The sequence below is a fragment of the Lycium barbarum genome, chromosome 11 (assembly GCF_019175385.1).
Source record: "Lycium barbarum isolate Lr01 chromosome 11, ASM1917538v2, whole genome shotgun sequence".
In the NCBI taxonomy this organism is placed as follows: Eukaryota; Viridiplantae; Streptophyta; class Magnoliopsida; order Solanales; family Solanaceae; genus Lycium; species Lycium barbarum.
Genome location: NC_083347.1, coordinates 22587347 through 22731525, shown reverse-complemented (window position 1 = coordinate 22731525; position 144179 = coordinate 22587347). Strand labels below are relative to the sequence as shown.

At 33.6% G+C, this 144179-nt stretch overlaps 3 protein-coding genes, 1 long non-coding RNA gene and 14 other non-coding genes across 26 annotated transcripts; 2 read left to right on the top strand and 16 right to left on the bottom strand.

The window, feature by feature from the left end:
• The first annotated feature begins 22324 nt into the window (after positions 1–22324).
• LOC132617974 (nucleobase-ascorbate transporter 1) lies at positions 22325–27969 on the top strand. The gene is made up of 14 exons (XM_060333048.1): positions 22325–22680; positions 23937–24034; positions 24178–24354; positions 24783–24883; positions 24966–25041; positions 25217–25276; positions 25358–25545; positions 25633–25729; positions 25883–25969; positions 26361–26419; positions 26506–26597; positions 26761–26838; positions 26915–27075; positions 27283–27969. The coding sequence occupies exons 1-14, from the start codon at positions 22605–22607 to the stop codon at positions 27493–27495; spliced, it is 1563 nt and encodes a 520-aa protein (XP_060189031.1). The 5' UTR covers positions 22325–22604; the 3' UTR covers positions 27496–27969.
• A 20022-nt stretch (positions 27970–47991) lies between these two features.
• On the bottom strand, positions 47992–48149 carry LOC132620715 (small nucleolar RNA snoR2/U65). The gene has a single exon (XR_009575147.1). It is a non-coding gene; the product is annotated as a small nucleolar RNA snoR2/U65 (small nucleolar RNA).
• Positions 48150–48297: 148 nt separating this feature from the next.
• On the bottom strand, positions 48298–48362 carry LOC132620719 (small nucleolar RNA U49). Its single transcript, XR_009575151.1, has one exon. It is a non-coding gene; the product is annotated as a small nucleolar RNA U49 (small nucleolar RNA).
• A 6950-nt stretch (positions 48363–55312) lies between these two features.
• On the bottom strand, positions 55313–55397 carry LOC132620702 (small nucleolar RNA snoR77Y). Its single transcript, XR_009575135.1, has one exon. It is a non-coding gene; the product is annotated as a small nucleolar RNA snoR77Y (small nucleolar RNA).
• A 64-nt stretch (positions 55398–55461) lies between these two features.
• Positions 55462–55619, bottom strand: LOC132620717 (small nucleolar RNA snoR2/U65). Its single transcript, XR_009575149.1, has one exon. It is a non-coding gene; the product is annotated as a small nucleolar RNA snoR2/U65 (small nucleolar RNA).
• Positions 55620–55767: 148 nt separating this feature from the next.
• On the bottom strand, positions 55768–55832 carry LOC132620718 (small nucleolar RNA U49). Its single transcript, XR_009575150.1, has one exon. It is a non-coding gene; the product is annotated as a small nucleolar RNA U49 (small nucleolar RNA).
• A 21374-nt stretch (positions 55833–77206) lies between these two features.
• LOC132620705 (small nucleolar RNA snoR77Y) lies at positions 77207–77288 on the bottom strand. Its single transcript, XR_009575138.1, has one exon. It is a non-coding gene; the product is annotated as a small nucleolar RNA snoR77Y (small nucleolar RNA).
• Positions 77289–77345: 57 nt separating this feature from the next.
• Positions 77346–77503, bottom strand: LOC132620712 (small nucleolar RNA snoR2/U65). Its single transcript, XR_009575144.1, has one exon. It is a non-coding gene; the product is annotated as a small nucleolar RNA snoR2/U65 (small nucleolar RNA).
• Positions 77504–77651: 148 nt separating this feature from the next.
• LOC132620722 (small nucleolar RNA U49) lies at positions 77652–77717 on the bottom strand. Its single transcript, XR_009575154.1, has one exon. It is a non-coding gene; the product is annotated as a small nucleolar RNA U49 (small nucleolar RNA).
• A 1984-nt stretch (positions 77718–79701) lies between these two features.
• On the bottom strand, positions 79702–81216 carry LOC132618612 (uncharacterized). Of its 2 annotated transcripts, none has more exons than XR_009574212.1 (2): positions 81039–81216; positions 79702–80175 (listed from the first exon to the last, which is right to left on the bottom strand). It is a non-coding gene; the product is annotated as an uncharacterized LOC132618612 (long non-coding RNA). The 2 variants fall into 2 exon arrangements; XR_009574211.1 differs by lacking the exon at positions 81039–81216 and adding an exon at positions 80641–81032.
• Positions 80380–80464, bottom strand: LOC132620703 (small nucleolar RNA snoR77Y). The gene has a single exon (XR_009575136.1). It is a non-coding gene; the product is annotated as a small nucleolar RNA snoR77Y (small nucleolar RNA).
• On the bottom strand, positions 80529–80686 carry LOC132620716 (small nucleolar RNA snoR2/U65). The gene has a single exon (XR_009575148.1). It is a non-coding gene; the product is annotated as a small nucleolar RNA snoR2/U65 (small nucleolar RNA).
• Positions 80835–80900, bottom strand: LOC132620721 (small nucleolar RNA U49). The gene has a single exon (XR_009575153.1). It is a non-coding gene; the product is annotated as a small nucleolar RNA U49 (small nucleolar RNA).
• A 23669-nt stretch (positions 81217–104885) lies between the features above and the next one.
• On the bottom strand, positions 104886–104967 carry LOC132620704 (small nucleolar RNA snoR77Y). The gene has a single exon (XR_009575137.1). It is a non-coding gene; the product is annotated as a small nucleolar RNA snoR77Y (small nucleolar RNA).
• Positions 104968–105024: 57 nt separating this feature from the next.
• LOC132620713 (small nucleolar RNA snoR2/U65) lies at positions 105025–105182 on the bottom strand. Its single transcript, XR_009575145.1, has one exon. It is a non-coding gene; the product is annotated as a small nucleolar RNA snoR2/U65 (small nucleolar RNA).
• Positions 105183–105330: 148 nt separating this feature from the next.
• LOC132620720 (small nucleolar RNA U49) lies at positions 105331–105396 on the bottom strand. Its single transcript, XR_009575152.1, has one exon. It is a non-coding gene; the product is annotated as a small nucleolar RNA U49 (small nucleolar RNA).
• Positions 105397–118777: 13381 nt separating this feature from the next.
• LOC132620415 (uncharacterized) lies at positions 118778–123856 on the top strand. 8 transcript variants are annotated; one of them, XM_060335081.1, is made up of 11 exons: positions 118780–119059; positions 119277–119328; positions 119428–119511; positions 120315–120456; positions 120540–120842; positions 120915–121062; positions 121450–122418; positions 122516–122760; positions 122850–122923; positions 123115–123223; positions 123458–123856. In XM_060335081.1, the coding sequence occupies exons 3-11, from the start codon at positions 119456–119458 to the stop codon at positions 123509–123511; spliced, it is 2100 nt and encodes a 699-aa protein (XP_060191064.1). In that variant the 5' UTR covers positions 118780–119059; positions 119277–119328; positions 119428–119455; the 3' UTR covers positions 123512–123856. The 8 variants fall into 8 exon arrangements, with proteins under 8 accessions (XP_060191065.1, XP_060191064.1, XP_060191066.1 ...); XM_060335083.1 differs by adding an exon at positions 120019–120119 and having other exon boundaries at positions 118780–119328; XM_060335084.1 differs by adding an exon at positions 120019–120126 and having other exon boundaries at positions 118780–119328.
• Positions 123857–125219: 1363 nt separating this feature from the next.
• On the bottom strand, positions 125220–128414 carry LOC132616634 (small ubiquitin-related modifier 1). Its single transcript, XM_060331184.1, has 3 exons — positions 128256–128414; positions 125653–125802; positions 125220–125496 (listed from the first exon to the last, which is right to left on the bottom strand). Exons 1-3 carry the CDS (start codon positions 128331–128333, stop codon positions 125431–125433), a joined length of 294 nt encoding a protein of 97 aa, XP_060187167.1. The 5' UTR covers positions 128334–128414; the 3' UTR covers positions 125220–125430.
• Positions 128415–144179: the final 15765 nt, after the last annotated feature.

Below are 144179 nucleotides of genomic sequence, written 5' to 3'. Positions count from 1 at the left end.
CACAATTAATCCAGAAATAACAACATGACACGTTATTTCTTCTCCAATGCATCTCTATCAATGCCTTTTAAGAAGGTTAGGATTTAAATTGGAAAACAAAAGTTTATAGTTTAACAAACACAGATTTTGTATTGTTTCCCGCAAATCACTTTTTTGGTCCAATAAACTAAATATCTATCAATACAGCATATTCACTAAATTCCATAAGTATTTAATTTTTGTATTGCAAATGAAACGCCCTTATGTGTCTCTTTCTTACTTTAAATATACACTTTTATTAAAGGGCACACTGTACGTATAAGAACAAGATTGTGCGTCTCGAACTATAGGTGTACACATCTCTATGAATTTAGCATTAATTTCTTATTCTCTTAACGAGATTCGTATAGTTAGAATTTAGAAACACATGAACATATATAAATCACACTTCTTTTTATAATTTAAAGTATTGTACTGAACAATAACAGTCAGACATTATCTTTTGGCTCCTAGATAAAATTGACATACAAAATGGGACAGAGAGTATCTCTTAGGGTGTCAATTATAATTATTAAAAGTACTGATTGAGAAAAATAAGTCAATTCCAATCCCTAAAAAAAGGTTGGGAGGCTTGGAGCCGAAAGCTATTAGCCATTTTTCTTGACTTTTTGGTATTAATAATTGACTATCAGATGCTATTTTTGTATTGTAATTCTCAAGTATTTAAGAATCTGTACGTAAGGTTGGCTTTTCTCAGCAAAAAGCAAATAAAACAGCCTCTTTTCTTGTTTTTTTTTTTCTTTCTTTTTCTCATCGAAATAACCTCCTCCTTGTTTCTACTTGTTCAAGAAAATCCTTCTTTCAGTTGATTTCTTCTCCTCATTTAGTATAACTTTTTATTCCTATTCAAGCAAAATATACTGCTGAATCATTATTGCGGAGCCTGGTGCTATTTTAGGAATTTCTTAAATCTTGAATTATGTAATACTTATTTGATATAAAAAGATTATGATAGAATTGATTTCTAAATCCTAAGTTGGTAAAATGTATCTAAATACTAAATGTTAAAGGAGGATCTGGAATTAAGCTAGGTGCGTGCAATTGCCCAAAAGTACAAATTTTTTGGAAGAGGAGTGTTGTATACCAGATGCAGGAAATAATTCATTTATGCTCCAATACTTGATCACCATGTGGTTTGAAATTTGCGTAAGTGTAGAAAATAGCTCACTTGTGCTTCGATAAGCCACTGCTATACGGTCACTTGGAGTTAATTCCGTAAAAGATGATCCATATTTTGATAATTACCTCCTAATACCACTTTTGTTTCTTTTAGCACTAGAATATCACTCAATTATTTCTATTTTCCTCAAAAACACTAAATATTACAAAACCCTCCTTCTCTCCTAGTTGACATACCATGCCACATTAAAAATTTATTTTTTTAATAATAAACTTATGGAATAATTTTAAAGACCTCCCTCCAAGTTTGCCTTTATAACACATAGTTCCCTTTATACTAGCTTCCCTTATTTTGATTCTTTTGAAACCAAAATAATTTTAACTACTAAAAAATATTTATGTTGCTAATATACCCTTTTGTAACCTTATTTATAATGTTTAAACTTTTGACAATAATAGTTTCTCATTGATCGTAAGATTTTTCCTAATTCATAGCTATCTAATTTTATGGGTAAAAGTGCGTTTTTTTTTTTTTTTTGTGCTTGAAAATTTTAATCTCGAACGCTAAAACATCAAATTCAACAACTGTGATATGAAAATTGATTCAAAAAGCTTGGGCTTCATACTCCTTCATTAATTATTTTTAAAGTCTCACGCTGTATATACAGTTTCCAACCATTTTTCATAGATATAATTATGCTCCTTCTACCAAAAAAAAAAATAAGTTTAAAACTTATTGCAATAATACAGCTATAAGAATTTAAAAAATGGATTATTGATCTCACCCTCTAAATACTAAAAGTGAGATGTGCTCCTTTTAGCCTAAATATTGTTATTAATAACATGATTATAAGAACAAAGAGAAATATTACCGTAACACTAGAATTTAGGATTTCTCATAGTGATGTTACATTAACATTATAATTTAGGATTTCTTATTTAGATATAAGATAGTTATAAATTTTTAGCCTAACTATTAATTTAATAATCCTAACAATTTTAGGGTGAGAGAACTGTTATGAAACATTGTTCGCATGACTAAATTATAAATGGGTAAATTTGGAATATAGATTTTTAATTATTTAAACAAGTTTGGTTACAAAAATTGAAATAAGGGAGGTTAGTGCAAATATCTAAACCACAAGGGAACTAAGTGTTATCAAGACAAACTTGAAGGAAGGTCTTTGAAATTATTCCATAAATTTATTATTAAAAAAATAAAATTTTAATGTGACATGGCAGGCCAACTAGGAGAGAAGGAGGTTTGTAATGTTTAGTATTTTCTGAAGAAAATGGAGATAGTTGAGTGATATTCTAGTCCTAAATGAAACAAAAGTGATATTATGAGGCAATTATCAAAATATGAGTGATCTTTTTGGGAATTAACCGCCGTCACTTGCTGCATGTATAAAAGTTTCAAATTTCGGGAGAGACTTTTTCTTGAGGGTTTTGAACATTAAATCTTCTTCCTCAATATAATAGAATACGACCTTGTGCAAACTCCTATATCATTAGATGAATATTAAGGAAGTTTTCTAATTTAACTTCGTTAAACATAGTTTTAACAGAAATTTAAGTCAAAATTCTAGAATTTACCACTAGAACTTCAAAGCATGATTAGAGCACCCAATTGAGAATCTCCAGAGTCTCACTACATTGAGGTAATTTTACATACCATATTACATTATTAGTGCTAAATTATGATAGTCATGATTTTGAGTTAAGTTGGTAATTCTAAAGGGGATTGGACAAACCCTAAAACGTTCCATTGATGGAATTGTTAAAAACTTAAGGGCAACGATGAAAAATTTGATTCGATGTTGAATATTTTGATTGAAAACACTATTAATTATAGTTCTAACCCATTGAATTATAAAGATGAAGTAGGTAAATTTGGTTCCTACGAATTGGTAGAAAATTCTTATGTTAGAGAACTTAAGTAAATGTTCCCAAGTTAACGTGAACTTAAGTAAATGTTCCCAAGTTCTATTTACCCGATTATCGTGTAGATAGAATCGTGATTCGGGATTGTTTGAAGAAAGTGTGAAGTTGAAGTTAAGCTTGCAACTTGAGGTAAATTCAGGCTTATTTACTAAAAGAGAATCCTAGTAAACATGTGTACCTGCGTTCGATTAAATGTGTTAGAAAAAATTCTTGTGATTAAGTACTCAGTCCACCCTATTCTTTTCAATATATTCTTAATTAAGAAATAGAGTCTTAAATATGTTGACAAGTTCATTTTATGATTTGTGTGATTATTGTTTGAATTTTCAAAGAATACAAGTTTCAGTGTAATCTTCATGCTATGTGTGTAATTGTTTGTCATATTTATGCTCAATTCAAGTGTGAAAAATTCTCTTACTTAGAAAACTTATTTATTAAAATAAGTCAGTTTCGGCTTCAATTTCAATTGTCAATCTCAGGTTTCTATTCAATATAATTTTTCAGTTCAGTATTATTTCTTAGACTTTAAATGATTTATATGTCTACTTATTGGATGTGTTTTCATACTTAATATATGTGTTACCCCATAAAGTCTTGCTCAGCATTTTTATGAAACTTATTGGGTACCCTATTGGTTGTAGTTAGCCCACGAGGGCGTTACAGTTTTTTGGATGCAGATAAGATGACCACGTCGAGGTGGCACCAGATAGTACCACTTCACTATCCAACTTTCTTATGCTTCTCTTTTTGTTGGGAGATTCGATTCAACCTTAGTGAATATTTAATTTGCTTTAGTATTACGGGGTATACCTCGAAGACATATGTTTTTAGATTTTAGTTCAGTATTTCATAGAGGCCCAATACTTAGCCTAGTTGGTGTCAGTCAATTTTACAGAACAATTTTGCATGCAATCATAAACTCATATGTTTCAATCTGGCCCTACCAGTGAATTTGGATAACTTAGTTAAATTATCTATCAGCCAACCAGATATAGTTCGCTCAATAAATAGTTAAAGTCAGGTGTCAATCACGTCGCATTCCAATTTTGGAAGTGACAGTTATACAACTAACTAACAAACTCATCGAGTGAACGACAATGCTCTTTTTAAGATTTTAAGAGTTTAATTTATATTAATTGTGGTATACAAATATTACACTATCAGATTACTTATTAGGTAAATTATATATAAATTAATTGATAACTTAGTAAAAATCATAATTAACTGATTATCACATATTAAATTTATACTACTAATATGAAAATTTTTTATATTGTCAGTGCATGTAACTTAAATCGTTATCTTGATAAGTCGAAAGAGGGGAATTGCTAAGTGATATAATAATTTTGAGAAATATGAGTTTTGATTTATTTAAAAAAACACTTCCTCCATGTCTAGCATTATTTGAGCATAGAGTTTAAGGAGGGGGGGGGGGGGGGGGGGGGAGGAATTCTTAAAGCTTATGGCCTGAAATAAGCCATGACTTTTGTGTGTTAATAAATTATTTTATTAAGGGTTAAATGAGACATTGAAGTTAGATTATTTAAATAGAAAATATAATATTCTTTTTAGCATAGAATAAAATAAAATATGACACGTAAATAAACCAGTATTTTTTAATCTAAAAGTAGGCATTCAAGTTAAAATAGTGTAGCTACTTATAGGATAGGACATTCAAGAGTAGGAGTACAAATGTACAATGATGACAAGGAGCAAACAGAGCAGTAGAGTACTTTGTGTTGGATACAGTAGATCTCATTACACCCCCAACAACTAAAAACTGAAATTTGCAGTAAATTAGAGGGATCAATTAACATCAATGTCTCTTCATCTTTTATTGACTTTTACCTACCTCTCAGTACGCTCTTTTAACCTTCTGATCTTTTCTTGATCCCCCTAGAAACAAAAATATTATAATATAAAGTAGCACAACTTTAAAAAACATCATTGAGCTTTCATTAATAAAGTAGCACAACTTTCTAGTGTTTTTTTTTTTTTTTTTTTTTTGGCAATTGACCAAAATGAAATGTATACAAGTTTATCTACAACCACAAGAAAGTATAAAAAAAAAAAAAATTGTTAGGGAAAATATTAGCGTAGAATGATAATGAGACTATGAGAGGGGAAATGATTTCCAACTTTGTGAAGAGAATAATATTAGGTGGACCAAAAGCAAAAAAGTGTCATGACCTAAACTGTAGAGCAATGTCAGGTTTAAGGTTATGATGGTTTAGTGAAATCTTGGTACAAAAATGGTCTTTTTTCCTGATTTTGTAGTAGCTCTGTACTCCCTCAAACAGTTATACTTTAGATTTTTCAGCTGAGTGGTATCTCTGTGTAGAATAGTATTCTCCCGAGATAACTCTCAACGTGAGAGCTTTGTGTGTTATATATAATCATATACAAAGTACATTGTATCAAGTCAACTAGGACTGTAGGTAGAGTACAAGGTTACGTGTAATACTAAAAGGATTCTATCTATTCTATATGCACTAATACGCCCCCTCAATCTGGACGGGTTGAAGTAACGGACAGATTGTCTCGTAGAAAACAAAAGCGAGATGAAGGCAGACCCTTTGTAAAGATATCAGCTAAATGTAAATGTGTCGGAGCATATTGAACTATAAGATCCCCTTGTGTAACCTTGTCACGAACAAAATGAAAATCAACAACAATATGTTTCGAGCGATCATGAAAAACTGGATTACGGGTCATGTAGGTGGAACTAATATTATCACACAATACACGAATTGGTTCATGAAGAAAGATTCCAAGCTCACAAAGGATGTGACGAATCCAACAAGTTTCAGGAACTGTGTATGCGATAGCTCGGTACTCAGCCTCCGTAGACGATTTTGAAACTGTTGGTTGCTTCTTCGCACGCCAAGAGATAAGATTAGATCCTAGGAACACAGCATAACCTGAAGTAGAATGGCGACTATCAGGACAACCAGCCCAATCAGCATCGGAGTAGGCAATAACCATGGAAGTCGGTGATGAGGCACGCAAAGTCAGGCCATAAGTTGGAGTACTCTGCAAGTATCTGAAAATACGCTTGACACAATACATGTGAGTGGTGCGGGGAGCATGCATAAATTGAGAAACAACATTTACCGCATAGGCAATATCTGGACGTGTCATAGTCAAGTATTGAAGAGCACCAACCATGCTTCTATATTCACTAGGATCTGAAAGTAACTCACCGTCCATCAGAGAAATAAAAGTGCGAGAAGCAAGAGGGGTACGAACAGGTTTGCAGGTATGCATGTGAAATTTCAGCAACAAATCAGATATGTATTTTTGCTGAGACAAGTGAAGACCATGAGATGAACGAACTGCCTGAATACCAAGAAAATAATGAAGACTACCTAAATCCTTCATTGCAAACTGATGAGATAAACGAGAAATGAATTGATCAAGTAGACCATCATGACTACCTGTGAGAATAATATCATCGACATAGAGTAATAGAATAAGGACATGAGAAGAAGAGCGATATATAAACATTGAACTATCAGATTTGCTGCAAATAAAACCATGAGAAATAAGAAATGCACTGAAGTGATGAAACCAAGCCCGGGGAGCTTGTTTCAAACCATAGATGGATTTGGTTAGCTTGCAAACATGATTAGGATAGTCGGGATGAATAAAACCTGGAGGCTGCTTCATGTACACCTCCTCAGTAAGGACCCCGTGCAAAAATGCATTTTTAACATCCAACTGACGAATTTGCCAAGATAAAGAGACAGCAAGGGAAAGAATAATTCTCACAGTTGTTGCACGAACAACAGGGCTAAATGTCTCATGATAATCGATACCAGGTTTCTGATGAAAACCTTGTGCTACAAGACGTGCCTTGTACCGCTCAATAGACCCATCTGAATTATATTTTATGCGATATACCCATTTACAACCGACTAAGTTCATGTTAGGGATAAAAGGAACAAGGAGCCAAGTTTTATTTTCCAAAAGAGCATTAAATTCATCTACCATTGCTTGTTGCCACTTTGGATTTTTCACAGCTTGAGAAAAGCATGAAGGTTCCTGTTTATGGATATTAGCACTCAAAGAAAATTGTTTCTTTGGCTTAGAAATTCCAGACTTAGATTGAGTTTGCATTTGATGCAGGGGAATGGTTGATGAAGAAGTTGAGGAATTAGTAACAGGTAATGAGGTAGACAAAGGTGGTGAAGAACCTACAAGTAATGACTCACTAGGGCTAGTTACAGTTAAAGTAGGCTCTATAGTTAAATTAGGCTCTATAGTGGAGACCCGACAACTTGTGGAATCTAGAGTTCCAGAGAAAGAAGGTTGAGACACATGAGAGGTATTATGTAGTGATGGGAAAGAGATTGACTCAGAAGGGTTAAGATTTTCTGGTGGAGTCCTACGATTGAGAAGCGACGTGACAGCAAGAGGATCAGAACTAGAGGATGAATCGGAAACAACAGTAGGAGGACTAGACAACTCTGAATATGGAAAGACTAATTCATGAAATATAACATGTCAACTAACATATACACGACCAGTTTTAGGATCTAAACAACGATATCCCTTATAAGCAGACGCATAACCAAGGAAGACACATCTAACCGAACGAGGTGTAAGCTTATAAGAAACTCGAGCAGACAAATTAGGAAAGCATTCACAACAAAAAACTCGGAGAAAGTTATAATCGGGAAGTCTACGAAAAAGTTTTTCAAAAGGAGAAAGACCTTGTAAAATAGGCGTAGGTAATCTGTTAATGGTAAAAACGGCATAAAACACAACATCAACCCAAAATTGAAATGGAAGAGTAGCTTCTCGTATAACAGTGCGTACCATTTCAATAATATGTCGATGTTTCCGTTCAGCAACCCCATTTTGTCGAGGAGTGTTCGGACATGACTTACGAAAAAAATGCCAGAATTAGTAAAATATGAAAGCATGGCCTTGTTGTCAAACTCGCCTCCTCCGTCACTTTGAAAATATTTTATTTTAGTGTTAAACAAATTTTCCACCAGCTTTTGAAAGGCACAAAAATGAGTAAAAAATTCTGATTTATTTTTCATTGGATAAAGCCATGTAAACCGAGAGAAATCATCAATAAAAATGACATAATATTGAAAGCCCAAATTGGATAAAATGGGTGATTGCCAAACATCAGAGTGAATAATATCCAAAGGGAAAGAACTACAATGTTCCACTAGATTGAATGATGAACGATGAGACTTCCTAGACGACAAGAGACACAATTATTACTAAACGAATTTGACAAACTAATAGAATTATTATTCCTAAGACACGCTAAAACATGAGCTCCATTGTGTCCCAAGCGACGATGCCATATATCACGGGACTGACGAAAAGCAACAAAAGCCTGAGGAGAAGAAGACTTGGACCAAGGAGATAGAGGATATACGTCGCCCTCACTGGAAGCTTGAAGGAGAGTTTGACCCGAGGCTTTGTCCTTAACAACAACAAAAGATGAGTCAAAATTAACTGAACAATTATTATCCTTACATAATCTTTTGACAGAAAGTAAATTGTGGCGGAGATGAGGAACGTGAAATATGGATTTCAAATGGAGGGGACCAGATGGAGTGGGTAATTAAGTGTAGCCAATATTTTCAATTTTAAGCAAAGATCCATTCCCAACCAATACATGATCAGATCCATTGTAAATAGATTTATGCATAAAATTACCTTCAGATGGAGTCATATGTGCGGAAGCAGCTGAGTCAAAATACCAAGTAGCATCATTTGTTTCACCAACCGACATTGTAGCGAAAGACTTAGGCAGATCGTTAGCGACAAATGCATGGTTAAAATGGTTATTACACTGAAGAGCAGAATGACCAGGATTTTCACAAATTTGACAAACAGTTGGAGAAGTTAGGGGACCTAAAACTCCGATGGACAATGAAGGTGCACTAGCAGATTGTGAAATATAAGAAACAATTGGAACGCTACCAATACCTAACGATGATTGTCCAGGGAAACCACTACGAGTAAAATTGTTGCCGAAAGGAACTTGATGTTGTTGACCCCGACCAAAGGAGCCTCGGCCTCTACCACGACGACCTCGACCTCTAAAGGAGAAAGATCGACCTTTGCCACGACCTCCTTGAGAAGCAGATTGAACACCAGAGACATTTGAGGAATTTGAGGTCACATTTTGGGCAGCAAATGCTTGATGAGTGATAGTAGAATCTATATCCTTGAAGCGTTGCAACCATTGTTCATGGAGTAGAAGCTTCGTTCAGAGTTCTTCAAGCGATAATGAACTAGGAAAGTGTGTAATAATGCCAACCAAAGTGTCATATTCCTTGCCTAATCCAAGAAGCACATGATCAATAAAATCTTGAGAAGAAACAGGAGAATTTATCGCCGCAAGAGAATCAACAATTTGCTTGGCCTCTCGAAGATACTGATCAATCGATGCAGAGTCTGTTTTGCGCATAGTAGTCAGTTGTCTCTTTAGTTCTACAGATTTCGTCTGACTTGCATCCATGTAGCGACGTTGTAAAGAATTCCAGATATCGCGTGAAGTAGGCAGTAAATGAACATCCATAAGAACTTCGCGAGAAAGTGTCGCAAATAACCAAGAACGAACACTTTGATCAACTCTGAGCGATGACCGATAAAGAGGATTAGGTTGTTGAGTTCCGGATGCATAAACAAAGGGATTTGGTGGACATATTGAGCCATCGACAAATCCCAGAAGTTCATGAGAGAGAAAGAGAGATTGAAATTGAGTACGCCATGTGAGATAGTCTTCGACCGATGCAAGCTTTATAGTTACCAGGTTTGTGACGTTTGGTGCAGCAAGAGCAACAACAGAATTAAATGAAGAGAGAGATCCTGGATCTGCAGTTCCAATAAATGGATATTGAAAAGGCAAACCAACACTGCTAACGTGTTACGTCCCGTATTTTTATACATTGGGACAACCCGGATTAACTATGATAAATTAAGGCCAAGACTATTCCGGGATTTGAAGTCGGGACTTTTGACCTTTGATTTTATTTTGAGACATAAGTTGTGTATGAAATTGTTAGCTTGAACACTTAGGAAAAATTGGGACCATAATTCATAAATTTGGAAATTAAAACTCTTGCATAAAAAAAAAGGGAAGATGTGTGGATTGAAGTGGTCCCCACACATTGTTGTGGCCAATTTTAATTGGTCCAACACATGTGTGGGCCCAAAGACAATAAGAGATATTTTAAGGGGACTTAAAAGATGACCACTTAGTCATCTTTCTCTCATTTCACATTCCCACACTTAGAAAATAAAGCAAGAAGTTGAGGAACCAAAACCATGGCTCACGGCCAAGACCATGGAAAACCAAATCCAAATCAATCCCCTCTAAAAATATTCCTTGGTGTTAACCCACTATTTGGAGGTCCCTAAGTAGCGTGGAAGCATTTTTGGAGCGATCAAACCATCCATTTTTGTAAATCGCAAACCCTAACTTTCTTGTGGAGTAAAGAACAAAGGTAAAATTTCTATTGTTTTATGGGATATAAATGTTTTATGCATATTGAGGTATGTTAATATGGATGAAATTGGTGAAATATCGTATGTTGGAAGTGGGTTGTGTGCTTGGGGAGCTAGCCGTGTAAATGGGTGTGTGATTGGGTTAATGAATAAAATTTTTGTAGCATGTTTGATTGTTGTAGAGTGGAGAAGAGAATAAAAATCATCAATATATGTATATGTGTGTAGTGTGGCCGTGTATAGCCCCAATGTTTGGCAAAGGATGAATCAATATCGCTTAGTGTTTTAGTTGTCGTCGTTATGAATTCTAGTTTGGAAATGAGAGTTTAATGTCCCAAATCGATATGGTGAATGTTGCGGACTGATTTGGAGAATTTTGTGAAATTAATGCAATCTTTATATTTATGAGAATTATATCGTTATAGTGTGGATTGTTGATACAAATCATGACTTGAAAATGAGGAATGTGATAAAGGGGCTGCTCACGGTTTTGGGGTTGTTTTCGGCCCAATTTGGAGAAATTGTTGAATCGTTGGAAATATTATGTGAATTGTTTAGAATGTCCTTGAATATTGTTGGTAAAGATTCGGGTTGATAATTGAATGTATGAGCGATAATGTGGCTCGAATGTAAGCCGTCGAGTTAATTATTATAAATGTTGTTGAATGATGAAAAAGAGAGTATTAATGTAATATTGTCTTTCGGATTGGTTATTGGAGTTTCTAGGTTGGTTATTGTGGTTGTTGTTGTTGGTTTTGAGCGAGTTAAATTCTCGGGTTGGCCTATTTACAGGGGAAATGCTGCCGAATTTTCTGTAGAATTTAATGTTAGTTTGGAATGAATGGCTTAAGTGCCTATGTTTAATATTGGATATCCGTTGGCATATTTGTAGACCTTGGGGAGCCCGAGACGTAGATTGAGATTTACTCTAGATTGGCTATCTTGGAGTGCGTACGAGGTATGTAAAGCGCAACCCTTCTTTCTTTTGGCATGCCTTAGTTTTCAATAGGCTAGATTATAAGCCTTGAGGAAAATTCTAAGATTAGAAATCCGAGCATGTTATGAGCCTTATAAATATTCCTTGGCACTCTTATGTATGATTTGATGAAATATGAACCATTATGTCTTTGAAATAATCGCTTTCCGAACTTTCCATAAAAAGGTTTCACTTTAAAGAATTTCGAAATTTGTGAACGCCATAGCTTTCACAGAAAGGCTCGGATTGCTTCCATATTTTTGTAGAAGTTTGTATGGCATATGATAAGTATGTTTTCCATAGGCGGGCCCGACTCGGGTCGATACCCGTCCGTGGGTCCCGCGACTTTCCTTTATGTAATTCGGAGAAATTTTGAAAGAACTTGTTATGATTATTATTTCGAATTTCAAGTATGGTCATTTACTTATATTCGAGTCTATGATAATGATTTTATGCATATGGTTACTCATGACCCTGCTCGTGCGTTCTGTTATATCTTTCGCCGGTTCCCGGGCCGGTTCTGTTATCGTGCGCACTTTGTTATACTCTGGAGTTATGCTGTGTTTATGGTTCACCGAGCTACTCGCAAAAGAGGGTCGGGTTCCACATATATTTGGTGTTATGCTGTGTATGGCGTTATGTTGTGAGATGATATGTGACAGGGATACGGAGATTTGAAACTTTTTGGTGTTATACTGTGTTATGGCGCCATCGACGGGCGGGCGACCATATTCTTCTGTACCCTACGCATGACTTACATATTTTTGAAAGTAAACAAATTTTGATATGTTGGATTTATACTTATGTTCTGTACTACTATTTCGTTTATGCCTCAGATTTGTTTCTGTATTTTCTACTTTGCATACTCAGTACATATTTCGTACTGACCCCCTTTCTTCGGGGGGCTGCGTTTCATGCCCGCAGGTACAGACGCACAGTTTGGTGATCCACCAGTTTAGGACACTCTTCTGCTGTTTGGAGTGCTCTTCTCATTTCAGAGCATATATTTTGGTATATATACTTGTTTGATGCATATGTATATATTTGTTCAGGGGTACGGCGGGGCCCTGTTCCGCCATATGATCCGTTTGGTCTGTTTAGAGGTTTGTAGACGTATTTGTGGGTGTGTGTGCCTACTTCTGTACGGGTGTGTTTGGTATGACCCCATTCGTTATGGCAGCCTTGTCGGCGTGCATTCGTATATGTGTTTTGGGTCGTTGTGCCATTTGATAGCCTTGTCGGCTTTTGATACATTTGACAGTCTTGCCGGCTTTTTGATATATGCATACGTATATGGTTGCGCTGAAATGTGTCTGATACAGTTTGAGACGACATATAGTATTTATGGCCGTATATGCTATCTGTTTGTGATTCGATTTGGAAAGTGTGTTACGATTTGATATGTTTGTCTGTCTGGGTGTCCAAGTAGGGCGCCAGTCACGGCCTACGGGGTTGGGTCGTGACATAACAAATGGGCCTGCCTGGTAAATTGGTGGGAGAAGGAAGAACGGGTTGCAGTGAGGAGAATGAATAAGATAGAGAGGGACGACTAGCAGAAATACCTGTTGAAGGTACAGATACAGATGAAGAAGATGAAGAGGGAAGACTGGCAGAAATACCCGTCGAAGGTATAGATACGGTAGAGGAATTTGTTTGAGAAGATAGGCTAATAGGTTCTGAAATTATTCCAGAGGTTGTCACCATCTTTGCGTGTGAAACAAAAAAACTGTGAAGAATTTATTTTGGTGAAAGAACAAAAAGCAGCAGAAGAGAAGATAGACTAGGTTTGGCTATATGATACCATGTGTAGAATAGTATTCTCCCGAGATAACTCTCAACGTGAGAGCTTTGTGTGTTATATATAATCATATACAAAGTATAATGTATCAAGTCAACTAGGACTCTAGGTAGAGTACAACTCTAGGTAGAGTACAAGGTTACGTGTAATACTAAAAGGATTCTACCTATTCTATATGCACTAATAATCTCAACATTGATTCTGGTGGGGTATGCAGTTTTTTCAATCCAAGATTTTGTACATCTCAATTTGAATGTCCAGATTTTTTCATATTCAGATATTATTATACGTGAAAGATTAGATAAATGTTTATAATTTTTTTTGGTTTACCCATTCGGTATTCAGTATCCACAACTAATATCAAAAAGTTGGCTGAGTAGGAAAAAAGAACACACAGCACCAATTAAGATAATTGTAAAGGAAATACTTGATACCCAAGAATGAAGTAAGTCATTTTCTACTAATATATTTTTCATTAACCGAAAGTTTAGTCATACAGTAATTGATTACACAAGTTGAAAGGCATACACCAAAAACACTTTAAAATTTTTATTTTGTGTAAATTAAACAACTTTCTTATCCAATTCGACACACAAAACCCAAAAAGTTTAATTAATGATTGTCCATTTCTCAAAGATGATGACCACCAAAAGCATAAGATACCTTAATGTGGGGATGCTTGGTGCAATTACAATGTAGATTATCATCATAAACTCTTCCTTGTGTTGACCACTTCCCCACCATTTTGTATTTTTCAATATCCTTTGACTCCTTTGTTTCCCACAAAAAATTATTGTCCTTCCACAATAATTAATTAATTCCACTTACATAGTTTCATGTGCACTTTATGAGATTTTTTGACATTGACCATGTTCAAGAGGAGGTTAGGAGTCTAATCCCCAAATTAAAGTTGATTTAGTTTAATTCCTCGAAAATGTTACAGATGATATATAAATAAAAAGGGTGCTGCTATTTGGCACAACTTGGCACATCCCTATTAAAAAGTCCTAATTATCCTTAATGAAGTTTTTGGCTTCAATAAGTGGTATTTCCCTCCAAATTTCTTTCCTTCAAGGCAAAGAAATTATTACACATAACATGCTTAAGCTTTTCATTCTTCCAATACCTAAAACCCATAAATTTATCTCCCTCTAATATTTTTATTTAATTTATACATACATAGCATGGACCTAGAAAGCTTTTTTGGTAGGCTGCTTAGCTGACATTTGTTTTTGTTTGTTGTTTTAAGACTCTTTTGTTTTACGTTTCTCTTTATTTGGTTTCTAATAAAATATCCACTAAGTCTACTTACTGGTTTGTTTAAAAAAAATTTAAAAAAAAATTATACATACACCTAATTTAGTTATTTGGTCAACCTATATATACGGTCTATCAATACAAACTACAAGTTAATGTACCCTATAAATATCGTTTAAACAATATAAAAAAAGTCCTAAATTACATACAAAATTGTCTAATTTTTTGACGAAATTGCATTTATTTTATATAAAAAATGATTGAATTTAATCAAAATTTAGTAAAAAAATTTACTCAATCCTATATAATATTTAGCTAAATTGAAGTAATTCAACATTTCAATTACAGTCAATCATAGTGTTGATTGCTTGTTTCATCCAGTTTTTGTCATTTTTTATTTAAAATTGATTGAATTAAATTAAAACTTGCTAATTGTTCCTCAATTATATCTAATACTTATCTAAATTCGTGCTAGAATAAATCTTTAATTCAAAGTCAACAATAGTGTGACTACTTGTTAAACCCGCTATTTAAAAAAAAATTGACTGGAGTAAATCAAAATTTGTTAATTGTTATTCAATTCTATCTAATACTTAGCTAAATTGAGATAATTCAATGTTTCCATTAACGTCAACTCGGTGTTGACTAATTGTTACATTCACTATTTTTTATTTTCTTAAATTAATTTAATTAAATCAGCACCTACAAAATATTTATTCGATCCAATCCTATCTAATGCTCAACAAATTGGGATAATTCAATGTTTTAATTAAAGTCAATCACAATGTCAACTACTTGTTACATTCATTATTTTTTTTAAAAAAATGTTGATTGAATTAAATTAAAAGCCGATAACTATTACTCAATCATATCTAATACTTAGCTAATTTGGGATAATTTAATATTTCAATTAGAGTCAACCATAGTGTTGACTGCTTGTTACATCCTTTTAAAAAAAATTATGGAATTAAATCAAAACTTGCTAATTGGTACTCAAATTTATCTAACTCTCAGAAAAACTAAGATAATTCAACATTTCAATTAAAGTCAGTCATAGTGTTTGACTACTTGTTATATCCACTTATTTTATAAAAAAAAATGATTGAATTGAATCAACACTTGGGAAAGCTTTACTTAATAATGGTTGATGCTTAGCTAAATTGAGAAAATTCAACTTCAATCAAAGTCAACCATAGTGTTGCCTACTTATTACGTCTCTTTGTATCGTTTCAGTTTTATCGAATGTCTACGAAGAGACACCACTTGTTACATCGTCTATTTAAAAAAAATTGAATTAAATCAAAACTTGCTAATTGTTATTCAATCCTATCTAATGCTTAACAAAACTGAGATAATTTAATATTGCAATTAAAGTCAACCATAGTGTTGACTACTTGTTACATCCATATTTAAAAAAAAAAAAAATTGACTTAAATCAAAACTTGTTAATTATTACTCAATCATATCTAATACTTTCCTAAATTGAGATAATTAAATATTCCAATCAAAGTCAACCATTATCATAGTGTTAACTTTCGTAACATCCACTATTTTTGTTTAAATTGAATGAATTAGATATGAACTTGCTAATTGTCACTCAATTCTATTTAATAATTAACTAATTGAGATAATTCATATTTCAATTAAAGTCAACGATAGTATTTATTACTTGTTGCATCTACCTTTTTTTTTTTTTAATTGATTGAATTAAATCAAAAGTTGCTAATTGTTACTCAATCATATACTTAGCTAAATTGAAGCAATTCAACGTTTCAATTAAAGTCAACCATAGTGTTGACTACTTGTTACATCCACTATTTTATTGATTGAATTAGATTTAAACTTACTAATTGCTACTCAATTCTATTGAACTTAGTTAAATTGAGATAATTTTTATGTTTTAATTAAAGTTAATCATATTGTTGACGACTTGTTACATTCATTTTTTTTAGAGTGATTGAATTAGATCAAAACTTGTCAATTGTTACTCAATTTTATTTAATACTTTACTAATTGAGATAATTCAATTTTTCTAAAGTCAACCATATATTGACTACTTGTTGCGTCTACTTTTTTATTAAAAAAAATTGATTGAATTAAACCAAGAGTTGCTAATTGTTACTCAATCCTATATAATGATTAGCTAAATTGAAGCAATTCAATATTTCAATTAAAATCAACCATAGTGATGACTACTTGCTACATCTACGTTTTTTGTTTAAATTGATTGAATTAGATCTAAACGTGGTCATTGTTACTCAATTCTATTTTATACTTATCAGTGTTTTAAAAGGCATTTTCGGGGCGGGGCGTATCAAAAATGCCCTGGGGCGATGGTTCGAGGCGAAAGTCACAAAAGGCGTATGCCCAGCAATTCGGAGCGTACCTCTGGGCGTTTGGGGCGAGTTTTTTTTTTTTTGTTGGGGCATAAGCCCAGAAAACTTTTTCAAATTAAAACAAAATTTGTTAAATAAGTCCTCAATATAATGCTCAAATTCTCAAAAGTCAACTAGTAATTACTCAAATATTTTAAAAAGGAACCGAAACATTAAATTTAAAAGTCATGACCTTTTTTTATTGCTAGAATGCCTAATATATGTTCTTTTTCAATTATTTATCTTGTCTTCTACTATCTCAAAAAAGTAACGAGCAGTCACTTGCGCTTATAAGTAACGTATAATAGATTGTTCTGATTGGATTTTTTGTGGGGATGGAGCATATATTTATAGTTTTCTTCAAATTTTTACGCTATTTTACCTATTTAAAAGTATTTATTATAATTATACCTTTTTATGAAATACTAAAAATTAAAGTCCCATGAGGCTTACGCCCCGTGCCTCGGGGCTTACGTCTCGCTAAGGCAGACGTAAAACGCCTCGCCTTACGCCCCCGCCTTTTAAAACACTGATACTTATCTAATTGAGATAGTTCAATGTTCCAATTAAAGTCAACTATAGTATTGATTATTTGTTACGTCTATTTTTTTTTTTTTTAAATTGATTGAATTAAATTAGAAGTTGCAAATTGTTATTCAATCCTATATAATACTTTGCTAAATTGAAGGAATTAAATGTTTCAATGAAAGTGGACCATAGTGTTGACTACTTGTTACATCCTTTATTTTTGTTTAAATTGATTGATTTAGATCTAAACTTGTTAATTGCTACTCAATTCTATTTAATACTTAACTAATTGAGATAATTCTATATTTCAATTAAAGTCAGTCATAGTATTGACTACTTGTTACATCTACTTTTAAAAAAATGATTGAATTAAATCAAAAGTTGTTAATTGTTATTCAATCTTATATAATACTTAGCTAAATTGAAGCAATTCAATATTTCAATTAAAGTTAATCATAATATTGACTACTTGTTACATCCACAATTTTATTGATTGAATTAGATATAAACTTACTAATTGCTACTCAATTTTATCTAATACTCAGTTAATTTAAGATAATTCATTGTTTCAATTAAAGTCAGCCGTAGTGTTGACTACTTTTTACATCCACTCTTTTAAAAAAAATTGATTGAATTAGATCTAAAGCTGCTCATTGTTACTTTTTTCCATTTAATACATAACTAATTGAGATAATTCAATGTTTCAGTCAAAGTCAACCATAGTACTGACTACTAATTACATTTTTTTTTCTTTTAAAATTGATAGAATTAAATCAAAAGCTGCTAATTATTACTCAATCTTATATAATACTTAGGTGAATTGAAGCAATTCAATGTTCTAATCAAAGTCAATCATAGTGTTGAGTACTTGTTACATCCATTGTTTTATTGATTAAATTAGATCTAAATTTACTAAATTGCTACTTAATTATATCTAATACTTAGCTAAGTTGAGATAATTTAATGTTTCAATTAAAGTCAACCATAATTTCGACAAACTCTTACATCCACTTTTTTTTTTTTTAAATTTTTTTTTGATGAAATTGAATCAATAGTTATCAACTTGTTTTATGTAATCTTATATAATACTTAGCTAAATTGAATCAATCCTATATTTCAATCAAAGTCAACCATAGTGTTGAACACTTGTTACGTCCATTTTTTTTAAAGTTATTGAATTAAATCAAAACTTGCTAATTATTACTCAATTATAGATAATCTTAGCTAAATTGCGATGATTTAATGTTTCAGTTAAAGTCAACTAGCTGTGGCAGCAATGGCTACGCCCCCAGGCCTCCGTGTAGAGAGAGAAGAGAACGTTAGGCTTTAGATTAGATTATGTTCTAGTTGATTCATTTTTTCGTCCCAACCCTAGTATTGACTACTTGTTACATACATTTTTTTTTTTTAAATTGACGAAATTAAATCAACTCTTAACAATTTTTTTTTACTCAATCCTAATCTAATCTTAGTTAATTTGCACTAATTCAATTTTGAATCGACCCATAAAACAAAATAGGCAAAAACATCAATTTCCAAAAAAATAAAAAAATAACAAAGAATTTTAATCAGAATAAAAAAAACGAAATCTATACCCTTCTATTATATTGAAAACCATTAGTCTTATTAGCTGGTACAAAGTTAGTGAGAAGCATCTGATCACCGCCACGATTATTATAAGAAGGAAGAAAAAATTCTTTAGCCATTGGATTGAGCTTGAATTTTTTCAACATGTCAACAATATGTTGCATATGATAATTATCTGATTTATTCAATGAAGATATTTTTGAAGTCGTATTTAAAAAAAATTAGGCATGTAAATATGTACTTTTTTTTTACTCCTCTTACTTTTTATTACTATAATTATACCATCCATAAGAAATATGAAAAATAAAAAACTACTCCACTATTGCGGGCTTCAACAGTTTATTATTTTAATTTGCTTCACAATGAAGCAATACAATAGGTAAATGGATGTACTTGGAATAGGTGTATTGCACGTTTTTTCTTGTTGAATGTTATTGGAAAGAAAAAGTAATTATGGTCTTGAAGAAAGAGAGAGTAAAATTTGAATTATTTTGACTTTCCCATCTAACTTTTCAAGAAGGATATCAATGGAATAAAAAAAAGAGTAATTTACTGGTACACCCTCAAATGCCATGTGAAATTACATTAATACCCTAAAAAGATGGAATTGTGCCAAGTTGTGTCATTTGTGATTGTGCCAAATATATTTACCCAAATAAAAAATTGGTTTGAGCCTTCCAAAATCCTATAAATGGGTTGTGTGCAAGACATGTCACTTTTTCATCTTAAAATCAACATAGTTAAGGAGAGTTGGGTGATAAAATGGAATTTGGGTCACGGAGGGATCGATAAACTTTTGGTTTGATTGGTGGTGTGGTGATGGCTCACACATCGACAAAATTAATGGCGATCCTACCCAGATTGACAGGTCTCTTAAAGTTTCTGAAGTATTGCTAGATAGTAGTAGATACACACTGAAATATCTCATCTGTAGCTTATTTCCTTAATCCATTTGTGATAAATGATATTTTATCTGTTTTTTTATTTCTGATAAGATTTTCTTTGCAGATCAACTCACCTGAATTGGCACTGGCAATGGAACATTTAGTACCAAATCGGCTTATGAGTTCGCCTGTGATACGTAATCACTCCAAACGACATGAGTTGGTCTATAATATGGAAACTTCGCATGCCGAAAGATAAAATATTTTTATTGCTTATAACGCATATTAAGCTTATGTCAAATGAACTTAGATTCATCAGGAAAATAATTGAGTCACCAAAATCCGAGCGATGTGACAATGATGTGGAGGACCCTTCAAACATTATTAGAGCTTGTCGGAAGTCTAAACTGATATGGAATAATTTTATCTCACATAATGATATTAACAATATGAATGCTATGCCAATGATTGAATGGATTAATGATCTTATTAATGTTACATATCACTATGATAGTGCTATACTTACATTGTCTATTATGTGGCATATCCGAAAAGAAAGAACTAAGAATATGATTGAAGAAATGTCTATCTATAGAACTTATATGTAAACAAATTAGGGAATATGCTAGGGAGATTGTTAAAATATTTCCTATCTCTAAACCTAAACAAGCTAAACTGATCTCTTGGTCTTCTTCTTGTGCACAAAAGATTAAATTCAATACTAGTGGCAGTGTGAAGACTCAAATTGGAGATGCTTCTTTTGGAGGAATTTTTATAGATTATCAAGGTAAGAAGATATTGGGATATTCAAGTAAGTTAAGACCTGCTCCAAGCCTCGTTACGAAACTTTGGAGCATCAAACAAGACCTACAATTAGCAAATGAACGTGGATATACTGACTTAGAAGTAGAATCAGATTGCCTTCTTATTGTCAAGCTTATAAAAGAGGAAGACATACAAATTCACCCACTTAGAACTATTATTGAAGATTGCAGATTCTTGCTAAAGATCATCAAGGCGAGTATTTTCCACACATGGAGAGAGGCAAATAGTTGTGCCCTTTTTTGGCAAAAGAAGAAAAATTGCTAATTTGGAAAGACACAATTAAGGATATAGAGTTTTTGCCCCTTGCTGATTTAAGCAATGTAGCTTATGAGCGGTTTTAATTTTTGTTTAGTATTTTCTGATGTACTAAAAAAAATAATTAAAATAGGCTAGACGAAAAATGCAAAAACACGATGAACTAGTTATCATAAATACACATCATCAACGTTTATAGTTTAATGGTACTGATTTGAGTCATACATGCAATATGTATGTTTTCATTTTTCACTGTCTCCATTACCCTCTCCTTCCTTCCCCTTCACCTATGTAATAGGATAAATTTAAAAACAAAAATTTACCAAAAGTACACATGTTTAAAAAAATTAAAAAAAGAAAGAAAAGAAAAGGAGGTAAGGCTAACAATGTATGAACACTAAAAAGCAGGTAAAATTGATGCAAATTACTCTTTATGTATCGTTTCAAAATGACAATATATACAATATCTTATTTTATATGATAATATTTGACAAAATATAACAACATTCAGGTATGCACACAATTATTTTTGACATAGCAGCTAAATGTAAAATAAAAATACATAAAGTACATTTAGCATTTAATAGTTTTCATGTCACTTTCATAAAGGCAATTCGAAGTTCGAACTGTTGAAATTAATATTTTTACATATAAAAATATGTCCTTATTCTTTATAAAAATAGTATCATATAAAATAAGATATCAAATTTAAGACGAATAGAATAGTATTCTAGGAGGTAACATACTTTTAAATTGAAACTTAAACGATCCGAATAAAACTACGAGCTTAAAATTAGTCTCATATATTGACGTAAGGCAGTGAGCATTTGGTAAAAATTAATTAAGTATGCATAAACTGATCCAACATCATGAATATAAAAAAGATTGGCATTAAGTAGTTGCACTAACGAATCCAACTAGAGTAACCAAAATAATAAAAAGAATCCTAGTTGTTGTATAACTCAGGAGATTACAGGAATAGGTTACTCCAACAGAATTCACATTTAAAATTTAAATATTAAAGAGATAGAGAAGCATTGAGTACTGGTTGAACATGAAAGTTACCACTCCATTTTGAGTTTTGACTCTTGTGGGACCCAACAACAATGGCATATTTGCAATACAACAAATAATCAGGCCCTTTTTTGTTGAACAACTTTCAAAAAATAGTCTAAATAAGTTCTATTGGCTGTTAGTTTTCTTAACTCAGGCTTCAGGTTAGTTAAAAGTAGCCGTAATATAATAATCTGAGTTAAATTCTTTTTTTGAATAATTTACAGAGTGACATTTATTCCTTGTAAAAATTCTTGTTAGACTTTTTTAATGTGTTTTTCTTTTCAACTTGTGGGGTTGGGGTTACAGTGTTAGTGCTGTTGCTGCTGGCTTGGTGCTTTACTTTGTTCTTAGTTTTTCTACTTTCTTTCTCTCAAATATTCTCTTCTTTTTTTTTTCTTTCTTTTGAGAGTGTGTTAATATTCTTTATCTCTATGTTATATTCTTTGTTCTGATTCTGTGAGGGAAAGAAGAAGAAGGCAATGGCTAACATTTCTCATCCTCCAATGGAACAACTTCAAGACCTTGAGTATTGCATAGACTCCAATCCTCCATGGCGTATATTTCTCTCTTTATCTCTCTTTCTACATCATGTGTTTTTGTTGGTCTAAAGTTATATTTGCTGATACTTGGATGTTAAAGTGTTGCAGTTGTAATATAGCTATGGCATTTACTAGCACTGTTCAATGTGTTGTGAGAAGTGAAGTGAAGTGAAGGAGAAAGGATATTCTTTTGTGTTTATTGCTCATTTATCTTTTTTCTTTTTGTTTTGTTGGGTTGGTTTTCTTTTCTTGAATGATGCATTGAAGAGTGTGTTTTTTGTGTCTTCATTGGTTTGAGTTTTGTTTTGAATGTGAAAATCAATGCTGGGGACATTCTTTTTATGTTTATTTTCCTCTTCTCTCTCTTTCCCCCCTTTTTTTTTTCTTTTTTTTTAGCCTCTGGGAGTGGGCTAAGGGGTCCATTTTGAATTGATGATAAAAGTTTCACATTTTGAAAGTTGGGAACTTTTGCAACATTTTGTTTGGTTTCTGTGTTTTGTGTGCCTTAAAGATGATATTTTTAATTGTCTTTACCCATTGTTTGGTGGTTTAAAATGGGGGACTGAGAATGCTGGCTGGCTTTTGATATTTCTTCTTTGTAGTTTGTATAAAAGATTGTAACTTTAACATCTAATTCCTGTTATGGCTACAACCCTGCTCATTCTTGGGCTTTTTCCTAGCATTTCTTAACCATCCCAATGTAAGGCTCCTTTTTTCTTTAAGTAATACCCAACGAAACAAGAACAAAAAAGAAGTTTTTAGCATTCAGCAACAAATGCCAACAATGCACTTCTTGAAAATAGCCTGCACCCTCCAAAGTGGAATGTATGGAGAAACATTGATCTACAGGAACAAATATTAAGAATGTTAGTGAAAGACACAAAATTAATGAATACCAATAAAATGAGACTTCAGTCGGAGAAACATAAATGCAGATAATGGAGTCTCCAAATTTCAGTACTACTGGTCGTCCGCTGCATTTGATGAGGTGCTTCAGATATTTCTATGTTATTTAATCCATTATGGCTTAATTAGTATTGGGAGGTCTAATGCCTGATGAAAACCTTTGCTCAGTTATTATTCTCTATACAATTTGTTTCTGGAAGAATGCTAGCATAGTGAAGTCATTTAATCTTGGGACTTGTCTGAGATTTCAACCATTGCCACAAATGGAAACTTCTCTTGTGCAGATTCTTGTGTGTTTAACTTGGGAAAACTATTGGTGCCACTTTTATGTACTTACTTACTAAAGCAGTTTTTTCTTATCTGCAGCTGAAACCATCTTGTTAGCTTTTCAAAATTACATATTAGTGCTTGGCACAAGTGTGATGATCCCCTCAGCGCTTGTACCTTTAATGGGTGGATCAGATGTAAGCTGATTCTCTTTTATCTTATCATATGTATCACAGTCCAATTGCAGCAAAGAAAAAAAAATGATATCATCGCATTACCAGAAAACAGCGAATCTCAAGCTCATTTACTCATCAAAAAGATCTGTTATTTCTCTATTCAGGGGGACAAGGCAAGGGTTATACAAACCCTGCTCTTTGTGGCTGGAATAAATACTCTTCTCCAAGCACTGTTTGGAACTCGGTTGCCAGCTGTTGTTGGAGGTTCATTTGCATACGTCATTCCTATAGTCTATATAATTAGTGACTCGCATCTTCAACGAATCAGTGAGCCACATGTAGTAAGTGTTCCAATCTCAGTCATTTTTCAATCCATTTTGTTCCAATGATCAACAGACTCATCGTAAGCTGAAATTTTTGTTAGTCTGTAAAATGCTACACCAACATGTTAGTCCTTTTTTTTGGGACTGATATCTACTGGTAAGTTCAACAAGTGAGCTTGTATATGTTTACTCATCTAGTTCATCGCACACAAGTTAAACTTTCTACTGGTACACCCTAATGGCATCATTTATCAAATTATGTATTTGAACGCTAGAATGGTCCGTATTTACAATGGGATCAAAGCCATAGTTTTGATTGCCTAGGATGCCTTGGTTTGCAGACCTGATCACAGAGATATTTCCAAATTGATCTTTACATCATAATTTGCCTTTAATTTTCTCTAAGAAGGCATTGGAAGAGGTTTAAGGATCTAACTATACTGCAGAGATTTGTACATACGATGCGAGCTATTCAAGGAGCTTTAATTGTCGCAGCTAGCATTCAAATTATTTTGGGATACAGCCAAGTTTGGGGGCTCTTCTCACGGTATGACACTGGCATTTTATTGCTCAGTAAGGTAGAGTAAGTACATAGCCATATTCTTGACTGTCTTGCTGCTTGTATACAGATTCTTCAGTCCGCTTGGGATGGCACCCGTTGTTGGATTAGTTGGTTTCGGCTTATTTCAGCGAGGATTTCCCGCAGTAAGTATTTGTTGCCACTGATGAACTTCCATACTATTTTTGTTTTCCTTCTCCAGATTTAGATTGTTGGATAATTGTATGACCCTCGAGTTATTATCACTAATTCCTCATAAAACAAGTGATGAGCTGAATCATCTCGTCCCTTTCCTAATGAAATATTTCCTCATATTTGCAGCTAGGGAATTGCGTTGAAATTGGGCTTCCAATGCTATTGTTGGTCATTGGCTTGTCACAAGTAAGTGGTGCTTTAAAATGGCGGAACATTTCTCACCCATACCCTCTTGAGGTCACTTAAGTAACACTTGTGTTTTTGCAGTATCTAAAGAATGTTAAACCAATGAGGGATTTTCCAATATTCGAGCGATTCCCTGTTTTAATTTGTGTTACCATTATCTGGATATATTCGACCATTCTGACGGCTAGTGGGGCTTACCGTGGCAAAAATGCTCTAACGCAGCATAATTGCCGCACTGATAGAGCAAATCTCATTTCTACTGCTCCATGGTGTGTTTAGTGCTTGGTATTTCTCTTAAAATACAGTTGTTGATATATGCCAATGGTTTTAAACTTCCGTTTGGAATATAATTTCAGGTTTAAGTTTCCATACCCCCTGCAGTGGGGGCCTCCTACTTTTGCTGCTGGGCATTCTTTTGCTATGATGTCTGCAGTTCTTGTCTCGATGGTTGAGGTACTTCAAATCGTAATGAATGCTCTAAAGTATAATAATGTGAAGATTATTGCAACACAATTGCTTGCGTCCAAATACTTTATTTGCGCTTGTTGAAGCTACATTTTTACTGGCATATGGGAAACAGTATATTCTGACTCTAACTATTTGCAGTCAACCGGAGCTTATATGGCGGCATCTCGTCTGGCAATTGCCACTCCACCTCCTGCCTACGTACTAAGCCGTGGCATTGGATGGCAGGTAGCTTTTCTTAGTTCCTACTTTTTTACTTCTTGTGTGCCCCGCCTTGCTGTCCAAATCTGACTGACAAAGCAAATATAATAGTCATGGTGACGAGTAGTCTAACTCAATAGAAGGCTATTTTGTTAAATTTTATAGATATAACCATGATTCACTAAAATCAGATTAAATAGAGTGCATGAATGTTTGTTGATTAAGTAAATACTCTTTTGAGGAGAAGTAGAAAGCATTTCTATAAAGTTTCTAGTTGTTACTAATATTTTGACGCCAATACATTCATAACTGTGAAAACGGATTCTTTTTCAAGTCCCACTTATATCATTGGTAGGAGTTCTTTTGACCAAATTCATTTATCTAAAAACATTTTATTGTTCTAATTATCATTTTGCAGGGAATAGGCATTTTGCTTGATGGACTTTTTGGAACATGCACTGGTTCAACTGTTTCTGTGTAAGAATTCAGGCATAAAAATATAGCCCTCTCTGTACTTTGGGATGATTTATAGGTAAGAAGGTAACCATGGCACATCATTTCAGAGAAAATGTGGGACTTCTTGGATTGACTCGAGTTGGAAGTCGAAGAGTTGTTCAAATTTCTGCAGGTTTCATGATATTCTTTGCTATGCTAGGTTAGTACATTCACACTCTATCACGGTATATTATTAAAAAAAAATTCAACTTATTTCCTTGCTAATTTTTAGTGTTTGACATTGAATTTCAGAAATATGCAATCATTAACCAGTTTCCGAGGTGTTTTAAACTGCACTCTAAATAATTGTTTGCAATATTCAGGGAAATTTGGGGCTGTTTTTGCATCGATACCTTTCCCAATATATGCTGCACTGTATTGTGTTCTGTTTGGTCTTGTAGGTATGCTATTATTTTCAGATAACATCATTTCATATATGGTTTTCTCCAGATTGTAAATGTGCTTTCCCTTCTGCAGGCTCAGTTGGATTATCATTTCTTCAATTCACAAATTTGAATTGTATGAGGAATCTCATAATAACGGGACTATCACTTTTCCTTGGGATATCAATTCCACAATTTTTCAATGAATATTGGCATCCAGCTCGTCACGGTCTTGTTAAAACCGACGCTGGCTGGGTGAGTACTATTTAAATTACCTGCATCTTCATAACTCATACTAAGACATTTCTTCTTTTGGCAAAGTTGATCACATACAGTGTTAGCATGAAAAATATTAACTTACAATTATCGATGGAGTTTGAAATATGTTCCATTAAAGCTGTTACGAGGCATGCAAGTTTTATTATGTTTTGAGATCTCAAAACTGGTTTGAAATGTTTGCAGTTCAATGCATTTGTCAACACCATATTCACGTCGCCTCCAATGGTGGGGCTAATAGTTGCTGTGTTTCTTGACAACACATTGGACGTGGAGAATGCAAAGAAAGATCGGGGCATGCCTTGGTGGGTGAAATTCAGAACTTTCAGAGGTGATAACAGAAACGAAGAGTTCTACACGTTGCCATTCAATCTCAACCGGTTCTTTCCTCCTACGTAGCAAGGCTGAAAAGCTTAGTTCTCTTTTGCAGTTAAGTTAACATGATAGATCAAAGTCTCAGAATGGGTCTCTGGCATCATTTTATTTACAGACACTTGATCACAAGCTAATTTTTATAACCTGAATTTCTTCGATTTTTTGTGGGCATTGGCTAGCAAGTTCAGAAGGGGAGCCTTGGTGCAACGGTAAAGTTGTGTGACCTATTGATCCCACGTTGGTTTGTGAACGTGGGATGTTTCGTGCACTAGATTGCCCTTTTTATTGGCTAGCGAGGTCCCAAGTAGGAATCTATAGAGCTTACTGATCAATGCTGTGTAGCTATTGCACTTTGATGAATAAGGAAAAGAAGGTCTCCCTCACTTTATGTTCTATTGAGGGAACTATAGCAGCAATGACTATTATGTAAAGAATGAGACTTTCTTCAGATTCATGCTAAAATTACTGAATGAAACTGCATCAATCTTTTCCCTTGAAGCTGGAAAATAGTCAAAATTTCCTCAATAGTTGAACTTGAGTAAACAAATTTACATCCATAAGGAAGAAGATAATCGTGAAAAAACCAAGAACACCAAAAAAAAAAAAAAAAAAAAAACTGGTTTGATTATGATTAGTTTATGTATTGAGCAAATCAATTAACAAGTTCAATTTAATTGACTCCAGATTAACAACAAAGACTAGTAATTTTAAATGAAGGGTGATTTAGAGTCCATTTGGATAAACTTCCACAAGATACTTATCTTGAAAATTAATTTTTGTGGAATAGAGTTTCAAAACTTTTCAATAAAAAAACATTTTTTGCGCGGATTGCCCTTCTTTTGGGGTGGTCCTTAAATTTTGCCACTCATATTTGTGGTCTTTAAATTTTGCCCCCTATATTGCTGGTCTTTAATTTTTGCCCTTGGCGTTGCAATCTTGAGCTTCGCACAGAAATCATGAGGTTCTGGTTCGAACTCCCGCTCAAGCATAAATTTTAAAAAAAAATCGCAAGGCAAGGTTTGGGTCGCGTGTATGTTGGACTCGGCATATACTTGTTAAGGAATAACCAAAGTTATGCTGGACCCGGCATATTCATGTCTTATGGGCAGACTTGGCATAAGTATGTCGGGTCCGGCATAACTTTGGTTATTCCTTAACAAGTGTATGCCGGGTCCGGCATACTTATGGACAGACTTTTAGTTAAACCTTAACTAAAAGTCTTTTCCTAGTTATGCCTTATGGGCATACTTTAACTTAATGTATGCCCCATAAGGCATAACTTTTCCTTAAGACATAGACTTTGCCTTATAAGACAAACTTTTAGTTATGTCTTAAGAAAAAGTTCCGTCTTATGGGGCATACTTTTAGTTATGTCTTATTGTAACACCTCGTACCTTTAACGTAAGCTTTAACCATGATCCTAGACTTGAAAAATCAGATAAAGAATGTGGGAATTGGAATTTTCCTGTTCAGTTGTGAGATAGTGGTTTACGCCCATGAACAGTGGACGTATTTCAGTTTACGGGCCGTAAACCAAGTCGTAAACTGGTACCAAGGATTTCTGAGGATTCTGGAATTTGGCAGTTGAATGTCATATGGTTAAATACGGACCGTATTTCACTATACGGCTCGTATTTCAAATCGTAAACTGAAACCAAGAATTTCTGAACATTCTGGAATTTGGCATTTTGATGTCACATGGTTAAATACGGACCGTATTTCAGTTTACGACCCGTATTTCAAAACTTATTTAGAATTTGGGAAAACTTCCTTGATGAAAGTTGTAGAGCTTTGAAATACTTTCCAATGGTATATTATGGGCGTCAAACGAACATCTGTACAAAGAGTTATGGCCATTTTACTGAAGAGACGCAGTGCAGTCCATATTGCAAAATACGACCCGTATTGCAGTTTACGACCCGTAAACTGAAAATACGGCCAACACAGTGCTGGACGTAAACTACACTTTCCCAGGACAGTATATATTCGTCCATACCAGTTCAAATTATTATTTTTCATTCCTTCAAGCCCTAGAACGACTTCCTACCCTCTCCCATCATCAAGAACACCAAGGTAAGCCTACTCTAATTATTCCAACTCAATTCTAACACCTATCCTTGCAATCTAAACAAGAAATTATCATTCTAAAACTAGGGTTTTCAAGAAAACCCATCTCAAGGTTCAAGAATTCAAAATTTTGGAAATCTTCTTCAAAACTCAAGTTTTTAATTCAAGTTTTGGAGCAATTAAGGTATGTAGAACTTTCATCCTCATGTGGGAATCTCTACGTTCTTCCCCATGCTCTGTTTCTTGATATTCATGAAGTTCAAATCCTAGGGCATTAAACCCAACATATTGGTAGCCCGTAATTATGTATTTATGTACATTAATTTTGTATCTATATTCGTTATTGTATTCCTAATCTTCCATTACGGTTATTAGGAACCCTAGCTTAATCCATGAATCATGAATTCTTCCTCATGTATTCTCATTATATTTATATGAAACTTTATGATTTTATGTAGCAAGTTACAAGCATGTTTTCAAGTCAATTATACATATATAATTATGAACTATTGTTATTACTCATGAATCAAGAACATGTTTGCAAGACTATGACAAGTTATCTCATGAAACCATATTACAAGATATTTCATGAAACCATGTTTACAAGTTATTTCGTGAAATCATGATTACAATTTATTTACAAGTTATTTCACGAAAATCATGGGCTTCTTAGCCAACTATATTATGTTCATGTTTTTGGGAATTGCTTAGTTAACCGAGAAGGCTCAGATAGCCTGAAACTACGTAGCCACCGTAGGATAAGGGTTGTCAGCAAGGAGGCAACACCTTCATTATGCAGTTTAGATCCTTACATGCTTATTATTACTTAAATCTCATATCCTTGGCAAGGTTGTGAGTGTTCTGCTGGTAGGACGCAAGTACCAGACCATGTTGTCGGTTATACTATAGCATTCCCCACGTTACAAGTAGTTTTACATACAAGTATTTCTATTGATTACTGTTTTAAGACTTCACTCACGTTTCATGTTCATGTTCAAGTTACATTCATTTTCAGATCGTATCCTATATCTAGGTTGTGCCATGTTCTTCATTTCAGCAGGTTTTACATACTAGTACTATTCACCATGTACTAACGTCCCTTTTGCCCGGGGCCTGCACTTCACGGTGCAGATATCGATTTTCAGGAGCATACATCTGCGCAGTAGGATCACTTCAGATATCAGCTTATTGGTGAGCCCCACTTCTCTCGGGGTTCAACATGGAGTCTGCATTAGTATTCAGTTTATGGTAGTCCAGGGCCATGTCCTGGTAGTTAGTATTCAGACATGTTTTAGAGGTTTCATAGACATATGTTAGTTCACAGAGTCAGTTATGCTTTTATGTTTGCAAACTATTGTGTTTCCATGATATTTCATGCTATGAGATAAATTTCTAGACTTTATTCCGCAAATTACATTTTCATGATTTATTTAAATTGCATTATATAGATTATATTGTTTTGATGCCCATGTTGACAAGCAAGCCATGAGGTTCGCTCGGACACATGCAAGCAAGGCCCGAGTGCCGTGTTACGCCCAGGCCATAGTTCGGGGCGTGACAAAGCTTGGTATCAGAGCCTAGGTTCAAGTGTCTTTAGGGAGTCTATGAAACCGTGTCCAGTGGGGTCACTTTTATGTGTGTGAGGGCCCCACACATATAAACAGTTGACCACCAAGACATTCAGGATTGTCTCAATTCTTTCATATTCTAGATCGTGCAGTTAGAGCAGTACTTTTAGGCTATCTTTCTAATTCGTGCGTGTACGTATTTTCAGAAAATGCCTGCGAAAAGGAAGTACACCAAAAAGGCTACAACCACCAGCCAAGGGGCTACTGCGGAAGCAACTCGGGAAGAGACTGTTCCGACTCAGACAGCAGCCCCAACCGCTCCTACAGTAACACCTCCTATTGATTCGGATGGGGATGTTAGGAATGCTATTAATATGCTTACACAACTGGTAGCAGCTCAGGCCCAACGTCAGGAATTTGGTTCAAGCTCAAGAGGTAATGGAGAGTCTTCTAAGACTAAGGATTTTCTCAGGATGAATCCCCCAGTCTTTACGGGGACAAAGAAAGATGAAGACCCTCAGGACTACATCGATGCTCTTCAGAAAATCTTCAGGATTATGACAGTTACGGAGACCGAAGCAGCTACTTTTGGAGCTCATCAGCTGCAGAGCATTGCTAACACCTGGTATGAATCTTGGGAATTATCCCGAGGTGAGGATGCACCTGATGCTACATGGGATGAATTCACAAGTGCCTTCCTGGACCACTTCATGCCAATAGAAGTCAGAGAAGCTAAGGCTGAACAATTCCTGAAGCTTAAACAGAATGGTAGGTCAGTTCAGGACTACTACTTAGAATTTATCAGTCTGGCTAAGCATGCTTCATATATGGTACTGGATATGAGGGCAAGAGTGAGGAGGTTTGTCGGAGGTCTTGATCCCTATTTGTACGATGGGGCCAATATTGCCGCACAGAATGGGGGAATGACTATCTCCAAGATGGTTGCTTTCGTACAGGGAAATGAGACAAGGCTGAAGGAGGAGGAAGCCTTGCAGAAAGAGAAAGACAAGGAGTTCAAAAAGAGGGCCAAGTCTACCGGACAGTTCAGCGGTAATGAAAACAGGAAATTCTTTAAGAACAGGTCAGCCGGACCTACTCCGTCCACGGCAAGTGCTCCAATTTCCAAGTTCAGGAAAGATAACCGTCAACAGAATTTCAGGTGGTCAGGCTCCCAGTCTCAGGCCAGTGTGACTCAGAGTAACTTCACCAATCCGATTTGTGCTAAGTGTGGGAAGAGGCATCCTGGGGAGTGCCGCTCTGTATCAAATATTTGCTATGGGTGTGGCCAGCCGGGCCATGTTCAGCGAAATTGCCCTTCAGTCAGACAGGGCACAGGAGGTAATCAGACTCAGTCAGTAAATTCATCAGTTCCTCATAATAACCAGACTCAGGCAGGACGTGTACCAGCTAGATCTGACAACACAAGCGGTGGCCCAAACCGTTTGTATGCTTTGACCGGGCGCCAAGATATCGATAACCGTACTGATGTTGTCACAGGTATACTCACAGTTTTCAGTTTCGATGTTTATGCTCTCATGGACCCTGGATCCACCCTATCCTATGTCACCCCTTATGTTGCTAGGAAATTTGGTATTGAACCTGAAAAGCTAAAAGAACCTTTTGAAGTGTCAACTCCAGTTGGTGAGTCAGTCATAGCCCGACGTGTCTATAAGGGCTGTCCAATCAGAGTCTATCACCATGTTGTTCCAACTGACCTATGTGAGTTAGAAATGGTAGATTTTGATGTAATCATGGGCATGGACTGGTTATATTCATGCTATGCGTCAGTTGATTGTAGAACCAAAACTGTGAATTTCAAGTTTCCTAATGAGCCAGTGTTAGAGTGGAAGGGTTATTCTGTGAGTCCTAAAGGTAGGTTTATTTCTTACCTCAAGGCAAGAAAGATGGTGTCAAGGGTTATATCTATCATCTCGTTCGGGTTAGGGATTCATCTTCCCAGACCCCAACTCTTCAGTCAGTCTCTGTTGTTAATGAATTCCCAGAAGTCTTTCCCGAGGATCTTCCTGGAATCCCTCCTGATAGGGAAATTGATTTCGCAATTGACCTACTCCCAGGTACGAAACCTATATCTATTCCACCTTATAGGATGGCTCCAGCTGAATTACGCGAGCTTAAGGCTCAACTCAAAGATCTTTTAGATAAGGGTTTTATCCGACCCAGTTTCTCTCCATGGGGTGCCCCAGTCCTTTTCGTTCGCAAGAAAGATGGTTCTTTGCGCATGTGCATTGACTATCGACAGCTCAATAAAGTCACGGTCAAGAACAGATACCCTCTTCCACGAATAGACGACTTATTTGATTAGCTTCAGGGTGCCCAATGTTACTCCAAAATAGATCTCCGATCAGGTTACCATCAGCTTAAGGTTAGGGGACAAGATATTCCTAAAACAACCTTTAGATCCAGATATGGTCATTTCAAATTTTGTGTCATGTCCTTCGGTTTGACCAATGCCCCAGCAGCATTTATAGACCTCATGAACAGAGTCTTCAAGCCATACCTCGACCTCTTTGTCATTGTCTTCATAGATGATATCCTCATTTACTCCCGTATTGAGGTCGAGCACGCAGAACACCTTCGTCAGATTCTTAAGGACCGCAAGTTGTATGCAAAATTCTCTAAGTGTGAATTTTGGCTCAAATCAGTAGCCTTCTTAGGTCATGTGATTTCTGGTGAGGGTGTTCAGGTTGACTCTCAGAAGATTGAGGCCGTTAAGAATTGGCCCAGACCCGCATCAGTTTCAGATATCCGCAGTTTCTTGGGTCTAGCAGGCTATTACCGACGTTTCGTAGAGGGGTTTTCATCTATTTCAGCACCATTGACCAAGCTGATGAAGAAGGAAGTTAAGTTTCAATGGTCAAATGCTTGTGAGCGAAACTTTAAAGAGCTGAAGAAGAGATTGACTTCTGCTCCAGTTTTAACTTTACCAAAGTAAACTGAAGGGTTCGTGATTTATTGTGATGCTTCGAGAGTTGGTCTCGGATGTGTCTTAATTAAGCATGGTAAGGTTGTATCTTATGCATCTCGTCAGCTCAAGGTTCACGAAAAGAATTATCCGACTCATGACCTAGAGTTGGCAGCTGTAGTTTTTGCACTTAAGATATGACGTCATTATTTGTATGGAGTGCATGTTGATATTTTCACAGATCATAAAAGCCTGCAGTATATCTTCAAGCAAAGAGAGCTAAATCTTAGGCAGAGGAGATGGCTCGAATTGCTTAAGGATTATGATGTGGATATTCTCTATCATCCGGGGAAAGTGAATGTTGTAGCTGATGCTCTTAGTCGGCGCTCCATGGGGAGCTTAGCCCACGTTGATGCAGATAAGAGAATTATGACCAAGGAAGTTCACCGTTTGGCTAGTCTTGGAGTTCGACTTTTAGACTCCGAGGATGGCGGCGTAGTTGTTCAAAATAGAGCCCTTTCCTCCTTAGTGGTTAAAGCCAAAGAGAAACAGTTTAGTGATCCCTACTTGTTGCAGCTGAGAGAGGGAATTCACAAGCATAAGACGACAGCTTTTGAACAAGGGGGAGATGATGGTACCTTGAGGTACCGAGGCAGATTATGTGTTCCAGATGTAGATGGGCTCAGAGAGCGAATCATGTCAGAAGCTCATAACTCCAGGTATTCCATTCACCCAGGTTCCACTAAGATGTACCATGATCTTAAGGGATTTACTGGTGGAACGATATGAAGAAGAATGTGGCGGATTTTGTAGCTAAGTGTTCGAATTGTCAGCAAGTGAAAGCCGAACACCAGAGACCTGGTGGCTTAGCTCAGAATATTGATATTCCTGTCTGGAAATGGGAAATGATCAATATGGACTTTGTATCAGGTCTACCTCGTTCAGCTAGGAGACATGACTCTATTTGGGTGATCGTTGACAGGCTTACTAAGTCGGCGCACTTTTTGCCAGTCAAGACCACAGATTCAACAGAAGATTATGCCAAGCTGTATGTTAATGAGATTGTCAGATTGCATGGGACACCAGTGTCCATTATTTCAGATCGTGGTGCTCAGTTTACAGCGAACTTCTGGAAATCTTTTCAGAAAGGATTGGGTACCAAGGTGAACCTTAGCACAGCTTTTCCTCCGCAGACCGATGGCCAGGCAGAGCATACTATTCAGACTCTGGAGGACATGTTGAGAGCATGCGTCTTGGATTTCAAAGGTAATTGGGATGATCACTTGCCTCTTATCGAGTTTTCCCATAATAACAGTTATCATGCTAGCATTGGGATGGCACCGTTTGAAGCTATGTAAGGGCGAAGGTGTAGATCACCAATTGGTTGGTTCGAAGTTGGTGAAGCAGAGTTGTTAGTACCAGATTTGGTTTATCAGGCTATGGAGAAAGTCAAGTTAATACAGGAGCGTTTGAAAACGGTTCAGAGTCGCCAGAAGTCCTATACAGATGTGAGGCGAAGGGACTTAGAATTTTCATTTGATGGTTGAGTATTCCTTAAAGTCTCACCCATGAAGGGTGTTATGAGATTTGGCAAGAAAGGGAAGCTTAGTCCCAGATATATTGGACCTTACAGAATTCTACGAAAGGTCGGTCTAGTAGCTTATGAACTTGAGTTGCCACAAGATTTGGATGCCGTACATCCCGTGTTTCATGTGTCCATGTTGAGGAAGTGTGTAGGAGACCCGTCGCTGGTTGTTCCTGCTGATACTATAACAGTTAAGGATGGGTTGACTTATGAGGTGATCCCCGTAGCCATTCTTGACCGTCAGGTTCGCAAGTTGAGGACTAAGGAAGTAGCCTCAGTGAAAGTCTTGTGGAGTAGCCAGAAGGTTGAGGAAGCTACATGGGAAGCCGGGGAGGATATGAAATCCAAGTACCCATTTTTGTTTGAACAGCAAGCAGAGAACCTTCAAGGTAACTTTCCGTAGCCCATGTCATGTTATGTCTCATGTTTCACGCTCATGTCATGTATCCAGTGCTCATGCCAGAAGTATCTATGTTTTCAAGTAATCACATCATTTCATGTCTCATGTTTCATGTCATGTTTTGTTTACGTTTATGTATTCAAGCCATGCTCAGCCATATTCTTAACCATGACCCATACCTTTAATGTAAGCTTTAACCATGATGCTAGACTTGAAAAATCAGATAAAGAATGTGGGAATTGGAATTTTCCTGTTCAGTTGTGAGATAGTGGTTTACGCCCATGAACAGTGGACGTATTTCAGTTTATGGGCCGTAAACCAAGTCGTAAATTGGTACCAAGGATTTCTGAGCATTCTGGAATTTGGCAGTTGAATGACATATGGTTAAATACAGACCGTATTTCAAATCGTAAACTGAAACCAAGAATTTTTGAACATTCTGGAATTTGGCATTTTGATGTCACATGGTTAAATATGAACCGTATTTCAGTTTACGGCCCGTATTTCAAAACGTATTTAGAATTTGGGAAAACGTCCTTGATTAAAGTTGTAGAGCTTTGAAATACCTTTCCAACGGTATATTATGGGAGTCAAACGGACATCTGTGCAAAGAGTTATGGCCATTTTACTGAAGAGACACAGTGCAGTCCATATTGCAAAATACGATCCGCATTGCAGTTTACGACCCGTAAACTGAAAATACGGCCAGCACAGTGCTGGACGTAAACTACACTTTCCCAGGACAGTATATATTCGTCCATACCAGTTCAAATCATTATTTTTCATTCCTTCAAGCCCTAGAACGACTTCCTACCCTCTCCTATCATCAAGAATTCCAAGGTAAGCCTACTCTAATTATTCCAACTCAATTCTAACACCTATCCTTGTAATCTAAACAAGAAATTATCATTCTAAAACTAGGGTTTTCAAGAAAACCCATCTCAAGGTTCAAGAATTCAAGATTTTGGAAATCTTCTTCAAAGCTCAAGTCTTTAATTCAAGTTTTGGAGCAATTAAGGTATGTAAAACTTCCATCCTCATGTGGGAATCTCTACGTTCTTCCCCATGCTCCGTTTCTTGATATTCATGAAGTTCAAATCCTAGGGCATTAAACCCAACATATTGGTAGCCCGTATTTATGTATTTATGTACATTAATTTTGTATCTATATTCGTTATTGTATTCCTAATCTTCCATTACGGTTATTAGGAACCCTAGCTTAATCCATGAATCATGAATTCTTCCTCATGTAATCTCATTATGTTTATATGAAACTTTATGATTTTATGTAGCAAGTTACAAGCATGTTTTCAAGTCAATTATATATATATAATTATGAACTATTGTTATTACTCATGAATCAAGAACATGTTTGCAAGACTATGACAAGTTATCTCATGAAACCATATTATAAGATATATCATGAAACCATGTTTACAAGTTATTTCGTGAAATCATGATTACAATTTATTTACAAGTTATTTCACGAAAATCATGGGCTTCTTAGCCAACTATATTATGTTCATGTTTTTGGGAATTGCTTAGTTAACCGAGAAGGCTCAGATAGCCTGAAACTACGTAACCACCGTAGGATAAGGGTTATCAGCAAGGAGGCAACACCTTCATTATGCAGTTTGGATCCTTACATGCTTATTATTACTTAAATCTCATATCCTTGGCAAGGTTGTGAGTGTTCTGCTGGTAGGACGCAAGTACCAGACCATGTTGTCGGTTATACTATAGCATTCCCCACGTTACAAGTAGTTTTACATACAAGTATTTCTATTGATTACTGTTTTAAGACTTTACTCACGTTTCATGTTCATGTTCAAGTTACATTCAGTTTCAGTTCGTATCCTATATCTAGGTTGTGCCATGTTCTTCATTTCAGCAGGTTTTACATACTAGTACTATTCACCATGTACTAACGTCCCTTTTGCCCGGGGCCTGCACTTCACGGTGCAGATACCGGTTTTCAGGAGCATACATCTGCGCAGTAGGATCACTTCAGATATCAGCTTATTGGTGAGCCCCACTTCTCTCGGGGTTCAACATGGAGTCTGCATTAGTATTCAGTTTATGGTAGTCCAGGGCCATGTCCTGGTAGTTAGTATTCAGACATGTTTTAGAGGTTTCATAGACATATGTTAGTTCACAGAGTCAATTATGCTTTTATGTTTGCAAACTATTGTGTTTCCATGATATTTCATGCTATGAGATAAATTTCAAGACTTTATTCTGCAAATTACATTTTCATGATTTATTTAAATTGCATCATATAGATTATATTGTTTTGATGCCCATGTTGACAAGCAAGCAAGGCCCGAGTGCCGTGTTACGCCCAGGCCATGGTTCGGGGCGTGACACTTATGGGGCAGACTTTTAGTTAAGGCATAACTAAAAGTATGCCCCTAAGACGGAACTTTTCCTTAAGGCATAAACTTTGCCTTGTAAGGCGAAACTTATAGTTATGCCGGCTTCGACAAAACTTTAGTTATTCCTTAAGGAAAAGTTCCGCCTTATGGGGCATACTTTTAGTTACGTCTTATGGGGCATACTTTTAGTTAAGGCATAACAAAAAGTTTACCTTGAAAAGTAAAATAAAATAAAATATATGCCTCAAGGCAAAGTCTGCCTCCATCAGCGGACTTTTAGTTAAACATAACTAAAATTCTGCCGGTGGCGTCATAGCGACATTCAAACTCTCCCTTGTGATTTTTTGTAAAATTCTTGACTGAGTAGGGGTTCGAACCTGGAAACCATAGGTTTTAGCCGAAGGGCAAAATTTAAAGATTACAAATATGAGTTGCAAAATTTAAAGACCACCCCAAAAGAAGAAGAACAACTTGTGTTCGGACAATTTGAGAAACTAGTGTCACTAGCCCGGGCCCAAACCGACATTAAAAATTCAATTTGTAGATATTTTTGAAATTTTTGCTCTTGGTTCTTTATTCTTGTAACATCAGTTTGACATTTTCGAAAGACTTCTAAAATATTACTCGTAAAGTATAAAAATGATGTTAAGGGAAAACATTTTCCTTAGTTTATATATTAGATTTTTTTTAGAAAAAAAATTAATAATTGAAAGCTCTTCTAATTTAATTTTTTGAGATTAAGTAACGATGATCCAAATTGATTTTTTCATATGTTAAAGTAATTTCATTTGAGTTATTTGAATTGAACTCATATTGGCTAACTTATTTTTTTACCAAAAATATTTTGCAAAATACAGGATAATTAATATGTTATATAATTTAGGACAAAATAGTTTAGTTTAACATGAAAAAAATTATAACTCCTAAAATATATTATCCGGTTTTTTACAAAATATTTTAATAGTAAAAAAAGTAAAAAATATATTTTTTGTAATTGTCTAGTATTATTACTGTATCGAGATCAAATTAGATTTCTTTAAAAACAATGTTTTTCAAACATTTTTAGAATATTTCTATATATAATAAGTGCCAAGGAGGGACGAACACAACAGTCCTTCCTTGTACCCACCACTTTTTAAATTGTACCAGCAGTGAATATTTATACCAAAACCTATATAACTTGTACACTTTATTCAACTATTTTTATATCCCACGTAGACATATGTCATAATATTTAATATTTATTCCCTTCTCATGTATAGACATATGCATTTCAAATTTAATTCTCCGTCATATTTATTTCCTCCGTACACTTTTACTTGTTCAGTTTTGACTTTTCGTGTTCTAACTGAATATTTATTCTATTCTCATGTATAGACATATGCAGTTCAATTTTAATTCTCCAACACAAATTTATTTCCTCCATGCACTTTTACTTTATCACTTTTGATTTTTTACATTCTTATAGAAAAAGTACCAAAAGCTATATAACTCGTACACTTTATTCAATTATTTTTATATCCCACGTAGACATATGTCATAATACTTAATATTTATTCTCTTCTCATGTATAGACGTATGCACTTCAAATTTAATTCTCTGACATATTTATTTCCTCCGTGCACTTTTCCTTGTTCACTTTTAACTTTTCATGTTCTAGCTGAATATTTATTCTCTTCTCATGTATAGACATATGCAGTTTAATTTTAATTCACCTACACAAATTTATTTCCTCCATGCACTTTTACTTGTTCACTTTTGGCTTTTTACATTTTTCTATTATATATAAGTCCCTTAAAGGGACAAACACAGCTTTAAACAACTGTACCAAAAGCTTCACAGATTGTATCCGCAATGAATGCTTATACCATAAGCTATATAACTTGTACACTTTACCCAACTATTTTCCTATCTCACGTGGACATTTCTAATATGTCATAGTACTTAATATTTATTCATTTCTCAAGTATAGAAGTGTGCACTTCAATTTGAATTCTCCGACACATTTATTTCCTTCATGTACTTTTACTTGTTCACTTTTGACTTTTCACGTTCTTGCCGAGTGTTTATTCTCTTCTCATGTATAGACATATGCAGTTTAATTTTAGTTCTCTTACACAAATTTATTTCCTCCGTGCACTTTTACTTGTTCACTTTTGACTTTTGACGTTTTTTAAGAATTAGTAAATCCCACGCGGATGTATGCCATAGTACTGAATATTTATTTTCTTCTCATGTATACACGCATGCACTTCAATTTTAATTCTCCGACACATTTATTTCCTCCGTGTACTTTTACTTGTTCACTTTTGACTTTTCACGTTCTTGCTGAATATTTATTTTCTTCTCATGTATACATATTTAACCATGCGATGCACGGAGCCCAACATGATTAATTTGGTTACTCAATTTAGTTAGTCTTTATCGTTTGTATATTTTGTAAAGGATACTGCGATTTTTTTCCTCTTATTTTTCCCTTTAATTTTTCAATTGTTGTTAAAATTTATCTTATTTGGTTATGTCAGCCTCTTTTTATATTTAGTAAGTTGATAATTCAAATATCCTATATGTCAAGTTTATAATCACAAAATTCACAAAATATTTTATTATTTTATATACATTTTTAATTTAGAACCACAAGATTCTCTTTATTTGTTAAACTCCGTGACTAGTTAACCGTAGACACTTGAATTGAGACAGAATGAGTATATGCCAAATGAAGGAAATGAAAGGACAATTGAGACATTGTGGACACGTGAGTACTCAAAAAGCAAACACACAAGAGGTAGTATTAATGTTAAATTTCTGAAATGTGCACATGTTAGTTCCGGCTTAGAGTACAATTTCAGTTGCTTTTTGTAAAACTTATTGTTCCTGTGTTCGTCCACCTTGGGCGTTTGTTGTTGAATAAAAAAAAATTATCTTATTTTGGTTATGTCCGCCTCTTTTTATATTTAGTAAGTTGAGAATTCAAATATCCTACATGTCAAGTTTATAATCACAAGATTCAAAGGATATTTTATATATTATACACATTTTTTTAATTTAGAACAACAAGATTTGAATGTCTATATTTATTTCTTAAACTCCGTGTCTAATCAAACGTAGAAACTTAAATTGAGACAGATGGAGTATATGCCAAATGAAGGTAATGAAAGGACAATTAAGACACTGCGGACCCGTAGGGACTTAAAAAATAAACACATAAGAGGTAGAATTTCAACTTCTGAAATGTACACATGTTAGTCCCTGCTTAGAGAACAATTTCAGTTGCTTTTTGTACAACTTTTTGTTGTTGTGTTCGTCTACCTTGGGCGTTTATATTTAATAAATAATAAATAAGAAAAATATAGAATAGAAAAATAGACATATGTTTTTAGTAATGTGGCCAAGTAATATGAGACGAAAGGAGTACTTTATTTATTAATTCTTAAACAACGTGAAAAGTCAAGTTTAGTAATGTGGCCAAGTAATATAGGACGAAGGGAGTACTTCATTTATTAATTCTTAAAGAACGTTAAAAGTCAAGTAATGTGCCCAAGTAATATGGGACGGAGGGAGTACTTCATCTATTAATTCTTAAAGAACATGAAAAGTCAAAAGTGAAAAAGTAAAATGCACGGAGGAAAATAAATGTGTCGGAGAATTAAAATTGAAGTGCACACATGTATACATGAAAGAGAATAAATATTTAGCAAAGACGTGAAAAGTCAAAAGTGAACAAGTAAAAGGGCACGGAAGAAATATATATGTGTCAGAGAATTAAAATTGAAGTGCGTGCGTGTGTACATGAGAAGGGAATAAATATTCTATACGATGACATATGTCCACGTGGGATTTATCAATTCTTAAAGAACGTGAAAAGTCAAAAGTGAACAAGTGAAAGTGCACGGAAAAAAAATTGTGTAGGAGAATTAAAATTGAACTGCATACGTGTATACATGAGAAGAGAATAACTGTTCAGCAAGAACGTGAAAATTCAAAAGTGAACAAGTAAAAGTGCACGGAGAAAATAAATGTGTCGGAGAATTAAAATTGAATTGCATACGCCTATACATGAGAAGAAAAGTCAAGAGTGAACAAGTAAAACTGCATGGAGGAAATAAATTTGTGTAAGAGAATTAAAATTGAACTGCATACGTCTATACATGAGAAGGGAATAAATATTCAGCAAGAATGTGAAATATAAAAAGTGAACAAGTAAAAGTGCACGGAGAAAATAAATGTGTCGGAGAATTAAATTTGAACTGCATACGTCTATACATGAGAAGAGAATAAATATAAAATACTATGACATATGTCCACGTGGGATAAAAAAAGTAGTTGGGTAAAGTGTACAAGTTATATAGCTTTTTATACAAGCATTCATTGTGTGTACAATTTATAAAGCTTTTGGTACAATAAGGTATTGCGGTGTTGGTACCTCTTAGCCACTTATATATAATATAATAATATATATAATAGACTGGCAAAATATCGCACGGACCCAACATGTTTATACACTTTGATTAGCCAGTCATTAAAATCTGTATTTTGTGAATAACTTTTAATAATATTCTAATTTTTATTATATATAGCAACATATACAAAATGTATTTTACGTACCATCACTTTAGTTATAATTAAAATTAGAGTTTTAAAATTAAAAACATATGATGGAATTAAGTCTTTGAGATGGAAAGAGTCACATTTTTTTCTCATTGTCATGACAGTGAAAGTTGTTCATCGATATGAAAAAGAAAATTAGTAAGAATATGAGGGAAAATTAATTTTTGATTCTAGATTTTTTCTTTTATATTCTTTAATATCTTATATGTATACCGACAGGTTGATATCCATCGCAATTAAATAACTGTTCAGATCTAAACATAAGAACCATTGTTGTATATATTAGATTTTTTAAAAGCAAAACTAATAAAATATTTTTATTAAATTAATTAAAAAATATGTTTATAAGGGTAAATTAGTTACATTATAATTTTTTATATTAACAATTATAGACAAAAAGAATTGTTACAAAGAAATCAATATTAGAAAGATATATGTTATATCGTAAATCACCAAATTTTAATTTCGAAATGAAAATATAATGTAATACATTTTATAAATGTAAAGAAATAATAATCAGAGAATACAAAGGAGAGCAAAATAAGTAAAGTATTGACAAAGAAGGAAAACGGGGATAAAAATCACTCCCTTCCTTCACTTTTACTTGTCCACGATAACATATGAAGAGAAAGAAATTTTTCTTCTTCTTATTTTACCCTTCACATCAATTACTCATTTTCAAATCATTTTTTAAGGCTATTGAGACTATACACCAATAAATATGGATATTATGATAAAATATATATTTTATTTATTAAGTCTTAAAGAACGTGAAAAGTCGAAAGTGGACAAGTAAAAGTGCACGGAGGGAATAAATATATGTAAGAGAATTAAAATTGAAGTGTATACGTATATACATGAGAGGAGAATAAATTCTCAGTACTGTGACGTATGTCCAAGTGGGATAAAAAAGTAGTTGTTTAAAGTGTACAATTTATATAAATTTTGATACAAATTACATTGCTATTGTTCGTCCTCTCTTCACGCTTAAAGTATTGACAATGAAGGAAAACGGGGATGAAAGTCACTCCCTCCTTTCACTTTTACTTGTCCACATTAACATATCAAGAGAAAGAAATTTTCTTCTTCTTCTTCTTATTAATTTTACCCTTCACATTAATTACTCATGTTCAAATCATTTTCCAAGGCTATTGAGACTATACACCAATAAATATGAATATTATGGTAAAAAATATATACTCCCTCCGTCCCACATTACTTGTCCAATTTTCCTTTTGAACGCCCCTTAAGAAATCATAAATAAAAGATGTATTTTACTATCTTACATCTATCTCTCTTCAATAAATACATTCTAATCAAAATTGACTATTTTCAAGAACATTTAATACTAAGGGTAAGTTGGGAAATAATTAATTAATTTTATCTTGGTTTTATAAATGAATAAGTAATTTAAACAAATATTTTTAGTAATATGGTCAAATAATATGGGAAGGAGGGGGTACTTCATTAATTAATCCTTAAAGAACATGAAAAGTCAAAAGTGAACAAGTAAACGTGCAGAGAGGAAATAAATATGTGTTGCAGAATTAAAATTGAAGTGCATACGTGTATATATATAAGAAGAGAATAAATATTCAATACTATGACATTTGTTCACGTGAGATAACAAAGTAGTTAGTTAAAATGTACAATTTATATAACTTTTGATACAAATTTTTTGAAAAAAGAAGCCTACACGTGTTCAGTGGCTAATTAAATAGGTCCACCCACAGGCGCAAAGGCCAACAAAAATGGCCCCACATTATATAGTACCATTTCAAATGCTATTTGTACAACAAATTATAGCAGTGTTCGTACCCTCTTCACATTTATATATTTATACTCTATTAGAAGCATGAATTGGAGGGTGATTTCGTCGTCCACCTCCAACTCGTGTTAAAAAAAATAATAAAAAAAAAGTGGACCCCATACTAAAAAAAATCAAGCAATATAAAATAAAAATAAAAAGTGAACCCCAACACCTCCAAACTCATGTAAAAAAAAAAGTGGATCCCATATTAAAAAAATCAAGCAATATAAAAAAAAACGTGCACCTCATATTAAAAAATCAAACAATTTTCATGTAATTCCCAAAATATCTCCATTAAGTCAATAATAGTAGATTCATTGCCACATGCGTATCAACCCATTAGTGGGAGCAAATGAAATTATTGTACAGCAAAAAACGTGGACTCCATATTATTGCTTTTCTTCAAAAGGTTAAGTAGTCAAACCATACAATTTCCTTTCGTTTCTTATATTAGTCTAAGATCTAATCTAGATATTAACTGTTGTATTTGCTATTCCGCCATGTCATTTATTTGTTATGTTTACTAATATAAATATACTTAAAATATTTATATTTTAAAATAAGATAGAATTTAATTACTTTTTCATTTTTATTCTTACTCTAATAAATGTGAAAAGAGATTAATGTCGTAAAAGAAAAAATAATATTAAATGGAGATCAAATAATAAATAAGGTAAATTAGTCAAATTCTAATTCTAATTGACGTGTCCTTAAAAAAACGTGCAAAAGACAACATGACAAGTAAAATTAGCTAAACCAAGAATATTCACCAAAAATTAAAAAATAGTAGTTCTTCGTTTAAATAGAAAATCAAATTTTTACTTTATTTCGTTTTAAACATGTAAAATTAATTTAATAATTTGAATTAGAATTATCTAAATCAAAATTTGATAAAAAAAAATAATAAGTATTGTTTAGGTCCAATCTCCATAAATTAACAATAGAACATTTTACACCTTTAAATTAATTGAATTAAAATTCAAAGTATCAACTGATGCTTAAATATTGCTATTATTTTGTGTCAAAGAGAGGAAAATAGTTTCCTGTTAAACAAGTCTTCTCTTTTAAAAAGTATTAATAAATTTTTGCAAACTTTGTATTCATAAGAAACACTAATATAATATTTTGGATACGGAGCACAAACTACACACACATATATATATAGTGCAAATTTATGTATTTTTATTAGCAATATAAAAGATATATATTATCACTATCCAAACGTAACTACATACAAATAGATATACTATAATCCAAAGTGTTGGGCGCACAGATATACGCCATCTAGCGCTGTAGTAGAAAAAGAAAAGAAATGTGTATAATATAAAAACAGTTTACATATGGTCGGTCAATCTTTAGAAAAGTGGTTTTGACTTTTGAGCAACAAATTGCCGTAAAAAACATGTAACACTCGGTTCACAATTAGAATTCTTTAGAAAATTACCTCATAAGTCAAGCTTTTAGAGTTACACACATAAATAGCATAACTTTTAAAGTTCTTTAAAATAATAAATTTTATATCTTTATCACATATTTAGAAAAATATAATACGAATAAGAATCCTCCTAAATTAGGGATTCATTAATATTTACTCATTCTTTATTATCATTTATCTCCCTTATTTAAGGGATAAACCCATCTCTATTATATCATTTATCTCTCTTCTTTAAATAGATAAATGATCTAAGAGCCCATTTGGATGGGCTTATAAGCCGAAATCCATAAGTTATGAATTCTAACTTATGACTTTTGGCTTATTTTTGTTCTTTCAACTTAACAACAAATTCTTCAAAGTACTTTTTATTTTATTCAAACACTAGGCTTAAAAACTATTTTTGCTTTTAGTTTATTTAAGTTCATTTGATTAAAATATAAAAAGTAGAATTTTAAAATAGAGAAATGGAACATGCATCAAAATCTTGGTAATGGGTGTTGTCCCCGTAGTAAACAGTAGCTTCACAAAAGGCTCAAAAACGTTTAACTTTTAAAAATTTGTCCACCCTTTTTATTTCAAAATAAGTTCTTTTTTGTTGAAAAAAAGGCATTTTTAGTTCCTTTATATTGCTTGATTTTTAATATGGGTGTTGTCCCCGTAGTAAACAGGTTCATCGATTAACATCGTGTACTTAAATTTAGGGCTGTTCCTATTTCCACATCCAGCTCATTCTTTCATCAATTTGCCCAATCTTTCGAGTCCGATGTTATTTCAAAATCCATGTACTTAGAAGTTTCATATAGTTTTGAACCTTTTTTATGTTCATAGTTATATGTGATAAAGTAAACTTCACAATAAGAATGTCTTTTGATTTGATATTTAATAAGTGGTTTATAGAAAAATTACTTTTTTGGTGACTGCTTTAGTTCAAATTTATTAAGTCCAGATATTGCAGTTGGTTTCTACGGCAACAGGGCAGCAAACACTGGATCTCCTTGTTCTCCGGATAAAAGGTTGGGAATTGGACTTGAGATCACAAACCTGAAGGCCAAATTGGATAGCTAGCCCGTTTAGATATATATTTGAATTTCACATTAAAATTATGAAAGTTAAACTTGTAGTAAATTATTGTGGTATCTATAATACTGTAAAACTTGAAGTTTACGTAAAATATACCTATAACAAGTTTTTTTTTTTTTTTAATCGAGTTCAAAATCAAATCGTGTTCATTTGTTCTTTTACATGTCCACAAACCAATACCGCCTAAAGAAGACTAACTAACTAAGCCCTATCACAGCGCTAATTTCCCTTTTTTGACAAGTTAAACCAGTTTCTTATTTTAAAAGTTGATAAATTTCAAATATAAAATTTCAAATATCCATATTCTATTATTTGATGCTGAGACAGGTATAGTATTGTAGTATTATTAAGCATTAGATGAAAATTTAGAACACGTTCATATTCATTGAACATAAAACATAGGATCAAGAAAAATTTGGTGTATTTGCCACCTATAACTGAATTCTTTTTAAAAATGAAATAAGATAATTAGCCACTCCAAATATGATTTAATTGAAAATCCTATATTTGATAATCAAAGAGGTGAGATGAAAGGTAATAGAGAAGCCGAATTGACATCAATGTAAATGTTCAGACGGTAATTCCAAATATTTAAAAACACCTCATTGGCTTCATTACTCACAAAATTAAAATAGTACTTTTTAAGAAAATAAATTTGGAAGATAATAAAAATGTAATCGCACGAAACGGCTCCGTGTAGGAATTGAAAAATCCATACACAGATTCCTATCAAAATGCGAAATGTTAAATTAATAACTTATTAGTGGTCCAATCATAGCACCTTCGGTCATTGCTTATTTTTGCTACCGTCGACGTGGCATCGGACCGAATAAATTAAAAAATTGAAAAAACCTCAGAGACCCGTTACAAATCACACACACAGCGGCGGAGCAGAATACCACAAAATCCCGACCGTTGAACAGAAACGGGAAGGAAACTGATCAACGGTGGATGGGAGATGAGAGTGGAAACTGCTTCGCCGGTGTTGTTTAAAGTGTCATACGGCACTTCCTATTCCTGGGATGTCTTCCTCATTGGTGCTAAATAGTTAATACAAATCCAAAACACAAAAAGCAGTAACAAATAATCAATAATACTATGCCACAACATCAAATCGAAGGACGAACAAAAGGAGCAATGGATGATTGAGAGTGCAGAGGTGAATATCAGTTTAAATAGACAAGTACAGGTGTGTATGTGTCTCTGCCTGTGTGAAACCCTAATTCTGAGAAGCCGCACGCTTTTGGGCCTCCATCTTTTTGTGGGCATTGGCTTGCGAAGGTCTAAGGAGCCTTGAAACAAGAGAATTAGCATGATTGTCCCTGTCTTAATTGTTGCCCCTCAAATTGCTTAGTCTTTAAATTTTGTCATTTACCATTTTAAGTAATAAAAAAGTGGTCGAAAATATTTCTGATATTCTCGATTCAAACTCCAGCCGAGTTTAAAAAAAAAAAATACAAGGCAATATTTCATAAAAATTATGTTTTTCGGGCATAGTTCTGTATGATAACTTGATTTCTACAAAATTATGCCGAGTTTCTATGTAACTCTACTCAAATAGACATATTTTCTATGAATCTTGCCTTGCAATTTTTTTTTTTTTACTCTATAAGAATTCAAACCCTAAATCTCTGATTTCGTAGACCAGCTAATAGAAATACTATGACCCACATATTTTCATAAAATGAGCAGTTGGGACAAAAATTAAAGACCACCGATTTGAGGGGCATTAATTAAAGACCAAATTCATATAAAGGGCAATCCGCACAAAAATTGTTTTGATGATTAATTAGGGCAATTTGCAGGATTATCCTTCGCATGGAGTGGTCTTTAATTTTTTACCTCAAATTGGTGGTCTTTAATTTTTGGCCTCTGCTCATGCAAATTCTGCCTTGCATGGCCATATTTGCAAAATTCTGCCTTAATGCAGAATTTGTAAAGGCAGAGGGCAAAAGCAGTGTTTTAAAAGGCGGGGGCGTAAGGCGAGGCGTTTTATGTCTGCCTCAGCGAGGCGTAAGCCTCATGGGACTTTAATTTTTAGTATTTTATAAAATGATATAATTATAATAAATACTTTTAAATTGGTTAAATAACGTAAAAAATTGAAGAAAACAATAAATAAGTGATATATATATACATATATATATATATATACACATATGCATACTCCACCCCCACAAAAAAACTAATTAGAACAATCTATTATACGTACTTACAAGTATAAGTGACTTCTCGTTACTTTTTTGAGATAGTAGAAGACAAGATAAACAATTGGAAAAGAACATATATTAGGCATTCTAGCAATAAAAAAAGGTCTTGACTTTTAAATTTAATGTTTCAGTTCCTTTTTAAAATATTTGAGTAATTACATGTTGACTTTTGAAAATTTGGGCATTATACTAAAGACTTATTTAACAAATTTTGTTTTAGTTTGAAGAAGTTTTCTGGGCTTACGCCCCAACAAAAAAAAACTCGCCCCAAACGCCTAGGCTTACGCCCCAACAAAAAAAAAACTCGCCCCAAACGCCTGGGCGTACGCCCCAAATTGCTGGGCGTACGCCTTTGGGGACTTTCGCCCTGACCCATCGCCCCGAGGCATTTTTGGTACGCCCCGCCCCGGGGCTCGCCCCGAGGCTCGCCTCAAAAACGCCTTTTAAAACACTGGGCAAAAGTTAAAGACCACCAATTTGAGGGACAAAACTTAAAGACCACCAATTTGAAGGACAAAAATTAAAGACCACCCCAAATGAAGGACAATCTGCGTAAAAAAAAAGAATTAATTAGATTAGCAGCCCATTAATTTTATTTTAAAAAGTAGGAAAATTTACTGGACATAACTACCTCTAAGACTTATTTATTAATAATAGCTACTTTTTATTTTATTTATTTTTAGTAGCTTAAACTAATTTCAAAATTACCAGTTGTAACTGATCTACAAGCGTCTCTGTATTTCCCCTAAACTTACGGCCCATGTTCCCCAATAACTCCCAATCTCTTCTCTTTTCAAATTAATTTCTCTCCCATCTTCAATATTTTCAACCGTATTATACGCCCATTATCTATCATCTTTATTAGCACGATTCCATCTTCCTTAATCGTTACCCACACAGTGTAGGTAACGAATAAAGGAGGACAACAGGTAAAATGAAGAAAATGGATGTCTTGATCAACAGGAAAGTTTACAAAATTCAAAAACCAGTTGGGTAAGGGAATTGGGAGCTGAGGGAGCCAATTCGGATGACAAAGTCCCATTAAACTAGACGGATTGCTCAAGTGTTCCATGTCAATTTTGCTTTAAAAGCCCAACCTGTTGCAATCTACAGAGAAGACACTAAAAGAGTCGAAGCTCAAGTTGGCACCTGTACGATAGAGAAAATTCTGGGCATGATAAAGGAGAATTGTTCTCAAAGTTATTAACTTTTTCTTCTTCTTGGATTTTTGGTGAATCTGTGGTTAGTGTGGAAGTTGTAGAAACACCATTGATGAGAGTTGTGGAGCTTCACGCCCACCAAGTGTTTGATAAAGTGTTTCAGTATATTTCAGTGTATCATTTCACTGTATTTATCTTCTTCTTTTTTTGTGTGTATAGAACCTATTTTGCTCTACTTTGTTTTCACGATTTTTGTATTTCACTGTATCTCAATGTAATTCTGCATTTTGTATTTCTAATTTATGAAATAGTTCCTGATATATTTCATTGTATTCCATTATATATACGCATACTACAAGTTTATATTTCTTAAACAATCAACCATATTTCATTGCATTGCAGCGTATATTTTTCTATATTTGAAAGTTTTCAGATCTTTAGTGGTTTTTGAATTCAAAAAGTTTTGATTGTGATAAAAGTTGAGAGAGATTCGTGAGCTATTATGGAATGCGTGAAATATGGTTGATTTAATTTAACTTACCATTTAAAAAGAAAAAGAAGAATTTGTTCCAAAAATATAGCCAATTTTTACTCAACCCGATTTTGTATTTCCCTGTATTTCAAAAAATCTATTCCATAAATAGCTCCTGATTTCACTGGAGCATGTTTACTATTCACTGTATTTCTCTATATTTCAAAAAAATAGAAATACACGCGTTTTTAAAGAAAAGTAGCTACGCTTGGTAATTTTGCATTTTATAGTTATATCTAGTTAGAAGCCAATAAAAGATAGCTATTTATGTAAGTTGTCCTAAATAACTCTACTCCTTGCGGGTTATTGCTCAAAAAAGCCCCTATTTTCAGTGTGATATTTAGTTTTTTGCCTCTTAAATTTGTGGTCTTTAATTTTTCCTTCGACGCTTTTGGCACGGCATGAACTAAATTTCGATCGGCATATTTAGCGTTTAGCTTCGACATATGTATCATAACATCTCACAAGTTATGTCGGATAAGACAAACACTTTCAAAATTCAACATAGTCTGAAAAAGGCATAAGTTTAGATTTCGCTCGCGTAGTTAACTTTTAGCTTCGGCATATATATCATCACATCCACATAAGTTATGCCAGAAAATGCAAACTTTTAAAACTCAACATAATCTGAAAACACAACAGAAATTATGCCGCGTAACTTAATTCCTATAGAACTTGTGTCAACTGCTGAGCAAGGGAAAAAGTTCAGTTTCCGAAGATAAAAATATTACAGAACCTATGCTGACCGAAGCATAAGCGAAACATATCTGGATATTTTCATTAAATAAGCAGCAAGAGCAAAAATTAAAGACCACATATATGAGGGACAAAAATTAAAGAACAATTCGTATGAAGGATAATCCGTGCTAAAATTTTGATGAGTTACAAGGAAAAATTAATTGGCAAAGTCTCTCTAATTTTTTAATTCATGATCAGGATTCCTAATTTTTATTTTTATTTTTGATAAGATGAGATTTAAAACTCTAAATCTTTGCTATTATTCATAGCAAACCCTAAATCCCTTCTCTCGAACAAGATAATGAGTGAAGCGACACTGTCCAATATGATTTACCGAATAATAAATGGAGCATGAAGAGTTGGGAGAAAAAAAAAATCACCCAACAATAGTTTTTATATTGATACCCTTTCACATGACCCAAAAATATGTCCAACAGCCCTAGCTAAAGTATTTAGCTACACGAAAGATAAAGACATAACACAAAATTAAAGAGAAACATAAAATCTCACAATATTATTGAAGAAGATGAAGATAAAAAGCTTGAAATCCTGTTCTTAAAAGTTTCACCCCCATACCCAAATAATATTCCTTGAACTCTTGTTCTTAAAAGTTTCACCCCCAGACCCTAATAATATTCAATACAGAGAGAAACTAAAAAGTTGAGCATATCTATGGGTGGACATGATACGATATGGTACGGTATTATTCGGTATGGTAATTTCGATTTTTGATTTTTAAAAGTAATATACCATACCAAATTAATTCGGTATGATTCGGTATTTTAAAGTTCAATTTCGATATTTTGCAATACGGTAAATCTGTAACAATAGTTTGTTCGACTTACATTCATATAATAGAGAATTATGACTTCGGCTATTCAAGAAACAAGCAAATACCAAATTACACGACAAGGTAACAACAGAAGAATTACCCAAGTCAAAACTTCCCACACAATTTGAATCAAGAGAAGGCAATAAACACTAACAGAAATGAAAATCCGGGCAGCAATTATACCAAAAACAAGATATCAAACAAGCAAAAATAAATCGAATGCAAGAGACACTAAATACGTGGTAAAACCCCTTCAAGGTAAAGAGGAAACATCTACGGGTGCAAAGCTCCACTATATCAAATGAGGATTACAAAGTTTTCCAAAATGGCTACAATATGAATGCGGAGCAACAATAGCAACAACAATACAACTGAAGAAAAGAGAGAAATCACCAAGTCTACTGTTCACTGCTCGAAAACTGCTGCTACAAACCTTCGAAACCGATCTCCACCGTTCAGATTGAAGAAAAATGTGTTGATAACACTAAGTTAGAATTTCAAGCAAATCCAATGGTTAGATCAACAAGAATCGTCAAAATAACAAAGCTGGACGCACAGAATTTTCAGCAAAGACAAACTCTCTATTTCTCTCACTTGGTTGCCTCGTTTCTTTTCCCCTTTGTTGGGACCAACCCTAAAAATCAAACCACTCAAGTCTATGTATATGTGGGCTAGGATCAAAGGGTGTTTTATTATCCACATAAGAATGGAAAAGGTCCAAAAACCCAACAATTCTCCGCCTTCCGACTATATGGCTGTGCATGTTAACGGTTAAACCAATAACCCGAACTGATAGTTGGGTTAATGGTTCAGGTATCGAGTGGTGTTCTACAGTTATTGGGGTATCGGTTCGGGTCTCGGGTTCACCACTTGTGTTAACAGGTGAACCGATAACCATTTATTTAATTATAATTATACCCTTTCATATACCTTATAACCTTTCATATATAATTTGTGGAGTCCAGCCCAGTGAATTAATTCCATTATTACCCTTCCATATATAATTACTTAGTAAATCCAAAGTCAATTTATTTCTCACTGATGAAGTTAGCTGCAAGGTTTTACAAGAACTTAGCCCGAATGACAAAGCTTCTAATTGCTTCCAAAGGTGTGAAACAAACTTTACCAAGCATCAAGTAACAAATGCTTGTGGAAATAACTTGCAGGCAACAGCTCCTCTCTACAATTTTGTGCCACTGATGCAACGGGTAAAGAGAGCAAAAATGAGAAGAGTTGTTGAGGACTGTGATGAAGAATCATAAGAAAGACAACATTATCAAATTGGAAAGCTATCAGTGGTTTGGGAACTAGGATTCATGTAAATATGAAGAAAAGGTTTCAAGTTTTTAACGTCTTGGAGATGCCAGCCAGCTTCCAATTTTAAACTCCATTTATAGCTAACTGTTGCAGGCACTTTCTTTTGTAGCTACTTTATTCATTTTGCATCTCGTTAATTCGTTTTTTATTCTGCTTTGAAGATGGGTTCTTTATTCTTGAATTTTTTTGTGTGATATCGTAACGATTAAACCGATAACCGAACCGACAACAATCAAAAACCGATTAACCAATAACGCATTAACCGATATCTTAATGCTTCTTTAACGATTTAACATGTCTACAAACTGATAACCGATAAGTTTAACCAATAACTTTCAAACTCGAACCGAGCCCTACCCGACTATGTGAAGGATACCGCCATCCCGACAATCGAGCAACAATCCTCAAACTTCCCTCTTGCCAAAGATTTAGTCATCATGTCGGATCCATAATCATCCGCGTGAATCTTCTCAAGTTCAAGCAACTTAGAATCCAACACATCACAAATCCAATTGTATATCACATCAATATGTTTTAACCTACCATGAAATGTAGAGTTCTTGCCAAACTAGAAGTGCCACAAAGATATTTCATAATCCACTTCACAACATTCCAATTCTCTCTTTCTGGATTAGAAAGAAAACAACTAACAATACCAACAACATGAATAATAATTGATCTTGTACAAATCATCATATACATCATACTGCCAATGGCTGAAGCATAAGGAACTTCCTTCATACCTTCCTTCTCATCATCACTGCTTCGTGCTTAATTTGAAGTGCATAAGGACACTGCTGAAGCATAAGGTTGAAGTGCATAGCAAAAAGTGTCCTGACAACCTTAGCTCTATCCATGTTGAACCTTCAAAGTACGTTCTGAACGTACTTTTCTTGCAATAACCACAACTTCTTGGCCTTTCTATCACAAACAATCTGTTGGTCCCAAATCTTTCATAGCAAAAGACTTATTCAACTATTGCTTCAATTTCTGAATTCTACAAGCATTATGACCAACAAAAAGCATGTCATCAACATAAGTCACCATCAAAGAATTTTTGCACAAAAGCACAATGAACTGGCCACCTATAATTGAACCTTTTTTTTTCAAAAAAATGAAATACTAATACAATTAGCCACTCCAAGAATGATTTGATTGAAAATTCAAACTGATAATAAAAGAGGTGATATGGAAAGTAATAAGGAAGCCTCAGATACAGCCGAATTGACATCAATGTAAGTGTTCAGACGGTAATTCCAAAATATTCAATAAATCATCATTGGCTTCATTACTCACAAAAAAGCTTTTTGGTTTTTATAAGAAAAAATAATAATTAGAAGAGATAATAAAAATTGTAATCGCACGAAACGGCTCCGTATAGGAATTGAAAGATCCATACACAGATTCCTATCAAAATGCGAAATGTTAAATTAATAACTTATTATTGGTCCAATCATAGCACCTTCGGTCATTGCTTATTTTTGCTACCGTCGACGTGGCATCGGACCCAATAAATTAAAACATTGAAAAAACCTCAGAGACCCGTTACAAATCACACACACAGCGGCGGAGCAGAATACCACGAAATCCCGACCGTTGAACAGAAACGGGAAGGAAACTGATCAACGGTGGATGGGAGATGAGAGTGGAAACTGCTTCGCCGGTGTTGTTTAAAGTGTCATACGGCACTTCCTATTCCTGGGATGTCTTCCTCATTGGTGCTAAATAGTTAATACAAATTCAAAAACATGAAAAAGAAGTAACAAAGAGTAATAAAAAATTCTAAACAATAAACACTAAATCTAAGGACTAATAGAAGGGGGCGGTGAATGAATGAGAGTGGAGAGGTGAATATATCACTTTAAATAGACAAAGTACAGGTGTGTGTGTGTGTGTGTCTGCGCCTGTGAGAAACCCTAATTCTTAGAAGCCGGACGTGTTTGGGCCTCGGATCTTTTTGCGGGCATTCGCTTGCGAAGGTCTCAATCCAATTATTCACTTTTTCTCTAAAATTTTTTAAAATTTTTTATTTGAAAATCAACATTCCACCCTAAAAATTCTAAATATCATTTGAAGTTATATTTAGAATTTGGAAGCACCTAAAACACTTTTCTCACTTTCAGGATATTTAATAGACTTTTTGCCTTGAAAATTAAATATTTTTTATTTGGAATTTTGAAGTCGGTGTTGTGTTTGGTTATATATTTGCAAATGTATATAATGTCCATGTGATATCCTCTGTATTATTAGCCCCGTTCATAAGCCCGTCAACCGATTTCCGTTAACCGGTTAAAACAGGTAACCGGACCGGTAAAACCGGAACCGGAACTGGAACCGGTTGAACCGATTCCGGTTAACCATTTAATAAATACTGGTCCGGTTTTCATTTTTTTAGAACCGGAACTGGACCGATTAAACCGGTAAAACCGGTCGAATTAAAAAAAACAATTAATATATATATATATATATATATATATATATATATATATATATATATATATACGAATTTATAAACTTAGAAAAAAATTAAGCTATAAATAGCTTAAGTTATAATATATAAGTTATAAGTATACATATAACTTAAACATCTATATATATAAGTTATATAACCTAAGTATATTGATATATATAAGTATATTCTTAGTATATTTTAGGTATATGTAGTATAACTTAAGCATATAACTTAATATATATATATATATATATATATATATATATATATATACATATATACGAATTTATTAGAAAAATATTAAGCTATAAATATATATATATATATACACGTATATACTGTATTGCTGACTTGTTGTTAGTCAGTAAATATATAAACTTTACTTATAAACTTATATAACATATGTAAATATACCTACAATATACTAATAAATACTATAATATATATATATATATATATATATATATATATATATATATATATATACTATACAAAAAATAAAAAATAAAAGAGGTTTTGGACATGTTAGAACTAGACCGGTCCGGTTTCGATTTTTTAACCGGTGGCCGGTTCCAATTTTTTAACCGGAAACCGGCCGATTTGTTAATCGGTTACTGGTCCGGTCCGGTTCGAACCGATTAACAGGTTTGGCCGTTCATATGCAAATTATTTAGTTAGAAGGCGTTGAACTTCTTAGTGCCTCCAAACATTTTAAAATTTAGTGGGTGCTACAGTCAAAAAGTTACAATATAGAAAAAGAATATCATCTCCTTGTATGGTCATGATATTAGAAATGTAGTAATTAATCACCATTACGGTATCGGTTGGTTAGGTATCGATTTAATGATTATCGGTCAGTTATCGAACGGTTTATTGGTCAAAATCAACACCAAGTTAAAAGTTACGTCTGGCCTAAATTAAAAAATGAGAGCTTGATATACCATTGCGATTTGCACCTGCTGGTCCTCTTTAATATGACATGCTCACTGATGAAGAAATGAATTTGAAATGAAAAGTTACATAGTTTTCTGCAATTACAAAGTGCATCAGATAAATGCCATATATTGGTGCATTTGATGCATTATAATAAACTGCAATGAAGCTCTCAATTAAAAGTCTCAACCAAAAACTAGAATGCAAATGGAAGTCTAAAATACAACTAATGATCTAATCATATAGCTGAAGTCCGAAGCATAAGGGTAGAAATGTAAATATAATTAATAATCTTTAATGGGTTAACGATTTATCCGATAAGAAAATTGAGTAATCCACCTCCGCACCGATAAATCGTTAATTACAAATATAATCTGTTCATCAACCGTTAATCCGATAACCCGAAACTAATAAGCCAATAACCAATTTTGCGGTTAGGTTATCAGTTACGGTCCGGTTTTGGACAACCTTAGTGTGTTCTGCTATAGTGTGTTGTCCGCTTTCTCAAGTCTAATATCATGAAGCCCCAGATTATTATCAAGTACTGCTCTGGCCCCTTCTTCATATCTATTGTCATCAGGGGCGGATGTACCAAGAGCCCAGGGTGTTCACCCGAACACCCTGAACAAAAAATTACAGTATATATTTAGGGTAAATTTTATGTGTTTATGTACATATATTAATTTTTGAACACCCTGAACATATATTACAGTGTATATTTAGGTTCAATTATTTTTCCGAATACCCTGAGTGAAAATCCTGAATCCGCCACTGATTGTCATCAATCCAGATATCATTACCTGGTACTACACTTGCCCCCTTTTCCTTCTACAAGAATTTTTATACGGTTGTTGAAATCAAATTCAGATTTGTGCCAAAATGGTAGTTTGGTATGTCAGATGTTGTGTGCATAACAATCACATTCTATTGAAGTTGAATAGTAGAAACCCACTGTATCCGAACTGACCCCATGCTCCTGGATTACCTATTGCAAAAGCACAATCTCCAAGTGTAATATCTTTAGATTGTGCTAGCGTAACAGGATCTAAAAACTCTGCCAGATATTGTATTTTGATGATTGCAATGTCATCCTGTATAGAAACGTCACAATGGTTGCTGTAAACACTTTCCTGAACCATAATCTGACCTCGATTTTTGTGCATCCTCAATGACATGTTGACATTTAATTATGTGTCTGCATTTTTCAGACGAATTCAGGCCCCCGTACCGAGATATGTAAGCCTTCATTGGTAGGCTGGACACTAACGCTGTTCATGTTCGATTTTTCTCAAAGAAGATTCTGCAAACTACAGTAGAAACTCTGTGTGTTGGAAAATCAGAGTAAAAATATTCGGAAAAATTAGATCTTATTCGTAGTGTAGCTGGGTTACGGTAAATGTAAAAATGTTTATAGATTTTGTTTTGTTTATCCTGAAAAATTGATATAAGAGATGAGCATGAATTTGACTTTTTCACTGAAAAAGCCATGGGATTAACGACTGCCACGAAAAATCGATATATTTTTCAACTCGGTTCATGAATTTTCATGCCAAAAAGGAGAGAAGAAAAAAAGAGTAAACAATCACATAAAGAAAAAATAATTGCTTTGGTGTATAATCCACTAGAACATGGATATTGCCACGACTTTATATCATATGATGTAATTATACTATTTCAACTCCATTTTTATCAGAATGTAGTTACATATAAAGAGAATAATAACATGAAATGGGAAATGTGACCCAGAACTAAACTTTTGAGCTGCTTGAAACAAGGGAAAATACATAAAAATCCCCACAACGTATACTCCGATTAATTATGACGCATCCAACCTTTGCGGGCAACCTATTACCTCCCTGACCTTATTTTTTATGTATTTTTGTACCCTTTTTGGCTGATGTGGCAAAAAAAAATTAATAGTGAGTGAAAGCAGTACAAATAGTTTTTATATTTTAATAAAAATTAATTTATATTTTATCCTCTCACCTACCCCCACCCTTCCTTTCTTCCACATTTCAATTGTTAAAGTTACTAATTGCACTTTATTTTTCTATTTCTTCTTCTTTCTTCTCAACCACCCCTACCGCTGCCGCCGCCACACCGCCACCGCCGCCACCATGATTGAACATAGCCCAGAAAGGAAGAAATTGCACAGTTTGTCCTTCAAATGGCAATTTCTTTAAATGGGTGTCAATGATAATTTCTTCAAATGAGTATCAATGGCAATTTCTTCAAATGGGTGGGGCAAGAGGAGCGGGTTGGGGGGGGGGGGGGGGGGGGGGCAGCAGAAACACTGGATATATTAGCCCAAAATAACTGGAGTAATTCGTTTCTACATCAATATTGTGATCCAAATCTACAGTGAGATTTTAGCCCAATATGAAAATGGGTCTGACCCATTAAAACATAATGTCATTCCGGTGGAGGAGATATTTTGGGGGAAAAGGGTCTGATTTGCCCCTCTACTTTGAGAAATGGTTCATATTTATCCCTCGTTATACTATCAGTCCGCTTATACCCCTACCGTTAGAATAGGTGCAATATGTACCCTTATATTTAACCCTTGTCCACTGTGGCCAATGTCGTGGGCCAGGCTTGTCCACTGTGTCCCATTACATTGCCACGTAAGAGGTCATGTCAGCAATCCCAATTAAATGAGTCTTAAAATTAAAAGACCAAATGATGCCTTCTTTTTCACCATTAAAATGCCTTCTTCTTATTATTAAAATGCCTGCTTTGCGCCTTCTCGGGCGCCGCCAACGGAAATAGTTACCGGTTTTAATGCCAGTGTTCTTTATTTCACTGTTGAAGATTAAAGATCCCCGCCACTTTGCTGGAACAAATTTCACTGTTGAAGATTGAAGAATTAAATATCGTCTTTGTTCTTTATCTTTCTAGACTCCATTATCACCCCATAAAAATGAAAAAGAAACTAATTTGACGATGATAATTAAGTTGTTCCCTTTCACCCCAATTAACTCTTTATCTCAAAATCTAGCTGATAAATGCACACATTAACTAACATATCAAGATTCAGATCATAAACAACAAAATTCAATATAATAATATCATTCAATTTACGTCATCGTCTTTTGTACACACCAGAAAAAAAGTAAGCACCAAAACAATAAATTCGTGTCAAAAAGTAGCATCACAAGTTCACAACAAATTAAAAGTAAAAAAGAAAAAGAAAAATCACGCTTTGAAGCACCAAGGGTTGTAACTATGGTGGCCGTGGTTGTGGTGGTGTGTTGTGGTTTCCTTATTAGTCAATTCTTGAACATGTCGATGACAGCATTTTAATGGTGAAGAAGAAGGCATCATTTGGTCTTTTAATTTTAAGACTCATTTAATTGGGATTGCTGACATGGCCTCTTATGTGGCAATGTAATGGGACACAGTGGACAGGCCTGGCCCATGACATTGGCCACAGTGGACAAGGGTTAAATATAGGAGTAAATATTGCAACTATTCTAACGGTAGGGGTATAAGTGGACTGATAATATAACGAGGGGTAAATATGAACCATTTCCCAAAGTAGAGGGGAAAATCAGGCCCTTTTCCCGATATTTTGGTGTTTGATTTGCCTTCAAATGAATGTGTGTGTTAATGGAGGAAGAAAATTAGTTAAATGTGTGTGTGTTAATGGAGGAAAAAAATGAGTTGAATGTGTGTTGTTAATGGAGGAAGAAAATGAGTTGAATATGTGTGTGTTAATGGAGGAAAAAAAATGAGTTGAATGTGTGTCGTTAATGGAGGAAGAAAATGAGTTGAATATGTGTGTGTTAATGGAGGAAGAAAATAGGTTGAATGTGTGTGTTAATGGAAGAAGAAAATAAGTTGAATGTGTGTGTGTTAATGGAGGAAGAAAATGGGTTGAATGTGTGTTGTTAATGGAGGAAAAAAATGGGTTGAATGTGTGTGTGTTAATAGAGGAAGAAAGTGGGTTGATGGATTTCTTGAAATGAAGAAAAAGAAGAAGGGTTTAGGGAATGTATGTGTGTTAATGGAGGAAGAAAGTGGGTTGATGGATTTCTTGAAATGAAGAAGAAGAAGAAGAAGAAGAAGGGTTTAGTGATGAAGAAGACAGAATTAATGGTTAATGGTTAATTAGAGGTTAATTAGTGTAAATATAATTCATAAAAGAAAAAATAAAAGAAAAATCAAATGAAAAAAAAGAAAGGAAAAGTGGCAGTGACATGGCACCAATGTGGCGGAGAGTGTGCAACACTCTCCACTGTGCAACTGGGCATCAATTTTTTTTTTTGCCACGTCAGTCAAAAAGGGGTACAAAAATACAGAAAAATAAGGTCAGGGGGATAATAGGTCGCCCGTAAAGGTTGAGTGCATCATAATTAATCCGAGTATACGTTGGGTTGGGGGGGTTATGTATTTTCCCCTTGAAACAACTATTTCTTTAAAATTTTAGGTATGAAGGGATTACAAATCTTCCTTTCAATTGAATAGCTATCAGCTTTGAGATTTTTGAATGTTTATTCTTTGCTCTATTGTATTACTTACTCATGATTGACGATCAAGATAATGAAACGATGCTTGAAAAAATCATGACCGTTGTACGTGGATAATCAGTGTTTAGAGAAAAGGAGAGAGAAAAAATAGAAAAAGAAAAAGCAAAAGAAAAAAGAAATAAACACATCTACCATTGTTAGGCAAGGGTAATTAGTTTGATGGGTATAAAAGTAAATCGGTAGGCAAGAGTAATTAGTTTGATTTTTTTTGTGGGCAATTATGTAGTCCGAAAATGGTATATATGGGTGGGCCTTTTTAATGGGGTAAGTGTTTTAATTTCCACCAATAAGAAGTTGCCAAGTGAAATTTAAATAAATTTTTTTTTAAATTCAATGTTGACCGTTAGCCGAAGGTATAAGGGAGCCAAAAATGTTATCGGAGAAGTATTTTTGGCAAAATAGAAGTGTATTTTTAGACTTTTTCAATAGTCTAAGGGCATTTTTGGCCCTTTCCCGATTATTTTATTGGCAAGATCAACGAAATTTTCACCATTTCATTCTTATCTTCTTCTCTAACTCTTCTGCAAAAATAAGCTCCTGCAATCCATATAACCAATATTATAATATTGATGAACCAGCCATCTACACTAATTCGAAGTCACCGCATGCAATAAAGTGTTATGGTTTTTGGGAGAGAGGTGCAAACAATAAGGTAGAAAATATGAATGAAAACTGTCTCATATAAATTTTATTAATCATAAGCTTTTATATAGGCACATAAATAAAGTAGTAGATTACTCCTACATCTAAAATATTAGACTCTTATTAAAACTAAAAAATTGAATTTTCTACTAAATCAACTATTAGACATCTCATATAATTAAACAACTAATTATTCTAGAAAACTGCAGCAGTAACATATGCAAAATTCAACATTCCTCCTACTTCTATTGCTGCAGTCTAAAAAGGTAGGTCCTCTCCACTTTCATCTTCTACCAGTAGTGCTTGTGAACTGTTTTGAATTTCTTTGAACTTGCACACTTTTGTAACATGACCTTTTTGTTTGCAATCTCCATAAATTGCGTCAGATCTCCAGCAACAAAAAATTTCTAACTGTGTTCTCTTTTTGCAATATTTATAGGGAGGATAATCAACTTTTCTTTGTTGTTATTTTGCATAAAAAATACCTTTAACAATTTTATCCTGTCTGAAAGCTCTTCTTTGCTCTTGTGCTTGAAGAACAATTATTAATTCTGCAAGAGAGATAGTAGAGAGATCCTTAGACTCTTCTGGTGCGGAAATTTGGATTCAAACCTCTCTGGAATAGTCACAAGAATTTTTTCAACTATTCTATTATCTTTAAAATCCTCGCCAAGTAACCTAATTTTGTTGACAATCAAAGAGATCCTGTCAGAATAGTTACTGGTGGTCTCACCATCTTGCATTCTAAGAGATTCAAAATCCCTTTTCAAATTCAAGATCTGATTTTGTATGCCTCGTTCACTTCCTTAATACTCCTTTTCGAGTTTCTCCCAAGATTCTTTTGTTGTCTTACATGCAATGATTTTAGAGAAGATAGAATTCGCAACTGAATTTTGAAGTACAATTTTGGCTTTGCATTTTTTTATTTCTGAAAGAGTTTTGATTTCGGCAGGAATAGGATTTTCAGGGAGTTGTTGTATGGATTTTTCTTTGATTACAACTTCCCACAAATCATATGCTTCAAGATAAGATTTCATTTTTACTGCCCAAATTTGATAATTTTCACCAGTGAAGGTTTGTGGAGCAACCAAAGAGATACCATTACTTGCCATGGTTGAAAAAATAAGGTTAAAAAGTAGTATGAATTAAAAAATGATATTGGTTGAAAATAGTCCTGAGCATTAAAAATAAGCACGGGTTAGAATTGGTTCAAAATAGCCCTGAGCGTTGAAAATAAGCAGGGGTTACAATGGATTGAGAATAGGTATGGGTTAAAAGTGGTCAAAAGTTCTTCAATGAATGCACAGAACCATTAAGATCAATGAAGGCCTTGATACCATTGTTGTGATTTTTTTGGAGAGAGATACAAACAATAAGGTGGAAAATATGAATGAAAACTGCCTCATATAAATTTTATTAATCATAAGACTTTATATAGGCACATAAAGTAAGTAGTAAACTCCTCCTACAACTAAAATATTAGACTCTTATTAAAACTTAAAAACTGAACTTTCTACTAAATCAACTATTAGATTTCTCCTATAATTAAACAACTAATCATTCTAAAAAGCTATAGCAGTAACAAATGTAAAATTCAACATAATGCATCACTGGTTGAGGAAGACTTTGTAGTCATATTTTTTCTTTCGCATATAACAAGATAAAAAGGGACAAATGTGAGTCCAAATACTTCACCTTCATGTAAAAAAAAATTAAGTTTACATTATATTCTTAGTTGATTCAAGTTCACCTAACTCCTAATTACTTAAAATAATGAACATAGGTTTCTCACCTTTTAAAAAAAATGAACATAGGATTTTCTCAGAATTTTCAAAGTTGAAACCTTTGCCTAGAAGAATTGTAGCTTTAGATTGTTAGGATACAACTGAATATATAAACTATTTGCTATGGTTTGTGAGTAGTCCAATAGGATAATTAGGTGAATATAGCATAAAGTTATATTGGTCAATTATGATTTGCATATCACAGTTTTGAAATGTGCTTTTTCCCTTTTCTTTGCTTATAACTTTGGAATCACGATGATGTGACAATAATTTGTGACTAATCCAACAAGACAATTAGGTAGAATTCATAACGGTATGTCACGACTTGCTTGCCACAGTTATCGAATTAATTTTTTTCTACTTCTAAATCATGAAGTCATATGTAAGTAGTCCAACATGAAAATTAGGTTGACTATAGCATAAAGTTATATTGGTCTATTATGATTTGCATGTCACAATCTATTGTGTTAGTTCCGCTGGCCAACATTTCTTTACCATTTCTGTTGCGCATAGCTTAATGTATTATAGTCTAAATTCTTTTTCTCAACTTAAAATGGACAATTCCACATAAATAATACTCCCTCCATTCACTTTTACTTGTCTATTATTCTAAAAATACATTTTCATTTTTATATGTCTCTTTTAGCATATTAAAAAAAAAAAAATCTTTTTTGTATTTTTTATCCAAAGTATTAATTACTCATTTCAAATCATTTCTCAATTAAAAATATGCACCAATTAGTATGGATATCATGGTAAATTATGCACTTCATTTATTATTTATTAAAAATGTGCAAAGTCCATAGTGGACAAGTAAAAGTAAAAGTGAGAGAGTAAAAGCGAAGACAAATTTGAACACATGTCCTAAAGGTATCCTTTTGGGCAAATCATCTCGTGGGTAGAGTGCTGCTAAATGACACAACCCATTTTGGCACAACTGTCACAACCCATGCAAGGCCAACGTAAAATGACCAATATACCCCAGCCTCACAAGGGTCCAAAACAACCTTTTTCCCTCCAATACAATGTAATGATTACTAAAGCTTAAACATTTTTTGCAATATTTAAAACGGATAGATACACTTATAAATCTATACGGTCTACATAACCTACAATCTACATAATTTATACGACGGGCCAACTTAAACAATATAAAAAGCCCTAATTGTTTTTTTACAACAAAGCCCTCTTTTCACTATTTATGTGAGGATACTTTATTCCTTAACAAGTGGACACTTTCTTATTTTAATTGTAAACAAAAAATGCAATGTTAAATTCAACATTTTTCCTTCTCTAATTAAAATGCTTAGCTAGAAACATAAAATAAATAAGAACTTAAAAAGTTTGAAATGCATTTATGAAAACATCTTTCGTCTGATAGGACACCAATTATTAACATCAGATATTGTGAACATAAAGAAGATGCATTGGGCTGCTTAAACAAATTGGGCCCAAATATTCAACAGAGGAGAAATGTAGCCCAATATCAAATATTGCTAACATTGCATCTCAGCCACACAAAGTTAACAAAACAATATCAACCGTACGATCAAATATCCTTGATCAACAAAAGTGACTTGATTTTGAAAAGTTTTTAATTTGCTAAAATACATAAGTAAAATAAAAATAAAAGTAGTATCAGAGCTAAGTTTGACATAAAATAAGCTCTGGTACCGCTTTTAAATCATGTTATAAATATAAAGTAAAGTAATTGTGATTTCATTTAGTAGCTATCACTTCTTTTGCATTCTATTTTTGGCTTCTTAATAGGCGTGTCAAGTTAATACATAACATGTAAAAATTGACAGAACGAGTAACCAATTAGTTTTGACAAGAAAAAGCTACAATTTAAATTTAGATTTTGCACAACATAATTAATAATAAAATAGAATAAATCTATAATAAATATATTCTTACGAGAAGTATAACTTTAATAAATGCTAAATAATTTGATGTTCATCGTCGATTAGACTGGTCTTTCAGACAGTCACATACTTGCTAAAACAAAAAACGGAACTTAGCTTCTCACTGACTACATCAGAAGCGAAATCCTCAAATTCAAATACAATACTAATATATAAGTAATCTACACTGTGAATGACTTTAAATGAGACATCGAATTGTCTCAATTTAGCTAAGTAATTAGATAGAATTGGGTAGCAATTAGTAAGTTTAGATTTAATTCAATCAATTTAAACGAAGATAGTGAATTTAACATTATCACGACCCATTTAGCCTAGGCCGTGCGGACACTTACCTTCCCACCTCAGTAAGCGAACCCTCATCCCAACAATGAACCAATACATAATTTGATAAAAGTTAAGTAGCGGAAATCAATAAATACGTAAGTGTCACGATATATATAGATAGGTAGTAGTAAAAAGTGCGGAAGACAGTAAATACCCCCAGGGTCTAGTCTGAATAATACAAGAGCATCTAAGGAGAATAATACAATCTGGAGTTACTAATACATAATATCTATGTCTCTGCAATAAAAGTAAGACATATAATAGGAAAGTCTTCAAGGTCAGTGGACGCCATGCTCACCCTGGAAACGGAAGTTGAATAGTCGATCAACCACGGGTCAGAGAAGTAGATCCGACCTGGTACTTTGCATTCATAAAAGAATGCACCAAGTGCAGGTCAGTACAAACAACAATATTGGTAGGCATCATCGGCCGACTAAGCATAGTTAACACAATTCCGATTATAAAGCAGATAAGTAATTAAACCAACCAAGTATGAGACAATATAATCGCAACCGAGTATCCGTTATCACCCATGTAAGCAACTAAACCCGAATATGTCCAGTTTGAGTATATCCGATCTAATCCAATCATCACAATCCAATCACTAAACATCTCAATCAAGTCATCATACAATGCAGTGCAATGATGGAATGAATGAAATGTAATGCCATGCAAATGAGGTGTACACATGTACTCCGGACGGAAATATCGATATCTCGGTAGTACAACCCAGCGTGACTCGCGAAGTCTAATTGCCACCCATCCCGGATCTTTGCCTAACAGACAGACTGGACCCTGACTAATTGCTCACAGAGGGAGTCTCACCAGCACCATCCTGGGGGACCCGCGGAGTCCATGCACTAACAGCGATTCCGGGATAACATCGGAATCGGCCATGCAACAACGATGCCGGGATAGCTCCTTGGTCATCGGCCACCTCACAGTCACTCAAGTACAAAGAGTTCATAAAATATCAGTTCCATTTAATCAACGATTCCGGAATGAATCTTCGGACATCGGCCTTTTCACAATCACTCAAGTAAAGAATTTATTCAAAATATCAGTTTCGCTCAATCAACGATACCGGATCATCACCTGGTATCGGTCATGCATCATGAATATGAGAGAATGCGTGCAATGCGAATGTCAGTCATTAACAATCAAGTTCAATATCACAAGTACCAATAACGAGTACGCCAACAATGTATCATAGCACAATACCAACAATGGTATGCCAACAATATATCAATATCACAAGTACCGACAACGGGTACGCCAATAATGTATCATAGTACAAATACCAACAACGGGTATGTCAACGATATACCAATATCACAAGTACCGACAATGGGTACGCCAACAATGTATCATAGTAAAACTACCAACAACGGGTATGTCAATTCTATCCAAATCAAGACGACAAACAGAATTCCATATTTACCAACTACACATGGCATCAAGTCAACCCAATTGAACAATTAAAGCACACATAATGGGGTGGCTAGTCCCAACACGCATCAGGGCCCAACCTAAGGCAATATCCATTCCAACTTCATACCCGAAGGTTCACATAATGTCTCCGACATTATACTCTAAATATGTGATTCACTATGCGAAGTCTCACCAAAGGTAAACCATAACCTACCTGGATGGCCGAACCGCAACACCAACAACTCACTCCTTTGCCTTTCCCTTCCACTGAAGCACAGAACCAAAGTAGTCTAAGAATAATCGAATTCTATATTAGAAATCATGAAGATTGATACTAATCTTGCTACGATTTCAATTAGGTCAATTTTAACCCAAGAAATTTGGGAAACGGGCCCACAAGGGAAAAACGGGAAATTTGTGCGAAAAATACTTAATTAAGTACTAGGCAATCATAATCCAATCATTAATTGATAATTTAGCTCAATAATTAGCCTAGATTCTGATTTCATGCAAAAATCCCAAATTGGGTATAAACCCTAAGTCTTCAATTCCAATATTCAGTGTTAAAAGTGGAAGATCTATGATTAATGAGCCTAGATTAGTCAATATCTAACAAAACATCACCAATTTATTCATTAATAATCCTAGGAACAATGTTCTTCCAAACCCTTATTGACACCCAATTTTGTCTCTCCTTTATTGCAATTCATTTTCTTGAGCTTCTAAATTATTAATAAACTAAATATCTTATTTTCACCCTTACTTTATTAACATTACTACTAATATATAATTATTGTTAGGAATTGTTACTTTATTAATACCTCGTACATTGTTACTTACTCATTACGTATTAATCATAAGATATAACCTTATTTGTATTTTCTTAAATTACACCTTATTAATGCTAGTGACTAAATTATTATTATCACATATATATATGGTATTATGTTAATACAAAGAAGCTTAAAGAATGAATTAGAATAGGAAAAGAGACCATTAATCCAACCCAATCAGCCCACAAAACTCTTTTATTTCAGACCAGCCCAATTGGCCCATTTTCGCCCAAAAATACAGCAGCCCACCTCATATCTCTTAGACAAAGCTAGGGTTTTCCTCTACCCTCAAAGTGGCACCTCCTTCCACTTTTGGCCAAGAAACATTTCTCTCTATCCATGGCAGAAGATTGCCCCTCCAATTTAGAGTAAGTTTCTGACCTTTTCACCTTTTCTCTCCTCTCCTATTTATTACAAGATTCAGTCAAAATATACAAGAAGCCAAGAATTCTTTTCAAAAAATCTGATTTTGTTGAAGCATAAGAGATCCATTCACAGGCCTAATTCAAACGGCTATTCATTTCAAAATCCCGCCTAAAATACCACTTCACAAACCCTAACCTTTTCCTATAAATACATCTCTAACTCTCAGCTGAAACCACCTTTTTGACACTCAAGTTTTACCATAGTTTCAATATCAATACTATTGCTTTAACGAGCTCAGTCTCCATTCAACTCCTTGAAAATACTCTCATCATCTTCCAAAACTTTCTTTTCTTTCTTGGTGAAATTTAGCCACGAAAAAGGTATTCAAATTCATCCCACTCTAGTTTTGAATCTGTTCATAATGAGAGAGTAGGTTCGAGGCCCCGACGTCCCAGTTCACTGCACCCACAAAAGAGTTTCACTTTGAGACTCAACGACGCCGCTACCACATGGAGTCCGCACATCGTCGATCAATTCTAGCTTTACATTACTTAAAAGCGAACCACGAAAAATTAAATCTTTCTGTTGGGAGCCGATTTTGGCTGTTGATTATTTTTGTTGTTGTTTGTTTACTTGTTTGGGGTTGACTAATATTTTATCTTAGTTGTGTGAATATCGTAAAATGCTTAACTGTTGTATTTTAACCAAGTCTCATTCTATCCATTTTAGGAGGTCTTCAATTAAGTGGAGTTTAATTGTTCCTCTTGGAGCTTTGGTACTTTTTCAAATTAGGAAGTAAAGATTATGCTCTCCAAGTACCAAAAATCGAGACACGAAATTTAGCTTATTCTGAGTATGAAAACGCAGACTGATTTTAAAAGATAAACTTTAGACCTTTGCTCCTTTCCAACGTTTGAAACGTGTATTTGTTTGAGGCAACCTTTTCATAATTTATTTTGTTCTATTAGTTTTGTTATAAGTCTTTACACTCCGCTAATTGCTACCATAGCTAAATTGACATTAACAAACATTTTCTCTACACTTGATACAGTTAACTACCTTCTTCCAAATACTTGGACCTTACTTATATTTTACACTTATACTTAGCCTTTTAATTACCTCTACGTCCGGCCGGTTAATCATCTTTTACGGATCTTAAAGGGTGCTTAATACCTTCCTTTTAGATTAATTGAACCCTTACCTAGAAACTTGAAGTTTCGTAGACTTTAAAATGGAGTTAACTTTAGACAATTACTTTAATAAACTTTACATGTCCTAATTCACCATAAATAATTAGGTGACGACTCTTTAACTTTAATTAATCTCCGAAGTACTGGAATGTTGTAAACCATTTTGACCCTGGTTAAAATGGGATATAACAACTCTCTTTCAACTATTACCACCATGGGTTCATTAAGGGAAAAGGGGGAATTTAACATGATTATGGTTTAAGGAAGAATGAAGAAATAAGTAAGAATTACCTCCAAGATTGTCCTCCAAATAACCTTAAGAGCAGTCTTCAAGCTCAAATATCAAAATGGGATAAAATGAGGGTCTAGGGCTTTTTAACACTTCATTAATATAATTAAATGCCCGTCACACGCTGTAGCGGTACTGGGACCGCTCCAGCGGCCAAGCCTCAATGGCTAGGACGGCTTCAGCGGCAGGGCTACCGCTCCAGCGGTGCCGCTGCTGCCGCCAAAGCGGGCACCATACACCAGAAACTTAGCCCAAATTTTCAACTTTTAATCTGATTTTCTGACTAATTCCCGAGGCCATATGCTCACATTCCAGACACATAGTACCACATAAAAACGCGCCACAAACGCGGCTGTGGCCTCGGAATTCCCAATGGAGGTCTCGTTGACCAAGTCAACTCCCGGTGCATTAATACCAAATTTTCATCCCATGTCCCAAAATGCACCCAAATGCATTGGGAATCGAAGCAAACACACACACAAGATCTAAACGACCATCCAGACCTCTCGGAATCGACGAAATTCCGAAAAAGGTTTGTTTGCCCAAAAGTCAACTTTGGGCCAATCATTTTTCACTTTAAACCTATTTTTTCACAAAAGTTGTCCGAATCCCGTCTAGACATCTCAGGAAGGGTGTCAACGGTCCGCTCGGTCAAAAGTGAGCTAATAAATGTTCGGAGACGGGCGAAACGCCGAAGAGACTAAAACAACCAAACAGGTCATTACAAACATGTAGTCAACTCTATGGTTGACTTTAAATGAGACATTGAATTGTCTCAATTTACTAATTAGATAGAATTTAGAAGGAATTAGTAAGTTTAGATCTTATCCAATCAATATAAACAAAAATAGTGAATTTAACATGAATTGCTTCAATTAGTTAAGTATTAAATAGAATTGAGTAACAGTTAGCAAGTTTAGATCTAATTCAATCAGTTTATCTAAGTATTAGTTAAGATTTAGTAAAAGGTCTGTTAAGTGTTGCTTCAATTTCATCAAATTTTATATAAATATGTGAATGTAACTATGATAACAATATTTTGCATTGAATTTCCTATTAAATATTGAAAAGTCATTTCTTTTACCATTTTGCTCTATTCAAAAGATAATACTTAGCCAAATTGAAGGAATTAGAATTAAACTTGTTAATTTAACATATTTTGATTCCATTAAATTCATTTTCTTAAAATAGTGGATTTAATAAGTAGTCAACACTATGATTGCCTTTGATTGAAACGAATCAATATTTTGCATTGAATTTCGTATTAAAAAGTCATTTATATTACCAATTTTTTCGATATATCCAAAAAATTACATTGTAAAAAAAATAATGGAATGGGGCTTTGTGTATTGTTTATCACATATTTATATGGTATAAATTGAAGTATTATATTTTATTGGACAAATTTATTTTGTGGGCTGATTGTTGTGAACATAAAGATGCATTGGGCTGCTCAAAGAAATTGGGCCTAAACAACCACAACACAAATATTCAGCAGAGGATAAATGTAGTCCAATATCAAAGTAAAAGAAAAAATGAAAACAAATGATTTTCACTATCTGCGCGCACCTAGACTCGAACTCGGACCTAAGGGTTCTAAACGTGAACCTTGACCAATTTTGCTGCAGTATAATCATTTCTTGGACGAATATTTATTTAGCTGCCTTTTTTAATAGAACAAAATGGTAAAAATAAATGACTTTTCAATAGTTAATAGGAATAATGAGTTGACACTGCATTTAAAGTATTAGATATGTTAACGTGTTATCGACAAACAAATGAGTATGTGATATGACATTTCATTCAAAGTCTTAGTGTTTTCTCAATCAAATCGCAAAATGAAATGAGTTTTGGTGTTCAAAAGGATTAAAATACATTGGTACTTGATTTGTTTAAGTTTGGTGATCATAAGTGAAAGAAAAAATGAAAAAAAAATTAGACTAAATGCGCGCACCTATACTCGAACTCGGGACTTAAGGGTTCTAAACGTGGACCTTGACCAATTTCACTGCAAAAGCATTCGACATTTCTTGGAACTGAAATTTAGTTAGCTGCATTTTTTAATAGAGCAAAATGATAAAATAAATGACTTTTCAATATTTAATAGGAAATTCAATGCAAAATATTGGTTTGTTGCATTCTCATAATCAAATTGGCAGCATTTCATGATATTCATGCTCAGTTTGGATTTTTTATGTTACAAACTTGTTTGCGCTATGATCGGTAATGATTCCCCTTGTTGTTTTACATTACTGATCAGTAATTGGGAGCTCATTTATAATAAGGTTATAACTAATTTTAGTTCATAGTTACTTCGACACTAAAAGTGACTTGATTTGTTATGTTAATAAGTAATAATTTGACACTGCATTCACAAGAAATAGCAACATGGAGTTCAACAAAAAATAATACAAAATTAAACAACATGAACAAAAACAAAATAAAATTAAACAACAGAAATTAATCACTCATTCAAATTATTCCACTCTTCAATATATAACGTCCAATAAAAATCAAATACCGTATGTATATAGTCAATATTTAATACTCTATTTACAGGAAAAAATAAAAACACTTTTAGATACCAAAACAAAAAGGAAAAAGAAGAAAAAAATACACTCTAGGTCAAATACCATATGTATATAGACAATATATAATATCCTATTTACAGGAAAAATAAAAACACTTTCAGTTACTAAAACAAAAATCAAAAGAAGAAGAAAGTACACTCTAGGCCAAATACTGCATGTACACTAATACAACTACTGTTAAAAAAAAAAAGTAGGGCTATTGGTGCACTCCACCTTAAAAAATCAGGAAATATATATTGGGAACATAAACTATGATTAGCCTAAGTGAGAGAGAATCTCAAATTATAATTTTTTTTTCAGGAAGGGCATTGATGTAATAGCACATAATAATAAAATAATAAAGAGCCAAGATTCCCTAAAAAAATCATGTGAAGTTACAATTATATCCCCATTTTGCACAAAAATGGTTGTGCCAAATATAATTTTCCTTTTGGGTATTGTTGTTTCCAGCTCATTCTTTCATTTGCCATTCTTTCCGACCTTTCGAGTCTGACGTTAATTTCAATACAGATATGCTTTAACGAGTCATGTCGATTTTAAGATATGAGTTTTGTTTATTTTAGATTAGATTTTGAAGGTAGTCAATCATGTATATATTTCATTATGACAGTGGCAGGAGACTCGGAGCACTTCCCAGTGATGATGGGGTTACACCAGGGATCCGCTCTTAGCCTATTTCTATTTGCCTTGGTGATGGATGGACTGACGCGGCAAATTCAAGGTGAGATGTTATGGTGTATGTTATTCGCAGATGACATTGTTTTGATTGACGAGACCCAAAGCGGAGTTAACGTTAAGTTGGAGGTTTGGAGACAGACTTTGGAGTCTAAAGGGTTCAGGTTAAGCAGGACCAAGACAAAATACTTAGAGTGCAAGATCAATAACGTGGCGCAGGCAGCTAGCGTGGAAGTAAGGCTTGGAACCCAAGTCATTCAACAGAAAAAGAGTTTTAAATATCTTGGGTCTATTATCTAAGATAATGGAGATATCGATGATGATGTCACACTTCGTATTGGAGTAGGGTGGATGAAATGGGGACTCGCATCCGGAGTCTAGTGCGATAAGAATGTGCCACCGAAACTTAAAAATAAGTTCTATAGAGTGGTGGTTAGACCTACTATGATGTATGGGACGGAGTGTTGGCCAGTCAAGAACTCTCACGTCCAGAAGATGAAAGTTACAGAAATGAGGATGTTGCGATGGATGTGTGGGCATACCAAGAGCGATAGGATAAGGAGTGAAGATATCCGGGCCAAGGTGGGAGTGGCTTCGGTGGAGGATAAGATGCAGGAATCGAAGCTGAGATAGTTCGGACATGCGCAGAGAAGATGTACGGACGCCCCAGTGTGAAGGTGTGAGAGGTTAGCTATGAACGGTTTCAAAAGAGGCAGAGGTAGGCCGAAGAAGTATTGAGAAAAGGTGATTTGACACGACATTGGCACTTGTCCAGCTTACCGAGGACATGACTTTAGATAAGAGATTATGGAGGGCTCAAATTAGGGTAGAAGGTTAATAAGTAATTGACTATTGTCTTGTTTGTCCTTATAGTTGTAGTATTATCCTTGTAGATCCTTGTCTTTCGATTCCCGAAACTATTTGGTTTTGCTTGTACTTCGATTATTTTCAAATTGTTTTAATTTCTACAGTAGTTCACCATGCCTTTTATACTACTTTAAATTGCTTATTCTTGTCGCTAGTACTATTTGAGTGCTTCTTTTTACTATGTTCTTTATCATATTATCTTGTTGCTATTACTGTTTATTACTCATGATGCTTTTTCATCTCTCTTTGAACCGAAAGTCTATCGGAAACAGCCTCTCTATCCGTCAAAAGGTTGAGGTAAGGTTTGCGTACACTCTACCCTCGCAGACATCACTTATGGGTATAGTGGGCATGTTATTATTGTTGATTATACGAGGTTCTCATAGAGATGCTAATGGATATGCGATGTTTGTGGCATTCGATTGTGAAGACTACTTAGTTGAAAATACTAATTTGCAAACTTATCTTTCTTTTTAAATATCAAGCCATTCAGGTGTTGGTTGTTGTAACATCACTTAAAGTATTTAGAAAATTGCTGAGTTTCCATGGCCTCTCATTTGTGATGAGTAGTGTTTTAAAAGGCGGGGCGTTTTACATACGCCTCGACGAGGCGTAAGCCTCATGGGTATTTTATTTTTAGTATTTCTTAAAATAATATAATTACAATAAATATTTTTAAATAGGTAAATTACATTAAAAAACAAAAAAAAAACTGTAAATAAATGAAATGCAAAACAATTCTAACATTTTAACTTTCAAACGCGGAAAAAAACACAATTTTCTTAAAACACTATTACTATCATACTATTTCTTTTATCTCCCTATAAGCAAATAATCAATAAAATTTATCAATATTACAATTAAAACATAACTTCTTCATGAACAAAAAATAAAATTATATGATAATTATGATACATAGAACTTATGACCAATGACAAATAAAAATGTACAATTCCGCTATGAGTTACACTCAATCTTCTATTTCTATAGATGAAAAACTATTAAATATCATTATTTTGTTAAACAATTATGAAGGTAAATGATTTTAATTAAGGAATTTAACATATAATTTGTGTAAGAACTGCAAGGCGAGCCCTGGGCGTTAGGCGTGTTTAGAACGTACGGTTAGGCACTTAGGGCGTAAGCCTCATAGGAACTAAGCCCCGCACGTTAGCCCCAGAGCATTTTGCCACTGCCCTACCCTGAGCCAAACCTCGAGACAAGTCCTGACACTGCCTTTTAAAACAATGATGATGACTTGAGCATGACCAAGAATAGTGTTCAAATCAGACATCATTGCCACTTCATTTGCACGTTGAATTTCAGATTCATGTTTTGAAAATTTTAATTATTACAATGTTGATCTTGTATCTACGTATGTTGTCTTGCTAAATAACACAATTTTCTCTGTTAATAAAATTGAAATAATTTAGTCAAAATGCATATTCTTTGTTTTTCTTAAGGAATATGAAAAATGGATGAACACTTAATTTGAACCGAAAAGAATAGATTGTTTGCCCAAACTTCTAAAAAGCTAGAAGAATTCTTCTAAATGAATATTTTAGAGAATTAAAGTGTTTGACTAAGCTTTTACCAAAAATATATTGATTTTTCAATAGAGGCAGAAGATATCTTTCTGAAATTGAGAAATACAGTAGCTTTTACTCACACTTTAAAGCCTTGAACACAATATGCTATTCCCCAAAAAATACTGTTAAAAATTCTTCTACCAAAATAAAAATCAAAATAACCAGCTACTTTATGTTTGCCATTACTGCGTTTTTCATTTCCAAACATTTTCAATTATTTTAAACCAAATTTGATTGTCAATCCTTTCAACAGTGATTCAGAATCATGTTTTCAGAAATTTGGTCATTGATATGTTGCCATATTAGTATGGATTGATGACTTATTTCGAATCAACCTAACCTTCTCAAATCATTAAGTACTCAAATCTTTTACTACATTCTACAAGCAGACTATTGAATTCACCCACAATCTCGATCTGATGAAAAACTCAATTGCTGTTGTTATTGGACTAAAAACTAGATAATAAATCAGTTCTTTGCCCAATAACAATAGCAGCTAAGTTTTTTTAAGCTGTTGGTATAAAGCAACATAGTATAAAAAAACACTTGTAGTACTGGCCAACTATAACTAATTTTTTTTTCAGAAAAAAGAAATAAGACGCTCCAAAAATGATTTAATGGGAAATAATACACTACTGTAATAACAAAAGAGGTGAAATGAAAAGTAGTAATATAACGAAGCCTCAGACAGCCGAATTGACATCAATGCAAATGTTCAGACGGTAATTCCAAATATTTAAAAACACCTCATTGGCTTCATTACTCACAAAATTAAAATAGTACTTTTTAAGAAAATAAATTTGGAAGATAATAAAAATGTAATCGCACGAAACGGCTCCGTGTAGGAATTGAAAAATCCATACACAGATTCCTATCAAAATGCGAAATGTTAAATTAATAACTTATTATTGGTCCAATCATAGCACCTTCGGTCATTGCTTATTTTTGCTACCGTCGACGTGGCATCGGACCCAATAAATTAAAACATTGAAAAAACCTCAGAGACCCGTTACAAATCACACACACAGCGGCGGAGCAGAATACCACGAAATCCCGACCGTCGAACAGAAACGGGAAGGAAACTGATCAACGGTGGATGGGAGATGAGAGTGGAAACTGCTTCGCCGGTGTTGTTTAAAAGTGTCATACGGCACTTCCTATTCCTGGGATGTCTTCCTCATTGGTGCTAAATAGTTAATACAAATCCAAAACACAAAAAGCAGTAACAAATAATCAATAATACTATACCACAACATCAAATCGAAGGACGAACAAAAGGAGCAATGGATGATTGAGAGTGCAGAGGTGAATATCAGTTTAAATAGACAAGTACAGGTGTGTATGTGTCTCTTCCTGTGTGAAACCCTAATTCTGAGAAGCCGCACGCTTTTGGGCCTCCATCTTTTTGTGGGCATTGGCTTGCGAAGGTCTAAGGAGCCTTGAAACAAGAGAATTACCATGATTGTCCCTGTCTTAATTGTTGCCCCTCAAATTGCTTATTCTTTAAATTTTGTCATTTACCATTTTAAGTAATAAAAAAGTGGTCGAAAATATTTCTGATATTCTCGATTCAAACTCCAGCAGAGTTTAAAAAAAAAAATATAAGGCAAGATTTCATAAAAATTATGCTTTTCGGGCATAGTTCTGTATGATAATTTAATTTCTACAAAATTATGCCGAGTTTCTATGTAACTCTACTCAAATAGACATAGTTTCTATGAATCTTGCCTTGCAATTTTTTTATTTTTTTTACTCTATCAGAATTCAAACCCTAAATCTCTGATTTCGTAGACCAGCTAATAGGAATACTTTGACCCACATATTTTCATAAAATGAGCAGTAGGGACAAAAATTAAAGACCACCGATTTGAGGGGCATTAATTAAAGACCAAATTCAATGGTTAGATCAACAAGAATCGTCAAAATAACAAAGCTGGACACACAAAATTTTTAGCAAAGACAAACTCTCTATTTCTCTCACTTGGTTGCCTCCTTTCTTTTCTCCTTTGTTGGGACCAACCCTAAAAATCAAACCACTCAAGTCTATGTATATGTGGGTAAAAATGATATGTGGGCTAGGATCAAAGGGTGTTTTATTATCCACATAAGAATGGAAAAGGTCCAAAAACCTAACAATTCTCCGCCTTCTGACTATATGGCTAGGTTGATGCTTGTTAACACAAGTGGTGAACCGATAACCATTTATTTAATTACAATTATACCCTTCCATATACCCTATAACCTTTCACATATAATTTGTGGAGTCCAGCCCAGTGAATTCATTCCATTATTACCCTTCCATATATAATTACTTAGTAAATCCTAAGTCAATTTATTTCACATTGATGAAGTTAGCTGCAAGGTTTTACAAGAACTTAGCCCGAATGTCAAAGCTTCTAATTGCTTCCAAAGGTGTGAAACAAACTTTACCAAGCATCAAGTACCAAATGCTTGTGGAAATAACTTGCAGGCAGCTAACAGCTCCTCTCTACAATTTTGTGCCACTGATGCAACGAGTAAAGAGAGCAAAAATGAGGAGAGTTGTTGAGGACTATGATGAAGAATCATAAAAAAGACAACATTATCAAATTGGAAAGCTATCAGCATTGGTTTGGGAACTAGGATTCATGTAAATATGAAGAATAAATATGAAGAAAAGGTTTCAAGTTTTTAACGTCTTGGAAATGCCAGCCAGCTTTCAATTTTAAACTCCATTTATAGCTAACTGTTGCAAGCATGTTGCAAGCACTTTCTTTTGTAGCTGCTTTATTCATTTTGCATCTCGTTAATTCATTTTTTATTCTGCTTCATTTTTTATTCTGCTTTGAAGATGGGTTCTTTATTCTTGAATATTTTTTGTGTGATATCGTAACGATTAAACCGATAACCGAACCGACAACAATAAAAAACCGATTAACTAATAACGCATTAATCAATATCTTAATGGGTTTTTAACAATTTAACATGTCTACAAACCGATAACCGATAAGTTTAACCAATAACTTTCAAACTCGAACCGAGCCCTACCCGACTATGTGAAGGAGACCGCCATCCCGGCGATCGAGCAACAATCCTCAAACTTCCCTCTAGCCAAAGATTTAGTCATCATGTCGGATCCATAATCATCCGCGTGAATCTTCTCAAGTTCAAGCAACTTAGAATCCAACACATCACGAATCCAATTGTATATCACATCAATATGTTTTAACCTACCATGAAATGTAGAGTTCTTGCCAAACTAGAAGTGCCACAAAGATATTTCATAATCCACTTCATAACATTCCAATTCTCTCTTTCTGGATTAGAAAGAAAACAGCTAACAATACCAACAACATGAATAATAATTGATCTTGTACAAATCATCGTATACAGCATACTGCCAATGGCTGAAGCATAAGGAACTTCCTTCGTACCTTCCTTCTCATCATCACCGGAAGGACATTGCTTCGTGCTTAATTTGAAGTGCATAGCAAAAGGTGTCCTGACAAACTTAGCTCCATCCATGTTGAACCTTCAAAGTACGTTCTGAACGTACTTTTCTTGTAATAACCACAGCTTCTTGGCCTTTCTATCACGAACAATCTGTTGGTCCCAAATCTTTCATAGCAAAAGACTTATTCAACTCTTGCTTCAATTTCTGAATTCTGCAAGCATTATGACCAACAACAAGCATGTCATCAACATAAGTCACCATCAAAGAATTTTTGCACAAAAGCACAATGAACTGGCCACCTATAATTGAACCTTTTTTTTTCAAAAAAATGAAATACTAATACAATTAGCCACTCCAAGAATGATTTGATTGAAAATTCAAACTGATAATAAAAGAGGTGATATGGAAAGTAATAAGGAAGCCTCAGATACAGCCGAATTGACATCAATGTAAGTGTTCAGACGGTAATTCCAAAATATTCAATAAATCAGCATTGGCTTCATTACTCACAAAAAAGCTTTTTGGTTTTTATAAGAAAAAATAATAATTAGAAGAGATAATAAAAATTGTAATCGCACGAAACGGCTCCGTATAGGAATTGAAAGATCCATACACAGATTCCTATCAAAATGCGAAATGTTAAATTAATAACTTATTATTGGTCCAATCATAGCACCTTCGGTCATTGCTTATTTTTGCTACCGTCGACGTGGCATCGGACCCAATAAATTAAAACATTGAAAAAACCTCAGAGACCCGTTACAAATCACACACACAGCGGCGGAGCAGAATACCACGAAATCCCGACCGTCGAACAGAAACGGGAAGGAAACTGATCAACGGTGGATGGGAGATGAGAGTGGAAACTGCTTCGCCGGTGTTGTTTAAAAGTGTCATACGGCACTTCCTATTCCTGGGATGTCTTCCTCATTGGTGCTAAATAGTTAATACAAATTCAAAAACATGAAAAAGCAGTAACAAAGAGTAATAAAAAATTCTAAACAATAAACACCAAATCTAAGGACTAATACAAGGGGCGGTGAATGAATGAGAGTGGAGAGGTGAATATATCACTTTAAATAGACAAAGTACAGGTGTGTATGTGCGTCTGCGCCTGTGAGAAACCCTAATTCTTAAAGCCGGACGTGTTTGGGCCTCGGATCTTTTTGCGGGCATTGGCTTGCGAAGGTCTAAATCCCGTTTGCTCACGACAATTATTCACTTTTTCTCTAAAAAAAATTAAAATTTTTATTTGAAAATCAGCGTTCCACCATAAATTTTTTAAATACCATTTGAAGTTATATTTGGAATTTGGAAGCACCTAAAACACTTTTCTCACTTTCAGGATATTTAGTAGACTTTTTGCCTTGAAAATCAAATATTTTTTTACTTTATTTGGAATTTTGAAGTTGGTGTTGTGTTTGGTTATATATTTGCAAAAAATATTTGATTGTTTGAATGTATTGAAAGTGAAAAAAGTGAAAACAAGATTTTTGGTATTTTTCACATCCCTGAAATTTTCATGGTCAAACGTTGATTTTCAAATAAAGTGAAATAATTTTCCGAAAAAAGTGAAATTCTCAAACCCTCGGGGGTTGGCCCGATGGCAATTGACTTGAGCCTTGGGGTGCTCCCTTTCAAGGTCTCAAGTTCGAAACCCACTGGGTGCAAACAATTTCTGAGGACCATCGGACTGGGTAAAACCTGAATTAACCGTGGTGCACTTGCGGGAAACTCCTTGCCGAGGGCCTGTGCACCCCCGGGATTAGTCGGGGCTCTAAGAGATCCGGACACCCGGTGCTTAATAAAAAAAAAAAGTGAAATTCTCATGGCCAAACGGAAACAACCAAATATTCTTTGCAAAAACTATAACCAAACTCAACTTTATCTTCGAACTTCAAAAATTTCAAATTAAGTAAAAATTGAATATTTGGTTTCTATGCCCAAAGACCTACTTAATTGGATTAGCACTCCATTAATTTCATTTAAAAATAATAATTGTACTCTTTATTACAAGAAAAATTTAGTTGGCAGTGTCTCTTTAGTTATTTAATTCATAGAAAAATTTAGTGGCGGAATCTCTTTAGTTATTTAATTCATGGTCAGGAAACCTAATCTTTTTTTAATTATTAAGATGAAATTTAAAGCCATAAATCTTTACTACTTATGTGACACTTTTCGTTTTTTCAGAATCAATTTGACCAAACTTTGAAGCTAAATTGGATCAGATTAACTCAACATTTTAAGATTAAAATTTATATATTTGAAAACTAAATGAAAAGTACATGATCAAATATTATATTTTTTAGTGCTAAAAAAATAAAATACAAAACTCTAAAATTGTGGACTCCGACAGATCACCCGCAATGGCAAAGCATCATTTGCAATACGCAAATTCCTTGATTTACTTCGAAGATCCAAATTTCACTTTGTTACAACTAGTTAGCAGACCGCATCTACATTTCACAAACCTCATCTAGATTGCCCACTCAATTTACTAGCTTTCTGTTTATAATTGCGGCTCCTCTTCGCTGCTTTGCTGTTGGCAAAAGACATATCCGATTTCACGTATTCTTCGCTAATTCACCTTTTTCACTTCTGGCAATTTTTTATACTTTACTCTGCATTTCCTAGAAAACACCAAAAACGTAAGAAATGATCCAAAAACATACTTAATATAGTACAAAAGCTTACGAGAAGGGTGTGTAAACTACTACAAATTCACAACTCATCACCTGGTAAATTGTTCAACCCAATTTTCGTGCTAAATTAAAGTGAGACTCTATCGACTGCACCGTTATCCTTCAATAAAAATAGGCATAATACATAAACAGACCCTCAAACTTGGTCTCAGCTAGCAAGTACGCCCTCCAACTTTGGGTATGCACAAGTAGGCACTTCAACTTGTATAAAGTTAAACACATACACACAAATGCTGATGTGGCACTGACATGGCACATAAATTTTGGAGGGGCCACGTCAGTGCTATATCAACATTTGTGTTTACGTGTCCAACTTTATACAAGTTAAGGTGTCTACTTGTGCACACCCAAAGTTGAAGGGCATATTTGTCATCTGAGGTCAAATTTGAGAGTATGTTTATGTATTATGCCACAAAAATACCATTACCTTATGTACAAAGCTCAAATGACGAACCGTTTGTGAAATTGAAACTTAAACTCTAAGATCTTTAATTTGATATATAGTATACCTCATAGATTCTTATATATTGATAGTTATATTAGTTCAAAGTTAGGCCTTGTGCACATATTTGAATTTTGTCTGAAGTATACTATCCAAGCTTGCTTTTATATATATATATATATATATATATATATACTATCCAACTTGGTTTGGCCTAAGTACTTTCTAGACCCTAAACACGTGCAATACACCTCGAGCGCTTATCAAATGTCCATGTGATATCCTCTGTATTATTAGCCCCGTTCATAAGCCCGTCAACCGATTTCCGTTAACCGGTTAAAACAGGTAACCGGACCGGTAAAACCGGAACCGAAACCGGAACCGGTTGAACCGATTAACCGATTCCGGTTAACCATTTAATAAATACTGGTCCGGTTTCATTTTTTTAGAACCGGAACTGGACCGATTAAACCGGTAAAACCGGTCGAATTAAAAAAAAACAATTAATATATATATATATATAACTTATAACTATATATAGTATACATATAACTTAAACACACACACACACATATACATATATATATATATATATATATATATAAGTTATATAACCTAAGTATATTGATATATATAAGTATATTCTTAGTATATTTTAGGTATATGTAGTATAACTTAAGCATATAACTTACTATATATATATATACGAATTTATAAACTTAGAAAAAAATTAAGCTATAAATAGCTTAAGTTATAATATATAAGTTATAAGTATACATATAACTTAAACATCTATATATATAAGTTATATAACCTAAGTATATTGATATATATAAGTATATTCTTAGTATATTTTAGGTATATGTAGTATAACTTAAGCATATAACTTAATATATATATATATATATATATATATATATATATATACATATATACGAATTTATTAGAAAAATATTAAGCTATAAATAACTTTAGTTATAATATATAAGTTATAAGTATACATATAACTTAAACATATATATATATATATATATATTAAAAAATTAAGCTATAAATAACTTTAGTTATAATATATAAGTTATAAGTATACATATAACTTAAACATATATATATATATATATATATATATATATATATATATATATATATATATATATACACACGTATATGCTGTATTGCTGACTTGTTGTTAGTCAGTAAATATATAAACTTTATTTATAAACTTATATAACATATGTAAATATACCTACAATATACTAATAAATACTATAATATATATATATATATATACTATACAAAAAATAAAAAATAAAAAATAAAAAATAAAAGAGGTTTTGGACATGTTAGAACCAGACCGGTCCGGTTTAGATTTTTTAACCGGTGGCCGGTTCTAATTTTTTAACCGGAAACCGGCCGATTTGTTAATCGGTTACTGGTCCGATCCGGTTCGAACCGATTAACAGGTTTGGCCGTTCATATGCAAATTATTTAGTTAGAAGGCGTTGAACTTCTTAGTGCCTCCAAACATTTTAAAATTTAGTGGGTGCTACAGTCAAAAAGTTACAATATAGAAAAAGAATATCATCTCCTTGTATGGTCATGATATTAGAAATGTAGTAATTAATCACCATTACGGTATCGGTTGGTTAGGTATCGATTTAATGATTATCGGTCAGTTATCGAACGGTTTATTGGTCAAAATCAACACCAAGTTAAAAGTTACGTCTGGCCTAAATTAAAAAATGAGAGCTTGATATACCATTGCGATTTGCACCTGCTGGTCCTCTTTAATATGACATGCTCACTGATGAAGAAATGAATTTGAAATGAAAAGTTACATAGTTTTCTGCAATTACAAAGCGCATCAGATAAATGCCATATATTGGTGCATTTGATGCATTATAATAAACTGCAATGAAGCTCTCAATTAAAAGTCTCAACCAAAAACTAGAATGCAAATGGAAGTCTAAAATACAACAAATGATCTAATCATATAGCTGAAGTCCGAAGCATAAGGGTAGAAATGTAAATATAATTAATAATCTTTAATGGGTTAACGATTTATCCGATAAGAAAATTGAGTAATCCACCTCCGCACCGATAAATCGTTAATTACAAATATAATATGTTCATCAACCGTTAATCTGATAACCCGAAACTAATAAGCCAATAACCAATTTTGAGGTTAGGTTATCAGTTACGGTCCGGTTTTGGACAACCTTAGTGTGTTCTGCTATAGTGTGTTGTCCGCTTTCTCAAGTCTAATATCATGAAGCCCCAGATTATTATCAAGTACTGCTCTGGCCCCTTCTTCATATCTATTGTCATCAGGGGCGGATGTACCAAGAGCCCAGGGTGTTCACCCGAACACCCTGAACAAAAAATTACAGTATATATTTAGGGTAAATTTTATGTGTTTATGTACATATATTAATTTTTGAACACCCTGAACATATATTACAGTGTATATTTAGGTTCAATTATTTTTCCGAATACCCTGAGTGAAAATCCTGAATCCGCCACTGATTGTCATCAATCCAGATATCATTACCAGGTACTACACTTGCCCCCTTTTCCTTCTACAAGAATTTTTATACGGTTGTTGAAATCAAATTCAGATTTGTGCCAAAATGGTAGTTTGGTATGTCAGATGTTGTGTGCATAACAATCACATTCTATTGAAGTTGAATAGTAGAAACCCACTGTATCCGCTTGAACACAACAACATTGATTCAATCAGTAGTACTTTGTCCTTCGGCCCACATATAACTTTTTTACTAAGAGCGCTCACATTTCCTATTGTGAAGGACTGACCCCATGCTCCTGGATTACCTATTGCAAAAGCACAATCTCCAAGTGTAATATCTTTAGATTGTGCTAGCGTAACAGGATCTAAAACTCTGCCAGATATTGTATTTTGATGATTGCAATGTCATCCTGTATAGAAACGTCACAATGGTTGCTGTAAACACTTTCCTGAACCATAATCTGACCTCAATTTTTGTGCATCCTCAATGACATGTTGACATTTAATTATGTGTCTGCATTTTTCAGACGAATTCAGGCCCCCGTACCGAGATATGTAAGCCTTCATTGGTAGGCTGGACACTAACGCTGTTCATGTTCGATTTTTCTCAAAGAAGATTCTGCAAACTACAGTAGAAACTCTTTGTGTTGGAAAATCAGAGTAAAAATTATCCGAAAAATTAGATCTTATTCGTAGTGTAGCTGGGTTACGGTAAATGTAAAAATGTTTATAGATTTTGTTTTGTTTATCCTGAAAAATTGATATAAGAGATGAGCATGAATTTGACTTTTTCACTGAAAAAGCCATGGGATTAACGACTGCCACGAAAAATCGATATATTTTTCAACTCGGTTCATGAATTTTCATGCCAAAAAGGAGAGAAGAAAAAAAGAGTAAACAATCACATAAAGAAAAAATAATTGCTTTGGTGTATAATCCACTAGAACATGGATATTGCCACACGACTTTATATCATATGATGTAATTATACTATTTCAACTCCATTTTTATCAGAATGTAGTTACATATAAAGAGAATAATAACATGAAATGGGAAATGTGACCCAGAACTAAACTTTTGAGCTGCTTGAAACAAGGGAAAATACATAAAAATCCCCACAACGTATACTCCGATTAATTATGACGCATCCAACCTTTGCGGGCAACCTATTACCTCCCTGACCTTATTTTTTATGTATTTTTGTACCCTTTTTGGCTGATGTGGCAAAAAAAAATTAATAGTGAGTGAAAGCAGTACAAATAGTTTTTATATTTTAATAAAAATTAATTTATATTTTATCCTCTCACCTACCCCCACCCTTCCTTTCTTCCACATTTCAATTGTTAAAGCTACTAATTGCACTTTATTTTTCTATTTCTTCTTCTTTCTTCTCAACCACCCCTACCGCTGCCGCCGCCACACCGCCACTGCCGCCACCATGATTGAACATAGCCCAGAAAGGAAGAAATTGCACGGTTTGTCCTTCAAATGGCAATTTCTTTAAATGGGTGTCAATGATAATTTCTTCAAATGAGTATCAATGGCAATTTCTTCAAATGGGTGGGGCAAGAGGAGCGGGTTGGGGGGGGGGGGGGGGGCAGCAGAAACACTGGATATATTAGCCCAAAATAACTGGAGTAATTCGTTTCTACATCAATATTGTGATCCAAATCTACAGTGAGATTTTAGCCCAATATGAAAATGGGTCTGACCCATTAAAACATAATGTCATTCCGGTGGAGGAGATATTTTGGGGGAAAAGGGCCTGATTTGCCCCTCTACTTTGAGAAATGATTCATATTTATCCCTCGTTATACTATCATTCCGCTTATACCCCTACCGTTAGAATAGTTGCAATATGTACCCTTATATTTAACCCTTGTCCACTGTGGCCAATGTCGTGAGCCAGGCTTGTCCACTGTGTCCCATTACATTGCCACGTAAGAGGCCATGTCAGCAATCCCAATTAAATGAGTCTTAAAATTAAAAGACCAAATGATGCCTTCTTCTTCACCATTAAAATGCCTTCTTCTTATTATTAAAATGCCTGCTTTGCGCCTTCTCGGGCGCCGCCAACGGAAATAGTTACCGGTTTTAATGCCAGTGTTCTTTATTTCACTGTTGAAGATTAAAGATCCCCGCCACTTTGCTGGAACAAATTTCACTGTTGAAGATTGAAGAATTAAATATCGTCTTTGTTCTTTATCTTTCTAGACTCCATTATCACCCCATAAAAATGAAAAAGAAACTAATTTGACGATGATAATTAAGTTGTTCCCTTTCACCCCAATTAACTCTTTATCTCAAAATCTAGCTGATAAATGCACACATTAACTAACATATCAAGATTCAGATCATAAACAACAAAATTCAATATAATAATATCATTCAATTTACGTCATCGTCTTTTGTACACACCAGAAAAAAAGTAAGCACCAAAACAATAAATTCGTGTCAAAAAGTAGCATCACAAGTTCACAACAAATTAAAAGTAAAAAAGAAAAAGAAAAATCACGCTTTGAAGCACCAAGGGTTGTAACTATGGTGGCCGTGGTTGTGGTGGTGTGTTGTGGTTTCCTTATTAGTCAATTCTTGAACATGTCGAAGACAACATTTTAATGGTGAAGAAGAAGGCATCATTTGGTCTTTTAATTTTAAGACTCATTTAATTGGGATTGCTGACATGGCCTCTTATGTGGCAATGTAATGGGACACAGTGGACAGGCCTGGCCCATGACATTGGCCACAGTGGACAAGGGTTAAATATAGGAGTAAATATTGCAACTATTCTAACGGTGGGGGTATAAGTGGACTGATAGTATAACGAGGGGTAAATATGAACCATTTCCCAAAGTAGAGGGAAAAATCAGGCCCTTTTCCCGATATTTTGGTGTTTGATTTGCCTTCAAATGAATGTGTGTTAATGGAGGAAGAAACTTAGTTAAATGTGTGTGTGTGTGTTAATGGAGGAAAAAATGAGTTGATTGTGTGTTGTTAATGGAGGAAGAAAATGAGTTGAATATGTGTGTGTTAATGGAGGAAGAAAATAGGTTGAATGTGTGTGTTAATGGAGGAAGAAAATAAGTTGAATGTGTGTGTGTTAATGGAGGAAGAAAATGAGTTGAATGTGTGTTGTTAATGGAGGAAAAAAATGGGTTGAATGTGTGTGTGTTAATAGAGGAAGAAAATGGGTTGAATGTGTGTTGTTAATTTTGAAGAAAGTGAGTGGAATGTGTGTGTGTTAATGGAGGAAGAAAGTGGGTTGATGGATTTCTTGAAATGAAGAAAAAGAAGAAGGGTTTAGGGAATGTATGTGTGTTAATGGAGGAAGAAAGTGGGTTGATGGATTTCTTGAAATGAAGAAGAAGAAGAAGGGTTTAGTGATGAAAAAGACAGAATTAATGGTTAATGGTTAATTAGTGTAAATATAATTCATAAAAGAAAAAATAAAAGAAAAATCAAATGAAAAAAAAAAGAAAGGAAAAGTGGCAGTGACGTGGCAGTGACATGGCACCAATGTGGCGGAGAGTGTGCAACACTCTCCACTGTGCAACTGGGCATCAATTTTTTTTTGCCACGTCAGTCAAAAAGGGGTACAAAAATACAGAAAAATAAGGTCAGAGGGGTAATAGGTCGCCCGTAAAGATTGAGTGCATCATAATTAATCCGAGTATACGTTGGGTTGGGGGGGGGGGGGGGGGGGGGGGTTATGTATTTTCCCCTTGAAACAACTATTTCTTTAAAATTTTAGGTATGAAGGGATTACAAATCTTCCTTTCAATTGAATAGCTATCAGCTTTGAGATTTTTGAATGTTTATTCTTTGCTCTATTGTATTACTTACTCATGATCGACGATCAAGATAATGAAACGATGCTTGAAAAACTCATGACCGCTGTACGTGGATAATCAGTGTTTAGAGAAAAGGAGAGAAAAAAAATAGAAAAAGAAAAAGGAAAAGAAAAAAGAAATAAACACATCTACCATTGTTAGGCAAGGGTAATTAGTTTGATGGGTATAAAAGTAAATCGGTAGGCAAGAGTAATTAGTTTGATTTTTTTTGTGGGCAATTATGTAGTCCGAAAATGGTATATATGGGTGGGTCTTTTTAATGGGGTAAGTGTTTTAATTTCCACCAATAAGAAGTTGCCAAGTGAAATTTAAATAAATATTTTTTTAAATTCAATGTTGACCGTTAGCCAAAGGTATAAGGGAGCCAAAAATGTTATCGGAGAAGTATTTTTGGCAAAATAGAAGTGTATTTTTAGACTTTTTCAATAGTCTAAGAGCATTTTTGGCCCTTTCCCGATTATTTTATTGGCAAGATCAACGAAATTTTCACCATTTAATTCTTATCTTCTTCTCTAACTCTTCTGCAAAAATAAGCTCCTGCAATCCATATAACCAATATTATAATATTGATGAACCAACCATCTACACTCATTCGAAGTCACCGCATGCAATAAAGTGTTATGGTTTTTGGGAGAGAGGTGCAAACAATAAGGTAGAAAATATGAATGAAAATTGTCTCATATAAATTTTATTAATCATAAGCTTTTATATAGGCACATAAATAAAGTGGTAGATTACTCCTACATCTAAAATATTAGACTCTTATTAAAACTAAAAAAATGAATTTTCTACTAAATCAACTATTAGACATCTCATATAATTAAACAACTAATTATTCTAGAAAACTGCAGCAGTAACATATGCAAAATTCAACATTCCTCCTACTTCTGTTGTTGCAGTCTAAAAAGGTAGGTCCTCTCCACTTTCATCTTCTACCAGTAGTGCTTGTGAACTGTTTTGAATTTCTTTGAACTTGCACACTTTTGTAACATGACCTTTTTGTTTGCAATCTCCATAAATTGCGTCAGATCTCCAGCAACAAAAAATTTCTAACTGTGTTCTCTTTTTGCAATATTTATAGGGAGGATAATCAACTTTTCTTTGTTGTTATTTTGCATAAAAAATACCTTTAACAATTTTATCCTGTCTGAAAGCTCTTCTTTGCTCTTGTGCTTGAAGAACAATTATTAATTCTGCAAGAGAGATAGTAGAGAGATCCTTAGACTCTTCTGGTGCGGAAATTTGGATTCAAACCTCTCTGGAATAGTCACAAGAATTTTTTCTACTATTCTATTATCTTTAAAATCCTCGCCAAGTAACCTAATTTTGTTGACAATCAAAGAGATCCTGTCAGAATAGTTACTGGTGGTCTCACCATCTTGCATTCTAAGAGATTCAAAATCCCTTTTCAAATTCAAGATCTGATTTTGTATGCCTCGTTCACTTCCTTAATACTCCTTTTCGAGTTTCTCCCAAGATTCTTTTGTTGTCTTACATGCAATGATTTTAGAGAAGATAGAATTCGCAACTGAATTTTGAAGTACAATTTTGGCTTTGCATTTTTTTTATTTCTGAAAGAGTTTTGATTTCGGCAGGAATAGGATTTTCAGGGAGTTGTTGTATGGATTTTTCTTTGATTATAACTTCCCACAAATCATATGCTTCAAGATAAGATTTCATTTTTACTGCCCAAATTTGATAATTTTCACCAGTGAAGGTTTGTGGAGCAACCAAAGAGATACCATTACTTGCCATGGTTGAAAAAATAAGGTTAAAAAGTAGTATGAATTAAAAAATGATATTGGTTGAAAATAGTCCTGAGCATTAAAAATAAGCACGGGTTAGAATTGGTTCAAAATAGCCCTGAGCGTTGAAAATAAGCAGGGGTTACAATGGATTGAGAATAGGTATGGGTTAAAAGTGGTCAAAAGTTTTTCAATGAATGCACAGAACCATTAAGATCAATGAAGGCTGTGATACCATTGTTGTGATTTTTTTGGAGAGAGATACAAACAATAAGGTGGAAAATATGAATGAAAACTGCCTCATATAAATTTTATTAATCATAAGACTTTATATAGGCACATAAAGTAAGTAGTAGACTCCTCCTACAACTAAAATATTAGACTCTTATTAAAACTTAAAAACTGAACTTTCTACTAAATCAACTATTAGATTTCTCCTATAATTAAACAACTAACCATTCTAAAAAGCTATAGCAGTAACAAATGTAAAATTCAACATAATGCATCACTGGTTGAGGAAGACTTTGTAGTCATATTTTTTCTTTCGCATATAACAAGATAAAAAGGGACAAATGTGAGTCCAAATACTTCACCTTCATGTAAAAAAAAATTAAGTTTTCATTATATTCTTAGTTGATTAAGTTCACCTAACTCCTAATTACTTAAAATAATGAACATAGGTTTCTCACCTTTTAAAAAAAATGAACATAGGATTTTCTCAGAATTTTCAAAGTTGAAACCTTTGCCTAGAAGAATTGTAGCTTTAGATTGTTAGGATACAACTGAATATATAAACTATTTGCTATGGTTTGTGAGTAGTCCAATAGGATAATTAGGTGAATATAGCATAAAGTTATATTGGTCAATTATGATTTGCATATCACAGTTTTGAAATGTGCTTTTTCCCTCTTCTTTGCTTATAACTTTGGAATCACGATGATGTGACAATAATTTGTGACTAATCCAACAAGACAATTAGGTAGAATTCATAAACGGTATGTCACGACTTGCTTGCCACAGTTATCGAATTAATTTTTTTCTACTTCTAAATCATGAAGTCATATGTAAGTAGTCCAACATGAAAATTAGGTTGACTATAGCATAAAGTTATATTGGTCTATTATGATTTGCATGTCACAATCTATTGTGTTAGTTCCGCTTGCCAACATTTCTTTACCATTTCTGTTGCGCATAGCTTAATGTATTATAGTCTAAATTCTTTTTCTCAACTTAAAATGGACAATTCCACATAAATAATACTCCCTCCATTCACTTTTACTTGTCTATTATTCTAAAAATACATTTTCATTTTTATATGTCTCTTTTAGCATATTAAAAAAAAAATCTTTTTTGTATTTTTTATCCAAAGTATTAATTACTCATTTCAAATCATTTCTCAATTAAAAATATGCACCAATTAGTATGGATATCATGGTAAATTATGCACTTCATTTATTATTTATTAAAAATGTGCAAAGTCCATAGTGGACAAGTAAAAGTAAAAGTGAGAGAGTAAAAGCGAAGACAAATTTGAACACGTCCTAAAGGTATCCTTTTGGGCAAATCATCTCGTGGGTAGAGTGCTGCTAAATGACACAACCCATTTTGGCACAACTGTCACAACCCATGCAAGGCCAACGTAAAATGACCAATATACCCCAGCCTCACAAGGGTCCAAAACAACCTTTTTCCCTCCAATACAATGTAATGATTACTAAAGCTTAAACATTTTTTGCAATATTTAAAACGGATAGATACACTTATAAATCTATACGGTCTACATAACCTACAATCTACATAATTTATACGACGGGCCAACTTAAACAATATAAAAAGCCCTAATTGTTTTTTTACAACAAAGCCCTCTTTTCACTATTTATGTGAGGATACTTTATTCCTTAACAAGTGGACACTTTCTTATTTTAATTGTAAACAAAAAATGCAATGTTAAATTCAACATTTTTCCTTCTCTAATTAAAATGCTTAGCTAGAAACATAAAATAAATAAGAACTTAAAAAGTTTGAAATGCATTTATGAAAACATCTTTCGTCTGATAGGACACCAATTATTAACATCAGATATTGTGAACATAAAGAAGATGCATTGGGCTGCTTAAACAAATTGGGCCCAAATATTCAACAGAGGAGAAATGTAGCCCAATATCAAATATTGCTAACATTGCATCTCAGCCACACAAAGTTAACAAAACAATATCAACCGTACGATCAAATATCCTTGATCAACAAAAGTGACTTGATTTTGAAAAGTTTTTAATTTGCTAAAATACATAAGTAAAATAAAAATAAAAGTAGTATCAGAGCTAAGTTTGACATAAAATAAGCTCTGGTACCACTTTTAAATCATGTTATAAATATAAAGTAAAGTAATTGTGATTTCATTTAGTAGCTATCACTTCTTTTGCATTCTATTTTTGGCTTCTTAATAGGCGTGTCAAGTTAATACATAACATGTAAAAATTAACAGAACGAGTAACCAATTAGTTTTGACAAGAAAAAGCTACAATTTAAATTTAGATTTTGCACAACATAATTAATAATAAAATAGAACAAATCCATAATAAATATATTCTTACGAGAAGTATAACTTTAATAAATGCTAAATAATTCGATGTTCATCGTCGATTAGACTGGTCTTTCAGACAGTCACATACTTGCTAAAACAAAAAACGGAACTTAGCTTCTCACTGACTACATCAGAAGCGAAATCGTCAAATTCAAATACAATACTAATATATAAGTAATCTACACTGTGAATGACTTTAAATGAGACATCGAATTGTCTCAATTTAGCTAAGTAATTAGATAGAATTGGGTAGCAATTAGTAAGTTTAGATTTAATTCAATCAATTTAAACGAAGATAGTGAATTTAACATTATCACGACCCATTTAGCCTAGGCCGTGCGGACACTTACCTTCCCACCTCAGTAAGCGAACCCTCATCCCAACAATGAACCAATACATAATTTGATAAAAGTTAAGTAGCGGAAATCAATAAATACGTAAGTCTCACGATATATATAGATAGGTAGTAGTAAAAAGTGCGGAAGACAGTAAATACCCCCAGGGTCTAGTCTGAATAATACAACAGCATCTAAGGAGAATAATACAATCTGGAGTTACTAATACATAATATCTTTGTCTCTGGAATAAAAGTAAGACATATGTCAGTAAAGTCTTCAAGGTCAGCGGACGCCATGCTCACCCTGGAAACGGAAGTTGAATAGTCGATCAACCACGGGTCAGAGAAGTAGATCCGACCTGGTACTTTGCATTCATAAAAGAATGCACCAAGTGCAGGTCAGTACAAACAACAATATTGGTAGGCATCATCGGCCGACTAAGCATAGTTAACACAATTTAGATTATAAAGCAGATAAGTAATTAAACCAACCAAGTATGAGACAATATAATCGCAACCGAGTATCCGTTATCACCCATGTAAGCAACTAAACCCGAATATGTCCAGTTTGAGTATATCCGATCTAATCCAATCATCACAATCCAATCACCAAACATCTCAATCAAGTCATCATACAATGCAGTGCAATGATGGAATGAATGAAATGTAATGCCATGCAAATGAGGTGTACACATGTACTCCGGACGGAAATATCGATATCTCGGTAGTACAACCCAGCGTGACTCGCGAAGTCTAATTGCCACCCATCCCGGATCTTTGCCTAACAGACAGACTGGACCCTGACTAATTGCTCACAGAGGGAGTCTCACCAGCACCATCCTGGGGGACCCGCGGAGTCCATGCACTAACAGCGATTCCGGGATAACATCGGAATCGGCCATGCAACAACGATGCCGGGATAGCTCCTTGGTCATCGGCCACCTCACAGTCACTCAAGTACAAAGAGTTCATAAAATATGAGTTCCATTTAATCAACGATTCCGGAATGAATCTTCGGACATCGACCTTTTCACAATCACTCAAGTAAAGAATTTATTCAAAATATCAGTTTCGCTCAATCAACGATACCGGATCATCACCTGGTATCGGTCATGCATCATGAATATGAGAGAATGCGTGCAATGCGAATGTCAGTCATTAACAATCAAGTTCAATATCACAAGTACCAATAACGAGTACGCCAACAATGTATCATAGCACAATACCAACAATGGTATGCCAACAATATATCAATATCACAAGTACCGACAACAGGTACGCCAATAATGTATCATAGTACAAATACCAACAACGGGTATGTCAACGATATACCAATATCACAAGTACCGACAATGGGTACGCCAACAATGTATCATAGTAAAACTACCAACAACGGGTATGCCAATTCTATCCAAATCAAGACGACAAACAGAATTCCATATTTACCAACTACACATGGCATCAAGCCAACCCAATTGAACAATTAAAGCACACATAATGGGATGGCTAGTCCCAACACGCATCAGGGCCCAACCTAAGGCAATATCCATTCCAACTTCATACCCGAAGGTTCACATGATGTCTCCGACATTATACTCTAAATATGTGATTCACTATGCGAAGTCTCACCAAAGGTAAACCATAACCTACCTGGATGGCCGAACCGCAACACCAACAACTCACTCCTTTGCCTTTCCCTTCCACTGAAGCACAGAACCAAAGTAGTCTAAGAATAATCGAATTCTATATTAGAAATCATGAAGATTGATACTAATCTTGCTACGATTTCAATTAGGTCAATTTTAACCCTAGAAATTTGGGAAACGGGCCCACAAGGGCAAAACGGGAAATTCGTGGGAAAAATACCTAATTAAGTACTAGGCAATCATAATCCAATCATTAATTGATAATTTAGCTCAATAATTAGCCTAGATTCTGATTTCATGCAAAAACCCCAAATTGGGTATAAACCCTAAGTCTTCAATTCCAATATTCAATGTTAAAAGTGGAAGATCTATGATTAATGAGCCTAGATTAGTCAATATCTAACAAAACATCACCAATTTATTCATTAATAATCCTAGGAACAATGTTCTTCCAAACCCTTATTGACACCCAATTTTGTCCCTCCTTTATTCCAATTCATTTTCTTGAGCTTCTAAATTATTAATAAACTAAATATCTTATTTTCACCCTTACTTTATTAACATTGCTACTAATATATAATTATTGTTAGGAATTGTTATTTTATTAATACCTCGTACATTGTTACTTACTCATTACGTATTAATCATAAGATATAACCTTATTTGTATTTTCTTAAATTACACCTTATTAATGCTAGTGGCTAAATTATTATTATCACATATATATATGGTATTATGTTAATACAAAGAAGCCTAAAGAATGAATTAGAATAGGAAAAGAGACCATTAATCCAACCCAATCAGCCCACAAAACTCTTTTATTTCAGACCAGCCCAATTGGCCCATTTTCGCCCAAAAATACAGCAGCCCACCTCATATCTCTTAGACAAAGCTAGGGTTTTCCTCTACCCTCAAAGTGGCGCCTCCTTCCACTTTTGGCCAAGAAACATTTCTCTCTATCCATGGCAGAAGATTGCCCCTCCAATTTAGAGTAAGTTTCTGACTTTTTCACCTTTTCTCTCCTCTCCTATTTATTACAAGATTCAGTCAAAATATACAAGAAGCCAAGAATTCTTTTCAAAAAATCTGATTTTGTTGAAGCATAAGAGATCCATTCACAGGCCTAATTCAAACGGCTATTCATTTCAAAATCCCGCCTAAAATACCACTTCACAAACCCTAACCTTTTCCTATAAATACATCTCTAACTCTCAGCCGAAACCACCTTTTTGACACTCAAGTTTTACCATAGTTTCAATATCAATACTATTGCTTTAACGAGCTCAGTCTCCATTCAACTCCTTGAAAATACTCTCATCATCTTCCAAAACTTTCTTTTCTTTCTTGGTGAAATTTAGCCACGAAAAAGGTATTCAAATTCATCCCACTCTAGTTTTGAATCTGTTCATAATGAGAGAGTAGGTTCGAGGCCCCGACGTCCCAGTTCACTGCACCCACAAAAGAGTTTCACTTTGAGACTCAACGACGCCGCTACCACATGGAGTCCGCACATCGTCGATCAATTCCAGCTTTACATTGCTTAAAAGCGAACCACGAAAAATTAATTCTTTCTGTTGGGAGCCGATTTTGGCTGTTGATTATTTTTGTTGTTGCTTGTTTACTTGTTTGGGGTTGACTAACATTTTATCTTAGTTGTGTGAATATCGTAAAATGCTTAACTGTTGTATTTTAACCAAGTCTCATTCTATCCATTTTAGGAGGTCTTCAATTAAGTGGAGTTTAATTGTTCCTCTTGGAGCTTTGGTACTTTTTCAAATTAGGAAGTAAAGATTATGCTCTCCAAGTACCAAAAATCGAGACACGAAATTTAACTTATTCTGAGAATGAAAACGCAGACTGATTTTAAAAGACAAACTTTAGACCTTTGCTCCTTTCCAACGTTTGAAACGTGTATTTGTTTGAGGCAACCTTTTCATAATTTATTTTGTTCTATTAGTCTTGTTATAAGTCTTTACACTCCGCTAATTGCTACCATAGCTAAATTGACATTAACAAACATTTTCTCTAAACTTGATACAGTTAACTACCTTCTTCCAAATACTTGGACCTTACTTATATTTTACACTTATACTTAGCCTTTTAATTACCTCTAAGTCCGGCCGGTTAATCGTCTTTTACGGATCTTAAAGGGTGCTTAATACCTCCTTTTAGATTAATTGAACCCTTACCTAGACTTTAAAATGGAGTTAACTTTAGACAATTACTTTAATAAACTTTACATGTCCTAATTCACCATAAATAATTAGGTGACGACTCTTTAACTTTAATTAATCTCCGAATTACTAGAATGTTGTAAACCATTTTGACCCTGGTTAAAATGGGATATAACAACCCTCTTTCAACTATTACCACCATGGGTTCATTAAGGGAAAAGGGGGAATTTAACATGATTATGGTTTAAGGAACAATGAAGAAATAAGTAAGAATTACCTCCAAGATTGTCCTCCAAATAACCTTAAGAGCAGTCTTCAAGCTCAAATATCAAAATGGGGTAAAATGAGGGTCTAGGGCTTTTTAACACTTCATTAATATAATTAAATGCCCGTCACACGCTGTAGCGGTACTGGGACCGCTCCAGCGGCACTGGGACCGCTCCTGCGGCGCCGCCCCAGCGGTCAAGCCTCAATGGCTAGGACGGCTTCAGCGACAGGGCTACCGCTCCAGCGGTGCCGCTGCTGTGGTGCTGCTGCCGCCAAAGCGGCCACCATACACCAGAAACTTAGCCCAAATTTCACCTTTTAATCCGATTTTCTGATTAATTCCCGAGGCCATCTGCTCACATTCCAGACACATAGTACCACATAAAAACACGCCTGTAGCCTCGGAATTCCCAATGGAGGTCTCGTTGACCAAGTCAACTCCCGGTGCATTAATACCAAATTTTCATCCCATGTCCCAAAATGCACCCAAATGCATTGGGAATCGAAGCAAACACACACACAAGATCTAAACGACCATCCAGACCTCTCGGAATCGACGAAATTCCGAAAAAGGTTTGTTTGCCCAAAAGTCAACTTTGGGCCAATCATTTTTCACTTTAAACCTATTTTTTCACAAAAGTTGTCCGAATCCCGTCTAGACATCTCAGGAAGGGTGTCAACGGTCCGCTCGGTCAAAAGTGAGCTTATAAATGTTCGGAGACAGGCGAAAACGCCGAAGAGACCACAACAACCAAACGGGTCATTACAAACATGTAGTCAACTTTATGGTTGACTTTAAATGAGACATTGAATTGTCTCAATTTACTAATTAGATAGAATTTAGAAGGAATTAGTAAGTTTAGATCTTATCCAATCAATATAAACAAAAATAGTGAATTTAACATGAATTGCTTCAATTAGTTAAGTATTAAATAGAATTGAGTAACAATTAGCAAGTTTAGATCTAATTCAATTAGTTTATCTAAGTATTAGTTAAGATTTAGTAAAAGGTCTGTTAAGTGTTGCTTCAATTTCATCAAATTTTATATAAATATGTGAATGTAACTATGATAACAATATTTTGCATTGAATTTTCTATTAAATATTGAAAAGTCATTTCTTTTACCATTTTTCTCCATTCAAAAGATAATACTTAGCCAAATTGAAGGAATTAGAATTAAACTTGTTAATTTAACATATTTTGATTCCATTAAATTCATTTTCTTAAAATAGTGGATTTAATAAGTAGTCAACACTATGATTGCCTTTGATTGAAACGAATCAATATTTTGCATTGAATTTCGTATTAAATATTAAAAAGTCATTTATATTACCAATTTTTTCGATATATCCAAAAAATTACATTGTAAAAAAAATAATGGAATGGGGCTTTGTGTATTGTTTATCACATATTTATATGGTATAAATTAAAGTATTATATTTTATTGGACAAATTTATTTTGTGGGCTGATTGTTGTGAACATAAAGATGCATTGGGCTGCTCAAAGAAATTGGGCCTAAACAACCACAACACAAATATTCAGCAGAGGATAAATGTAGTCCAATATCAAAGTAAAACAAAAAATGAAAACAAATGATTTTCACTATCTGCGCGCACCTAGACTCGAACTCGGACCTAAGGGTTCTAAACGTGAACCTTGACCAATTTTGCTGCAGTATAATTAGTCATTTCTTAGAACGAATATTTATTTAGCTGCCTTTTTGAATAGAACAAAATGGTAAAATAAATGACTTTTCAATAGTTAATAGGAATAATGAGTTGACACTGCATTTAAAGTATTAGATATGTTAACGTGTTATCGACAAACAAATGAGTATGTGATATGACATTTCATTCAAAGTCTTAGTGTTTTCTCAATCAAATCGCAAAATGAAATGAGTTTTGGTGTTCAAAAGGATTAAAATACATTGGTACTTGATTTGTTTAAGTTTGGTGATCATAAGTGAAAGAAAAAATGAAAAAAAAAATTAGACTAAAGCGCGCACCTATACTCGAACTCGGGACTTAAGGGTTCTAAACGTGGACCTTGACCAATTTCGCTGCAAAAGCATTCGACATTTCTTGGAACGGAAATTTAGTTAGCTGCATTTTTTAATAGAGCAAAATGATAAAATAAATGACTTTTCAATATTTAATAGGAAATTCAATGCAAAATATTGGTTTGTTGCATTCTCACAATCAAATTGGCAGCATTTCATGATATTCATGCTCAGTTTGGATTTTTTACGTTACAAACTTGTTTGCGCTATGATCGGTAATGATTCCCCTTGTTGTTTTACATTACTGATCAGTAATTGGGAGCTCATTTATAATAAGGTTATAACTAATTTTAGTTCATAGTTACTTCGACACTAAAAGTGACTTGATTTGTTATGTTAATAAGTAATAATTTGACACTGCATTCACAAGAAATAGCAACATGGAGTTCAACAAAAAATAATACAAAATTAAACAACATGAACAAAAACAAAATAAAATTAAACAACAGAAATTAATCACTCATTCAAATTATTCCACTCTTCAATATATAACGTCCAATAAAAATCAAATACCGTATGTATATAGTCAATATTTAATACTCTATTTACAGGAAAAAATAAAAACACTTTTAGATACCAAAACAAAAAGGAAAAAGAAGAAAAAAATACACTCTAGGTCAAATACCATATGTATATAGACAATATATAATATCCTATTTACAGGAAAAATAAAAACACTTTCAGTTACTAAAACAAAAATCAAAAGAAGAAGAAAGTACACTCTAGGCCAAATACTGCATGTACACTAATACAACTACTGTTAAAAAAAAAAAGTAGGGCTATTGGTGCACTCCACCTTAAAAAATCAGGAAATATATATTGGGAACATAAACTATGATTAGCCTAAGTGAGAGAGAATCTCAAATTATAATTTTTTTTTCAGGAAGGGCATTGATGTAATAGCACATAATAATAAAATAATAAAGAGCCAAGATTCCCTAAAAAAATCATGTGAAGTTACAATTATATCCCCATTTTGCACAAAAATGATTGTGCCAAATATAATTTTCCTTTTGGGTATTGTTGTTTCCAGCTCATTCTTTCATTTGCCATTCTTTCCGACCTTTCGAGTCTGACGTTAATTTCAATACAGATATGCTTTAACGAGTCATGTCGATTTTAAGATATGAGTTTTGTTTATTTTAGATTAGATTTTGAAGGTAGTCAATCATGTATATATTTCATTATGACAGTGGCAGGAGACTCGGAGCACTTCCCAGTGATGATGGGGTTACACCAGGTATCCGCTCTTAGCCTATTTCTATTTGCCTTGGTGATGGATGGACTGACGCGGCAAATTCAAGGTGAGATGTCATGGTGTATGTTATTCGTAGATGACATTGTTTTGATTGACGAGACCCAAAGCGAAGTTAACGTTAAGTTGGAGGTTTGGAGACAGACTTTGGACTCTAAAGGGTTCAGGTTAAGCAGGACCAAGACAAAATACTTAGAGTGCAAGATCAATAACGTGGCACAGGCAGCTAGCGTGGAAGTAAGGCTTGGAACCCAGGTCATTCAACAGAAAAAGAGTTTTAAATATCTTGGGTCTATTATCTAAGATAATGGAGATATCGATGATAATGTCACACTTCGTATTGGAGTAGGGTAGATGAAATGGGGGACTCGCATCCGGAGTCTTGTGCGATAAGAATGTGCCACCGAAACTTAAAGATAAGTTTTATAGAGTGGTGGTTAGACCTACTATGATGTATGGGGCGGAGTGTTGGCCAGTCAAGAACTCTCACGTCCAGAAGATGAAAGTTACAGAAATGAGGATGTTGCGATGGATGTGTGGGCATAACAAGAGCGATAGAATAAGGAGTGAAGATATCCGGGTCAAGGTGGGAGTGGCTTCGGTGGAGGATAAGATGCGGGAATCGAAGCTGAAATGGTTCGGACATGCGCAGAGAAAATGTACGGGACGCCCCAGTGTGGAGGTGTGAGAGGTTAGCTATGAACGGTTTCAAAAGAGGCAGAGGTAGGCCGAAAAAGTATTGAGAAAAGGTGATTTGACACGACATTGGCACTTGTCCAGCTTACCGAGAACATGACTTTAGATAAGAGATTATAGAGGGCTCAAATTAGGGTAGAAGGTTAATAAGTAATTGACTATTGTCTTGTTTGTCCTTTCATACTAATAGTTGTAGTATTATCCTTGTAGGTCCTTGTCTTTCGATTCCCGAAACTATTTGGTTTTGCTTGTACTTCGATTATTTTCAAATTGTTTTAATTTCTACAGTAGTTCACCATGCCTTTTATACTGCTTTAAATTACTTATTTTTGTCGCTAGTACTATTTGAGTGCTTCTTTTTACTATGTTCTTTATCATATTATCTTGTTGCTATTACTGTTTATTACTCATGATGCTTTTTCATCTCTCTTTGAACCGAGAGTCTATCGGAAAACAGCCTCTCTATCCGTCAAAAGGTTGAGGTAAAGTTTGCGTACACTCTACCCTCCGCAGACCTCTACCCTCGTAGAGTTGTTGATTATACGAGGTTCTCATAGAGATGCTAATGGATATGCGATGTTTGTGGCATTCGATTGTGAAGACTACTTAGTTGAAAATACTAATTTGCAAACTTATCTTTCTTTTCAAATATCAAGCCATTCAGGTGTTGGTTGTTGTAACATCACTTAAAGTATTTAGAAAATTGCTGAGTTTCCATGGCCTCTCATTTGTGATGAGTAGTGTTTTAAAAGGCGGGGCATTTTACATACGCCTCTCGACAAGGCATAAGCCTCATGGGTATTTAATTTTTAGTATTTCTTAAAATAATATAATTACAATAAATATTTTTAAATAGGTAAAATTACATAAAAAAAACAAAAAAACTGTAAATAAATGAAATATATATATATGTGTGTGTGTGCATGTGATCGCACGGGCACTTGATCCTCACAAAAAAATGATCAAAGCAATCCATTATACACCGTTTATAACTTATAATTATATATAATATAACTTTACAAGTATAAACAATACAATGAAATAAAAGCTATTATGAAATGCAAAACAATTCTAACATTTTAACTTTCAAACGCGGAAAAAAACACAATTTCTTAAAACACTATTACTATCACACTATTCCTTTTATCTCTCTATAAGCAAATAATCAATAAAATTTATCAATATTACAATTAAAACATAACTTCTTCATGAACAAAAAATAAAATTATATGATAATTCTGATATATAAAACTTATGACCAATGACAAGTGAAAATGTACAATTCCGCTATGAATTACACCCAATCTTCTATTTCTATAGATGAAAAACTATTAAATATCATTATTTTGTTAAACAATTATAAAGGTGAATGATTTTAATTAAGGAATTTAACATACAATTTGTGTAAAAACTGCTTAGCGAGCCCTGAGCGTTAGGCATGTTTAGAGCGTATTAAGGCGTAAATCTCATAGGAACTAAGCCTCGGATATTAGCCCCAGAGCATTTTGCCACTGCCCTACCTGAGGCGAGCCCCGAAGCAAGTCCTGACACTGCGTTTTAAAACAATGATGATGACTTGAGCATGACCAAGAATAGTGTTCAAATCAGACATCATTGCCACTTCATTTGCACGTTGAATTTCAGATTCATGTTTTGAAAATTTTAATTATTACAATGTCGATCTTGTAGACGTATGTTGTCTTGCTAAATAACACAATTTTCTCTGTTAATAAAATTGAAATAATTTAGTCAAAATGCATATTCTTTGTTTTTCTTAAGGAATATGAAAAATGGATGAACGCTTAATTTGAACCGAAAAAAATAGATTGTTTGCCCAAACTTCTAAAAAGCTAAAAGTATTCTTCTAAATGAATATTTAGAGAATTAAAGTGTTTGACTACGCTTTTACCAAAAATATATTGATTTTTCAATAGAGGCAGAAGATATCTTTCTGAAATTGAGAAATACAGTAGCTTTTACTCACACTTTAAAGCCTTGAACACAATATGCTATTCCCCAAAAAATACTGTTAAAAATTCTTCTACCAAAATAAAAATCAAAATAACCAGCTACTTTATGTTTGCCATTACTGCGTTTTTCATTTCCAAACATTTTCAATTATTTTAACCCTTTCAACAGTGATTCAGAATCATGTTTACAGAAATTTGGTCATTGATATGTTGCCATATTAGTATGGATTGATGACTTGTTTATTTAAATTTGTAGCAGAAAATTGCTCTAGGATTATTTAATTACCCATCTTTATCAATAGAACAGAAATATTTAGTCTAAACTTATTTCGAATCAACCTAACCTTCTCAAATCTTTTACTACATTCTACAAGCAGACTATTGAATTCACCCACAATCTCGATCTGATGAAAAACTCAATTGCTGTTGTTATTGGACTAAAAACTAGATATTAAATCAGTTCTTTGCCCAATAACAATAACAGCTAAGTTTTTTTAAGCTGTTGGTATAAAGCAACATAGTATAAAAAAGACTTGTAGTACTGGCCAACTATAACTAATTTTTTTTTTCAAAAAAAAAGAAATAAGACGCTCCAAAAATGATTTAATGGGAAATAATACACTACTGTAATAACAAAAGAGGTGAAATGAAAAGTAGTAATATAACGAAGCCTCAGACAGCCGAATTGACATCAATGTAAATGTTCAGACGGTAATTCCAAATATTTAAAAACACCTCATTGGCTTCATTACTCACAAAATTAAAATAGTACTTTTTAAGAAAATAAATTTGGAAGATAATATAAATGTAATCGCACGAAACGGCTCCGTGTAGGAATTGAAAGATCCATACACAGATTCCTATCAAAATGCGAAATGTTAAATTAATAACTTATTATTGGTCCAATCATAGCACCTTCGGTCATTGCTTATTTTTGCTACCGTCGACGTGGCATCGGACCCAATAAATTAAAACATTGAAAAAACCTCAGAGACCCGTTACAAATCACACACACAGCGGCGGAGCAGAATACCACGAAATCCCGACCGTCGAACAGAAACGGGAAGGAAACTGATCAACGGTGGATGGGAGATGAGAGTGGAAACTGCTTCGCCGGTGTTGTTTAAAAGTGTCATACGGCACTTCCTATTCCTGGGATGTCTTCCTCATTGGTGCTAAATAGTTAATACAAATTCAAAAACATACAAGAACACAAAATTGCTAAACCCTAAATGTAAAAGCTAAGGACTAAGGGAAGAAGCTGTGGATGAATGAGATGGGAAAGGTGAATATATGTTTAAATAGGCCTATGTGAAACCCTAATTCTGATAAACATAGCCAATTTGGTTGTGTCCCTGGGTTGGGCTGGACAATATGGGCTAGCATATTATATGTTTCATTTTAGGGATTAAGCCCAATGGCCATTCGGCGATCCAGTATACTACTGCTAGATTTCGCCCAATTATTAGAGCTTATTTGGTACGAGAGATAAGGATAAATAATTTCAGGATTATATTTGAGATGAGTTTATTTCATTTTTTATTGCAATAAAATTGTGGTATAATTAATCCTGAAATTAGTTATTCCGGGATTTATCTTTGTGGGAGGGTGGTATAACTAACCCCTCCCAGGATAAGTTATCCAAGGATAATTTGTTTCCAACCAAACAACCCCTTAGTTTATTACTAGGCTTAGCCCTTCCGTGATTTAGGACCCGTTTGGCCATAAGAATTATTCACTTTTTTAAAAAAAAAAATCACTTTTTTCAAAAATTAGTGTTTGGCCATGAAAATTCCAAATACAACTTAAAAATTGTATTTGAAATTTGAACAACAAGAAAAACTTGTTTTTCATAACAAAAATAAGTACATTTCAATAATAAAAATACTATTTGTGAAAACTATGATCAAACACAACTCCAACTTCGAATTTCAAAAAAAAAGTGAAAAGGTTTTTGATTTCTATGACAGCACGCCTACTTAGTTACCCTTTTTAGTCTAATTATTACACCAATCGATGATTTTCCCCTTGGCTATCTGAACTTTTCGCTTTCTCTGTCAATGCATTGAACCTTCCATTTTCAATCTATCGATTTCTCTGCAACCCTTCAAAGTTTCCTCTCGTTTTCGTTGATTTTTCCGTTCAAATATAAGATTTTTATCCAAAATTTTGTGGTATAGATATAATAAGCATTTTTAGGGTTGGAGATATTGAGGGGGGAAGAATGGCGATTGGTGCAAAAGTCAGGTGATGGCGGATCTGTCGCATGTTCGCTCACTACTGTTTATCTTGGATTGTTCTCACTTAAATGTAGTTGCAGTAGTGTTGAGAAAAAGAAAAGAGTGGGTTAACTTCAATATTTGGGAAGAATCTGGAAATTTATTATGAAATCTCAAACGGGTGTTGTCTCATTAGCTCAAGGAAGTCGATTTTGAAGTGTGGGTTTGCTCGGTGTTCCATAATTATTATGGGTAAAATTATAAGATCTAAAGGCCACAATTCTTGAAGCTTTCGGTTATTGCAAATCTAGAAGTACTATTTTCCTGAAATTCAATTGCGTGTCATGTCTATCTAAATGTTCTTTTTTCGATGAAGAAGTAGTTTCATTAAAAAGGCATCAAACAGATGTAAAAGTTACCAAAGAAGTTGAGCAACTTATATACAGCTATACATGACATATACATTATCTATACACTGCATTTTGAGTTGATTTCGTGTGTTTATGCATGATTATACAATGCATATACATTATATATAGAGTATATGCGATGTTTATAGATGGCTATATAGAACAAATATATTATTTATACACAGATGATACAACGGGCTATATAGGTCGCAAATTAGATGCGTGGCCCGTTTATATATATATATATATTATCGATACACTAATGATACACTGGGCTACATTGGTTGCAAACTAAATAAGTGGGCTGTATATACAGGTTATTTCCCCTTCATTTTACCCAAAATAGTAGACAAAGAAAAGCCCACAAAATAAAATATTAAATTCTTGCACAAAACTAACTTTTAGGATTTGGCTGTTTTACTTTAAAGAAGATAGGCATCTCGTTTGACACAACTAATTATAATTTTCTATTCACTGTTTAATTTGATTCAACCAATCGATTTTACCAAGCTAAATTGACAGACAAAGGCCCATTAAGGGGTACGGGAAAAAAGGTCCATTAAAGGGTATATGCCCTGCTAAATTCTGGGAACTTTTCTATACTTCAAGGATTTGGTAATCTTCCAGAAATCTAGCATCACATGAGAGATTGATTTAATGTAAGATTAACCCGCCCCAAATTATAATCATGTCATAAACCCACAAATAACCTTGTCAAACTATTTAAATAATATTTTGATTTATGCTATATATATAGCTATAATAAAGAAGAAAGAAAAAAGTTATTGTTTTTGTTTGGTAATAACTTATAACAAAAACAAAGAAAGAAATTAAAATAAGAGTTGGATAGTTATGATCCATTGTTTAGCACATTTTGACTCAGTTCATCATAGTTCAACTAACTTTTGAACAGGCTTGGGCAATGACTCATTTATTGATGCAGCTCATTTTGACCCGCTAAAATTTAACTCAAAGAGCGGTTTACCATCACTAATCTTTCTATTTTATAAGTTTAATGTTCAATTTTCGAACCCTTCCTTTCTTTTAGGATCATTACTTGATGTTCCAACAAGGATGATTAATATCTACAAAGACAACAAAACTAAAAGGAAAAACTAAAGAAAAACAATAAAGCAGTGAGCTTTGTCAAAGGCCCAGCCTCATAATGGATCGATAAAATTTGTTAAAACTAGTTTCCAACTTTCCATAATTTTCTTGAAGATTTTTGTTTATAATTAGGTTACTGGACAGTTAGGATTCGATTATGACTGATAATGACATTGGATCTGCAGACGTCGTTATCCTACTAAACATTTGATAATATTACAAGCGATTTTCATCATTCTTCATAAATTTGACCTTGGCATCGAAATTAATTCAACGGTCTAAGCAGCAAACATCAGTGTATTCAAAGAAATATAATTTGCTAAACCCAGTTCCTTTAATTAAGTTTCTGCCACGATGTTCCTTTACCTGTTATGTAAGAGGAAATAGTTTTGATCCATTGGAAAAAAATGTATCTTTTATAAAGGAGAAAATAGATAAAAATAAGAGAAAAGACCGTTGTATTTTTTTGAATTCCTTTATCACAAGTGAATTAGGGAAAATGCTTAGTAAAATATAGTTATTTCGTTGGTGAAATTAAAGCTACTAACTTAATCATAAAATATACGTTAATTTCACACACAGTCATTAAACTTTATTTGTTATATCAATAAAAAATTACAAAACTATTTTTTGCTAGATGTCTTCTACTAAAAAAGTCAATTGTGCACCTAATCAATAAGGATTAAGGAGTAATAATTTTCATTAGGATAGCTTTTTCTAAGTCACTAGTCTATTAACTTGGATTCACATTTGGTATGCCAACTTAAGGAGTAAAGTGTACTACAATGCTTCATTCGAAAAGTTAAACTTGAGACTTTTGATTAGAAATGAAGGATCTCAAGTCTCAACCATCCATCCGATGTTTAAACGAAAATAGCTTAGAGCTTATAGCAAACTCATAGTAATTCATTTTTTACTATACTTGAAATCAACTAATACAGGAATTTGTAAGCTTGGCACATGAGTTCATAGATTCATATGAAAAAAAAATTGATTTTTAATAAGCATATTAGATGATGAGTAGGCCAAAAAAGGGAGTAAAGTCCCTCCACCAAAAGTTTTCATTCTTAGAAATTAAACTTGAAATCTCTAATTAATTAGTAAATGTTTTTAATCATAACCATCTCATCACATTCTTTTATGTTTAGACGACAGTAGCTTAGAGTTTATTGAAATTTAAAATTGTAGGAATTCATTTTTGAACCATAACTTCTTGATTCTTGATCTATCACGAGACAACACAACGATTAGAAAATCTTATAATGTGATAATATCCTCTCCATGTAATGAGTCATTTTAATCAACAAATCCTTACAAATGAAAAGAGTACTAGAAGATGTTGTGGCCTGTGGGACATGAAAACAAAGAGAATGAAGAGTTGGAAATTTAATTTGTGGATCAAGAAAAAACTTATGCATCATGGAATCCAGTTGCTTAATACATGCCACTAATATTTTACATTTATTTTTAAATAAAAGCATTATTTCTATCTTTTTGTTAGAAATCTGACAGAAAGTGATTGGGTCTCAGTATAGGAAGTACTACACACCATAACATGCGCATCTTGGGCAGATCTGTACATATCAATGATTTGGTACCCTCTAAATTGTCTTATCCTCTTATTTTAAGCCTCTTATACTTGTCTTTATATTTGGAAACTGGGCCCTACCCACATGATATCCCAACTATCAAATACATACAAGACTCAAAGTAGGTCACAGAACTAAATTATTGAGGACCAAAATTATTAGGGCACAAGTGCACGTATACCTGCTTGGAGGAGATCGAATACATGTTTAGACCTTTTATTTAAAATACGGAAAAAGGTCAAAAATATCTTTAATATTTGTGATTTGTTTTATATTTATCTTTTGTTAACCTATCGATAAAAGGTCTAAGCATGCACTTATGTGACTTTCACCATTAATGTGAGGAGTATATTTAAATCTTTTTAATTATTCAAGGGTATATTTAAGATAAAGATAGTGTTGAGGATATCTATGACCCGAGAAGTTAATAAAGGGAAAATATAAAACAAATCACTAACGTTACAGTCATTTTTTACTATTTTTCGTTTAAACTATATTTAAAATTATACAATATTGGATATTTAATCATTTTAGAATAAATTTTAGATTTATAAGTTTGAAGTTGAATAGTTGGGTCTAAACTTACATACAAAAATATGAGTCTGAATTTGGGTTTGCAAAAACTTGACTTCGGACTTGTATATCGAAAAGATATTTAGATATGAAGTTAGCCTTAAAGCGTTAAACTCCAAAATCTAAAATTAGCATAACGTCAACATTTCAAATCTCCCCGATTGAAAGTAATAGCATGCCTTGACAGTGAAGAAAGGACACCCCTTTAACCTTTTTAATCCTTTGAAATAATCAATAACTTATACGTTATGCAGCATGAAGTAAGATTTCACAACATTAACATCACTTGACAAAGATAACACCTGGGTGATTTCTCCTCTTTCTGTCATTGACATATCGGGGAAGGAGGACTGAGGTAAGAAAACAAAAATTAGAAATATATATCGTGAATTGAATCTTGCATCTCTGAATAATCTATCAAGGTATTATTAGTAAAATATACTTGTATTTGTATTTAAAGTCAGACGTCAAAAACTTTATACAAGAAGTATGGGTAGTGATTTTTCATCATTAACCGAAGAAGAAAAAGTGGAGGAGGAGGTAGAAGAGAGCGCAAATATAAAGTTTGATAGCATTTGTTACAAGTTAAATACTTTGAGAATTAGATATAACTTACATAACATATGTGAAATCGACTAGCTGGTGCAATTCCAACAATGATATTTGGCTTGAGAGTGTGATTTGCAATTTCTCTGGAAAAACTATGTAGAAATAATTTATTCTTTCTCGGTGTTTTGCTAGATTAAATCAGTATTTGTGGTTAGTGATAAAGATGAAATAATAATGTTGAATTAGTTATAACTTATAATTAACTGACAATAATTTATACAAAAAATATTCAAACTTACTCCTGACATGAAATTGCTCAATTTTAACCTTTAATAAACTTTTGGTGTATTCATATTCTTGCCGTTAGCAAATCGTCTTGTATCTGCCTTTATCACTAACAAGACTTCAACATAAAAATGAGTTGATTCTATATGTCTAATTTTTCAGAAAAAAATTATTAATTCTAAATTCTTGATTATAATTTAAAATTATTCCCCGTTTATAGCTCCGTTACCGATCAAGACAAAAATGAAATCTTTCTCCGATAAGGAGAGTAAAATACTAAAATTAGATCAAACTGGACTGAGGATAAATTGCTAAATTATACAAAGACAAGTTTAACTTTTCTTTTAATTTTATTATAAAAATATTCATGATTTATTTATGAGGTTGACGTAAATATTAATATATGTGGAAAAAACGACATACGCGTAGCGGCGCCTCTTATCCAAAAAAATATCCTTTTTGGTAATAATTGGATCCAAATTTTTCTGAACTTCCTGGAAATTGAAAATCTCACTGCTTTTTTCACTTTTAGGAGTAGCAGTAGTTTCTTTTTAGGTTCTCATGCGTTGTCTTTTTCTCTTTTCTTTATTTTATTTTATTTAAAAATTACAAAGCTGTTATTGTCATCTATGTTGTCCACTACTAGTTACCATGTGCCAAATAAAAGTTGAAATTTGATGCTATAGCTAGCCTATGCTTTTTACCTTTAATCATGCTCATTAATTATTATATTTAACTATAGGAGGTTCAGATTTTTTATTTAAAAGTTTAAGCTAAGTATGAGGTCCAGGAATGCAAGTACTTTTCTTGTAACTTTGGTGGTATTTGTGAAAATTTTCTATATATTAGGTGTCAATAGATGTAAGTTCAATTTTCACTATTTTTTCTTCTTCTTTTTTTTTCCTTCCTTGATTCGTTATGTAATTAAGAAATCTAAAAAGTATGAGGTCAAAGGTGGAAAAAAATCTTACTATCTCTCTATTGACCAATATATAAATTCAAGTTTAAGAAAATTGATAAAGATCACGGGTTGTCCTAGTTTTCTAAATTAGATTAGTGAATTTAGAAAAAATTCAAGTTTATATGTATAATTTTTAATTTTGCTTACTATATGATGATCTGCAACGAAGTTTGTCTTGTAATCATAGATATATTGCTAGATTCTTCAATGTGTTCCATATTGATGGAAGGAAAACATATAATCCATAAGAACACATAGTTCATCTAAGATCATTGAATTCACTAGTTGAGTAGTGTAATCACATGTTTATGAAACACGAACTACACCGAAAAAGCCACAGTCTATGATCGTACCTTAGTTACATAAGACATTTCAATATTCGTAGAAGATCGCTACCTTTCATTTTTGAATCTTCCGTAGAGCACCTTTTGGGAGGAAGCAGGGGTGTCAAGTGGGCCGGGCCGGGCCATTTAAATGTGGGCCACAAGGGGCCGGGTCGGGGCCGGGCCGTAAGTTAAGTGGGCCGGGCTGGGGGCCGGGCTTGGAGAGGGAAAGGGTGTCCGGCCCATCCCACCTCGGATAGGGGCTACACGTCGGGCTAACCGGGCCCGTTAGTGGGCCGGGCTAGGTTTTAGTTAGTGGGTCGGGCCAAGTTTTAGTTAGTGGGCCGGGCTAGGTTTTAGTTAGTGGGTCGGGCCAAGTTTTAGTTAGTGGGCCGGGCCGGGTTTTAGTTAGTGGGCCGAGCCGGGTTTTAGTTAGTGGGCCGAGCCGGATTTTAATTATTTTAAAAAAAAAATCTAATGCTAAAATTTATTAAGTTTAATACTTTAAAATCTAGTTGTTATCAACTTTATTTTAACCTTCAAGTTCCTTAAATTATACTTTGGCCCTATTTTCAAACTATAAATACCATTCATTCTTCTCCATATTATCTTACAATTCCCTACTCTCCTCTTTCTCTAAATTTCCTACTCATCTAAATGGGAACTAAATGGGAACAATGCACATGAGTTTTGATACTAAACCAAAGTTCTTAATTTAATTATCTCATCTGATCCTAAGTCCTAATGTCATGTGCAGATTGTCACGTCTCCATCATCGGTGGAGACATTTCAATATGCTAAAAAATATTTAATTATTATTATATATAAAATATTTGAAACTAATAAGATTATATTAATATATTATTATATATATAACTAATAGTTTATATTATTATATAGTATACTGTATAACCTATTGAAATATTTTTGAACTTGTGTAAGCCAACAGCAAGATAGTAACTTAAAAGGGGTATTTGATTTATTTCACGCATCAGCAATTTCAGAGGTAAATTATTTTTCATTTAGTAGCAATTAAATATTAACGAATTCGATTCCTCTTCATTTTTATTGTCTCCATTTTTCTCAAGTTCTTACTTGAATAAGAGACACATTACATGAGTTAAAATTAATGGTTAAGTTTTAATTAACTAAAGTAAGATTCTAACTATGGTTTGAATAATTAATAAATATTTCATATATTTGCTTCCAAAATTTTAAGAATCCCACAATTATAGCTACAACTATTTTATTGGGATACAATGTTTTTAAAATACTTATTATTAGTAATAAATGTAATACTTTTTTTTTTAAAATTTGAAGTGGGCCGGGCCGGGCTGGTGGGCTGTCCACCTTGTCCGGCCCAGCCCCCTAATAAAACCTACCTAGCCCAGGCCCTTACACCTATTAGTGGGCTTGGGCCGGGCCGGTGGCGGGCCGGGTTCGGGCTGGCCCGGCCCACTTGACACCCTTAGGAGGAAGAAAAGAGTTTTCTTTTTCTCTTATAGAAGGAAAAGTTAAGGTTAAATTAGAAGAGGAGTCATATTTAAACAAGACACTTCTTATTTAAATGACACACGTATTACTAATAGTTGTGTCTCTTCTTATTTTTCTCTTTTAATTTTATTTACTTTATTTTCAAGGTTCGATCCACATGGGTGACTCTAAATATTTCCTTCATCTCCCACTCACACATAGTGAATCAACTCTCGTTCTCATTCTGTAACTTTCATACATAACGACTAGACCGTGTGACCACTGCATAATCTAATTCCTTCAAAATTCTTCTCATTCAAATAATGGAGAAGAAAAAATTTGTAAGAAATGTGAATCGCATGCCTTAGGAAGGTAGGGATCTAGTAGCTCAGTTGATTGGCTACCTGAACTTTCACCTTGGTGGTGAGGGTTCGAATCCCCACATTATAATCCCCTCCTCATTTCTCCTTCCCCTACCCCTTATATAATAAAAACATTTTTTTTTAAAAAAAAAGCATGCCTTGGGAAGAAAAAAATATTTACTCACGCTTAATATTTATATCAAATCTACATTTCTTCTATATGCATTTTTCATCAATTAACATCAAACACTACCAGGTGTAAGTTTCCCCTGAAAAGATAAATGAATGTGGTGGGGGGGAGGGGGGGGGGGGGCGGCACATGACGCAAGTTAATTGGGAGAACAAACCAAAACAAAAATATTTGAAGGAAAAAAAAAAAAAAAGGAAAAACCATTTAAGGAAGTCTGTTGAGAAGAATGAATTTTCTTGTATTACATATCCAGGAAAAAATGTTGCAAGTATGAAACTGTCAATTCTAAAACCTCAAAAATGTAGACATGTTCAAAATGCACATAAAAAGGCATAATTACCAGAATCAAACTTTATGCCAAAGTGACATTCATTCTTCCATGGAAGTTGAATAGTTTTGTACCTACCCCACTACATGGTCACACGATTATTTGCATCCTATATTATGATTGGAAGTTTCCTTCTTACCACCATAGCTACAACGTCCACCAAAGAATGTTTGAAGATTTCAAGTTATTTTACTTGAATTGGTATCCTTGTGATCTTTCCTTAATGCTAAATCCTAGCCGTCGTCGTGTATAGAATTAAATGATTTTTGCGTGAAATTTTGGTAAGGATCGTTTTCTCTTTTTATTATGAAATTTAAAGTCAGAATTAGATATCCGATAAAAAATCAAAAAAATAACTTTATATGAATACACTATGCGACGTGATTGATTTCAAAATAAAAGTACTACCCTCTTTGTTACTTTAGTAAAAAACAAAAAAAAAAAACTTAGTACCAAGTGTTCCCTCCATTTCAAAATAAATGAACTTTTGGAATGTGACACACCCCTTAAGAAAATTAATTGAAGACATTAATTAAAGGATAATTTATCAATATTACTTTTTTTTACTTCTTCCCAAATTTTTCTTAAAACAAGAGATATGTCAATGTTTAGATTTTTGAAGACCCATTAAAGAGAAGGATAATTTTGAAGAAAAAAAAAATTAATATTTTTGAAAGTAGAAAACTGACAGAAATTAATTTATATTGAAATAGAGGGAATATTTGTCATTCTAGAAAATCAAGTGAACTTTAATTAGATTTTATTTCTTAAGTTTCTCCTTTGCTACACCAAGAAGGCATATATAATTATTAGTTAGTTACTAATTTTATTTTTTATGGGCGTGCCAAAAATTAAATGACAGATAAAAAGGGTCAGAGGTAATATCAATTGGGACATGAACAACCAGTTATATATATATATATATTGTACAGTAAAAGTTAAATAGATTTTATCTATATTATATTTATTAATTAGTTCCTCCAATAAACGATATACTACGTTCAAGGAAGTGTTTTGAAAAGATTTTGCCGAAACTAAAGAAAATCTCGTGTTTGTTTGCAAACACACTGTAACAAAAATTTCATCTAGCAGTCTTGATTTTATCACACGCTAAGGTTCAATCATTAATTACACAAATCTCAACATTCAATTGCTATGCACTGACAAGTTAATGCTCAAAATAAGGTGACTAATAATGCTAATAATATTCTCTTAGGATCCTCGAATAATTAATGAACAAATTGGCCCCAAGGCTAATTAAGTAGGACACGTTTGGGCAAATTGCAAATTATTTTTGGGATCCTGATTAAAAGAAGCATGCATATTTTATCAAGATGATTATATATACAAGAGAAAATATTTCACTATAGAAAATGCTTTTTCATTTGGGTGTATTTTCATTTTTAGAGCCCTTTTACTTTCTGCTGCCCTATTAGAGTGTTTTAATAATGAATTGAATAAACCATTGGATATTGATTATTGTTTCTCCATTAATGCCGATTAGGTTAGCATTCACTACAGAATATATTATCATAGTGATTTTTCAAATCTTTTACACAACTACTTGACAAATTTGACAGGGTTGAGCTCATATCATTGAAGTCGATGCTTAACTGTTATTGGGATTTCTCCAACGGCATCCATTATTAATTGAATCAATTACTCTTTACCTATAAAAAGAATACATGCACCATGTGCAACATTACTCATCTAAGAATGATTTTAATGCACATATATCTAAGAATGATTTAATGCACAAATAAAGAGAGAAAGATGATGGGACAATTTCAACCCTTCGACGTCTTGAATATAACATTTTTCGATCTTTTGCTTGTTATGGTGCATATGGAGTATAATGTTAAGCAAAGTGAGAAACAAAAGTCCAAATGTAACTTTTGAACATGGCCTAAATTGTGGTGGATGGATAAAATTTTCCAAGGGATCCTAGTCGGAAACGTTTTTTATGCGACGCAAACTAATTAATCGGTTCAATGAGTCCTGGATATCAAATATATGAAATCATATATTGCGGAAGTATCTGAATATAAGAAATATATATAGATATTGACTATTTCACCACACCATGAAATTGTATGTGTGTAAATCTTCCTAGGTTATCCAAAGGAGACCTCTTTATTGTTTGGTGCAATTCGGGAAACAGATTTAAATTATGTGCATTTATAGTTTAAGAAGTTTTACACTACGGTACTAACTAAACACGTTATTTATCATTTACATTCAAAAAGAATGTTCACCTAGTCATTTGCACTTTTCTAAATAGGTAATTTGATAAAATGCCCCTAATTAAATAGGTATCGAAATTTGGTCACTTAACAATTAATAGGAGCAGATCTAAAAAAAGTAGGTTAATTCTTTCTTGATTTGATAAGTGAACACTCTTTTTGAAAGGAAAAAAAAAAAAAAACTAAGTAGACCATTTTTTTAACCGGAGGGAGTATAAAGGATTGCTAATCGATGCTATTAAATAGAGTACATAATTTGTATAAATATTTTTACATCATCAAATACAAAACTTGAACTCCAAAAGGAAAAACGTAACAGAAGCTTTGGGAATAGATTTATAGAAATGTATAGAATATGGATGGCACATTCCCTTCTTTCAAGCACTAGAATCATTCTGTGCTTTCCCTTATGCTCCCGTCTCCCTTATATCACAGCCTTATCTTTTTTCTGGAACATTGCTTCGATACTTCAAGTTTCCAACTCTGGTACTTCAAGTTTCCAACTCTTTTCCTTAATGTTGATAATATATATAATTTTTTTTTCTACACAATATATATTATGTAGGTTTTACAGGTTTTGTGTGATTAGCTTTTCGTTGACAAAATGTATTTTTATTATACCTGGGAAAAGTATTATAGATAATGTATTAAACTTGTATAAAGTGAATATCAATGTATAAAAAGATGTTTATACCCAAATATGGGCTAAATCGAATGTTTATACACAAAGTATGAGTTACGCGGCGTAAATATTTTTAAAAAATGGACACAGAATATAATTTTCCCTACGTATACGGTGAATAATAATATAGTAAAATTTGTTATGAAACAAATAGTACTGCCAGAATTATGAAATGATGAATAATATATTGTGATGTGTATGTTATTTAGGCTACGGCATTTTTCTGTTTCTAAATTCTGATCCACATATTATTATTCGTACAAGAATTCTTATCGCACATTTTATTACATATGAAATAATAGTATATTCTCATATAAGTTATGCTGAAATTAACTAGTATTATAATAACTTAAGAAAATAATAATTGTGATTTGATTTTTTTTGATAGATTTGTAATAAATTCTCGGCAATTATATATTCACTCGTCGTAAGAAATTTCTGACAAAATAATGACTTCATCACAAATATTTGTGACGAAAAGTCTGTCTCAATTAAAGACGAATTTTGTAAATTGGTCACAAAACTTTGACGTAAAAAGATTAAATCCATCACAAAACTAAATTTTATTTCTAAAATTAATAATAATTAAATAATTTATTATAATAATCTCCATAACATTTAATAAATTAATAAATAGTAAAAACTTATTAATTATTAAATCATTAAATCCAATTAAAAGATCATATATCTCTAAAAACAAAGGTGGTGAAAAGGTTTGTGTATACCATACCTTCCACGAACTCTAGGCGGGTTTGAATCAAATTTAATTTTTGATGTTGAGATTAATTAAATTCATGTGTATTGATATAAATACCAAATTAATAATTATTCACTCTGTTCACTTTTACTTGTCCACAATGGACTTTGCACGTCTCTTAACAAACAGTAAATGAAGTGCATATTTGATCATAATACCCATATTAATGAATAATGATGTATAAATTCAATAAACTTGGGAAATCATTTGAGGAATGAGTAGTTAATGTTAAGGACAAAAGAGAAAAAATAAAATTATCTTTCTTTTAATATGCTAAAGTAGACAAATAAAAGTAAAAATTTAATTTTAGTCTAATAGATAAGTAAAAATAGGCAAAATTGAGTCACAATTCCTATCCAAATCAAACTGGTTTGTGGAATCTAGAATCCCCTAGCCTTTGCTGACAAGGACGATGCTGGCGCGAGCATACATTTGTCCCTTTTCCCTGTATATATTATATTATACACAGCCCCCATTTTACCATTATACCCCTCAACAAATACAATTCATTCTTGCTATTTGTTTTCCCGAAAAGGCGTAATAACAAACTGAAAAAGATAACCTCCAATTTTAATTCACTGATTCACGTCTTCCCTTGTTCAAATTCATTCAATTTTCTTCAACAAACCAACGTGTCCAATTCCTAAACTTGCCACCATTTTGCCTTCTCTGCTAAGCAAATCCTCTTTTCAATTAACAATAATAATCTCCTTTCCTTTCTCTTAAATGCTTTCCCATTTCCCAATTATGTAATCCTATCTGTATCTATAGATTGGAGTAATTACATGTATGTATAAAGGGGGTTGCTTGCATTGAATCACTGACATACTGCTGTAATTTGTTTTGTTTTTTCAATGCTCTTTGTGGGGTGTTTAATGCCCCATTGATCGCCTTCTTGTCGCCGGCTTTTAATCTTGGCCGTTGACACGTGTCTTGTTATGAAGAAGCCGCGTGGTGAATTATTTTCTTCAAAGTTGACCCTTTTCACTTCTCTTTCTTCTCAGTTTAATCTCTCATGGAATTTCCTTGATCCCAATTTTTTTCTCCTTCATTCTGGTAATTCGAATTTTTGAATTCAATTGTTGTTTTTATAGGAATTGGAGCATGTGGGGTTGTTGTTTTAATTGTTGGTGTTTTTTGAATTTGATGGAGCAGTGATTGGTGAAGCAAATTTCAGGGGTTCATGGGGAGCATTGATTATGGCAAATGTCTCTTTCCCTTGACAAGTTTGCAAATCGGGTAACTAAATTCTTCTTCATTGCTTTTTTAATGTTCATTTGCAATTGTTTCTTTCTGCAAATGTAATTTTCAGTTTGGTGATTTTTTTTTTTTTTTTTGGCTTTCCTGTACTTGTCTTGTTCATTGCCTGCAGCCTTACTAATAAATCTGGGGAAAAAATTGGAACTTTGTTGCATATTTTTAAGTGGAGCTAAGCAGGAAACATTGTGAAAGAGTTTGAATTTTCATTGCTTAATGATTTCTAGTTTTTCTACCGTGAATAACTTCTTGTTCTCATCATTCTTTTTTTTTTTTTTTTTTGGGGGGGGGGGGGGGGGGGTTGGGATGGTTGTCAGTTTCTGATCGTGGCATAATATCTCTGCCATTCAATTTGTGAAAAACAAAACTTTGTGGTGAGTTAGTGGGAAGTTGGAAGAGTTAGTTAGCATCCAACTTGCTTTAAATAGGCAGGATATATGTTGTGAAAGATAAGAGTTTTTTTGGACTTTGACAAAGGGGTCTTGGCAGTTCAAACTGATTCATGCTTGGTGTTGATGAGGAGAACAAGATGGGGCCAACTGATAACATACATAGGATCCCAGCCAAAGCTACTGGGTTCGGATGAATCTGTAAGATGTATGCTAGGTCGTCGCTGGGCAAAGCAAAAAATCACCTTGCTGACTAATCTGCATGTAGCAGAATAAGTATCTAAGGAGATTTTGATTTAGCTGTTGAAATTCATTTAATAAGTTCTACATTTTATGTAAGTTGCTAAAAGGCCATTTATTCAACAGTTATTCAGATGCTGCTTTTATATTTTACAGGGACTTGCAATCCTATCTTTCACATCTTTACGTTTTCCTCGCCCCTGAGAGTAAGAGACTATATATCTTGGTGGACAACCGTCCATGGCTTAGAGATCTTGTCTCTAAACCTGCACACTTATGGCAATTGATGGTTACCAAGGTTGGTAGTGCATAATTTCCCTTTTTTTTTTTTTTTTTGGGTGTATGTTTATAACTAGGAATCTTTTGTTCTTTCAAATGCAGTCAAGGTTATCTCCATTTGCGAATACTAGAGGGCGGAAGCAGAGGAAGGAGAGTGGAGGTATATTGGATATAAAATCCGGTCAAGAATTAAGCACGAGCGAATCAGAATCTGAAAACGTCAGAAGATGGTTTCGCTTTATTGATGCTGCAACATTGTCCAGAAAGAGGGAATTATTACCTGTAAAGAAATTGAGAAACTCTTTGATCTTGAATAGCAAATTGCATAGGACATTGTATGGGTTCATTGTGTTTGAAGTTGCGTGGAATGATGTTCGTGGTATAAATTATTTCAATGAACTTCAGGTATAAGTCAGTTCCTTTGGTTGTTTGACCTTAAAAATGTATGCTGCTCACTTATTTTAAACTCTTGGGCAGACAGATACATCACTTGCCATAGAAACAAAATTCATGAAAAGATGGGAATTTGATAGTGTAGCACAAGCTGCTAGATGCATGTCATCATGGTTCTCTGGGACTGACACCGAGCATCTTCTGCTGAAAGAGTGTTTGGAATCTACTATAGGTATCCTTTATTCACATGATATTGATACTATGCATCTTAATTTGATTCGATAAAGAAATTTCTTTACTTTGGTTTATGCATGCAGAGATCCACTTATTTCTTTCTTTAAGTGTGCCTAGAAGAAATGGACCAATTTCCCTTGGTCTGGGTAACTAGACAGAGTTAGATTGGGAGTGGAAAACAACTATTATCTTGGGATAGTGAGTGCAAATACCATTGGCTTTTAAGAAGACTTTCATCAACCATCTTACTAGGATAAAAAATTCTCATTCAGTAATTCTGATTTTTCACTTTCAATTGAACTTGTTTTAAACCACTTTATTAAACAAATATTTGGTCCCCAAGCTTGCAAATTCTTACCTGTAAATTTGCGGGAACCTTTTACAGGAGAGGTATTTTATGATTCTCAAGACAATTTTCGAGAGACTTCTGATGTGGCTGACAGTGATGTTTCTGCTGCCAATTCAAGTGACGAGGATGAATCTCCTTGCAGTTCAATTAGAAGTTTCAGTACGTACCCTGCAACAGAAAATGGTGAAACTTCTCTGCATACACCAACTCCACTTGATGGACCTCATAAGAGAAGAAAACTTTTGAAGTCTATCAGTATGCGACTCAATGTTGATATACTCTCTGAGGAGCCCTTTTCTGAAACTATTGAATCACAACTACATGGTGATCCCTCTTACAGAAGTACGTCTGAAGTAGTTGATGAAGCCTCCCAGTACAAGGATGTTTTGCTTTTGTTTCGGTTTAATGATCGCGATTTCCCTTTCAAATTAAGAGACATCATTCTTTCGGACTTGCGGTTGCTTAGACTACTGGAAGCTGGGCTTCCTTCATGGGTCATATTTCTCCAGTCCTATCCAGTATTGTGCCATATTTATCGCCCATGGATGTGCCCTCTAGCAAGATTTTTATATGTCATAATCTCTGTAGTTACTGTTCTGATTGGATTTTATGATCTATACAAAAATGTACCTGTACTCAAAGCGACAGCATCTAGTTTGTTCGGGCCACTTTTTGATTGGATTGAAACATGGGAAATGGTATCAAGAATTCAATACTTGGGGACCATGCTATTTCTGCACAATTTTCAGAAGGCGTTCAAGTGGTTCCTCATGACAATGCGTACTATTCGGTCATTTTTCTCAGTTCTCACACAGCCAATGGCAGGTCCACTTGTTGAGTTTGTGGAATTCTTCCTTCCTTTCTCGAATATGTTGGCACAAATTCTAGAAGATTTCTTGTCAGTATTATGGTTTACGGTCGGGTCTTCTTACACTCTGGTGGGAAAAACTATTGAGATTTTATTACTACCTCTCTGGTATATCATATCGTTTGCTTGGAATCTCGGTAAGTATATGAGCAACCGCTGAATATGATCCCGATTCTGTTACTCTCTGTGTGAGTGTTTTTTTTTTCTCCTCATCAGATTTTTTCTCAATTGCAGTGACTTATTTATTTTACCCTATCTTCTGGATTCTGTGGGAAACAATGTATGCTCCAATCCGTCTGGTCTTTGGTTTGTCTAGCCTACTGGGCTTTTTATGTGCTTCTATTTATGAAGTCATTATGGATTCATGGCTGTTCGTGAGTAGCATAGTTCGAGTCACTTCTCAGGTGGAGGCCACAGTGTCATCCAGCGCCAGTGGGGTATCCATATGGCGTACTCTTTGGAATGACCTTTTCTCTCAGGTAGCTCACTTGTGGCCATTTTATGCTTAGTATGAGAATTATTAAGAGTTCTCGTGCTCATAGGTTTCTCTGAGTTTTGACTTTTACAGATTTTCAAAGCTCTTCGAAGTATTCTCTATGGTTTTGTTGCCTTCTTCACAGCCTGCAACAGACACCGGCTAAGGTATGGATGTCTATTTTACTTGTCTCTCTGAGACAATGTCAACTGCTATGGGTACTTTCAAATTAGATACTTTTTGAACTATTGCAACTCTGAAATACTAATAATTTTCCAACTGTTTATGTTAAATTTTTCCTGAGATGCACCTTCTTATTTTGGATTGGCTGATTGAAGCTGAAACATTACATTTGCAGTATCTATAATCATATGAGTGATTTTTTACAAATATTATCTCACCCTGCGAAAAGGTCACGGCCTGCAGAACGTGGCCGCAGTCCACAAACGTCTGGAACACAAATCACAGTAAGTTTAGATCGACTTATGAGTCTTGTTGATCATATTTGCTAGTCCATTTATCAAATGGTATAAAATCTCTGTTATCTTTTAGGAAGGGTTGTTGTTGTGGTTGCTGCAGAACATTCTTGGCCCAGTATTTGTGCTTTAGATTAAGTTTCTGAACTTTTCCGCCATAAATATATTAACTTTAATATCGTGTTGAACACCATTTTCATGCCAAATGATTATGAACTTGTGCAGTGGGTGGATACAGAAGAAGCGCACCATCAGCGAAAACTCAGAAAGATCGATTGATGAAAAAGACACCTCTGTGCCTCTAACATGTACAGCAAAAGTTAACTGCGTCACTGACCAGGAAGTTTCCATGGGCGGCATGTAGGATATGCTCTAGTTCTTCGAGGGAAAATAGCATCATATAGGAAATCAAATTGCTCGGTTATTTGGCTGTTGCCCCTGATGTTTTTGTAGCAATCTACTTTTTGATCGTCCCCTGAACGTTTTAGTCCCCCGCTGCCATCCAGAGATTGTAGCATACCAGAAAATCTCTTGTAGATAATGTATATGAGGATGCTTTTTGAAATACAAAGTACAGATGTTAGAAGCATTCAATTGACTGCTTCCTAGCATTTCACTTTTCTATGTTTCTGACGGTTACTTCTTCCATTTTGTTTTGTATAACAATTGATATTAATTATGCTCCTATGAAGTTTCTTTTTGTCAAATAAAATGGTGGACCCAAACCTTACATTTTTGAGTACATTAACTTGTGCGACAAAAGAAAAAGTCTCGATCAATTAGTATCAGTTGTGTAAAGCACAAAATAAAATTATACTTAAAGCGGGACGTGATAGTGAGAAAATAATTGTCAAATTGGATCCTCTCTAATGGTGAGGCTACAAATTTTATACGTCAATGAGTAAATCTCACTTTTCGAAAAGAAAAAATGAACCTTAAAAAAATGTAGTTTTAGTAGTTTGCGGCACATTAGACGGTCTAATGATTTAAAAAGGGATACTCCATGGATTTTAAAGCATAGATACTCAAACTGAATTAAGACTGTAACAAACTACTGAAGGTACTTGGAAGGAAATAAAAAAGTTTAGGATGTTCTTCTGAAAGAAGTTTATTGTTGAATATCCTTATCTCAATGTAGTTTTTATATATTCAAGATCTCAAACTCATTGTATCACTGACCAATTAGCGACCTAAAAAGGAAGGTGTAACACAACAAAGAGATTTAGAAGTGAAAGAAATGATGAAAGACGGAAGACCAGGAGAGGGCCCAAAATCCAGAGCTTAATCAAACAATTAGCATTCCTCTAACCAGAAGAAGTATTATCAGTCTCATAACCGAGGTTAAGCTCTGAATTATGTGATTTGCAGGTTAATGGAGAACCTTATTTTGGATAGGCAGGAGATGCGATAAATTCTGAAAGGAGAGATCATTACAAGTAGAAAGTCGAGATCATTACATTTCGTTGTAAAATGGGTTTATAAGTAACAGACAACTTGAATATTAAGCTCACTTGGTGCTAAATATGGGTTGTTCCTTTCCTCTTTCCAGACAGTGCAGAATTAAAGCTCCATACACCCTTTTCCCTGCCCTTTCTCTTATACGTTGGGAGCGCACCCACGCATCAATAGACCTTGAAAGTGCATGATGCAATGTGTATTCAAGAACGTTAAACATAAGCCATGATCAGTTCACTATATTCGCATGTGTAATTGAAGCAAATACAGCAGGTGATATAGAATTAGCTAATTATCCGTATTTAAGCATAGCCCTTCAAGCACCCCAAATAAAAACAAATAACTTTAGAAGACGATTTTATAAGGCCAGAGCATCTTGTTTCTCGTGGAGTCATCCACTGAGAGCAAGGCTGCTGCTGTGCCTAACTGATATCAGTGATGGAAATTCATGCTTTAATCAAAGCATGAGATGATCTTGCACGCAATCTCATCTGGATATGCTTCCTGGAAACAAGGTTATTGATGAGATGGCTTATAGATAGAACAAGCAACACTTTAATTTCACAGCGAGGTTATCTTCTTACAACAGTAAGTAATAGTAGTAGTTAAGTTCATACAAGCTGGTCCGTAAGCAAAAACCACATACTCATATATGCTTACATGTCCTAAAGTAGCAAAAGCTACATTCATTAAAGTCATACTACCTAGAAGCACAAACTATGTCCATAAACAAAAGAGACTCCTCAAACAGTTGAGCCTCCAGTTTGATGCAGCATTGCATCAATTTCATCACCGTCCTCCATCTCCAGCTAAAGCAAGGAAGAAAATATGTTAGGAAACAAGAATATTAATCACAAGAGTTTTGCTAAAGCACAAGGGTAAACGAACATAAGATTTTTCATGTCCTATTGTCTAATTTGTGTCTGCACATATGGTCTGACAGTGCGTGAGAGGGAGACAGATACCTCATCTGGAGTCTGCTCTCCACGAAGACGGCGACCATCAAACAAGAATGCAATTGAATTGAAGTCCACCGACTGCCGGTCACAATATGCATTCATGAGTTTCTTAAGCTGGGTGCTTCTTTTAATCCTAAAGAAGACTTCATTACCATCCTGCAACAAATAGAAAACTAAATCAGTAATACTCTCACCATTGTCCTATTCATTGTAGCAGGCAAGAGGGTACTTATCATTGACAGGCAGCCCATCACCGTAATGATGACAAGGGAAGACGGAATCAATCATCAAAGACACCAGATTTCTCGATCAAATTGTATCAGCAGCAAACAAAGAGAAATATGAAGGCAGAGGGTAAGTAGGTTTCCATTTGAAGATCATAACACGGAGGACAGCTAGCAGATAAAGTATACAACACAAAAGATCACTTCCCGTTCCGGATGTCCTTACCAGCAAAGCCATCACACAGAATTTTAATATGGTAACAACATAGATACGACTAAGGAAAGATATCTACCACTACTTGACACGCAATTTGCACAAGCAGCAGCAAAGCCTACCATTACTTGACAGGCAATTTACACAAGCAGCAGCAAAGCCTACCACTGATGACGAAGACATCAAAGTGTCATGATCCTAACATTATCTGTTAAGCTAGACCTCTACCTTTGTTTTAATACCCTATCAAACAGAGATGTGTTCAAATCTCAAAAATATAAAAATATATCAAATTCAATACGAAAAATTACAGAAGCAAAGTGACTACTTTACCATCTATAATCCCGCCCTACCTCCCCACCACAAGAAGAATGAGCGGTATCCCCATGAGAAAAGAAATTGTTCCGGAAACCGAATATTTTACATGTATTCAGCTTTTTATATCAGAGCAAACAATAGCTTACATGTATTCAAATTAGGTCCAGTAACTAGGGAGCAAACAACTACTTTTTGCCCACCCGATCAGACACAGTTCACAACAAACCTGCCTTAGTAAGTTTCGGGTATTAATCACTTTTGCAACCCCAAAATGGATGCAAAAGTTTTTAGGGGAAATAACAACCACTCTTTCTAAAACATAATCTGATAACCACAGATACCTTGATTCATAATGCAGAGGAACACCAACAGTTACACTATATATATATATATATATACATACTTTACAAAAAATAATGCTACATAAACCAAACTCTTTGCAAATGACACACTAAAAACATTTCATAAGCTTTCTTCATTTTCATCCAGACTAATCATAAGATCTACGAAGCACCAATAACAAGACCCCGAGACCAAAGTATCAGGTTACTGCTTAATCATCCAGTTTCACACAAATTTTCTACTTGATTCAGTGCTTACAGACTAATTTTCGCACCCGTGTCGGATTCTCCAAAAATACACTACATTTGGAGTGACTGACACACATCCCTCAATATTTTTGAAGAGTTCTCAAACAAATTAATAGCATGTTTGGCCAAGCTTCCAAAATCAGCTTATTTTCAAAAGTGTTTTTTCAAAATAGGAACTCAAATTAATCTAATACTTATCTAAGTTGAAGTAACTTAATGTTTCAACTAAAGTCAAAAATTTGTATTGACTACTTGTTATATCTACTTTTTTTTTTCCTTAAATTGATTCAACACTTACCAAAATCTTCACTCAATTCAATCTAATCCTAATCTAGATTGAAGTAATATAGTGTTTCAATTAAAGTCAATCATATCATTGACTACTTGTTACATTCACTTCTTTTTCTTAAATTAAATTAAAGTCAAAACATTTAATTGGAACATTGAATTACTTCAACTTAGATAAGTATTAGATTGAATTGAGTTCAATTTTGGCAAGTGTCTATTCAATTTAAGAGAAAAAAGTAGATGTAACAACTAGTCAACACAAATTTTAGATAGATCTAAGTAGATGATCAGTACATGTTGATCCTTCAATTACATAGATCTTAAAAACACTTTTTAAAAGTTTGATGATATTCAAATTGAGTAGCTAAACACAAATTGCTGATTTATTTTAGGTGTTTCTAAACCAAAATACTAGCTTTTAAGCACTTATAAAATGTTTGGAGTAAAATTTAAAAAAAAAAAAAAAATCTTTCAGTACTTATTTTTAAGCCAAAAACCATAAGTTAGGAACTTATGGCTCTTGGCTTATAAGTCATCAGCCAAAAGCTCATCCAAACAGGCTCTTATTTTCTCCTAAAATTTTGGCCAAACACTCCATGTTTTTTTTCAAATAACCACTTTTTGAAGGGAAAAAAAATACACATTTGGCCATAAACACAAACACAACAACTGAAACATATGATCAAAAGCATGATAACTGAAGCTATATAGAAAGTCGAACAAATCAAGCAGGCATATAGACAACACCACGATCCGACAAAACTATTTTCGAAAAAAACACTAAGGACCTGTTTGGCTACGACAATTTGAATTTTTGACTTTTTTTCACTTTACTTGACAATCCGCGTTTGGCCCATGATATAAAACAAAACCCTATGATTTCTTTAGCGAAACGCCTACTAAATTTAACACATGATATAAAACAAAACCCTATGATTTTGATAGAGAATGTGGAAATGGAAGAAAGGGGCAAACCTGTCCTTTCACTTTAAGGTTGATGTGAACCTGATCGCCACCAGCTGGCTTCTTATCTTCCTCTGCTGCTTGCGACATTTTTTTTTTCACTTGTATTCTTTGGCTTGTATTAATCAAAGGAAGATAGAAATTTTCGGAGTATCAATTTTATTGGTTATTCACTTATTTATAGATGAGACTATTTTTCCTAGTTCCTGATGTACCCTTGCCGTGAAAATAACGCATCTTTTTCTTTTTGAATTTTCACATTTTGTCCTTTCCATTTCCTTTTTTGTCCTCTGTTTAATTGTTATTAGGACCCCTTTGCCCATACGTATTTTTAAAACTTCGAAAAAAACATTTAAAATAAATATGTACTCATTTTGTCTCAAATTAGTTAATTTAATTTTAGAATTTAAATGACTTGACTTTCGGAAAGTAAAAAATATCACATAAATTAAAACGGATGAAGTATTTATTAAATTTATCAGTTATTCTACATCAAAAGTGAAATTTGTAATTTGAAAAAGTTTTTTTTTTTAATTTTGTATTCATAAAATTTCAATTGTGTTTCATGTTCAAATATAACTTTAACTTCAAAATAACCTTTTTAACTTAATTTTAAATAATTTTTTCATGTATCAATTAATTTATGTCCAAATGACAACTTAAATTTTTTGTCCAAATTATGTGGTTGTTATCGTACAAGAATAGGCGCTTAGTGGCTAGAGTTTTGATGAGACATTGTCCATTATTACCGGTGTGATCACATTTTTTATTGTTAACACTCCAAATTCTTTTGTACATTTCCTCTTCCTACTTTTCCCCTTTCCCTCTCGCTCAACCTTTAGTATCCTTCTAAATTGAATAATTAAACTCGCTTCCCGAGCTACAAAATTGATAAGTCTATTAGAATTTAGAATGCTAGATAAAAGAATTTAGAAAGTTATCTCCTACAAAATTATAAGAGAAGCAAAGTTCATTCTTTAATAGTACGCTCGGTTCACAACGTTCTACGATTCCATGTATAACTCCACTTGAATATTTCGAGCTCATAAATTTTTAGTTGATCCTTTTTAAAATTTTGCGTATGGTGAGTTGTTTAGATACATAGAGGTTATTTTAATTGGTCGAGCTGACTCAAGTCAAATTTTCAGTGTCAAAAAGTGAGTTCTTCAATTAAGATTATTTTATTAGAAGATAATGTTTAAATTAATTAATCTTATTAAAAGAAAAATAAGAAATATTTTTACTCTACAATTAACTCAAGTTGATCATTGAGAAATTCAATGTAGAACTCATGAAAGAGTCCGCCAGCCAAAAAACGCGATCAGGATTAGCTGAGTTTGTAAACGTTGACACTCAACCTCTAGGTCTTGGTTTCAGACACTTGTAAGGATAATTTTCACTACGTATAGTTAACTTTACTTCCTTTTTTTTTTTTAAGTGAATCCAAAGGTGCCTAGGCTATTTTTTATTAATAAAGTATAGTTAACTTTACTTCCACGTTTCAAGTCGTACCAATAATTAAATTTATCTTTCGTACAACTATTACTACGGCGTACCTTTTTATGTTGGGGCTGGGACTTCGAAATTATTCATGTCCCCAAGGTTGAAATTGTATGTTACATAGGTATATATAAACCCGTCAACCGGTTCGGTTAAATCGGTTAAAACCTGTAATCGAACTGGTAAAATTAAAATCGGAACCAAAATCGATAGAGCCGGTTCCGGGTAACCGTTTAATTATTATCAGTCCGATTTCGATTTTTTTGAAACCGGAACCGATTAAACCGGCGAAATAAAAAAAAAATTATAGTCGTTGGCCTTGGACCTTTGTCCGTTAATGGACCGTTGGCAACGGTCCATTTGCAAAAATGGCCGTTGCCAAACGGTCATAAAATTAATTTTTTGCCCCCCAACCCCCCAAACTTTTTTTTTAACACTTTAACCCATCCCCCACCCCTATATAAACCCTTCTTCATTTTCATTTTAATTCACACCAATTCACTTTTCTTCACTTTCTCTCAAATCTCAATCTCTCAATTATAGTTACTTTGCAATAATTAGCCACAAAGTCTTATTATAGTTTCAACTTTCAATTATTAATTTTGCAATTATAATATTGTTGGTGGAGTTAGTGATTTTGCAACAATCCGAAGTAGCTTTGGTGGATTTACAATTCTAGCCGCCTTCACTTTGTTGGAAATTAATCCGGCAATTTGGTACCTTCGTTCCAACTCTATCTTTATTTTTCGCAATTTAATTCTAGCAATTTAATTTGTTGTAATTTATTTTCTTGTGATTTATTTGACTGTGATTTAAATTAATTCTATTTAATAATGTCAAAGAGATTAAGACGTGGTGCCGGTAGTAGTAGTCGTATTGTTAGGGGTGAGCTTAATGAGGAAACATTTGTGGAAGAAACACCTAATTTAGTTATTGATGTTGGTGGAAATAATTCACTTTTAGGTCATGAGGCAATGCAACAACATTTTTTTTTATTAAGCACCGGGTGTCCGGGTCTCTTTGAGCCCCGAGTAATCCCGGGAGTGCACAGGCCCTCGGCAAGGAGTTTCCCGCAAGTGCACCACGGGTAATTCAGGGTTTTACCCCAGTCTCATGGCCCTCAGAAATTGTTTGCACCCAGTGGATTTCGAACTTGAGACCTTGAAAGGGAGCAAACCTCAAGGCTCAAGCCAATTAATGAAGATGATGATGACGATGAAACACAACACCCGAAAATCCCATAGGATATACATGTCCTGCACAATCACATACACAAGACAAACCGCCTAGAACTCGTAAGCCAACAGCTAAAGTTTGGAAATTTATGACTAAGAATAGGGAAAACCAATCAGCTACATGTACCCTATGTGGACAAGTATTTAGTTTTAAGCAAGGAACTGGTAAGGATGGTGGAACGGGTACACTAAATGGTCATATGAGAACCAAACATATGGATGTTTGAGGAGAGCAAACGGGTTCAAATGTGGGGGTATTCAAATGACGATAGACCCACGAACTGGTAGAAATTTTAAGTATGACAAGAAAAAAGAGTGTGTAGAAATAGCTAAAATGGTAGCTTATGATTGTTTACCATTTTCCTTTCCCTCGGGTTTGGGGTTTGTTACTTACATTCAACGTTGTTATAATCCGTTATTTGAGGGTATTCCTAGAAGTACTTGTAGAGCCGATGTTATAGATTTGTTTAAAAAATATAAATTTTATTTGCGCCATGTATTTAATTCTTTAAATTGTAATGTTTGTCTTACCGCTGATTTGGGTCTTAGTCTTAACAAGTTAGATTTTTTTGCTATTACATGTCATTGGGTTGATGACAACTGGGTTATGCAAAAAAGAATTATAGCTTTTTTATATGATGAAGGAAAAGGTCGTCACGATGGAAAATTTTTAGCGGATTCAATGTCTACTATTATGAGATTTTTTAACATTTATAGAAAAACACTTTGTATTGCTTTAGATAATGCTTCTAATAATACAAAGGCGATAGGTCTTATAAAAAAGAACTAAACCCCCGCTAAGAAATATTTTTCATGTAAGATGTAGTTGTCACATTTTAAACTTAATTGTTAAAGATGGTCTTGTGCATTTTGAAGATTCTGTTCAAAAAGTTAGAGATGCGGTTGCGTTTCTTTTTTGTAATGCTAATAGGGGAAGAATTAGAGATTTTAAGAATGCTTGTGTGAAAAATAACCTTAGACCTAAGAAAATTCAAGTAGAAATTGAGACTAGGTGGAACTACACTTACATTATGCTACAACAAGCATATGAGTATAGGATTCTCATACAACAAGTTCACAACAAATATAATACTGATAGTGATGATTGGTTAAATTATTCGCATTGGGAAAATGATAAAGAATGTGTTGACCTCTTAGAAATTTTTTATAATGCAACTCTTGCTTTTTCTAGACAATTCTATCCCACGGTAACCGGAATTTTAGCTTACTTAGCCGAAATAGCTAGAGTTTTACAAGAGTATAAATATAAACTCGGTTATCAAGTGGCTATTTTTGAAATGATAATCAAATTTAAGAAGTATTTTTTTCCCATCCCAACTTTATTTATATTGGGTTCTCTTTTAAATCCTTGTTTAAAAGTGTCTTATACTAAAAATTTGATTAGTCAAATTTATACATTTTTAGAAATTGAAGAGGGAGTTCAACCATCTTTAACTGAAGCCGAACTCGCTATTGATGATGAGTTTAGAAAAGTTTTTACTCATTATTCTAGTTTGGAAGAACGTGCTACACCCGTTGCTCCACGCCCTACTACTTCTCAGAGTAGTAAAAAGGGCTTGTCGGGTTTAAAAGTTTTACATTCACAGCCAACTTCTTCTTGTACTGCAAACTTTGATGAATATAACTTTTATTTGATGCAGCCAAATGTGGATATCAAGGAACTGGATGACTTGGACGTCTTAGCATGGTGGAAGAAGTACAAGGCAAGTTATCCGGTACTTTCAAGAATGACTCGAGATATCCTTACGGTTCAAGTATCAACCGTGGCTTCGGAGAGCGCATTTAGCCAAGGAAGACAGCAAATTGGAGACCATAGACATTCATTATCCGGCTTTAGCTTGCAAGTACTAGTGTGCATTCGCGATTGGATTAGATCGAAGCGACGCAACCAAAACTTAGAAGCGAAGGAAGGCGAAGAGGAAGAAATTGAAGATTTGATAGCTAAGTGGACCGGACCAAATGGAAGACTTTGAAGATATTTCCATGACCGAATATGATGTAGGGGAAATTAACGAAATAGTTCAAAATTAGTGATTTTATTATTCTACTATTTCTATACAACTCATGTATTATTTGCAAGTTAAAAAAAACTAAAACTTGCAAATAAATGTTATCCAAGAATGAATAAAATATATGGCTCATTGAGCTTTCTTCTATTTACTTGTGTTCATATTTTTACTTTTATTAAGTTAGGAATATACCTAAAATATACTAAGAATATACTTAAATTAAAAACTAAAAAGTTATATATAACTAAAATATATTAAGAATATACTTATAATGTATAGTATACTATAAGTATAACTTAAACATATATATAAGTTATAATGTTATATATAACTTAAACACACACACACACACACACACACACACACACACACACACACACACACACACACATATATATATATATATATATATATATATATATATATATATATATATATTAAGTTATACATATATATAAGCTATATATAACTTAAACATATTTATATATATTAAGTTATATAACCTAAGTATATTGATACATATATTGATATATATATATAAGTATATTCTTACTATATTTTAGGTATATATATATATATATGTATACGTATATACGAATTTATAAAATTAGAAAAAAATTAAGCTATAAATAACATAAGTTATAATATATAAGTTATAAGTATATATAGTGTATATATATATATATATATATATATATATATATATATATATATATATATATATATAAGTATATATAGTATATAACTTAAACATAAATCTATATATCTATATATAAGTTATATAACCTAAGTATATTGATATATATATAAGTATATTCTTACTATATTTTAGGTATATGTAGTATAACACTTCAAATGATGGTTAACCCAAATCTCCTCGTTCCATGATTGGGTTTTAACTATATAACGTAGCAGAATTTCAATTTTCAAGAATCAAAATCTGAAAATTACAAAAAATAAAAATCTGGAATTAAATTCTTGACTTAGGATGTGTTGGTACGAAGGAAATTTCTTTTCACAAAAAATAAGGAATTTTTAATTTAAATTTTGGTGTTTGATAAATAATCAAAAAATACTATTCCAAAGGAATTTCTATTATATATAAGCGTGGAGGAGGGGTGAACACTGCTCCTCCAGCTTGTACCGTGAGCTTCTCAAATTGTACAAGCAATGAAGGCTTGTACCATAAGCTATATAACTTGTACACTTTATCTAACTATTTTTATATCCCACGTAAACATATGTCCAGCTTGTATCATGAGCTCACAAACTGTACACGCAATGAATGCTTGTATCATAAGCTATATAACTTGTATACTTTATCCAACTATTTTTATATCCCATGTAGACGTATGTCATAGTACTTAATATTTATTTCCTTCTCATGTATAGACATATGCACTTTAAATTTAATTCTCTCACACATTTATTTCCTCCGTGCATTTTTACTTGTTTACTTTTGACATTTCGTGTTCTAGCTGAATATTTTTTCTCTTCTCATGTATAGACATATGCAGTTCAATTTTAATTCTCCTACACAAATTTATTTCCTCTGTGCACTTTAATTTCTTCACATTCTTTAAGAATTAATAAATCCCACGTGAATATATGCCATAGTATTGAATTTTTATTCTCTTCTCGTGTATAAACGTGTGCACTTCTATTTTAATTCTCCGACACATATTTATTTCCTCCGTGCAATTTTACTTGTTCACTTTTGACTTGTCACGTTTTTGCTAAATATTTATTTTCTTCCCGTGTATTTTTTTCTATTATATAAGTGCCAAAGGAGGACCAACATAGCATTAACAAATTGTACATAGAGCATTCCATGTTGTACCCATTTATTTCTATTATATTCTATTATATCTATATTTCTAATAATAATAATAATAATAATAATAATAATATAAATAAATAATAAATAAATATAAATAAAAAGAGGACTTGTCACACCCCATTTTAACCGGGTTTGATTTAAGAGTATGACGTATTGGTGATTCCTATTTATTTTTGTTTTAAGGAGTCGCCACCTAATTAATTTAACGATGAATTAGGACACCTAGAGATTAACTAAGGCAAAGTTAAAACTAAACCTCAATTAATAGTCTGCTTAACCAATATGATTCTAGGTAAGGGCTCTATATTATCCTAAAGGGAAGGGGTTAGGCATCCTTTAGAATCCGTTAACTACGGTTATCCGACCAAACTTAAGTTAATTAATTAGAGTTAAATAAGGTGCTTAAATTTTAAGAAAATGTCTTGTAAAGTTACTAAGGCTTTAAAATATAATAACACTGTTTAAAATAAAATTTAGAAATATGATAAGGCTTTAAATAAAATGCTATTTTTAGAACAAGATTCGTAAGATAATTTGCACAAAAAGAGATTTTGAATGTTATTTACAGTAAACTATAAATATTGCTAAGCTTTAACTAATAATGTTATTTTTTTAAAAATGAGACTTGCAAAATATAATGATTCGCATATAAATAGAAGTTTTTAAGAGAAGACCTAGCCAATTTAAACTTAGAATAAAATTACATTATATGAGTAGTAGTGTAGAAAATCTAAAACTTATTTTATAAATAGAATGCAAAAGAAGATGAATTTTCTTTATCTTTTTATTTAATTATGCTTGGCTAAAAAATATGTATAATTGGATGAATCTTGAAAATAATGTTTATGAAACATACTTGAGTTTATATTTGCGTATTAGTGTCATTTTAAAAGGTATGTGATAGTAAGAATAACACATGATTCCTTTTACTTAAAATATATAGTCATGCCATTTTACAAATAAATTATTCCAAATGAAATAAATGTTAGACCTTATAAATAGTTTTAACATGAAAAGAAGAGGATAAAACTTATGGAATTGATTGTTAGTTTTTCCTAAACTAACTACCCGTTGCTAAAACTAAACCTATTAATTCATTAGGGTTTATCTAAACTGAGAAAACAAAACAATAAAAAAAAAAGAGTTAGTTGCGTAATACAAATTAAATGCACAAAATGGATAGAGGAGTAGATAATAATTTAAATGGGCTAAGCCCATTTTTTAAAAGAGCTGCTGCATTCGGGGCTGTGGTTGGGCTTCAGCCCAATAATAATTTATATGCTGCTGCGGACTGTTGCTGCTGTCACGGACCTTGGCCCAGAATTTTTGCACAGCTGATGGGGCTGACTCGGAGAAAGTGTTTCGTTGGGCTTTAGCCCAACATTGAATGCGGAAGGAGACGAGTCCGAGGGACTCGTATGCAATGGTCATGCAAAGAAAAATGAAAGAAAGAGAAGGATTAATATCTATTCAATGAATGAAATTAAACATGTAAAAAAAATAGATTCGAGACAGATCCCAAGATTATGCATGCTGTGTATATTTGAGAGAAAAATGAAATAGAGATGGAAAGAAAAAGGGAAGGCCTTAAACCAATTCAAACACCAAAAATCAGACAGATCATTTAGAACCAACTCAGCCTGACATATTCGATTACATGGGAAGGAGTTTTTAATGATGCTTGTAAAAAAAAAAACGTAAAGAAGAGGGTCAACCTCTCAACAAAAGATAAAGAAGGGACGAGACCACATGCAGTTTTAGAAATGTGCAAACCAAAAAAAACATACCAAAGCATAACACAAACACAGTTTCATGAGTAATCAGTGGGAATACCCAGATATCTTAGCATCTTTCAAACTGGTAGTCAAATGATCATGCATATCCGACATTCCACATTCTAATGTATTAACTAGATGTAGCAACTTCACCATTCATATAGGTTTAGACTTGGCACAACTATTCAAATATCAAATTATCACTTCAGGAACTTCCCTAACCCTCTTTGTCCATTTTATCTCTTATGAAAAAAAGTCAAATCTTAGATGAAGTGTTTAACTTAAACTAACAGTCTAAGATATGTAAATACCAATTAAGCTTTTAATGGTCCTGTCATGACAGCTCCCAGAAAAAAGAGAGAAGGAAAAAAGAAAAAAAAGATATGTTGCCTGAACTGGATCATAATCATACTACCGTGTATGTCTAAGATGGATCATTTCAAAGAAACACTAAGCAAACCAAACAAGCTAAATAACTGAGTACAAATCCTTTACCGATTACAACACTAAGCAACAAACTAATCAGTCAAGGAAGCATCCAAACATATCTCAAACTGAATTAGCATATAATGCAGGCAAACCAGTAACAAGCAACTACATGAGACAGTGAAACTATGTTATATACGCATTTGAACCTACCCTAGCGACATGTTGAGCTAAAACAGCAATTTAAGCATAGAACAGCTTTAAACCAAACAGGTTTGTTGATGATTGGATGAGCTTACTCAACATCTGTTTAACAATTACGAAGAAGGAATGCCAAGTTCACATACAGAGATTCAACTTATTTTACCCTATCTATTGTAGTTCATGTATGCATACTAAATTGTCAAATTAGTACCCTTCATATCCAAACTTCAACAGTTTACCATATTGATACATATCCAAATTCAAACATCCTCATTCTGCATATCCATAATAAATGCTTAAACAAACCATCAGACCCAATCTAGATAATTTGGATCTTGTTTTAAATCGATATTTAAACACACAGGATCATGCTGCAGGTTTAACTTATCGCATGCTATCACTAGTTGACATAATCATCTTCGGATAAACTCTTACGAACACATAAATATAGACATTAACTGGATTGAATCGGCATATAAATAACTAAACTCTATTAACTACTGAGCTGGAAATGAAACTTTGAATAAAACACAAATCTTTAGATATCCTAATTGTTACACAGAGACTAAACTAACGAAGACACCTAAGACCACCCTGCTATTAAATTGAAAAAAAAACAAACCAAACTGCAACAACTAACATATTCAAACACACCAACATTTGTCCAATATCAGATTGAAAACCAACCAACTAAAAGGGCAATTGTTTACCTTTTCCGGGCGCAGCGAAGTGGGTGTGGGGTTTCGATATCACTCGAACACTACAAACTCCGATCTCGAATTTATTCGGGCTCGAAAACGGTTGCTGGAAATGAAAGAGGACCAGAATAATCCTCTATTTCGAATCCATATCAAAACAAGATTAAAACTTATGAAGACTTAGTAATTTTTAGACGGGAATTTGAAGCGATTAAAAGAAACTCAAAACTTTAGGGGATTTCTGCCGCTAAACAAAATTGTTCTTGGGGAATTTTATAAATCAAAGATCTCGTTCCTGGGAGGTTCTTCCCGATCCAAAAAAATCCCCCCCCTTTCAGTCAACAGAAATGACCATTTATAGCTGATTTGTTAGGGTTTTCGTTTTTACCTAGAAGAGAGATGAGCGTGGGAGCAGGGCGAAATGGAGTGGCAGAAGCGTGGGGGGACAGGAGAAGGTGGGGTGTCAGAAGCGAGTGGGGATGATGATGGTGGAGACAGGTATGGTGCGGCGTGGGGTGTGTCAGAGGTGTCGGTGATGAAGTGGAGAGTAACGTGGGGAGCAGAGATGTGAGGCGACGATGACGATGAAGGAGCAGAGTGGGGGACAAGGCTGAGTGGTGGAGGAGGTGGAGGAGGTGAAGCGGCGGTGAGGACGGGTGGCGACGAGGAGGAGAGGATGGTGGAGAAGGGGCGGAGATGGAGAGGAGAAGAGAGGAGGAGGGTGGAGAAGGTGACGAGCGGCGGAAATGAGGGGAAACCCTAAAAGGGTTTCCCTTATTTGGTGCGAAACGGGTCAGACCCGGTCCATTTATGGACTGGGTCAATTTTTAGACCGGGTATTAGAAGAATAGGCTAATAAATTAAAACACAGGTTATTCTAAAAATTGAGATAAGAGATATGGACTAGTCCAAAAAAATATTAGGGGTTAATCGGACTTTGGTTTGGGGTCCGATAAGTCAAAATACGGATCGAGTGCAAGAAATAGTTTGTCTTCTAAATTTAAATAGAAGACCTAATTTAATTAATGATATACCGAGGGTGACAAAATATTGCTTAATACCAAAATGTGTGATTATTAGACTCGGGTAATAAAATCATATGGTGTTATAATAGCCGTGTAATAATATATGTTATTTTTCTTTGAAAATCCGCACTAAATAAATACTATTATTTAATTATGCAAAGATAAATGCGTAAGCTGGTAAAATGCCGAAATGATAAGAATTGTGAATTATAATAATATTAATAAATAATAATAACAATAATAATAATAATAATAATTATTATTATTATAATAGAATAATAAAATGTCGGTATTGATAAGAGGCTAATAATTATAGCAAACATAATATATATATTTTATTTTTTTTTCAAAAATATTAGAAGCTTAAAAATAGGTATTTTGGCAGAGAGGCGGGACAAAATTGGGTGTCAACAGGACTAACATAGCAATACAAATTTGTACCACTAGCTATTATAAATTGTACATTTTAACCAACTACTTTTTTATCCCAAGTGGACATATGTCATAGTAATGAATATTTATCTCTTCTCATGTATACAAATTGTACATAGACATTCCATGTCGTATCCATCTATTTCTAATATATTCTATTATATCTATATTTCTAATAATAATAATATAAATAAAGAGATAGCAATACAAATTTGTACCACAAGCCATTATAAATTGTACATTTTAACCAACTAATTTTTTATCCCAAGTGGACATATGTCATAGTAATGAATATTTATCTCTTCTCATGTATACACTTATGCACTTCAAATTTAATTCTCTGACACATTTATTTTCTCTGTGCACTTGTACTTGTTGACTTTTCAAGTTCTTTAAGAATCAGTAAATAAATGAAATATAAGTGTGAAGAGAGGACTAACATAGCAATACAAATTTGTACCACAAGCTATATAAATTGGAGAGAGATGTAAGATAGTAAAATACATCTTTTATTTATGATTTCTTAAGGGGCGTGCAAAAGGAAAAGTGACAAGTGATATGGGACGGAGGGAGTATATATTTTACCATAATATTCATATTTATTGGTGTAAGTCTCAATAGCCTTAGAAAATGATTTGAAAATGAGTGATTAATGTGAAGGGTAAAATTAATAATAATAACACAAATTTCTTTCTCTCGATATGTTAGCATAGACAGTAAAAGTGAATGGAGGGAGTAACTTTTATCCCCATTTTCCTTCTTTGACAATACTTTAAACGTGAAGAGAGGACGGAAAATAGCAATGCAAATTTGTACCAAAAGTTATATCAATTATACATTTTAACCAACTACTTTTTTATCTCACTTGGACATATGGTGTAGTACTTGAGTATTTATTCTCTTCTCCCACACATAACTTGTCCACTTTTGACTTTTTACATTCTTTAAGAATTAATAAATGATGTATATATTTTATCATAATATCCATATTTATTGGTGTATAGTCTCAATAGCCTCAGAAAATGATTTGAAAATGAGTAATTAATGTGAAGGGTAAAATAATAAGAAGAAAAATTTCTTTTTCTTGATATGTTAATGTGGACAAGTAAAAGTGAAGGGAGTGAGTGACTTTTATCCCCTTTTTCCTTCTTTGTTAATCCTTTCCTATTTTACTCTCCTTTGCAGTCTCTTATTATTGTTTCTTTACATTTATAAAATGTATTACTTTATATTTTCATTTCGGAATTAAAATTTGGTGATTTATGATATAACATACTCCCTCTGTTCAATTTATGTGAACCTATTTCCTTTTTAGTCTGTGCCAAAATGAATGTCCTCTTTCCTAATTTGGAAACAAATTCACTTTATGAAGTGATTTACAGCCACACAAATATTCAAGACTTATTTTGAACCACAAGTTTCAAAAGTCTTCACTCTTTCATAAATGTCGTGTCCAGTCAAATGGATTCACATAAATTGAAACAGAGAGAGTATATCTTTGTAATTTTTTTGGTAACTTATATCTTTGTAATTTTGATTCTTTGTAACAATTTTTTTTATCGATAATTGTTAATATAAAAAATTATAATATATATTTTTAATTAATTTAATAAAATATTTTATTAGTTTTGCTTTTAAAAAATCCAATATATACAGCAATGGTTTTTATGTTTGGATCTGAACAGTTAGTTAATTAAAATGGATATCAACCTGTCTGTATAAATATACGATATTAATATCTAGAATCAAATTATTAATTTTCCCTCATATTTTTAGTAATTGTTTTTTTTCACATCGATGAACAACTTCATTGTTATGACAATGAGAAGAAAGTCCAACTCTTTCCATCTCAAAGACTTAATGCCATCATATGTGTTTAATTTTTAAACTCCATTTTTTAATTATAACTAAAGTGATAGTACATAAAATACATCTTATATATGTTGCTATATATAATAATAATAATTAGAATGTTTTTAAAAGTTATTTTCAAAATACAAATCTTAAAGACTGGCTAATTAAAGTGAATAGACATGTTCGGCCCGTGTATCGCACGGGTATGTATTGCTAGTTTGTATATAATTTCTACAAAAGAGGTGGAAGTGGCAGCGTTGACCGATGATCTTGTTGGACTTTATGCTCATCCTTCTTGATGTTTCTATCTCGTACAAATCCTAGTTCTAGTACCGCAGAGGTTTCTTTTTGATCTAATTCGGGATAGTTGTTTATTTTAGATAAGGTGAGCCAACTCCTGATCGTGATAACGATCATACACTTTTTCATTTTCCGTTGATTTCAGTATTCTTTGAGATGTATCCCACAATTGTACTCAAATATTCATAGATGCTCTTTGATATATTTGGGGAGTTGGAGTGTATATTCAAACTTATGTTATTTCTGTCCTTTCATTTCATGACAAGATTTATTTTTATATTATGGATGACTTGAACTTATTCTTTTCTTTCTCGATTAATGGCATTTCTGCGATTGGGGTATTGGCTCTCGCCAGTGATGACCTCCCATTTTGGGTCGTGATAAGCCACCACCTCCACGCTCCACTCAGTCATACCCATAGAGCAAGTCTCCAAAATAATACGAATGTCATGTGTGAATTAAAATATATTTAATACGAGTGCAACAACGTATTAACATGAATGCCAACAAATATACATGTTCAGCTCAAAATAACAACACGATGGTATCTATGTGTTTCATTAGACCGTCCGCATGGCACTTCTTTACCTACACAGAACTATGCGTTTCACCGGTACGTCCATAGTTAACCTCATTTCATCAGTAGCCCAACCAACTGTGTGAAATACTAGACCATTCAAAGTGAGTGCTACCCAGGCTGTGCATAAATTAGGTATTGCCCACAACCGATAAGTCATTAGTACTATCTAATTGAGATCATAGCAAGTCAAACAAGTAGTTCAATTATAGTAATAATATCAATTGATAAATATGAAGTCATGCTATGCATTTCAACACATAAAAAGGCAGCACGCGCCATAACATGCTTCCCAGTCAATGCATCTAGTATGTCATGCATGTTTTAACAAATCATGCTGAATATCTTAGATTTCATCAAGTAAAGCGTTTAAAGCAATCACTATGGTTTCATATGACTAACAACTAAAATTATGGTATTTGACACCAAAAGGTATTTGAAAGTCAAATAATGACATTTCTGAATAATGATGTTGAAAAGCAAATATACGAGAAGTTAAAGTCTCATTCGCTTTATAATCGGTACTCAGACCTCTTTTGAAACACCAAAATCTCCTCAGACGACCTCAAATAGCCCCATATATTCAAATACATAAACGGCAGGTTCAATTAGTCTAGAAAAACTAATCCCATAAATTTAGGATGCCTTGGGGCCAAAGTCAACTCAAACCTGCCCCTCGGATCAACAGTCCAAAAATGCAAAATTAATTGTATGAACATATTACCATAAAATATCGAATCCAAATCGATAATTGATAAGTCAAATTATAAAATTACCCAATTTAGATTAACGTCAAAATTCTCAATTTAATCATTCAAAACTCAAGATTTCATGGATTGGATTATTTTAATATCAAGTATAATCGCAAAAAGAATTTAAAGAATCAACACCTTAAGGATTTAGGTTGAAATTATTCTATTGATTCGTCACTTCGAGCTTATCCATTATCAAAATGAAAGTATTTCAAATTTAATTTTATCATTGTTCGTTTTATACCGGGTGTCGTTGCAATTGCCGAAAAATCGTCGCTATTGTAAAATCCCTTGGGCCGGGCCGACATCACTTTTGCGATATGTCATCACATTTGCGAAATCGCAAACGCGGACCAAACTTTGCCTTTGCGGTCTACCAGAGTAGCCCCTTCACATTTGTGATCAACTGTCCACATTTTCGAACAGTCTCGTTCGTGTATGCGACTGCAACAGACTCAACAACATCCGCAACAACTAAAAAGCTCAACATGCGCCGAAACAGCCCAAGCTCTAGGGGCTTTCACACCGACCATCCCGATAAACTCTAAATAGGTATACAAATTTACCTAAGGTTTCAAAACACAGTTTCAATCATAATTTAACAAAACTAGGGATCTGATTCTTACGAGGCTATGAGGTGGGGGTGGAGCGTATTTGAGGATGGAGGAGTGAAATGACTTATGGAACTTATTTTCTTCACTTTCATTTGAGAAGTTAATTTTTTTATTCTAAAAGAATTTGTTTTTACTTTGAGAAAACATTTCATCCTTCGTACCAAACACACCCTTAATGGAATATTCTGTTCAAACTATGAAACTTGCAGGGAAGCATAACTCCCATATAAAATGTAAATTTAGCTGAGTTTGAATGTGTTATGCTATAAATATTTAGTGATAGGTCAATTTGAACACAATCCTAACTAAGTCATCTAAGCATTTGCATTGATTTATACTACTACTATATATCCAATAATCCATATAAAGGAAAAAAAATAATGATTTCATAAGATTTGAAAGTATGTAGCAACTCAACTGTACAGCTACAAATACAAAATTAACTCACAAGACAAAACAAGTTTAAGCAGGATCAAGAGTTTACTATGATTTATTGGTTCCAAATTGATCTTAACTTATATTGACAGAAATAATATAAGACAAGTCATTACCCGTTCATTGGTTCAACTTGTCCAATTTTGACCTAACACATAGCTTGACACCTCTTGCAACATTTCCTGTAATAAAAAAGATTCTGAAAAGTTTACACTATACATCAATCTAAAAAAATTAAT

Coding starts and splice junctions, on each gene's coding strand:
- LOC132616634 (XM_060331184.1), bottom strand. CDS start 128,333: ATGTCGCAAGCAGCAGAGGAAGATAAGAAGCCAGCTGGTGGCGATCAG. Junction 125,803..128,255: donor ACCTTAAAGTGAAAGGACAG/GTTTGCCCCTTT, acceptor TATTTGTTGCAG/GATGGTAATGAAGTCTTCTT. Junction 125,497..125,652: donor GAGAGCAGACTCCAGATGAG/GTATCTGTCTCC, acceptor TCCTTGCTTTAG/CTGGAGATGGAGGACGGTGA.
- LOC132617974 (XM_060333048.1), top strand. CDS start 22,605: ATGGCTAACATTTCTCATCCTCCAATGGAACAACTTCAAGACCTTGAG. Junction 24,355..24,782: donor GAATCAGTGAGCCACATGTA/GTAAGTGTTCCA, acceptor ACTATACTGCAG/AGATTTGTACATACGATGCG. Junction 25,970..26,360: donor GCCGTGGCATTGGATGGCAG/GTAGCTTTTCTT, acceptor ATCATTTTGCAG/GGAATAGGCATTTTGCTTGA.
- LOC132620415 (XM_060335081.1), top strand. CDS start 119,456: ATGGGGAGCATTGATTATGGCAAATGTCTCTTTCCCTTGACAAGTTTG. Junction 119,512..120,314: donor TTGACAAGTTTGCAAATCGG/GTAACTAAATTC, acceptor TATATTTTACAG/GGACTTGCAATCCTATCTTT. Junction 120,457..120,539: donor GGCAATTGATGGTTACCAAG/GTTGGTAGTGCA, acceptor TTTCAAATGCAG/TCAAGGTTATCTCCATTTGC.